At 53.1% G+C, this 140,866-nt stretch overlaps 3 protein-coding genes across 7 annotated transcripts; 1 reads left to right on the top strand and 2 right to left on the bottom strand.

Moving 5' to 3' along the window:
• Positions 1-46,387: 46,387 nt before the first annotated feature.
• Positions 46,388-56,250, top strand: LOC308257374 (glycerol-3-phosphate acyltransferase 2, mitochondrial-like; the record flags this gene model as incomplete). The annotated part of the gene is made up of 21 exons (XM_080686901.1): positions 46,388-46,450; positions 46,585-46,698; positions 47,374-47,447; positions 47,858-47,962; positions 48,162-48,290; positions 50,609-50,708; positions 51,143-51,276; positions 51,567-51,666; positions 51,774-51,983; positions 52,320-52,439; positions 52,605-52,687; positions 52,995-53,113; positions 53,811-53,881; positions 53,962-54,220; positions 54,298-54,446; positions 54,575-54,652; positions 55,041-55,178; positions 55,257-55,377; positions 55,468-55,533; positions 55,764-55,819; positions 56,134-56,250. The coding sequence occupies 21 exons, from the start codon at positions 46,388-46,390 to the stop codon at positions 56,248-56,250; spliced, it is 2,406 nt and encodes an 801-aa protein (XP_080543027.1).
• Positions 56,251-56,532: 282 nt separating this feature from the next.
• Positions 56,533-65,328, bottom strand: LOC308255576 (oxaloacetate tautomerase FAHD2A, mitochondrial). Of its 2 annotated transcripts, XM_080683207.1 has the most exons (8): positions 65,172-65,328; positions 62,516-62,764; positions 61,223-61,439; positions 58,424-58,483; positions 58,074-58,236; positions 57,094-57,202; positions 56,893-56,980; positions 56,533-56,745 (listed from the first exon to the last, which is right to left on the bottom strand). In XM_080683207.1, exons 2-8 carry the CDS (start codon positions 62,758-62,760, stop codon positions 56,683-56,685), a joined length of 945 nt encoding a protein of 314 aa, XP_080539333.1. In that variant the 5' UTR covers positions 62,761-62,764; positions 65,172-65,328; the 3' UTR covers positions 56,533-56,682. The 2 variants fall into 2 exon arrangements, with proteins under 2 accessions (XP_080539333.1, XP_080539332.1); XM_080683206.1 differs by having other exon boundaries at positions 56,702-56,980.
• A 6,394-nt stretch (positions 65,329-71,722) lies between these two features.
• Positions 71,723-138,915, bottom strand: KCNIP3 (potassium voltage-gated channel interacting protein 3). 4 transcript variants are annotated; one of them, XM_080683809.1, is made up of 10 exons: positions 138,115-138,149; positions 131,183-131,249; positions 126,235-126,400; positions 81,655-81,779; positions 81,120-81,189; positions 80,762-80,832; positions 75,768-75,875; positions 75,048-75,152; positions 74,432-74,494; positions 71,723-73,694 (listed from the first exon to the last, which is right to left on the bottom strand). In XM_080683809.1, exons 2-10 carry the CDS (start codon positions 131,240-131,242, stop codon positions 73,647-73,649), a joined length of 816 nt encoding a protein of 271 aa, XP_080539935.1. In that variant the 5' UTR covers positions 131,243-131,249; positions 138,115-138,149; the 3' UTR covers positions 71,723-73,646. The 4 variants fall into 4 exon arrangements, with proteins under 4 accessions (XP_080539935.1, XP_080539936.1, XP_080539938.1 ...); XM_080683810.1 differs by lacking the exons at positions 131,183-131,249; positions 138,115-138,149 and adding an exon at positions 138,864-138,915; XM_080683812.1 differs by lacking the exons at positions 126,235-126,400; positions 131,183-131,249 and having other exon boundaries at positions 138,115-138,227.
• Positions 138,916-140,866: the final 1,951 nt, after the last annotated feature.

The following is a 140,866-nucleotide window of genomic DNA, read 5'->3' as shown; positions in this document are numbered from 1 at the left end:
GGCCTCAGAAGACACAGGCCTCTCTCCCTCTGCCCAGGCCACCTTGCCCTCTGCACTCAGCATACCAGCTCCCCTCGACTCAACCGGATCCAGCCTGTGATGAGTGCACTCCTCTTCTCCACCCTCCCTCCCATGCTCCTCTCCCCGTCCTCACTCAGAAGAGCCTCCACTGGGATGAACCCTAACCACCCAGAGGTCATGTCTACTTGGCTGCCCTTGAGCCTTAGTGCAGGGCCACTCTTGCTCCCTGAATCCATGTCCCTGTTCATCTGCACCCTTCTAGTCACAGTTGGCTTAGGTAGCATGAAATTGCAGTGAGCTCCTCAGGATGGGGCCAGCCCTGGACAGGCCTGCATCCAGGGACACAGGAGGGAGTCCAGGGCTGACTAGCAGCTTGCATGGTCTTCAGCCCCTTCATCCTCTCTTCTTGATTCCTCCTCCTCCTCCACCTTCTCTTCTCTTCCTTTTTTTTTATTATTTATTCACTATTATGATTTAATCCTCACCCAAGGATATGTTTTATTGAGGAGAGAGAGAGAGAGAGAGAGAGAGAGAGAGAGAGAGAGAGAGAGAGAGAGAGAGAGAAACATCAAAGTGAGAGAGAAACATCATGCACTCCCAGCCCCCAGCACATGCCCCCTGGGGATCAAACTCACAACCTAGGTATGTGCCCTGACTGGGAATCAAACCCACCAACTTTTGGTGTACTGGACAATGCTCCAACCAACTGAGCCAAACCAGCCAGGTTCCTTTACTTTTTTAAAGTCTATTGCTAAATTCTCTAGAGGGTTCAAAATTCTTAGCCCTGCCTCACCAACTGCAGCTCTGTTAGGGGTGGCCAGAACAACGCCAGAACAACAGAACCAGTGGGGTCAAACTGGACCAGGGTTCAGCAACCTTGGTACTTCAGGTTAGCTAGAAAGAATTCAGAGCCAAGATTCAAACTACAAGAGAACATTTATTTGGAAAATCACAGAGGTAAAAGTAAATTGTAAAAAAATGGCTTAGGAAGCAAGTTATAGAGGAAAAGGAAGGCAGAGTGGGCAGGTGAACTTGAACCATCCTCACCTGGCTTTACATACTCCTGAGGACATAAGTCTGAGGCCACTCACCCCAGTGCCCTACAGCCCTTCCTACTCTTCCAGCTCACCTCTGGCCCCGGTCAAGGTGCTGTTCCAAGAAGCATCACACTCACCCAGCCCCGCCATGCTACCTGGCCTCGCCCCCAGCTGACCCTCAGAACCACCTCTGCTGACAACTGTGCATCACATGCAATTTTCTCAGAATCTCTGGGGTCCCCCTGGTGCTGACATTTGACACTCTTGGACTGGAAAGACCCTGTTTAGACTGAGGCCCAGGGAAGGGGCTTGGGCTGGGACAGGGGCAGATGGAGAACTGGGGCTGCCTCCCAGACCTCCCTCTCTGGGGGGCAGCACCAGCCAGAGCTGCCACCTCTTCTCCATTCTTCACAGTAATTGCCTTAAATGCTGTATCTGTTGTCATGACAACACATTACCAATCCTTAGGTAAAGCCCTGTTTGCAGGGTGGCTGTCAGGCTGTCTCCAGCTCCATCACTGGTCCCCACCTTGCAGTTCCCAGCTGGTGCCTCTTCCTCCCTCCCTCCTATTTGGCCTTTCAGAGAGGTCACTTCTATTTTCTGAATTTCCAGAGTATTTCTGTGACTTCTGTGTTCTCTGTTTCACTTTGTGTCTGTGGGTCTCCCTTTCACTCCTCCTCCTCCCTTCCCTCACCTTCTTCTATCTCCCCTACTTCTCCCCTTTTCTTTCCTCTTCCCTAGATCCTAAGCTTCTTCCCTCTGTCTCTTTCTCACTGCCTGCCCCTATATCTCCCTCCCTCCTTCTTCCCCCACCCTTGTGTGCAGCGGGCTAGCATGAAGGTGGATGGGGACAGGCAGGGCTGCTGGCTGCCACAGGGCTGCTGTGCGGCGGGTGGGGGAAGGGTGCGGGAGGGCGGGCCTCAAGAAGCCTGTGGGGCTCTAAGGGGAACCCAGGGCAGGCACACCCCGTGAGCCTCAGGCCTGTGTGGTGTGTGACCAGGAAGGCCTTCAACTGCTCCTAAAGAAGCATGGGCCAAAGGAAATGCCTTGCTGCCTCGACCCGGTCCTCTGCCTTCTGCTGTCCTTCTCTGGGGCTCCACCTCGAAGGCTGTCCTGACTGGGGCCTTGCACACTTATTGAGTGATCCCTGCACACTCAGCGCCAGCCTCAGGGCACCTACACAAGAAAACTTGCAACAGCTCCAGGAGGTGAGTGGAATCATTCCATGTTACAGCCGGGAAATGAAAGATAAGAGGGGTCAAGCAACTTGTTCCAGGCCGCACAGCTGGTCGGTGGATGAGGCAGGATTTGAAATTCCATTCCACAGCCAGTGCTCTCAACCGTGGTTCTCTAAGAATGACATTATCTCCTGAGCGCTCACTGTGCATTTAGCAACATCTGGAACTCATTGAGCCCTCACAGAAACCCTGCACGTTGGGACCTTGAGCATCTGTTTTACCAGTGAGGGAATCAGGGCACAGAGAGGTTAGGTAACTTTCTCAAGGTCACACTGTTCTCAGGGGTGTTCTTGAGATTCAAACCAGGTCTTTGGTCTCCAGAGCCTGGTCTCTTAGCCCTCAGTGCAGCTGCTTCTTTCTTTCTCTCCTCTGGGGAGGGGGCCGCAGCAGAGAGGGACAGGGACATGGGCTTCACATGCGTCCAGTCCCTCCTTCTCCCTGATTCCCTGTAAAGTCCCCTCCGGGCCCAGCAGAAATGTTTTTGGGAACCAGAGGAGGAAGCCACATGGCAACAGGTGGGCTCTGCATCCTCTTCCTTGCTGGGAGCTCCAGGTCACTAGGAGAGGCCCACACATCTTATAGTGCCTGTGAGCCTCTGAGCACCCCACAAGCACTCCGGGCTCTCATCACTGGACCTAACCCCTCGGCATGTGGGGGACAGGAGGGCTGACATGTGGCTGGGGAGCCTGAGCTGAGTCACAGGCCTGTGGGGCCCTGGGGCATGCTCTCCTGGCTGGGGGCAGCCAGGAACATCCATAGCCCTTCTTGCCCCGTTGCTCTGGTCCCTGGAGAGCAGCTGGACCTTGGAACACACTGTCCCGGAGTGTGGCTGACGGGATGATGGAGAGGCAGGTTATTTTTAACAGCCGAGACGCATCAACAGAGCCTCTTCCAGGCCAGGGGAAGTGACATCGAGGGAGGGTGGGGACCAAAACCCCAGGTCCTCCCATCATCCCTAAGCCTAGGCCGGAAAGGCCCACAGGCTTTGTGGAGGCCCTGGGTTGACAGGGTGGCTGCCTCTTGGCTGTCAACCTTGAGAAGGGCCTGACAGTATCACTCCTCATATGTGTGTCCCCCACTCCCCCCGCAGCCCGCCCCAGAAGTTGCAGGTCTGGGCGCTGTTGCGGCTCATGTGCCACATGAGGACCGCAGGGAGCTCAGGCCTGGCTTGGCCTGCTTGGTCCAGCTGGTGCCAGCCCTGGACCCTTCTCTTTCTGTGCCTCTGAGGAAAGCAGCTCATTCTCCAAGCTCCCTAGGCCCTTCTCAGCTTGAGCGGGAACCGCTGTGTGACTGAGCGTGGGCCCCGTGGGACCCCAGCCTCCCAGATCCCTCAGGTCCTAACACCCAGTCCTTTGGGTCCTTCAGTAAGTGTGTGAGGACCTGGCCTGTCTCCCTTCCTCCCTCTGGGGATGGTGGAAACGCCTTACCCACCCCCATCTGGACGCTGAATTTTTCAGTTCTGGCAATGACCCTCTCCCGCCTCCTGTGTCCCTACGCGGGCCGGCCCTTTGCACTTGTCATGTAGCATCAGATGGGAGCAATCTGCTGCTGGGAGTGCGCACTGGTCTCTTCCTGAGCTCCTTCTCTCTCTCCCACCGGAGCCCCCTGCAGGTAAGGCTCTCTCGCCAGTCTTTCCCCGCTTTCCTTTGGGGATCCTCTGGCTGCTTCTCCCACTAGAAGGCAGACATCTTGTTTCCCAGTGTTCCTAGGCCGTCAGGGAGATGTGTGTGTGTGCGTGTGTGTGTGTGTGTGGTTTATAACTTCCTCGGTGTCATGGGGACCAGCCCACAGTGTGCAGCTCCCTTATCCGGACTTCAGTCCTGTTTTCTCCCTTCTCGTGTCCACTGGGATGGAGCCCTGAGGCCACTCACCCAAGACCTGGGGGGTAGGTCTATTCACAGACACTGCTTCACCCACCCAGGAGCCCGAACTCTGCACAATGGGCAGAGTGGGCAGGAAGGAGAGGGCTGAGGAGGGAGCAGGAGGTGGAGAGTTAACCATTCTGGCTCTCCTCCTGCTGATTTGTGACCTCAGGCAGGCTCCCCCCGTCTCTGGGCAGTAGCCCGTCCTCTGTGGATTGGGAAAGCACAGTGATCACAAGGTCAATCATAAAAAGGAGGTGAGATCATGCAAGTCAGACATGAAAATAGGACGCCTGTGGCCAACACTGGGGAGCAGGTAGTAGGGCAGCCACTGTGGTTAGCGCGAGGCCCCTAATAGGAAGTGAGGACAAGGGGGGAGAAGAACAGCAGCCATGGTCAGGGTCAGGGGCTGGGGCAATTCACAGGGGCCTCTTGCCTCCCCATGGAGGGGCTGAGAGGAAGAGGGGACCTAGAGGAGCAGCAGGGAGGCAGGAAGGGGTGTGAGGGGTTCACAGGCGCTGGTGTGCTGGGCACCAGGCAGCCTGCGCACATCAGGGGACACCTGTCCTTCTTCCCAGTCAATGTTCCAGGGCAGACTGCCTACCTGTCCCACCAGGGCTCCCCTGTGGGGCACTCCCAACCTTCCAGTGGCCCCACCACACCCAGCCCATCTCCTGCTGCAAGGCCCCAGCCTGAAGAGACTGCTGGATGATGTTTTCCCTGCAGGGCACAGTCAGTCCGGGTTAATGGTTCCTCGCTGGCCTGAGTGATGTCCCCGGCGCCTGCAATGAACAAAACATGGTTATCGGCCCCTCTGCCTCTGCCAGCTCCCAGACACTCGCAATAGAATTACGGCCTCATGTCCGCCCTCCCAGAGCCCGGACAGCCTCTCCTCAGCGGCCCTTTGGGTGGGACCGGTGTTTGGCCTGGGGTCCTGCAGGCACCATGGAGGGCGGGGACAAAGGAGGCTGAGCGCCGGAGCAGGGGTCCAGACACTTCCCTTTGGGTCACAGGGACCTGCTCACATGACCTCCTGGCCTGGTTTCCTCGCCCCTGCCTTCCCCACCTCCCTTTCCTCGGCAGCTTTATCTCTTTGGAACCCAGACCTACCACAGCACTTCCCTGCTTCAAACCCATCAGTGGCTCCCCACTGCCCATGGGACAAAGTCCAGACGCCTTGACTGGCGCTGGGGAGCTTCGCCTCTGGCCTGCAGCCTCCAGGGGCTAGTTCTTCTTCACTGCTGCGTTTGAGCCAGCAGTTGCTGGCCATGCCCTCAAGATGCCCAGCTCCTCCAGGGTGTGGGGGAGGAAGTGCCCACGTGGATGCTCAAAGGGGAGCTGTCCAGGCTCCTGCCAGCCTGGGGCTCCCCTTATTCCGGAGCACCATTAGACCGCTCTCTCAGCCCCCTTAACCTAGGCGTCAGTTGGGCCAGTGGGAAGGAGACAGAAGAGACCCAGGACACTTCTATTTGGTCCATAAAATTTCCCCTGTGCACTCCGCCACTCAATTTCCCTGTGCAGCTTCCTCAACAGCCTCAGGGTAGAGGTGGTGGCACCAGAGGCTGATTGGAGCCTAGTCCCTAGTCACCGCTTGGAGGAGAGCTGCCTGACTCACATGGGACTACAAAGTGAGCAATGATTAGTCTGTGCTAAGTCATGGAGATTTGGGGGATCTTGTGGCTCTGCAGGGTGTGCAGGCAGAGTTACCCCACTGGAGCATGCTATGGTCTGTGGAAGTTGTCCCCGGGGAGCTCTGCCTACTTGGGATCCTGTCTTCGAGGCAGCCTGGGGAGCGAGCATGAGCCTCCTGCCTTCCCTACTCCAAGTCCACCTGTCCCCAGGAGGCAGCTGTGGCCTGTGGGCCACCTGTACACACAGCTCACATGCTGAAGATCTGATTTACAACCTGCAGGCCACTCCAACACCACTGTGGGGACATTGGGTGGCTTCTTCAGAGAAGAGGGTGACATGCTCAATCTCATTGTTTCTTACCAACACGCCAGCCCCAATTGTTCTCTGCTCCTTAGAAGTATGTGCTTAACTCAGGGAGCCCAGAGCCCTTGCTCAGCCCCGTGTCCTGCCTTTCCACCAAACGTCACAGCAACAGCGTCACCTCATGCTGTCAGGGTTTTCAGGCCCCGTTTTAAACAGCATGACTGCAGTTTATGTAGCTGCCCTCTATTTGTTGGAGACTTGGGTGGCGTCTGGTTTCAGCGCAACAGAAAGTGGCAAGTGGAACAGTTTTGAGAACAGCACTTGCTCCTGCATGACGACGGTCATCCAGGAGAGATTTCCAGAACAGGGGCTGCTGGCTCAGGGGCTCCAGTGCTCCGGTCATCACATCAAGGGTGATAGGGCCATCAGAAATGACCTGGTCCCTCCATCCTTGAGATGAGATGAGGTCCAGAGAGGGGGGATGGTCTGGTTAAGGTGACCGGCAGGTTTTTGGTGCTGCTGGCATCTGGATCCAGAATCTGCTGCTTTGTCCTCTCCTTCAGCTTCGTGGCCTGGGAAAGAGGACCATGCTGCAAATGCCTCCAAGGAGATTTAAAACATCTTTATCTACACTAATAAAAGAGTAAGATGCAAATTGACTGTACCTTCGTGATGCCCACCAGCCAATCAGGAGTAAGTATGCAAATTAACCCAACAAAGATGGTGGGCTAATTTGCATATGCAGGCGTTCCACACTGCCCTAGCTGCTCCAGGCCTCTGGGCAGCGTGGGAAGGCAGAAAGGCGGCTCTGGCCAGAGCAAAGGCAGTGCCGGCAGCAAGAGGAAGGAAGGACCATTCTTGTATGAATCTTCATGCATCAGGCCTCTAGTTAAGATATAATTTGCATACCATATTCACCCATTTAAAGTACACATGTCAATGGGAAGATTGCAAAAGTGTGATGCTGAGTAAAAAGCCTTGCAATGGATGGAGGCTATAGCACGAAACCAGTCCTGCAAACTGAAAACACAAGCACACTGATCACACTGGATAGTTCTAAGGATTCGTGATGTTGAAGGATAGGAGGGGGGACAGGAGGAGGAAGGGAGAACAGGGGGAGGAAGGGGAGTGAGGGAGGTGGAAATAAATCCTACAGGTGGCACCTCACAGGGAGGGGTGTGAGGGGTTCACAGTGGACACAGAGCACACCAGCTCCTGTGAACACGAATAGAAGCTTGTGCCTAACTCAGGTCCTAGAAAAGGAAGAGGGGGGAATGGGAAGGTATTGCGGCTGCAGGGGCTGTGAGACAGTTGCCTGTGGCCCTGCAGGGAGCAGGGATGGGGGCGTCCATGCAAGGCAGCAGCCCGAGGTCCGGCCTCTGACTGTACAGGCCCAGGCAGGCCAGGCTCCGGAGGGCTCTGAAGACATGGCCTTCTGCATGCCTCTCTGCTGAGGTCTGGCAGGAGGCTGAGCCAGCCAGAATTCTTGGCCCCCCTCTGGCTGAGTGTAGAAGGCTGCTGTCCCCAGTGAGGGGCAGGGGCTTTGGCCCCTGGAATCTAGCCAAGGGATGTGGATGCTGAGAAATGCACAGATATGAGCAGCTCTTGGCAGCCCTGGCCTCTGCCTGGCCAGCCTGGAGCCTGGCCTGGACTCTTCCTCCCCTTTCCCTGACATCCATCACCCTGGAAGCCAATGGCTTAGCGGGAGGGACCCCTAGGGCAGAAGGCAGGGGAGGCCACTGTGAATGCCTAGAAGCTTGACCTCATCTGCTGCCTAATTAAAGTGACACTTCCCAGTGCAGGCTGAGTTCATTGGGAATTGACTCCAGGATGTGGCAGTCATGCCAGGGCTAGGGGAAGAATCAGGTGGGCTTCCTACCCCTACAGGAGTCATCCCACGAGTGGGTGGGAGGGAGGGCCTTGTGGTGAACTGGGCTCTGAGAGACAAGTGATGTGGACCCTGTCTCTGCCTGTTCCTTACCAGTGGTGTGGCTTTGGGCAAGCTTCCTTCTCTAGGGAAATTGTGAGGTCTGATTCACTCCTGGAGGTAGAGTGGAGAGCTGGCCTTCCAGTGACCCGAAGACCTCCGCTGGGCAGAGTGGTCCCTGGAGCAGGCAGGTGTCTGAGCTGCAGGCTGGGCCCTTCTCTTTTGCCACTCCTTCCAGACTAGCCCTGGGGCTGGATCACGCCCTCCCCCCTAACTCCCACCCCTGCCTGGCCACACACAAGTTTGGAGTCTGCAGAGTCTCTGTCATGTCACTTTGCATTTTGCAAACCAGAAAGGACTGTCCTCACGAGGAGGGTTATTACAATGGCAAGATGGGTCTGAGGCCATTGGGAAGCACATGGTGAATGAGAGAACAGCAGTTTCTTACCTGCAGTAGGGGTGTGGCCTCACTAGAAGCACCTGCTCAGCGGTGAAGCCCTGGGATGGTCACAGGCGTTGCACTGTGCAGCTAGCCGGCACTCTCGCAGCGTGGCTATGACACATGCCACAGAGACCTGGGGACACAGGCCAGGCCTGGTGCTTGAGTTACGCGCAAGTGCGCTAGTTCAGGGCCCCATCCCTGCAGCCAGGCCCTTTGCCCAAGGTCACAGAGATGATCAGTAATTGTCCTGACCAGCATTCAAGGTCTCTGAATCCTGGGCAGCTGCCCAAGCCTGAGGCGTTTCCACCTTGAGGCCTCACCCAGACAATATGCTTCTTTAGAACTTGGTCATGCAGCAGCTCAGTGGGCAGCTGTGAGGGGCAGGTGACGGTGAGAGGGTGCACAGCATCCTGCCCACGTGCCCCTCCCAAGGGTACTCTGGGGAGCCTCACTCAAGTCTGACTCACCTCCCAGGCAGAGGTTCCATCCACAGCACTGTCCCCTGGCCATCCAAGTTTTGCTTCTTTCCTTCCAGGGACAGGGAACTCACTATTCTGTGGGCAGCGGGGCCCAGTATTTCTGGGTGGGTAGGCAGGATAGAGTGCAATAATACCTCTGCACCGGCACCATGTGGGCCCATGGAGGTGCCCAGTTAGTGTGTGTCCGCCTTGCTCTCCATTGCTGGGCAGTTCTTTCTGTTAGAAAGTGCTTCTTGTAGCCTGTTCCTTACCAGTGAATCCAGTCAATCCCAGCCACTGGAGATGTCCTCAGGGTGCCCCGGGGAGCAAGTCTCATCTTTTAAAGTGTCTGGAGAAAGCCATCATGTCATCTGTCACACCACCCTTACCGAGTCCTCAGGACAGAGCACATTGCTGTTGTCATAGTGAGCAGTACCCCTCTCTGAGGGCATTCATGGCCAGCTGAACCAAGGCATAGCCATGTCACGGGTTTTTGTCAATGGTAAGTGTCATATGTCCCTGCCAGGCAGAAGCTGTAAGAGCAGCTGCGGTTTGCCATGTCTTTACCACTGCCACCACGTAGAGAGAATGGTCCAGGTAAAAGTTCCTTTGTCAGCTTAGGTCCAAGACAACATGGTGCAGAGCCACAGCCAACCACAGTGGACATGGAGCATGAGAGAGAAGCCATTGACATTTGGGGAGCTCTTGTCACTGCTGTGAAAAGCAGCCTATCCTGGCTGATACACTTGTGTATTTGCTAATGTCTCTTTGAAAGAGGGGGTCTCCAGTCTCGAAAGGATGTGTGCAACTTGGGGGAGGCGGGGCCCTTCATGAGCAGGGGCTGTGGGCACATGTTACTTCAGCCTCTCTAACAGCAGCAGCACAGGTGCTCATAATAAACTTGGACACAACCCCTTCCTGGTGCACACCTGGTGAACCAGGATGCTCTCACTTCCTGCTTCAGTAAAGGAGGCCTGCACCTACCTGCAAGACCCCTTGCCCTTCAGCTGCAATTGCAGATTCCACAGTTTATGTTTGACTATGTTGCTTTGTCGCTATCTACCTATCTCTGCAGCATTCCACCCATCTACCGATCCATCTTATCTACTGATCCATCTTATCTTCTGATGACTTTCCAAGTAAGTTGCAAAGTGTGCACACAAAACACTTCCCTGTCCCAAGCACTTCAATATGCAATTGACCGGAGAGCAATATTTGTTCATGTTTTTTAGGTATATACAATGAAATGCACAAGTCATGTTTCAACAAATGCACACTCCTGTGTAATCCAAATTGCTATCAAGATACAGATTGTTACCAGCACTCCAGAAAGCTCCTTCAAGCCCTTTCCCAGCCAATGTCCATCTCACCCTTCCAGAGGCAAGCACTGTTTTGATGGGTCTTGCCTATTCTGGAAACTCATTTACATGGAATTTTACAGTGTTGGACTTCTTTTAATCAGCATGATATTTTTGAGACTCACCCAGATTGTTGCCTGTATCTGTGGTTTGTTCCTTTTTGTCATTGACTAGTGTTCTGTTGTATGATTATACCACAATATTGATGAACACCTGGGCCGTTTCCGGTTGGCTATTACGAATAAACCTGCCTAGAACACTGTTATATGAGCCTTTGTGTGGCCACATGTCTTCATTTTCTTGGGTAAATATTTAATATCAGAATTGCTGGCTCATAGGTAGAGGTATCTTTAATTTTATAAGAAACTGACAGAACTTTTCCCAAAGTGGCTGCGCTCTCTCACTGCTGCCAGCAATGTCTGGAATGTACCCACTGCTCCAAATTCTTGGGTTACTTTTTAATCTGGATCTCATCCTTCAGTGAGCTCACTATCCTCTCCAGCCACCGCAGACCTTGAGATTTGTTAAAATGCACTGTGACCCATCTAACTCACTGCCGAGACTTTGAGTAGGATGGAACCGATGGCAGCGTATCAAAAGTCCACTAACCAATAGTTAGTTGTTCAATCATCTATGGAAACGTACTACAGAACTATAACATGTGTACATCATCTCCAGGGTATCATGAGATAGTTTGTCAAATCAAGAAATCCTGGTTTATTCGTGTAAGTGGAAGAACATAATGATTGGAATAAGAAAAGAGAAAATTATTCTTAAAGACTGAATTAATTTGGACAACTGTATTGCTTTGGAAATATGATACATTTTGGTTCATTTTTTATAACTGATGTCAGCAAAATATTAAAGATTTCAATTACAGGTAGATGTGCTATTAAGTCATGCAATGGAGACTTCTTACAATGAAATTCCATAAAATTTTGATGAACAAAAAGAAAAAGAAAGGCTGTCCTAACATCCTCCTCCTAATGCCACTCAAATATCAAAGAAGGAAGGGGTTCAGTTAACGTGACCAGATTAGGAGCCCTGCATATCGGTGACTATTGCCTCCCTCTAGAAGAGTCTGCAGATGCTGCCTCCCAGTTCTTGTATATTAAGCTGTTAAATAATTTAAGAACCTTTCTAGAGATAATATTCAAGCATAGCTGTGTGCAGGATTCTGAATCCCTTCTTTGAAGTGGGTACAAAGTTTCCCTATTACCTGTCTGTTGGCATCTTTCATGTCTCCCTGATTTTTTCAAAGGTCACTGATGGTGGGTGCTTGATCACATCTGCAGGCGTCTGTCATTCACCAGCCTGAGGGAGGGGAGAGAAAGGAGGGAGGCAGGCAATGGACGTCACTGAACACTGTTTGTGCACTGGGTATGCAGTATACATACACTATTTTGTTTCAGGTGTCATTATCATGCTGCTTTTCACATGAGGTCAAATCTGGCCTGCTGCTGTTATTGTAAGTAAAGTTTTATTGGAACACGACCATTCCTACTTATTTAAGTATTGTCTCTGGCTACTTTAATGCCACAGTGGCAGAGCTGAGTAGTTGTGGAAGACAGCATATGGTCTGCAAAACCTAAAATATTTACACTCTGGCTCTTTAGAGAAAAAGCTTGACAACCTATTGAAGAGAGCAGTGAAAGTGTATGGAATAATATTGAATGGTATTGCATATGTAACATTGGAGTCCCAGAAGGAGAAGAGAGAAAGAATGGGGCAGAATAAATATTTGAAGAGAGCCCTAACTGGTTTGGCTCAATGGATAGAACGTCGGCCTGCAGACTGAAGGGTCCCAGGTTCGATTCCGGTCAAGGGCATGTACCCTGGTTGTGGGCACATCCCCAGTAGGGAGTGTGCAGGAGGCAGCTGATTGATGTTTCTCTCTCATCAATGTTTCTAACTCTCTATCCCTTTCCCTTCCTCTCTGTAAAAATTCAATAAAATATATTAAAAAAATATTTGAAGAGAGAATGACTGAACACTTTCCAGAATTGATGAAAGACATCAGCACACAGGTTTTAGACTCCTAGGAAACTGAAGCAGGATAAACACAAGGAAGGCATCTGTACTTAGGTACATTTTAATCAAGCTAGAAAAGGGAGGCAAAGGGAAAATCTTAAAGTCATCTGGAAAATAGTTTATAGTCAGAGAAAAAACAATGAGAGTTATAGCTAATTTCTTATTAGAAGATAGGGAAGGCAGAAGGCAATTGAAGAACACCTTTAAAGGGCTTAGACAAAAAAGTCTGTGAACTTAAAAGTCTATATCTAATAATAAACTCCTTCAAAAATAGAAGCCAAATTAACACAAATAAAAGCTTGGAGATGTCATTGCTAGGATACCTACATTAAAAGAAATACTAAAGGAAGTTCTGCAGGCCAAGGGCTAGACTCCCAGGAAGAAACGAAGAGTGCTGGAACTTGTAAATGTGGACAAATATAAAAGATTGTTGTTTTTTCCACTTAAAATTTTTTTTACTGTTTAAAGCAAAAGTAAAAATATAGAGGTAAAATATATGACAACCCTAGCCGGAAGGGTGGAGAGCAGTAAATAAAAGATGCTATCGCAAGGCTTATCTGTTATCTCCATGTGAGTGGTGACTGCAGGGTGTATACATTTGTAGAGTTCATTGAGTGATACCTGTAAGACTGGTGCACTTCACTGCATGTTAATTATGCTGTTCTTCAACAAAGCACTGTTAACATAAGAAGAGAGAAATAATGGCCACGAGAGAGCTGTGTAAACCAGCAGGACTCACCAGTGGAGCATATGTTTGTGTTTGTCACAGGAAGTCAGGTCCTGCTCCCTGGGAGAGGCTGTTACAAGCTGAAGATGGAGTGGGCTGAGGTTCAGGCCCCTTCCCACTCCGAGGGTGAGGCAGAAATTTCCTCTGTGACTGACTCCTGCTGGAGCATGTCCTCCTGCCTTCATGGAGACCTGCAATAGGACTTGGCCCATGTAATGAAGGGCCCTGAGGCCTGTCCTTCCTGTCCTGGGCCTTGGGGTGGGGGTGAGGAGCTGGAAAACTGACCACACCCTTCCTGGGACCCTCTCCTTACAATGGGAAAAACTAGAATATCAGCCTGGAAGGGACTTTGATTCAATCAGTGCACTGCTGCCATTTTACAGAGCGAATAAATTTGAGAAACTGGACTTGAAACCAGACCTCCTCTTTGTAATATAGCAGCTCCCTTGGCCCCTGAACATAGCTAGAGGATCCACAATGATATCTTCTCTGCCCCTTTCTTAAAAATCTTCATCCCACCACTGCCTTTGTTTTTTGAATTTTGTGGAAAACAGCTGCCCAAGTTAATTCATACTAAGGTGTGAGTGATTTATAGCCATTTAAAGCCTGTCTAAAAGGACATGCACATTAGCCATCTCCAAGAAACTGTCCTATTGGTGTGATCCCATCCAGCATGGCAGGCTAAGGAGAAATATTGTGAGGCTGGGGCAGGCAAAGAAGGTGAGAAAAGTGTTTCCAGTGGAGGCAGCCTGGTACAGGGCTCTCTCTGTCCTCAGTCACTGGCTCCTCTTGGGTACATTATATTACCTCCCTGGGCCTGTTTTTTTTCTGTGTAAAATGAAGGCTTAACTAGAATAGCTCAGAGGCCCTTTCCACTTACTAGTGCCTTCACTTTACAAGAGTGGTCTTGTTGTCATCTTTGGCTTTCATGAGGAGACTAGAGCCTAGGGGATGGAGGTGGGGGAGGGGGGTAATCTCCACTTTACAGGTGAGGAAATGCGGCAGAGAAGGAAGGCCCCTCTGTGGGATGGATGCTGTGTGTGCCCTCCCACCGCCCCCCCTCCGCTGCCTCATGAAAGGGCTGGAGGGGCCTTCTCTGCACACCAGAGCTCTGGCTGCTTCTCTGGGCAGGGGTGGGGGTGAGCCAGCCCCACTGGAGGCCCCAGAGGGCAGTAGGGACCCTGGCAGAGGGGCTTTTCCCTATCAACTCCTCCCAGACCAGGCATCAGAGACGCCTCGAGGGTCTGCACGGATCCCCAGTGCCTCTCACCCTCTGCACCTGTGAGCCTCCACCCAGCGCCCCCCACCCTTGGCTGCCCTTTTCTTCTCTGCCTGGCACACTCTCGTTGAAGTGGCTTCCCACTACTTTTTGCTTTTCGCCTTTTTTGTAAATGCACCAAGTTTCTTTGGCTTTCTTTTGGTTAGTAGGATAGGTACTGATTTAGGTCTTTCGTAAAGTGAAGTGGCATAACACGTTCATAAAAAGAGGCTTCCTGTATATGAAGGAAACAGCTCAACTAGGACAACTCTTATTCCGGCTGTAAATACTCATAGTACCGCCTGAGAGGTACGGGCTGCCCTGCCATCCACCAGGCGCCAGGCGGTGCTTGCTCCCTGACAAGGTCACCAGGAACCTGGGGTCTCCAGAGTCTCAATCCCAGAGCCTCTGCCCATCCCCAGTGACCGCCAAGTGGGTATGCTCCTCTCTTGCTTTGGGGATGTACAACTGTTCTATTTCCAAAATAAAGAGAACAAAGCTCCTCTGCCGGCAATGATTATGGGGTAATAAAAGGAGGTTTAATGGGTGCTCAGGGAAGGAGACACAGCAGCTCTGACAGCTACCAGTGCCAACTGTCAAAGCATCACCAGTGCCACTCCCTAAGGTACCAGGAGGCAGGTAGGAGATGAGGAGATGGCTGGGCTGCAGGTTCTCCTCCAGAGAATGTGGTCCCAGGAAAAACGGCGCTGGGGCAGAGAGCCTTGGGGCCACGGGATCCTTGTCTGGCCTCTCACAGGGTCTCCGGGGGCCTGTGGCCACATGGGTAGCAGTTGCTGTCTGACCAGTGAAGCTGTGAAGGACAGGATCTTAGAGGCCATCTGGACCAGGTTTGGCAAGTCATCGGTCACACGTCACCACTTCTGTGCCCATCATGCACCTGTGCCCACTGAACCTAGAGGCTGCCTCTTCCTCAGTGACCTCAGATTGCCACCCCACTGGCCTGGGTGGAGACCGGGAAGGCCCGGTAACCTGCGTGCCTTGTCCTCTGTGCATTTGGTCCATGTCCCCAGCTCAGCTGTCCACGAGAGAAAGTGGTGACTGAGGCCTGGCTGAGGACCTGGAAGCCACTTACCATTCGCATCCTGGGCCCTGCTTCCTTTTTTGCCAAGGTGAGGGGTCTGCACTGAGCCCTCACATCTCTAGAGCCCACATGAGCTCAGGTCAGTGTCCACTGGAGCTCCGTTGTGTCTTTCCTAATGGATCTGAGGCCTCCAGAGGGTGCGGTTTGCCTCATTTGGGTCCCATGAATAGAAGCTGGCCTCTCTGTATAGTGTTGAACAGGGCAGGAGTTCAACCCCTGCCATGGGTATGACATGGGTGACAGCTGTATGTATGTGTGTGGTGGGAGGGGACCTGTGAGCTGGAGGACTTGGCTGAACATGGGGATGGCTGGGTTTGCATTTAGGGTTGTGGGTCCAGAGCTCAACTGCTCAGTGTAACAGAGAGAGGCGCAAGGGGGAGGGAGGAGCAGAGGGACGGAGAGAGGAGAGGGAGGTGGAAGGGACTGCACGCACCTCAGCAGGAGGCCTTCTCTGAGACTCCCTGGATTTTTAGTCACGTGACTGAACATCAACAGGTGTCCCCTGAGCACAGGGAAGCAGGGTTGGCCAGGAGGAAGCAGCTCTAAGCTGCCCCCGGGGAAGGGCTTTGGACCACCCCCAGGCAGGCCGAGGAGAGGGGGACAGGCAGGGGAGTGGGGAGGCCCCTGGGTCTGAGGCCAGCCTCTGCAGCTGCTATTACCAACACCTGCATAATTGGACTCTTGCCTGGTGCCCAAACAGGGCACAACCAAGGGACCTTGGGAACCTGAATCCTGATTCATCCCTCTGCTCTTCCCCTCCCCAGGGACCCCTCAGGCTGGGCTGTCTGGGTTCATCCCCCTTCTGCTGCCTTGGTTCTCCCTGGTGGCCTCAGCCCCGCCTGGGCACTCCCTGTGGAGGAAGAGGGCAACTTTCAGGAAGCTGGCCAGTGCCAGGGCTGGGCACTGCCCATTAGGATGACTCTTTCTTATTATGGTCTCTTGTTCTGATGGAATGTCTCTTCCAAAAGTTTCCTGAGGAAAGATGCAGACGTGGCCACCTTCACGTGCTGCCGCGTTTCACGGATCACTGGGGCTGCGCGCCTCCAGGTTCCCCAGCGGCTACTAGTCCGGGAACCATCTGACCTCTGGGCTGCTTGACCTTGATAATTGGCTCCCAGCTGCTGGGGCAGCCACTCCTGACCTTGTGGACATGTCCCTCTCCCGACCTCCACTGTCACATCCTGTCACTAAGAGACCCCCAGCAATGACTACAAACAAACAAACAAGGCCAATAGAGAAAGGAAACACTAACAAATGGCAGCTTTAATGACCAGCGAAGCACATGGAGGTCACATTCCAGGAATGTGTTTTTACTAGAGGCACCTTGTGAAAAAACTGAAAATACTAGAAAACAGCACACTCCTGACTCTGCCAAACAGCTCTAGCAGTAGCTTCTGCCTATTAAAGAAGATCTACATCCCGGAAGTATTAAATATCTCATTTTTAAATTAATATTTATATTTTTGTTAATCCTCACAGGAGGATTTTTTCCCCATTGATTTTTAGAGAGAGTGAAAGGGAGGGGGAGAGACAGAGAGAGAAACATCGATGTGAGAGAGACACATTGATTGGTTACCTCCCGCACAGCCTGCAACCTAGGTACGTGCCCTTGACTGGAATCAAACCCAAGACCTTTCAGTCCGCAGACCAATGCTCTAACCACTGAGCAAACAGCTAGAGCTATTAATATTTTTTGGTGGAGCGAGTGTTATATTTTTGAACCAGTAGCAGCACTGGAGGGAGAAATAGGGGATCCCCAAAGGTGGCTCAAAAGGTTCTTAGATCTTGACTCCCTTTGCTGGGCCTTGCTGGCCACACAGACACGTGTAGATCACATCCCTTGGGGGCCTGTGGTATGAGAATGGATGGAGAAGTAAAGTGAGGGGGTGGGCACAGGGGGAAGTGGTGCCCTGCCTGGATTCTGCCCGGGAGTTTTCTGGAGCACATGGGGTGGGTAGAGGTGAGGGGTTAGCATCTGCTAGGAAAGGCAGTGAAGCGGATGCCAGCCCCTGCCCATCTTCAGAGGCTGGAAAGGACTGGATGGACTCTATCCTACACTCAGCCTCCACCAGGGGCCAGCCTGAGGTCACCAACAGCAAGGAGGTGGCAGTTCGAACCCAGGGCTGCCCCAGGTTCCCAGGAATGCCACCTGGCTGCTTAGCCACTCAAGCGCCTGGGAGTGCCTGTCGCAGACTGGAACCAGGAGGGCTGACTGCACCTGCCCACAGTGCAGAACTAGGGGCCCCGAGCTCCTCCTGGGCATCCAGGAAAAGGGAATCACCCAGTGGCCCACCTCAGGGAGCTGGTACAGGGGTAAGGATACCCAGTGCAGCCCGGGAGCGGTAAACAGACGCAGGGGTGCGGGTGGCTCGGGTGTGCAAGGAGAAACCTCTGAGAGCACTGGGAACAACACCAAGAGGTAGGACACATGCACAATAGGACCCCATTTGAGTAGAAGAATGAGTATTTTATGAGGAAACAGGAAATATCTTATGTCTGTACACTAATTTAAAAAGACCCACAGGAGTCCCCCCAAAATTGTTACTAAGGATGATTTGGGGGAGAGCAATAGTTTATCTTAAATATTTGGTTTTGCTTGAATTGTTATGAACATGTATACATTTTTGCATGCATTATTTTTTCTAATTTTTAAATTGATTTTAGAGAGGGAGGGAGGGAGGGGAGATAGGAGGCAGGGAGAGGGAGAGGGAGAGGGAGAGGGAGAGAGAGAGTTCAAATGGTTGTCTCCAGTGCACATCCTGACCTGGGATCGAACCTACAACCTGGAAATGTACTCTGACCAGAAATCAAACCTGAGACCTTCTGGAACACAAGATGATGCTCCAACCAACTGAGCCACACCGGCCAGGACTGCATATATTATTTTTATTTAAAAAGTAACAGGAGCTGACGTCATTACCTCTGGGGACAGAAACTTGTTTGAGGGGAGGAGGAGGTAGTTAAGAGACACTTCAGCATCGTCTGGAACAGTTAAGTGGTTTGTTTCTTTTTAAAGAGACACTCTTGAGCAATTTTTAAAGCATTTAAAAAACCTAGTGAATAAATAAAAAATAAAACTCCTGGCTGCAGCTTCTGAGCCCTCCCGCTTTCCCCTCATACCTTCTTCACCTCCACCGTGCTTGGGAGGCTCAGCTCTGAGGAAGCAAACCTGTCTGCAGCCAGAGGAAGGCCTGCAGAGCCCAGGCCCAGAGAGGCTGAGCGCTGCAGCCAAGGCAGCTCAGAACTCAGGCCCTCAGCTCCACAGGAGGCTGCCACATTTACCCAGTCCTCCTGTCAGCTCAGAGGAGCAGGGCTGCAGCCCAGGAGCCTAGCTCAGCTCCCCAGAGAGGGAGGGTGCTCTTGACACTAATCCCTGCCCAGTCCCCAATAGGCAAGGCAACATTCCAAGTTCAAAGTCCTCCAAGGCCTTCTGGTTGCATGCCCAAAGGGATCCTCATGCACCCTGAGCCCACCAGCCAAGGGTCCACACCTTTGCCCAGTGTAATGTTTGACCCACTTCACTGGCTCCTTTCCCCTCACTCATGGCTTCTCCTGTTACCCAGGCTACGGAACATGGGCTGAAGGAGGGGTGTGTGCTTGAGGAGAGATCCCAGGGCCCTGCCCAGCATCAAGCTCCGGTCTTCTTCTCCCCCTCCCCCGCCCCACCCTGCTCCACAGTGGCTGGCAGGAAGCATTGTGCAGCACCTGACAGCTCCTTCTGCTCCCTCAGCTCCTGTCTTCTCCATTGTCATGTCAATTTGGACAGCTGTCAAGTCAGCCCTGAAACACACCCAGTTTCCCTACTCGGTTCTGGAAAGAGCCCTGGACAGAAGCCAGGAAACCCAGCCTGAAGTCCTCGGTCTGCTCCAACCAGTCTGGTGACCATAGGCATGCTTTTCTCTGGGAGTCAGAGATGCCATCTCCCTGCCCAGCTGGGCAAGAACAGGAGAGCTGAGGGGTGGAGGAGGCAGTGTTTATGCCCATCTGGCGTTCAGCATTTACTCAGCACCTGCACCACACGGGTGCGGCACTAGGGCACACCCAGATAAAGGAGAAAGCATCTTTACCAGCAAGGAGCTCACAGTGCAGGGCCGTGGCCAGCCAACAAGCAGACAGAGACTTGTGTGGAAATTCCACAGTGATGGCATTCGAAGTAACAAGCAGGGCCTCAAGTTATGCCTGGGGGAGCTCAGGAGCTTTGTAAAAAAGGGGGCATTTGATCTGGACTTGGAGGGATGGATAGGAGTTCACCTATTAGAAGAGACCAGAGAGGCCTGGTAGGCAAAGAGAAAGCAAAATTGGTGTCACCTAGAGATACATCAGACGGTGAAGATGAGGCTGAAGAGACAGGTAGGTGGGCACTGGACAGTGTTGAGTCTTTGTATCAGTTAGAGCGCTTTTGGCTACAAGTAAAAGAATTGACCAGCTAAGGTGTATAAACACACAATGTTTTATTTTGTCACATAACGAGTGGAATCAGGGCAGTGCCAGGCTGGCTAATTTAGCAGCTCAATGTTATGGTTAAGAGCCATTTTTCCACGTTGGGCTTGTCTCCTCATGGTCACTAGGTGGCTGCCACAGCACTAGACAACATGCCCTCACACATCCAAAGACAGCAAAGGGTCCGTTTCCTCAGACACCTCAGCAGACTCCTCCTTACCACCAGGTCCTCTTATCTAGGGTTGGATCACATGACAGGGCTTTCCCTAAAAGGGAGGCTGGAAAAGCAAGCACCTGGCATTTTATCGTTCTAATGGAAGGCTACGTGTGCCCTAGGAAGAAGGGTAGAAGTAGAGGTCCTGGGAGTGGCCATTGTTAGACAACCAGCTGTGTCTGCCAGGGACTTGAGTGCCAAGCTTATGAGTAAAGACCATCATGAAGCAATGGGGCAGCTGTCAGAAGCCCGTGGCCAGGGTAGTGGTGGTACAGCCTGAGTGCTGAGCTGCGGACACACACACACACACACACACACACACACACAGCTGTTCTCACATTATCCTGTAGAGGGAGGAAGGAAGGGTACTTGGCAGGGGTCACCCTGTTCTGGAAGAGCAGTGACCCAGCTTGCTCAGAGGTCTCCTGAAGGCGGGGGTCCATGTGGGCATCTGCAGACGGCAATGTGAAGGAAGGGGCTCAGAGCCCAAGACAGGCTCAGAACACATGGTGGGCAGGGGCACTATTCCGAACTGCCTCACCAATGCCTACAACCCACCACTAAAACTTTGTTCCCTTGGGATCAGCATTGCCCTCTGTTTTACAACACAAACACTGACAGCAGGGCGAAGATGCCCAGGCCACAGTGGAAGTCAGCTGACAGAACCATCACCAGCCCAGAAAGGGCCAAGGCCTGGGCATCTGGGTGGGAGGAGGCTCTGAGATGAGCAAGGGAGCCCCCAAGCTGATCTCTGCTGATGTCCCTGGATGTCTCAGCACTCCCCCCGCCCCCCGCTCTGAGAGTCTTCCCCTTACACTGGGGAAAAAGCAGCAAGCCGCTCTCATGGTTGCAGCCCCAGAGGCCCAGGCTGAGGACGAGTCAGTCAGGGCAGCCATGGGGCCAGAGGTAGAGGCGCATGGTCACCAGCCTTCCCTGAGCCCCCCGAGGAGGGCCCTAGACCCTGACTGCATGAGCACTGTCATCTGTCCCCTTTATAGACAAGGCACGGGGGCCCAGAGAAGCTGGGCGTGCACTGAAGTGCCAGCAGAGGGGAGGGAGGCAGGAGTTCTGCAGGGGCCTCCTCTCATCCTGAGCTGCCTGGGCGATAATGGGGCTGTGGTGGGAGTGGGGCGCCCTGGACCTCTGAGACACCTCCTCCAGAGCAGAGCCACTGAGTTGGCTCCAGGCTCCCCACAGACAGATGTGAGAGAGAAACAAACTCTCATCTTGTCAGGTGCTGTTGCAGCAGAAGTAAATTCCAATGAGTCCTGCTAAGTGGCTAAGTGCTGTCACTACGTCACCTCCCATGAGATCTGCCAAGCCCTGTGGGATGCTCGAAGTCCTATCATTCGGCAGGTGAGAAGCCTGAGGCCCAGGGCTGTGAGTTGGCCCAGAGGCAGACCTCCCCAGGTGGCTCCAGCCAAGGGCCCTTTGTGGTCATTGCCCAATTAAGTGAGCAGCAGAGTTTGTAAATGGTCCTGAGCCATCCACAGATGTATTGGGCCAGAATCTGTCCTGACAAACCTAAACATGCATTTCAGCATTTCCTGGTGATTCTGAAGAGCAGATTAAGCCCAGAGATCAGAGAGGGAAAGAGAAACCTGAGCCTGCCCATCCTCTTTGTGGCCAGGTTGTAATGCCAGCTGGGGCAGCTTTGCCACCCAATGCACGTGTTCCCCCATTGCCGGGGGTATCCAAACCCAGCCCAGGCAGGCCCAGCCACAGAGCAGGCTCCTGCAGCATCCGCCTAGTGCGTGCCGGCTGTATCTCTTTTCTGTGGGCACCCAGCCAGGCCCCCAAGCTTCTGCCCTGACTCTGATCTTTGGCTCACTCCCAGGGCACTGCTCTGGCTGCGCAGATCTTGAACACAGGGTTGGGCACAGGTTTGGGCAACCCGGACCTGTCCTGACCTCAACAGACAGCCTCAGGCAGATCAGTGACACCCTTCCCTGGGCCTGAGATCCACCTCTGCATGGCCAGGGAGTTGACCTGGATCATCCAGAGTCAGGTGAGGCTGGTGGGCCCTACTCCCATTCTCCAGGGAAAGAATCTATCCATTCACTCTTTTACTCGCGTGACACTCAGCAAATATGTATTATACACTGACTTTGTGCCAACTCCTAGGCACTGGGGACACCACAGAGAACAAACCAGACAGCAATCCCTGCCCCTCTAGGAGGTGATGTTCCCAGAGACCCACATGCACTGGTGGAATCACCAAGAATTCTGAAATTCTACTGGATGGGAGGATGGATGGATGGATGGATGGATGGATGAATGGATGGTTGTAGAATTGAAAAGAGATGGATGGATGGGAGGATAGATAGATGGATGGATGGATGGATGGATGGATGGATGGATGGTTGTAGAATTGGAAGGAGTGATGGATGAATGGGAGGATGGATGAATGGGTGGATGGATGGATGGATGGATGGATGGATGGATGGATGGTTGTAGAATTGGAAAGAGATGGATGGATGGGAGGATGGATGGATGGATGGATGGATGGATGGATGGATGGATGGTTGTAGAATTGGAAGGAGTGATGGATGAATGGGAGGATGGATGGATGGATGGATGGATGGATGGTTGTAGAATTGGAAGGAATGATGGATGAATAGGAGGATGGATGGATGGATGGATGGATGGATGGATGGATGGATGGTTGTAGAATTAGAAGGAGTGATGGATGAATAGGAGGATGGATGGATGGATGGATGGATGGATGGATGGATGGTTGTAGAATTGGAAAGAGATGGATGGATGGGAGGATGGATGGATGGATGGATGGATGGTTGTAGAATTGGAAGGAGTGATGGATGAATGGGAGGATGGATGGATGGATGAATAGATGGTTGTAGAATTGGAAGGAGTGATGGATGAATGGGAGGATGGATGGATGGATGGATGGTTGTAGAATTGGAAAGAGATGGATGGATGGGAGGATGGATGGATGGATGGATGGATGGATGGATGGATGGTTGTAGAATTGGAAGGAGTGATGGATGAATGGGAGGATGGATGGATGGATGGATGGATGGTTGTAGAATTGGAAAGAGATGGATGGATGGGAGGATGGATGGATGGTTGTAGAATTGGAAGGAGAGATGGATGAATGGGAGGATGGATGGATGGATGGATGGATGGATGGATGGATGGATGGATGGATGGTGTGGGAGAGAAAGAAGCACGAACCCTTGCTCTACTCCCTGTGAATGGATTTCCATTTCAGTGGAGCTGCCTGGCTGACTCCCAGATGAAGTGTGAAGGGGACAGTGGCCTGGACCAAGGCAGGGCAGGGTGGGGATCAGTAGTAGTCTGGGGGTGGGGGCAGTGGTGGATCTGGTAATGGGCTGGACTCCGGGAAGGTGGCTTGAGAGGAGTGTGTGGAGGACAGGGCTGGGGAAAGGGGTAGGGAGGGCACAGGCTGAGGCCGAGGTTTGACTGCATCAGCCTGTTTCTCTCCTGCCTTTGCCCAGATGGGAGCCTCTCCCTGGGGCATGAGATACCACAGTCTAAGCTGTGCTGTTCCCCTGTGTTCTGCCAGGGCCAAGTGCCATGAATCAAGCAACCACAGTGATGGAGCCCAGCCAGGATATGGTGACGAGGACCAGGGAGCAAGAAGGCCCAGGGTGAGGCATTTTCTGTTTGTGGGGGATGGCCTCAGAAGGGGTGTCAGTGGGTTGGGCCTGCAGCAGCTCTTTAGTCCTCCCAACAGGTCTGAGTGAGAGCCTGCTGGGCACTGTGCTGCAGGATGGGCAGCCGGTGATGAGCCGAAGTCTCTGCACCAGAGCCAGGCAACAGCAGGGACCATGAAAAGTCAGATCTCCTGTGCACAGTGCTGAGTGCAAACCGCAGTGCTCACAGGACGAGCTCTCCCCACGCACCCTTTCCCCATTGTCCCTGACTCACCAGCACCCTTCCCTTCCACTTGGTTTCTGAGAAGCTTCCTGACCCCCTGTCCTGTGAGTCACCTCCCACCCTCAGCACCCCTCCCATACGGTGCAATGGATCATCCTCCTGCCTCCCCAGCCCCTTTGCCTGTGAGCACCGAGCACCATGCTTTCAAAAGGCTGGCACGAGGCAGGGACGGCCAGGCTGGCAGTGCCCTCACTCTGCCTCTTCTCCCCAGGCCCAGGCTCTCTTCCGTCAGGTGAGACCTGTCAGGCTTAAGATTCGTACCCTTGTTAACCATCCACAACACCCTTCTACCCCCCGATGAGGAGGACTGCTCTAGGATCTGGTCCTAGAGACCCCCCCCCCCCCCCCTGAGCTGAGGAAACCCAGGAAGGCTGCTGGGGTTCATCTTCAGTTCTCTGCCTGAGGTCATTCCTCAGCTGCTCCCTCTGGCCAGCTGTCCCCAGCTGAGGACAAGGACTCTGGGCAATGGCTGGGAAGTCTATCTGCCCTCCATCCTCTCTGTGGCCACCTTTCTGGACCTCGGGTCCCCATGTACAACATGTGTGTGGGGTGTCCTGGCTCCAACATCAGAAACTGACACCTACCTCTGTTTACAGGGTGACTTTGGTCAAATTGCTTGACCTCCCTAAGCCTTAATTTCATTCGGTGCGAAGGGAACCAATAATGAGTCCCTGGAGATTAGGTTTTTGATGGAAGAATTGTAACAGCAATGATGTCATGGCCCTTTACCATTTGCAAGGTGCGTTCGCACAAAATGTCTCACCTGACCCTCCCAGTGACCCTGTGAGGTGGAGTCACTTTAACCCCCAGCTTACAGTTTGAGAAACAAGGGCCCAGTTGTTGGGGACCAGGCGCAGGGGGGGGCTTGGCCTCTGGGTCCCCTGTCACCAGACATAAGGCCAGATCGGCAGCGAAAGGCAGGGGTGGCCCGAAATGTCGGTCCTGCCCGCCTTTCTCTCCTGTTGGAGGTCTCTAGGAAGGCAGAGACAGAGGCAGATGAGGTGCCCCTCCCTGGCGTGGGTGTGAGGGGCTGAGAGCTGCTCTGACAGCTGTGCAGATAATCGGCTTCTCCGTCGCTGCTAATAGCATGTTTAGCTTGCGACTCCTCTGTTTGCCTGGTGCCTCCCACAGGCTCAGGCTGTCTCTCAGCTCCTGCGTGGGCGGGGCAGCTGCAGCAGAGCAAGCATCCCTGCTCTCAGCCCTAGCCAGAGCCAGTGGCTCCACCCAGACCCTGGACCTGGGGGGAACCCCCCTGCAATTTCCTGCCTTGGCTCCCCTGCAACAGGGAGCCCCCTCTGGGCTCTGGGAAAGTGGAAGGCCTCTGATTCCTGGAGATCTGAGTGCCCCCGCTCTCAGCTCCAGGGCTCTATGACCTCTTGCCCCCACAGGACCAAGTGATGTCCTTCTGCCCGGAGTGTGCCTCACGGAGCCAGCAGGACTGGGACCAGCCCACCTTCAGATTACATTTCCACCCCTTCCTCCGACCCCCTTGCCTCCCAGGCCACCATGGGACACGTCTTAAGTAATCTGACTGTTAGGGGCACTTAGACAGATGAGCAGAGCAAGGACGAGGGGCCGGATGCAGAAGGTCAGCAGAGTGGAAAGCCTCGGGTGTCTGGTGAGGGGCAACACTGGGAAAACAAACACCTTGCCCCCTGGGTAACCTTTCCTCCCCTAGCATCTCGCTGGTCGTGTGGTTTAGACCCCTGACTTTTCATATCACTGGTCATGAAGTTTAGAACTCCTGGCTTTTCCTCCTAAAAATAGCATCTAGGCCTCAGTTGTATTTCAGCTCCAGGCCCAGAAAAGCAGCAAAACCAGACAAGTGACATCAGGCCTGCTTCAGGGCCTGCGGTATTGACTAGTGACCCCTGCTCTGGTGGGGCCCAATCAGTACAGACCAAGACCCGAAAGAGCACACCTGGAAAGCTAATGAATACTCTGCTGAGACCCTCACCCTGAGATCTCCCCGAAGATTCCCACCTGCAGGGGAGCAAGCCTGTGCCATTCCCTCCCCTCCTTCCCCCATAGGCATGCATCCTTAAACTCTAAGGGACCCCAGAGAGTTACAGCCAGGGGAGCAGTGGCCGCTCATCCAGGGCTCACCCCCTGGCCCTGTCTCCAAGGCCCCCTTTTCTCTGACTTCCCAGTGAGCCAAAGCAGCTGGCCTGGGCTCCCCTGTTGCTTCTTCTACGCCCTTCCTGTTTCACTGTCCTAAGTGTGTTTTTGTTGTGACCAATAAATTCTTTTTTTTTTTAATTCTCACCAGAATTTATTTATTCCATTGATTTTTAGAGAGAGTGGAAGGGAGGGGGAGAAGGGGAGATAGATAGATAGATAGATAGATAGATAGATAGATAGATAGATAGAGAAACATTGATGTGAGAGAGACATCTGTTGGCTGCCTCCTGGAACAGTGCCAGGGATTGAAAATGCAGCCTATGATGCATGGGGCGGCACTCTAACCACTGAGCATACCAGCCAGGGCCAACAAATTCTTGCTTGCTTTGCTGCATTTTGTCTCTTTTAAAAAAAGAAAATTTGTCTTGCATATTTTTTTCATTTTTAAATATATTTTTATTGTTGATAGTATTACAGATATCTCCCATTTCCTCTCCCTTTCCCCACCTCCTCCCAGCCTCTACCCATCCCCCCAGGTCTTCACTACCCCATTGCCCATGTCCATGGGCTATGCATATAAGTTCTTTGGTTTATCTCTTCTTGTACCCCGACCCCGCATCAAGGTATGTCAGTCTGTTCCATGCGTCCCTGCCTCGGGTCTTATTTTGTTGGTCAATTCATTTTGTTCATTGAACTCCACAAATAAGTGATATCATGTGATACTTGTCTCTCCCAGTTTGATTTATTTCACTTAGCATAATATTTTCTAGGTCTATCCATGCTACCCCAAAGGGTAAGAGATCCCTCTTTTTTCACAGCTGCATAATATTTCAGAGTGTAAATGTCCCACAGCTTTTTTATCCACTCATCTACTGATGGGTATTTGGGCTGTTTCCAAATCTTAGCTATTGTAAATAACACTGTTATGAACATAGGGGTGCATCTATTCTGATTGGTGTCTTGGGGTTTTTAGGATGTATTCCTAGAAGTGGGATTGCTGGGTCAAATGGAAGTTCCATTTTTAATTTTTTGAGGAAACTCCATACTGTTCTCCACAGTGGCTGCACCAGTCTGCACTCCCACCAGCAGTGCACTAGTGTTCACTGCACTTTGTCTCTTGATTGAAATCTTTCCTTCAAGAAAACAAGAACCGAGGTCTTATCATCTGGTCAGTAGTGACCATCCTGGGGCAAGACAGACCCCCCAAGCCCTGAGTTGCAATCACTGCTGAGCCCTCACTTGCCAGGTTAGTAGGAAACACTCTCAGGAGCTATTTCCCCTCCCCCCAACACATTTACACACACACACACACACACACACACACACACACACACACACAGAGAGAGAGAGAGAGAGAGAGAGAGAGAGAGAGGCCCTCCACAAGCTCCAAAAGTGGCCTGTCAGAGTTTCCCCCTCTGGCTGGCAGTGCCCACTGCCCTTGGCCTGGTGCCTGACTGGTACATGGCGACCCTGGCTTCTTTGCTCCTACCTGATCACAGGCTTCTCCCATGCTGGGCCACTCCCTGAGGACTCACCTGCCCAGACAGGATGGACTTCACAGTGGGCAGCAGAGGGCGTCAGGGAGCAAGGAACACTTGTCATTCTGTCATCTCCTGTCTCAGGGAGACCCTTACTGGAGGGTGCTATGATTCATGGATTCATCCTTCACCAGAAGGCTGTCTGCTGGGAGCTTCCCCAGGGCTGGGCTTGGTCCCGCTCACTGTGGTCTCTCCAGAGCTAGAACAGTGACGTGCCCCAGACAGGACACTCGTCGCCACTTGCTGACAGAATAAATATGTACAAGTTTGTTCTCTTTTCCCTTAACATTATTCCACAAGGAATTTTCCAAGTTTGCCTTTTTTTTTTTTTTTTTTTTTTTTTGGCAGTGTAATAAGTATTCTGCCTCGTGGATGCACCATGCCCTCCCTTTCACAACGAGCAGGCCTTTTGGCTCGTTCCAGATTTTACTATTATAAATAATGTTGCTATAAACAGCTGTGCACGTATAGCTCTTTTCCCCTTGCAATTATGTCTTTGGGAGGAATTCCAAACAGTGGGATTACTGGGTCAAAGAGCATGGCATATTTATGGCCTTGGATATGGCGGGACTGGCTAATTCTCAGCCCCCTTGGGGCCCTGCTGTTCCCAAGGATTGTCTCTGAGTGATGCCCACAGACCCCTTCCCTGTGGTTCCCAAAGTCATCCCTGCCTCCCTGGGCGCGCTCTGGCTCCTGGTGGACGGTGGAGCCAGGCCCAGTGGCAGGGCAGCTGGTGTGGGTGTGTGGAGGGGTCAGGGGGAGGGAGCTGTGGGAATGGTGTCCACAAGGCATGTCCCTCAGCTCCTGGGGCCAGGGGCCCTGTTCTGGGAGGGAGGAAGGCCAGGTCCTCTCCCAGATCACTTTTTCCTCTAGGATTGGCTCTCTCTCCACCCCAGTCTTTGAGAGGGAGCGGGATGCACCCTCTTTGGGAAGAAGGGTGGGGGCCCTGGCCCCACAGCTATTTCTGACTTCCCTCCTTCAGGAGAGGGCAGTGTCTGGGAGGAACAGGAAGTGTGGGAACTGGTTCTGAGCAAAGGTCTACCTCACTGTAGAAAAGGGGTCTGAGACTCACAGGCTCCCCAACATGCTCTGTCTGCCTTTTGCCCTATCCCTTGTCTCTGCCCACTCACTTCCTCAGCTCCCTGAGACCCCTACACCCACCATCAGGCCCCACACACAGGGCCTGAGTGGCAGACGGGGGTGGGTCCACATTGGTCCCTTCTGGGCCCTGCCCCAGAACCTGCCTCCACATGAAGGCAGGGCAGGCAGCTGGGGGACACCCGCTCCCAGGCAAACCTTCCCTGTCCGGGGAAACTCATTCATAGTTAGGGGAGTCTGCATGCTCAGCAGATGCCTCCATTTAATGGGGACCGCAGAGACTTCACCCCAGGATAAAGTCTCGCACTAAAGAGTCCTGTGGTGGGAGGAGGAGCCTTCTATCCAAGAGCTGGCTGAGCTCCCACCCAAGCAGTGCTGGCAGCAGAGGCGCACGTGGGCCAGTCCTGGGAGGGACATCTGGGGCTCCTGTGTCCCTGGCTCTCCCCTCCAGAGCAGGGAGCAGCCCCTCTCTCTACCTCCTTCTAGGGCCCCTCTGGCGCCAGGCCTCCAGTGGCAAGAGTGTGGGGAGCAGTGCAGAAGCCCACGCGGAAACAGCACAGGCCTTGGGGTTCTCCTCTCATCTTTGGGGCACTGACACCCACTCCTGCCTGCCAAGCTCCTGCTGTCGCTTGGGTCAGGGCCTCAGCAGAGTGGGTGCTGGTGGCTGACCTGACACAGAGCCAGACATGTGGCTGGAACCCAGCGTGTGGGGATCAGAAGGAGCCTAGTTCCTGCTCCTGATGGGAGCCCTTTGCCTGGAACCAGGAGCCCCTCTAGTGTTGGGGGTGTCAGTCCCCCTTTTCCAGCTTCCCCTCCTCTTCCAAGGCCTTACTCTGGAGCTTTTTGCTGGCTGGTGAGGGAACAATGGCTGTGGAGCGTGTGGGTGCACGTGGGGGGCTGTGTGATTTTCCCGGACAGGCACGTGTGAGAGGAGGAAGAAATTATTCTGTCTAAAACCTCAGAGATGAGCTCTTCTCCAGAGCTGGCAGAGTGACTGCTTTACATTGGGGTGGGGAGGGCCATTCCTGGGGCAGGAGCAAGGCAGGAAGAGCCAGTCCCCAGGCTGGACCCCAGGAAGGCCACCACATCAGAGATAACCCAATGTGTTTGTCCAGGTGTCACCCTATACAAAGAGCTGTGACACCCACCATAACAGCCCATCCTCACAAAAATCCAGAGGGGTGGAGAGGAAGACAGACATTGAAGTTAACCCTGTTTACGATGAGGAGACTGAGGCTCTAGGAGTTAACTGATTTGCCCAGGTCACAGAGTAGAGCCAGGCTTGAACCCAGGCCTCTGGATCCCAAAGTCCAGTAGGCCTTCCACCTCCTCCTACATGACCACATGCAGCAAGGAGGGACCCCCAGAGCAAACAGCAGCTTCAGTTTTGCTGGATCCCAGGCAGACTTTGGCAAAGTGCTCCCCGACACCACCCCACCCAGCATCCACCTTTAAAAGTGTCTTTCATGCTGGAGGAAGGGCAAGGTTGGATTGGGGAAGAGGTTGTCCTACTGGGACCCCAAGCCCCAGAGGTTCACAGGGAGTCTCTGGGAATCTGTTGGACCCCAGCTCTCTGTCATGATTATTATTTTTTTCTACCACAGAGAAGGAGCCAACTTACAAAGCTAGAAATGGAACCTCCCCAGGAATCTTTCCCTCCTTCTGGGCAACATTTCTTTACATAGTGGAAAATTCCAGTGATGGGCCAAGGGGAAAGAGTGGGCAGGGGTCTTGGTGACAGGTCATTACAGCCGTCACTGTGGCTGTTCTCAAATGTCACATCCCTTTTATTGCATTGGAGGAGCTGACGTCTTCATCCACTTCAGTTCAGCCCTGGCCATCTGGCTGACTTTGACCAATAAAATGTGAGTGAGAGTGATGTGACCTATGACTTCCAGACAGAAGATCTAAGAGTTCATGTTCTCTTTCCTGGTCTCTGAGATCCTGGACACACCTGCTGAGATGAAGCCTCCATCAAATTAGGTCACTGAATGACTATGCCCATGGTAGATGTGCCGGAAATAAATTGCCATTGAGATTTGAGGGTGGTTTGTTATTACAGCGTAACCCAGCCTATCCTGACTGATACAGCCACCAAGCTGGACAATAAGAGCCTTTCCTAGGACTTCAGAATTATGATGTAGGCTTTAATTACGACCAGTCTAGTGGGCTGGACTCCTATATAATAAAAGCATAGTATGCAAATTTTCCCCTCAACCGAGAGTTGTCCGGGAGTTCAACCAGGGGGTGGGGCTGGCCAAGGGCGAAGGGAGGGAGTACCTGGCTGGCAGCTAGCAGCTGGCAGCCGGCAGCTGCTAGGGACCCTACCAGTGCATGAATTGCATGTACTGGGCCTCTAGTATATATATATATATATATATATATATATATATATATATATATATATATATACATACATACACATACATATCCTATATAATAAAAGAGTAATATGCAAATTAACCATCACTCCGCTACACCCACCAGCCACGCCCACCAGCCACGCCCACCAGCTAATCAGGAGCGAATATGCAAATAAACCCAACCAAGATGGCTACAGCCACACAGAGCAGGAGGGAGGCTTGAGTTTCCCCAGCAATGGAGGAAGCCAAGCTTTCCGCCTGCCCTTGCCGGCCTAGGCCTCCACTCAAGGCTACAAAGTTTCAATGATAGAAGATACATAAATCCAAAGAGAAATGGCGGCAGCCATGGAGCTGGAAAGAGCAGGAGGCTAGGGTTGCCCCTGGTGATGGAGGAAGCCAAGCTTTCCACACACCCTGGCCGGCCCAGGCCTCCGCTTAAGGCTACAAAGTTTCAATTATAGAAGATACATAAATCCAAAAAAAAATGGCTGCCACCACGAAGCAGATACCAGGGCCTCTGCTTGGGTTGCCAGGGGGCGTGGCCAGCCTGCAAACCACCACAGGCCCCTCGCCCAGGCCGCCTCACGCCACCCTGATCCGGGACACCCTTCAGGGCAAACCAGCTGGCCCCCACCCATGCACCAGGCCTCTATCCTATCTAATAAAAGAGTAATATGCAGATTGACCATCACTCCAACACACAAGATGGCTGCCCCCATGTGGTCAAAGATCCTGCCCCCATGTGGACACAAGATGGCCACCACAAGATGGCCAGCAGGGGAGGGCAGGTGGGAGGGACCAGGCCTGCAAGGAAGGGCAGTTGGGGGCAATTAAGCCTGCAGGGGAGGGCAGTTAGGGGTGACCAAGCTGGCAGAGGAGGGAAGTTGGGGGCGACCGGGCCTGCAGGGAAAGGCAGTTGGGAGGGACCCAGGCCTGCAGGGTAGGGCAGTTAGGGGTGACCATGACTGCAGGGGAGGGCAGTTAGAGGCAAACAAGCTGGCAGGGGAGTGGTTAGGGGGTGATCAAGCTGGCAGGGCAGAAGCGGTTAGGGGCAATCAGGAAGGCAGGCAGGCGAGCAGTTGGGAGCCAGCAGTCCTGGGTTGTTAGCGGGATGTCCAACTGCCCGTTTAGGCCCTATCCCACCAGGATCAGGCTTAAACGGGCAGTCGGACATCCCTCGAGGGGTCCCAGATTGGAGAGGGTGCAGGCTGGGCTGAGGGACACCCCCCTCCCCCATGCACAAATTTCGTGCACTGAGCCTCTAGTATGTGTGTGTGTGTGTGTGTGTGTGTGTGTGTATGTATATATATATATATATACATATATATATATATATATATGCCTAAGCGACCAAACAATCAAATGACCAAACTACCAAACAACCGAACGACCAGTTGCTATGACGCACACTGACCACCAGGGGGCAGATGCTCAATGCAGGAGCTGCCCCCTGGTAGTCAGTGCACTCCCATAGCCAACCTCCTGTGGCCCCTCCCCCTGGCCAGCCAGCCCAATAGCCAGCCAGGCCGAGGGACCCAACCTGTGTATAAATTCATACACCAGGCCTCTAATAATATATAAACCTGGTTACTGTGGGGAATGTGGAAGCAGAGATGTAATTTTTTAAAGCTGGAGAAGAAAGCAGGCTCACAGCAAGGAGAAAAGAAGAGATATTCCCAGCCTCTATTTCCTGCCTAGGATGCATAAAAATCCCATGCCCTTTTTATTACACAAGCTTGGGTTTAGGTTGCTTTCAACCAACAGTCCTAATATGGAGTGATAAAGGATTCCCGACAAGCCCCATTTTACAGATGAGGCCACTGAGGTTCAGAGTGATCAAGCCACTTGTCGGAGGTCACAGAGTCATGGAGGACAAATGTTCACTTGCTTGCCTTCCTGATAAAATAATTTAAACAGAAAAGATAAAATGTAAATCTTCCCTTCTAGTTCTTCCCATCCCATCTCCCAAAATAGCTACTCTTATCAGTTTGGTGAGCATTTTACTAGACCTCTTAAAAATGTATTTACAAACATATGTATACCACACTCAAGGAGTTTTATTATAGCAATAGGATCATATTATACCCACTTTTCTGAAACTTTCTATTTTCATCCAAATTCTATCTGTATCTGGCCAGGCTAGTGACATGCGGAGTAAAGAAGTGGTGAATCAGTTCAGACCCAAAGGCTGAGTGAGGTCAGAAAGCCCTCCAGGTGGTCAGTGAGGCAGGAACATTCCAGGCACCTTTTGAGACTCCCAACAGCCCTTCCAGGCAGCAGCTTCTCTGGTCAGCTTTGTGGATGAGAAGTTTGGCTTTTTGTTTAAATGGAAATCTGCTCCCCTTTGAACTCTTCCATTGGCCCAGGACGTCTCCATTAGTTTCTGGGCAAATTGCTTTATTAGCCTTCAGCCTCCCACAGTGCATCAGGCAGGAGTGAGGCTGCCTGCAGGCTTCTGGTGACACTCACTTCCTGACCCTCACCCTATGGTCAGCTCTGCAGAAGGTGGGGACAAACGCCATTGCTGACCAGGAAGAAATCAGGAGCCCAGAGACAGAGAACCAAGGGCCCAGCACGTGGAGAGAACGGGAGGAAACCGAGACAGCCAGAAGGCAGGCAGGCAATTAAAGGAGGGGGCTGAGTTTTGTTTGTTAATATATTTTTATTCAATTACAAGGCTCCTCCGCTGGAAGAGGATAATTAATGGATTAGCAAGGCTTTTAGCAAGGTTGCTGCCAGGGAGGATTGGGCAGACTGTGAGGTGGGGGAGGACTGGGGCTCCAGATTCCACAGGAATGAGGCTCAGAAACCTGAGGGCAGCTGAGGGTCATGGGAATAAGCAGGGACAGTGTGCAGGCTGGCAGGTGTGAAGGCAGGCCCAGAGGGAATGTGGGGTGGGGTAAGGAGTGTCATGGACTGTCCCTGGCCTGAAAGGGCCCTTGGTTTGCAGAGATGATATGTAGGCTCAGGAGGCAGCTCATGAGAGCATCTTGGGGTAGTGGTGTTGATAACCCTTGAATTTGCATATCCATAGAGCTCACCAGCATGCCCATGGTTTGGGGCTGCATGATGCTAAAGTGAAGGATGTCTACACTGTAGAACAAGGACTTCCACATCTGATACTCCTCAGTAAAAATCCCACTCCCACTTCTCAACTGGGTGTGGCTTATCAGACACCCCAGCTGCTCTCCTCCTGCTCTTCTCTGCTCCTTTCTAGTTAGGCAGGGTCACACCAAAGCATAAGAGAACCAGGATGCCACCCTCCAGCTGGGTCTCCTGGAGGAGTCTGAGGAGGCCACTGTTCCGGAGAGCAGAGCCTTGATCAGCCTGAACCACCGAGTGACCTTCGTGAAGCAGATCCCCCGCCAGCCCCTGGGAGCAAGAAGTAAACTGTTGTGTTAAGTTATGATTTCGAAGCTGTTTGTCACAGCAGCATAACTAAGCCAATCCTGGTTATTACACAGGCTGACCCTCGCCTCCCTGAGGCTCTGTTTCCTCCTCTATAAAGCAGGTGAGAATGATCCTCACCTTGAATGATGATTGTGAGGTTAGGTAAGAGAACACACACTTTGGCTGAAGGGTACTCTCAGCTCCTGGATCCCAGAAAAAAGAGTGTTGTTATAAGTCAAGGACAGGGACATCTGCTCGGCCACAGCCACTGGTTGGAACTATCACGATGCTGAGCAAAGAGTTTACGTCGGGGTGGGCAAAGTCCACAAGACCCTGGAGGCCTGGGCTGTGCCTTCCCAGGGGAGGCCAGGCCAGTGCCCTCCCTCTCTGGTTCCCTCAGCAATCTTCTGTCTGAAAGGTGGGGAGAGAGGCCGAGGGCTGCGGGGAGGGCTGGCTGGACCAAAGAGTGCTTATCCCAAGCTGCTGTCCCTAGGCCACTGCCTTGGTTCTTGAAAGCCCCAGGCCAAAGCCACTCTTGTGAGCTCCAGCAACACAGGCCTTCCCTCTACCAAGCTTCTGCAGCAGCCCAGCTTCCCTTCCTCTCCTGGCCACCTCCTTCCCCACCCGCTCTGTCATTCCCTTCAGCATGTTCCTCAGCTGGTCCCACTTTCCAACAGAAGCTAGCAGGTCACAGCCATGGGAGCAGCCGCCTGTCCTCCTCCACGCCGCTTTTGGCCTGTTTCCCACTGTTCCCCTTTGGTCTACAGGATCAAACCCTTTTCCCCCAGCTGATCTCATTCCTCCTGGAGTTTCTGATTCTCAGCCTCCAAAGCCTAAGCAACGGTTTCTATCCATTTTCCGAGAGAGAAGCCGTGTACTGGCTCCTGCTCTGAGCTCACCCAATTTTTCAGAGGCAGGATGTTCCCGGCACAGGCTTTTAACATTTCCTTCTTAGCCTGGCATAGTCCATTGGGACCCTTCCCCTTAACCGGCTTGGGGGGGAGGCTGCCATTCCCCCCACCCCCAAAGCCAGCAGCTGTGGCCTTCCTGCCACCACAACTGAGCCCACAGCTCTGAACTCTGAGATGCAAACACAACAGGTGCTCATATCCACTGAGGATCCCTGACCGGGAAAGAACTGGACTCTCACTTGTCCTACACACAGCCAGGGACCATCAGGGGCTGGTGGTGCCCTGCTCTCTGTCACAAATGAGTCCCTGGTATAGCTAATGCCAGCTGCTACCAGCCCAATATCCAGAGGTACAGCCAGTAGGCCTGCACTGTCCAGCACAGTGGCTATTGAGCCTTTGAAATAGGGGCAGAAAAATCGAGATGTGTGGCCAGTGTAAAATACACATGGGTCCTGAAGAGTCGGGATGAAAAAAGAAAGTAAAATATCTCACTAATGTCTAACTATTGTCATACATTATCTCATGGATTAATATCATAAAAGTTTCATTAATTTATATTGATTACATGTTGAAATAATATTTTGAATATGTTGGGTTAAATTATATTATGGAAACGAATTCTCCCTGTTCTTTGCATTTTTTTTTTTTTAACGTTGCTGCTAGGAAATCTGAAATTACATAGCGGCATGCCTTTTGTTTCTATTGCATAGAACTCCACAGAAATTCTGGAAGGGTTCCCTCATCACAGAGGACCAGAGCCCAGGGAGACTGGCCATCCTCAGAGTCATTCTTTTCACCTCACTAATGAAGAAACTGAGCTCTGTGTCAGTTAGGGTACCTTTGACTGCAAGTATAGAAACTGCAACGGATGGGGGTTTAATTGAACAGGAGTTTATTTTACTCATATAGCAAGTCTATATGGTTCCAGGGTTGTGTTATAGTCCAATAAAGTCAAAGCATGAGGTTGGCAGGTCTGCAATTTTCTTAGTCTTTCCCTCATTGTTACAAAATGGTTGCTATAGCTCCAAACATCACATCCTCAGTTAATGGTCATCAAACTGGAAAGAAGGGAAAAGGACAGAGGAGAGTTAAGGGTGGGGCGGGGGGGGGGGAACTTCCCTTATGGAAGAAATCTTTCCCAGAAAGATCCCAGAGGGGTCCCCCTTCTTTCTTGTTGCCTGGGAATAGCTCACATGGTTGCCCCTAGTTGCAGTAGAGGCTGCCCAGACAGATATTGACAAAGAGCAGAGGTGCTGTCACAACTGCTTCCGGAGTAATGATCCATCCCCTGTCTGGGCACATTGCCACCAAGTCAAATCAGGGTGTGCAGAGAGAATGCCTGCCAGGTGGGACACTGATGGGAGACCTGACATGTCCAGGGTCAGGCAGTGACTGGTGGAGAAGGCAGGACTAGAGCCCCAATTCCCTCTCCACCGATCTCTGGGTGGGAAGGACCTTTTTGTCCGGGCGCAGCAGATGCTGCCGGGCTATACTAGAGTATCAAAAGCCTGTGTTGTGGGGGTCGTTCATGCCCTTAAGCCAGTCATGGTTTTCCTGTGCCCTTTGCTGGAGGCTGACCAAGAATGGGTGTGATGCAATTCTGACCAGTGAAATAGGACAGAAGCTGCTACAGGGATGCTGGGAAAAGTTCCCTAACTCTTAGACATATCCAGGAAGAGGTGGCCCCTCTGCGGGGTGCGGTCATTTCTGAAGGTGATGCCTGGAGCTGTGGCAGCAAGCTGGTGGTCATGAGGGAGACTGGCCTGAGAACAGAGCTGGCCCACTGAGGCAGCATAGAAATGCAGATGAAACCGGTCTCTGTGGCTGTCACTGCAGCACTGAGAGGACTAGCCCTGGGCTGTTGTGCCTCGGGCTTGTTGTGCAGGAGACCATCTCCTTCATTGTTCAAGCCCCTTTCCGTTGGGCCTTCTGTTCCTTGCAGCTGAAAGCACTCTAACTAATTCACCTTTCCTTCTGCTCCACTTCCTGCTCCTGAGGCAGGTGCAGGCCAGACCGAGCAGCTCCACTCTGGGGAGAGCAGCACTGCCCATTCTCTGCCCACACGCTGCGGGCAGAGCCTTGGGGGGCTAACTGCGTATTACATAACCATGCTGCCCAGCAGAGCCAGAGAGGGGGTGAGAACTGTGTTCAAAACTCTGGGCGGGGAGGAGTGGTTTGGGTGGGAGGTGTTGTGGGGGCCGCATAAAAAAAGGCCATTCCTGACCTTCCGAATCCCATGTGGCACCCCCAGCCCAGCATGGCCCCCAGTGTCCCAGAGACAATGCCGGCAGCCACCCACCAGCTGCTGTGGGCGGGTGGGGCAGAAAAGCTGGTGCTTAGGTGCTGGAGAAGCCAGACCCTGGATCTGGCCCAAATAGGCTATTGTCGAGGAAGTATGACCATTCTTTCTCTGAGGCCGCCTGGTGCAGGATGAATGCAGGCCAGCTAAGTACTTTCCTGGCAACTGAGTACAGTACATAGATTTGCTTCCACAAGAGCTCTTTCTTGCAATGACCCAGGACACCTGGAGAGCCCTCCCCCAGACGTGTGAGTTGAAAACATTCTGAGCATGCTAGCCTCTTTGCTCTCAGGGAAAGGGGCTCTTTTACAGGGAGAAGGACCTAGAGGGAGGCACTTCATGAGGCCTTTTCTTTCTTGGAAGAAATGCTAGAGGGCCTGAATGTCACCACTCCCACCAGGCCACCCCCCATTAGCTGCCAAGTGAAGCCTGCAAATTGCAGATCCCATCATGCTGTCCCTGATCAGGGGCACTGATGGTGCCTGCTGACCCTGAACTGCTATGCCTGTTCCGGGCAGCCAGCTGTGCTGCTGTTCCAGCTTCATGGTGCTGAGCGTTTGCTCATGCCACTCCCTGTGCCAGAATTCCCTTATTGTCCCAGGTGGCTGTGCCCCCCTGGTGTGGTCATCAGTCATAAGGATTGGTTCAGGCATGGGCCGGTGACTTTTCATAGGCCAAAGAGAGTCAGCCTTGAGGCCTTTGGGGGAACCTTTGGAAAGGCACCCCACACAGGTGGCATTGCTTCAAACATGTCTGTCCCCCAGTGTGGTCAGCCTAAGAATGAAACCAACCCAGAAGAAAGCAAATCAGAAATGCATCAGGGGACATCATTATTTAAGCACCAGAATCTACCTATAATTCTGTACTTTTCAGTCATTTGAATAAATAAGTGTCTTAGTGTTTGTTGTTCTTGTTTTAAATATATTTTTATTGATTTCAGAGAGGAAGAGAGAGGGAGAGAGAGATTGAAACATCAATGATGAGAAAGAATCACTGATTGGCTGCCTCCTGCACACCCCCCACCGGGGATCAAGCCTGCAACCAGGGTATGTGCCCTTGACCAGAATCAAACCCAGGACCCTTCAGTCCACTGGCCGATGCTCTATCCACTGAGCCAAACCGTCTAGGGCTGCTGTTTTTTAAATAAAACCACAACAAGCCCTGGCTGGTGTGACTCAGTTGGCTGGGTGTCATCCTGTGCACTGAAGAGTTGCAGGTTCAATTCCTGGCCAGGTACATGCCTAGGTTGTTGGCTTGATCCCTGGTGGGGGGCATGCTGGAGGCAGCCAATCAATGTGTTGCTCCCATATTGATGTTTCTCTCTCTCTCTCTCTCTCTCTCTCTCTCTCTCTCTCTCTCTCTCTCTTCCTCTTGCTCTAAAAATCAATAAAAAAGTCTTTTAAAAAAACAAAACAGTTTGATCTGGGCTGTCACTCACATTGAAAGTCATTACTAATATAAAGGTGTGACTCACCATCAGGCAGACTCAGTCTGTCCTTTGCTCCTCCCACCTCAGCAGCTTTCCTGGTTTCTTTCTCTACCTGCCCACTGAGCTATTCCCTCTGGAAGAGTGGACAGCGCTGCACCTCAGATTCCCCTGGACCTCGAGTGGGTTTATTTTCTCCTTCAGTCGCCTTAAACTCTGCATGTTGCCTTTGGTCCATATAAGACTCCTCCCTTGTTTTTTCATTCTTTCATCTGTGGACCTTCTCCCATCCCTTCCTCTGCATAGGCAATGTGCTAACAAGTCTTTCCCCACCTTGTATGTGCTCCTGCAAAATGAATATTATCTTTAGGTGGTTTTTGTTTCTGCAAATGGTAGTATTTTTGTTCTCATGTTGTTTCTTTCTTTACTTTTTTTTTTTTTTAACTCAGCATCGTTGTAAGGCCCATCCCTGTTGCTTTCCTAGCTGCTACATCATTCTCCATGCTGTGACCCATTCTCATTCTTCTTCCCATTAGCCCTGAGATGGACCCCTAGGTTGCTTCCAACGGCCTCTGCCCCTCACCACCATAAAGAACTCTGCAGTGATCATAGTGAAAGGCATGTCCCATGGAACTGTGTCAATTCTGTTTGCGTCTCTACCTGGATATGGAATTGCAGGGGTGTGGGGATGTGTACTGTAGACTCACTACCCCCACAGTGGCCTCACTGCTGTACCTTCGCATAAGCAGCGCTGTCACCAGCATCCCCACATCTCCACCCAACACCAACACTTGTCTTTATCCAGCTAAGTTTGGCCTGCCTTGCAGATTGCATTAGTTCTCTACTGCTGGGTGACAAGTTAAAATAGCTTAAAATAACACCCAGTTTTTATCTCCCATTTTTTTGTGGACTGGATATTGGCACAGCGTAGCTGGGTCCTCTGCTCAAACTGCAATCAAGGCATCAGCCAGGCTGCCTTGTTATCAGAGGTTTGATTAGATAAAGAGCCATTTCCAGGCTGCCTCCGGTTGTTGGCAGAATTTGTCTCCTGGTGGTTGTAAAAGTCAAGGTTACCTGCTTCTTCCAGGTCAGCAGGAGAGTCTCTGACCTCTACATCCTTTTTTAAGGGGCTCACCTGATTAGGTGCGGCCCACCTAGGTTAATCTCCACTTTGATTAACCTAAGGTCAACCATTTAGGGTTTTAATTACATCAGAAAATTCCTATCATCTTTTCCATAAATTGTAACCTAATCAGAGATGGTGCCCCATAACTTTTGTTAAATTCTATTGATTAGAAGCAAGTTACAGGTCCTGCATACTCAAGGGAGATAATTATATAAGGGCATGGGCACTGGGGCTCATCTTAGAATTCTGCCTATCACATAGGTGTGCTGTGATATCTTATTGTTGTTTTTAAAATTATGGTAAAATATACATAACATAAAACTTACCATCTTAACCACTTTTAAGTGTACAGTTCAGTGATAGTAAGTACATTCACACTGCTGTGCAGCCATAACCACCATCCATCTCCAGAACTTCTTCATCTTGCAAAACTGAAACTCTGTACCCATTAAACACTAACTTGCCATTTCTCCCTTCCTCTATCCCTGGTAACCACCATTCTACTTTTTTATTTTATGATTTGAATTATTTTATGTCTCATAGTATTTGTGTTTCTGTGACTGGTTTATTTCATTTAGCATAATGTCCTCAAGGCTCATCCGTGTTATAGTGTGTGTCAAAATGTCCTTCCTTTTTAAGGCTGAATACTGTTCCATTGTATGTACCTGTCACATTTTGTATACCATTCATCAGTCAGTGGACACTTGGGTTTTGTCCATTTTTTGGCTATTATGAATAGTGCTGCTATGAACATGGGAATACAAATATATCTTTGAGGTCCTGCTTTCAATTCTTTGGGGGTATATACCCAAAAGAGGAATTCCTGAGCCAGGTGATAATTCTATTCTTAGATTTTTGAGGAACTGATATATACTTTTTCTAGTGGCTGCACCATTTTAATTCCCAACAGTGCACAAGGGTTCCAGTCTCTCCGGTCTTCACCAACACATTATTTTCTGGGATTTTTTGTTTGTTTGTTTGTTTGTTTTTTACAGTAGCCATCCTAATGGGTGTGAGTTGGTATCTCGCTGTGTTTTTTTTTTTTTTTCATTTCCTTAATGAGTAGTGATGTTGAGCACTTTTTCATGTGCTTATTGGCCATTTGTATGTCTTCTTTGGAGAAAAGTCTGTTCAAGTATCTTATTATAATCTGCATTTCTCTACTAATGACTTTGGCCATCTCCTCATGAATTTCTTCCAAAAATTGCCTGCTCATAACCTTTGTCCACTTATTTTTCTTGTTAATTTGTGGGAGTTCCTTGTATATTGACGCTCTACTAATCTTGTAAATTTTAGACTATGCATATATCTTCCTTCATTTTGTCATGTGTCATTTGGAACAAATAGCTTTAATGTTGACATAATAAAGCCCCCCCCCATTTTTTTTTTTTTTTTTTTTGCATGATGAATTGTGCTTTGATAGTTTGTCTAAGAAATCTTTTCCTCCCTCTAGGTCTCAAAGATGTTCCCCTCCATGTTATTTTCTACCAATGTTATAATTTAACCGTTCAGATTGACTCTTTTTTTTTCTATTATTAATCCTCACCTGAGGATATTTTTTCCATTGAGTTTTAGAGAGAGTGAGAGGGAGGGAACAGGAGAAAGAGAAACACTGAGGTGAGACACATTGATTGGTTGTCTCCTTCATGTGCCCTGACCTGAGCCAGAATCATTCCCAGGTACATGCCCTTGACCAGGACTCGAACCCACCCACGACCCTTTGGCCCGTAGGCCGACACTCTACCACTGAGCCACACCAGCCAGGGCCACCTTGACTTTTTAACCCACCTTCTCAGCACCCATCTTGTATGAGATTACATTGTGGCTTTTTTTCTATAAAGCCAGAGTTTCCCCAGTAAGAACAACTCTTTCCCCACTGATTTGTGATGTATTTTTTATTGTACCTAACCTCCTTTATAGCCAGGATCCATCTCTGAACTCTCCATACTGACCCAGTGGGTTGTTCATTCTTCCACTAACACCATACTGGGGTTTTTAAAACAATGTCATTGTATGTCTGAATCTCTGCGGGGGGAGGGGGAGAGATGAGTTTCCTGTAGGCCTTTCTCCCTCCTCACACATTTCAAAATAAGGTCATGTAGCTGGAATTTTTATTAGGATTACAGTGAAGTTATAGATAAATTTAGGGAGAATTGACATCATATGCTAGGCCACCCCTCCTTGGTAGCAGATCCAGGTCTGAAAGGTGATGCTTCTTTTGAAATGTCTAAATTGCAACAAACAAAAATTACACACATTTCTTCCAAAGAAGCAACAGAGGACAGAACTCTACTAGATGACAGACTGGTCTCTGCCATCCCAATCTGTCCAACTGTCACGTTTGAAGCATCTGTCTTCAGATGACTTCTCAGCATCAAATCTCCCTACTGACAACTGCAAAACCCCACTGTCTCTCTACATGGAGTCTATAGAGCAAAGAGGTATTGGCTAAATTCAAGTCTGTACTCTTAGGGGGCAACTTACAACTTCAAAATAAAGGCGTTTTTGTTTCGGAGCTTCAGAATCTCGGGGTTTAGTTGTGGGCAGTGTATTCTGACACAAAGAAAGATAGGAGGGGGGACAAAATGGATACTGCAAGTGCTAAAAGGACATTGCAAACGTGGATTAAAGTGGGTGGACACATATACAGCCTGGGTAGATAGACACAAAGTGGAACAAAAAAAGGGAAATATGGCTACACCCTGGAGAGGAAGGGTGGAGGCAGTCACATCAGGGTGGTGTGTTAGAGAAGAGGGAGGAATGTGAACCCGCCTTGTACTCTCAGGCCCAGCCAGGCTCCGCTGTGCCTTTGTTCATGCAGTGGGATTCTCTGGCATTTAAAGTGCACTCATTACATAGGTGGCTGGGTGGGAACAAATCACAGTCATTCCCTCTTTGGTAGTCTGTATGGCTTGCTGGTCCCCTGCAGGTGCTGGGAACAATGGAAAGATGCAGGCACTTGTTCACCCGGAGCTTAAGGCTGAGGTAGGAGTCAGGTATTAATCAAATAATCACAGGGATATAGACACATTGGTCATAGGACCAGCTGAAACCCGGGCACCTTGTGACTGCAGCTTGTCCCTGACTATAATCTGGAGTTCAGTCAACAAAGGAAATGACACAGGGTAGGCTTGATTTGTTTTTCACGACCCAAAACTAGTTTCTGGGGATCTTCTGTCTTTTCTAAGTTTCCCCAACTCGGAATTTTGCTAGAACCTAAACTCCAGCTTGGTGGCATGTGTACCCTGGAAACGCTTTCGTTAGAACCTGGCTGTCCTTGTCCACCCTTGGGGACCCGCGGGTCTCGCGGATGTCTCCGGGGGCCCAGCACGCAGACAGGCAACCAGCTACACGCCAGGGGCGCACAGTCAGCCCCGCCCAGCCTGCCCTGGGCCGGGTCACATGGCCAAGCAGCACGCTGAGTGGGGGCGGGGCTTCGGGCCCAGCGCGCCTTTCCATTGGCTCTCAGAGCTGCCTCCCAGAAGGCGCGCAGAGCCTCCAGTCCACGACCTAGGCCTCCTGTGAGGCTGCGGCTTTGGCGGGAGTTGGGTCGCGGGTGTGAGGTAAAAACCTTGGAGTCGCTGCTGGGCCGGGTCGGGCCAGGCCTGGGATCATCCCCGGCCCTTTCCGCCTCAGGAGCTACCTGGGCGACCTTGGGGGGCGGGGTTGGAGGGTGGAGGAGCGGTGGCTCTGAGGGCCTGCTGAGCAGTGAGTCCTTCCCGCCGCCATGATGTTAGGGCCACACTGGCGACACCGCTGCGCTGGGGCCTGGCCTATGGTCACGCTAGACAGGTGTGTGTGTGTGTGTGTGTGTGTGTGTGTGTGTGTGTGTGTAAGAGAGAAAGAGAGAGAGAGAGAAAGAGAGAGCGAGAGCGAGCGCGAGCGCGAGCGCCCTCTCCTCAGACTAAGGCCGAGCAGAGAGCACGCGCCATGCTCCTGGCGAGGGGCCAGGTTCTGAGGAGCACTGGCTGGGGCCTAAGGGTGAAGAGGTCACGTTCAAGCCATGCTTCTTTGTAGGGAACAGATTGGGATGTTATCCTTTGATGGAAGGCTTCAAACTTAGGTGTGGTGGGGCCAGGCAACAGGTGGGACTGATGTGGTGGCGGGTCCTGCTGCTGGGCTCAGGGCTCCTCGGGCCGCCAGCTGAAGACCTGTGCGCTGCCTGCCACAGAGGCCCGGTTTCAGGGCTGTTTTCTTTAACCGCAGCAGCTGGAAACCAGGATTTTTAACCTAATAAGCTCTCCAGTTTTATCATCATGTTTCAGACTATTGTGTGGCAGCAAGTAGGTATGTGGACTGCATTTGGCCCTCAGGATTGCCACTTGCCACCTGGGGAGGGGGTGTCCAAGTAGGACCTACAGACTGACACAGATCCCCATTTGGGGGCTCAGGTGCTAGGAGATATATCCCAGAACTGACCTCTGGATTGTGTGTGCTAAGTAGTGGACACAATTGGCAAATGGGAGTTACCCCTGGCCCTGTTTTTTATTCTTTCTAGCCCCTTTGGGGTTAGCACAGATCTAGTGGGTTTAGATTCTGAGTGAGGTGGTCTGGGGCTGGGCGGAAGACATCCTCCTTGCCAAGCAAGCAGAATTCCCCAGATCGCAGGCTTGGCTTGGGAGCTCCCTGTGCCAAGTGTCTATGAATGGGGCTGTGAGAACATTTTCAAAGTAGGAAGTGCATTTGTGATGAGTCTACCAGAGCTCCTGCACTGCAGGAATCATGACCCTGGTACCACTTGGCTTCCTGGTTTTAAATAGTGCTAATTGGGAGAGGGGAAGACCCAGAGGAAATTATAGCCAGTCATTTTGCACTTCATGGTTCCCTCATCTGTGCAGGGCAGACTGCTAGGCAGAGATGAGTCCGTCGAAGCCCTGGCCACAGGACACTTTCAGATGATGAGGGGAAGTGAAACCTCAGCACTGGAGGAGGTTCCCAACCCAGCAAGGAGGAGAGGAAAACCCAAGAGCAGGGGTGGGGAACCTTTTTTCTGCCAAGGGCCATTTGGATATAACATCATTCGTGAGCCATACAAAACTATCAACTTAAAAATTAGCCTGCTGTATTTGGTCAAAAATTTCATTAACTCACCCCTAATGCCTTGGCAAGGCCAGACCAAATGATTTCATGGGCCTGACATTCCCCACCCCTGTCCTAAAGGGTGATCTGGAAACATCATGGACTTAGAGCCATGGACAGAATTTGGTGGGAAGGGAGAAGGCACATCTGCATGGGCATGTGCAGTGTGTGGTGGGGCAGGGATAACATAAATAACTGGCCCAGCCTACCCAGCAGGGACATGGTGAGAGGTCAGGGTAGAGGGGTTTTTAGGGTGGAATTTCGGGGCCAGGAGGGATTCAGTGCTGCTTTATGGAATAGATATTTGTTAGCTCAGGGGAATATTATGGGAAGGAATGGCTGAGGAGAAACCCAGTGGGATCGTCTACTTAGAGTGCTATATGAGAGGATGGATTGCAGAAAAATATGTCTTGTTTCCAATAAGAGCATTTCTTGGAGACAGATCTGTGTGGTGTTTCTGCGTGTTCTGACTCCCCAGCTATCCCCCACCTAGTACCTGGCCCACATTCCTGTAATGGTTGAGTAAGTGAAGTGCCACCTTCTGGTGTGGAGGAGAAGAGCAGCTGAGCAGGACCTGGTGGTCTTGCCACCATGGTTCTTTCCTCTTCAGCAGTCTCATAACTCCTTCCTGCCAGCCCCGCCTTGTTCTTTCCCTCTGCACAGAAGGGGTCTGAATCTCCAGTATAGCCCTCATCTGTGCTGGGATATGGCAGGGTGGGTGTTGATGGTAAGACAACTGGCCTCCATATGTTAACTCTCAGGTTGCCCCTGATCTGGACACTGAGACTTTTTGAGGAAAGCTGGCTCTGTGGTGAGACCAGTAGAGTAAAGGGCATGGCTTTGGTCTAAGTCAGCTTCCAGCCAGTTTCTCACCACTGCTGGCCTGGATGTTGTCTTTCTATCCCAAGGATGGAAATTTGGTGGTCACCTCAGGACTTCCAGGTTGTGGCTCAGACTCTAGTACCCCCTCTATCCTTCCATCTCTCCCCAGGTCAGTTTGCTGTGGTGAGAGGAAGAGAGGCAGAAGTGGCTGGTTCTCAGATCTTACAGTCCCCCTAACCCCCCATGGACACCATGTTGGGAACCAGACTCCGAACTCAGCAGAGCAGTAGTCAGAATGGCCGAGAGGTAGTATGGCCCCTTCCATTCCCAGAACACCTTATGCCCTCTCCCCTCCCCTCCTGTGCACCTCACTCTTAGAGCCTCCCTCCTTCTGCCAAGGACTTTGAGTCTTTTCACCTCTCCCTGTGGCCACTTTCCAGACTAGCCCGTGGACCTCAGGCTTGGGAATGAAGCTGGAGGCTGTCACCCCATTCCTTGGGAAATATCGCCCCTTTGTGGGTCGCTGCTGCCAGACCTGCACCCCCAAGAGCTGGGTGAGTAGTGTAGGGCTGGGCCCCAGCCTGGGGAGCTTGAGGTAGCTTGGTTGTAGTTCCCTTATGTCCTTCCAGGTTTGGCACCTCCCTGCCCATGCCTTTGTTCTTGTCTTAGAGGGGAATGGAAGCACTGGTACTGGTTGTGTTATTGGCCTGAGGCTGGCTCACAGGCCTGGAAGAGTTGGGTGGGGAAGTGCCGAGGCACCTGAGAGGATAGGGTGTGGTCAGAGAGCTAGGATCTGACCATGCCTGCACAGTCCTGTTGTTCAATTTGGGGGACCTTCCCACTTAGAGTCACCCAGCACTCAGCACAGGCTTGAAGTCCTACTGTGGGTCCACGCCTCATGTGCTGGTGCTTATGGAACCCACAATTCTGGTGGAGATCCAGGCTACGTGAATGTTCTCTGCGGTAGACGAGAGACCTTCTCAGAGGCTTGAATATGCCACTCTGCAGGAGGGCGCTGCTGTAGAGAATACAGCCCTTCCGCTTTGACCGCAGAACCCTTTTTCCTGAGTGAACTTCAGGATCTTTTGGGAAATGCTGTACTACAGTCCTGTTTTCTGGTAGACATGATAGTCCATCAGGCAGAGACTGCAGAAGACAGAGCAGGGGCTTTCCTTTGCCGGTTTGCGAAGGCCCCCCAAAGACATGCCATCCCTGCCCCTCTTGGGCAGGAGTCCCTCTTCCACAGAAGCATAATGGATCTGGGCTTCTGCAATGTGATCCTGGTAAAGGAGGAGAACACCAGGTAATCAAAGCCAGGGGTGGGCAGGGCCCTGAGGTGTGGGACTGCTAGGGCCCTGCTTGTGGTGTCATTTTCTTCATCCACTGGGAAAGAAGAGCCCTACCCTTTGCTCCATACCCACAGGCAGGAAAGGCAGGGAACTGTGGAAACATCTGTGGTTCCTTCTGTTAGTATTTATGGGCTGCCCACTATGTGTCAGGCCCTGAACCTGTACTTCACTCAGTGGGGAGTAGGTGGGAATGGGGCACAGATGGGCAGGTGTTTCCTTATCCTGCTCTGTGATAAGCCAAACTCAGGTGTTCCCTGGCCATGGGACTGGGTGTGATTCTTTCCTGATGGACTACCCTCTGTGGGCCTTAGTGGGAGGTAAGCCCTCTGAAAGATCTTCCCCTTGCTTCTGGGGCTGTGTTCAGGTTTCGGGGCTGGCTGGTTCGGAGGCTCTGCTATTTCTTGTGGTCCCTGGAGCAGCACATACCCCCCTGTTGGGATGCCTCACAGAAAGTCATGGAAAGCACTGGGTGAGGAGCAGGGACTGGGGTCGGGCTGCCACTACTGGGATCCTTGAAGGGATGACACCTCTAGGCAGGGATGGTTGAGAGGGCTGACTTCTAGAATATTAGCTTTGCCTAGGTCTGAAGCTATGCCCTGGGGCTGAGGGAAGTGACCTGAGGGACCTTAGGCATGCCCCAGCCTGAAACCACACCCTTCACACCATAGGGTACAGGATGTCATCTCAGGGAGGGCTCCAGGAGGAGCTGGGGAAGGCCAGGTGCCCAGCCCTGTGAAGAAAGAGGTACAGCGCATCCTGGGTCACATCCAGGCCCCACCCCGCCCCTTCCTGCTCAGGTAACTGTGCTGAGGGACATTTGGTCCCTAGGCTAGGCCTCTGCCCTTTTGGAGAGTGAGTGTTGACTGGGCTTGGGGAAGGACTGGCTTCCCCCACTGGGGAGCCAAATGGTATGTTTATCAGGGGGCCTGAGGGAGCCCCTGATCTGGACACAGGCCTTTTGAGGACAGCTCGCTCCGTGGTGGGACCAGTTAGATATTGGATGGGGCTTTGATCTGAGCCAGCTCCCAGATTCTAGCCCAGTTTCTCAACACTGCTGGCCTGGGTGTTGCATGTCCTGGGTTGGGAATTTTGGGATCAGGAGCCTCTGGTTGTGGCCCAGATTCCAGTACCCACCTCCAACTTTTCACCTCTTCCCAGGTCATATTCTTGTGGAGAGAGGGAGACAGGCAATGGTGACTGGTTCCCCCATCTTATAGGCCTCCATGCTCCCTCCTGAATTCATCCTGCTGTCATCACCTGCTCCCTCTCACATTCATTTGCACAGTCTGGGCTCCTTTTAGATACAGTGTTGTTCCAGGGGGAATGAAGGGGTACACATGTCAGAGTGAACAGAGATACATATGGCTGCAAGAACAGGATAAGTGCTGGGGCTCAGAGAACCTAGAGGGCATAAGAGACCTGTAAGCCAGGCATGAAAGGGGGAAAGGGAGCCAGCCTTGGAGGAAGGGATGCAAGAATGGGAGGAATAGTCCCACTAGAGGGAAGAGCATGACCTGTGGCCACAGAAAAGGGCCGGGATTGCTCATGAAGCTGTGGTAGCTGGAAGCTGGCAGTGAGCTGTTGAAGATGAAATCAGAGGTAGAAGGGACCAGATACATAGGGCCATACAGGAAGTTTGTATTTGATTTCTAAGTGCAGTGACAACTAATGGAAAGTAGGGAATGACAACAGGATTAATTGAGATCAAGAATAAAGATCAGAAAACTGTCTAGGAAGCTGTTTTGTTAGTCCAGGTGAGACATGGTGATGGCTTGGATTAAGAGGTGATAGTAGATGTTGGAAAATGGACTGAGAGACCAATCTGAAACTAACAGGACTCAGTGATGGATTGGAGGTCAGGGTGGGACAGTGAGGGAAAGGGGAGAACTCATGGGAGATCCATTTTCTGGCCAAGTACCTGGTGGTGTGGATGGAGGGTGTGGGTTTTGGAGGAGTGAGTTTGGCCCACAAAGGATGTTTTGGATACAGAGTTTCAGATACCTGACATGCTGGTGGAGGCATTTGTTTATGTGAGTCTGGAGCTCAGAAGAGGGCTGAGACCAGGGATGTACATGCACAAAGCTTTAGCACACGGATGATGGTTAAAGTTAAAGCCAGGAGATGAATGAGTTATGGAGGGAAAGGGGGTGCAGGGAAGTGTGTGTCATACTCAGCTGTCCTGACAGAACTGAAAAGTTAATTGAGCAAGAATAGAAAGTAGAGGAGGTTGGTGACTGTGACCAGCCCTCCACATGAAAATTCTTTTGACTTTGTTGAGATGTCCAGTCCCCTGACCTGGCCAACTTTATACTATCAGCTGCTCCTGGTGCAGCTTCAATTCCAGGGCTCCTCATGATGATAGGGCTCCTGTGAAGGAGTCACTGGGCACAATCACTTCTGTTTGAACCCAGGTACCTGCCTTCTCTGTACTGAGCAGCCAAACATTGATAGAGAAGAACACACTGTGTGGCCTTGCTTCCTTCTGAGTACAGTTCTGCAAGGGGCACAGGCTCCGATCCAGACTGTCTTTCTCAGCCTGACCTGCTGTCAGTTGTTGCTCCATCTCGTGGCATCAGATGAGGACATGATGCTTGTCCACCACATCTTCAGGCTATGCTTACACCCTCATTTTAAGCCAGTCCCCTTCAACTATCCCTTTTCCTTCTCATATCACAAACTCCTCCCTTTTATTTCAGTAAGCCAGTCCCCTTCAACTATCCCTTTTCCTTCTCATATCACAAACTCCTCCCTTTTATTTCAGTTTCCCAGCAGTTTGCAAAGAGCCGGCTAGGCTATGCCTGGAGTGAGTCTTAGTTCTCTAATCTCCTTTGGGGTAAACTGGGGCAGGGAGATGCTCTGAAGCTGATGTGAAGCAGCTGCACCATGAAGTCTTCCTGGGGGAGTGTCAGCATCTCACAGGCATGGGCTGTGGGCCCACCTGCCAGTCCAGTTCTTCTTAGCTTTCTCTACCACTCAGCAGTTTCTGTAATCTCTCTGAGCCTCACTTTCCTCTTCTGTAAAGTGGGGACAGTATTGGAGGCCTTCTGAGATGTGAAGGGCCCTGTGTCATGGGCAGTGCGCGCCACACCTCAGACTGGGCCTCGCTGCTCTCCAGGCTGTTCAGCTGGGTGGTTCTGCGGTTCCTGAACTGCCTCTTCCTGAATGTGCAGCTCCACAAGGGCCACATGAAGATGGTCCACAAGGCCGCCCAGACGGTAAGCCCTCCCCACAATGGGATGGGATGGGATGGCAGGAGCAGAGCTAGGCTGAGCCCTTAGTCAGGACCAGCCCCACTGCCTGGTGTTTTGGATACAGAGTTTTTGGATACATGGGGCTTCTGGCAGCTTGAACCTCAGAGCCACTGCAGGGATAGCCTCACCTACCTCCGTTGCTCTTTGATGGCCATCTCTTCGTGTCTCAAGCTCTGCTCCCAGGGGGCTTCCTCTTATAACTTTTCATCATGGTCTTAACAATCATTACATCAGTGCGTTCTCTTAAAAGTTGTCGACAGAGCTCCTCTTCTTTTGGGAAATGTGCTCCAAGGAAGAACTACCCAGCTGAACCCTTTGTCACTCTGTGGCTAGTTTCAGCTCCCTGCATCATCAGGGTGGAGGTAGGTTGGCACTTCCCTCTGGCTCTCCCCAAGCAGGGCTCGCCGCTCGTCCTCCTTTCTACCCACAAGTCACTCGTGGATGGGATCCTGCTGCCCTTTGTCCTGCTTTCCCAGGGCTTGGGCGTGGTCCGTGTGGCTTGGGACCCATGTGCCTGCTCACCCATTCTCAGGTAAAAGCTTTGCGCCCCCAGACATGCATGGGCTGTGGGGATGTGGATGGGATGTGCTGGCAGCAGCTCCCCCCAGGCCCTCTTCTTGGCCTCTTTGCTCACAACCTTCTACCGGTTCAGCCTGTGGGCTCAGATGGTCAGCTATGGTTTCTGGGGCCGTGCCTGGCTTCAGCATGTTCAGACAGGACCTAGGCTGCCCTGGGAGGGCTGAGGCTCTTCCTAGCCTTCTGCTTGGTTTCATCTCCTGAGCCCCTTCCTTCATCAGACTCTGTCTGCCTTGTGCCCCACAGAGCTCTGCTGAGGAAGCTTGGGGCGCTTTTCCTGCCCCCAGAGGCCAACCTCTCCCTGGACAGCTCCGAAGGGGTTCTTGCAAGGGCTGTGGTCCAAGCGGTGAGTGCCCCCAGTGGTTTTGTTTGGGGCCCAGGCCAGGGTATCAGTGCCTATTGCTGCTCTGGCCTTGACACCTGCCTCTGCTACCACCTCCCCACCCCTTCCAGGTTGTGGAGCAGCTGCTGGTCAGTGGGCAGCCCCTGCTTATCTTCCTGGAAGAGCTCCCTGGGACCCAGGGACCTTGGCTGTCGGCCCTGGGCCAGGCCTGGCTGGGACTGGTGGTGCAGGCGGTCCAGATGGGTGTTGTCCAAGATGCTATGCTGGTGCCGGTGGCCATCACCTATGACCTGGTTCCAGATGTATGTGATACATACCATGTGAGACCCTCCTGCCACTTGGAACTCCAAGTGGACACCAACTCCAGAGAGGAGGCACAATGTATTATGTCCTGTGGCTGAGTGCCCCTCAGGGTGAGGGTCAGGGAGGTGCAAAGGAATTATCCCCCTACAGTCATCCTGTGGCGCCTACCCCGGCTGATACAGAAATCCTCTGTTTCATCCTCAAAAGACTCCACTAGGGAGGGATTTCTCGTGTTTCATGGATGAGAACATGAGCTTGGAGAGGTCATGGTCATGTACCAGTTTGCAAGATAAAGTTGAGCAGAGAGCATTGCTCCAGGTGAGCCAGCTCCCTTAGCCCCTTCCTTCCTGCAGGCCCCGGCCCCACTGGGGCTGTGGACAGGAGCTCTGGCTGTCCTACGTAGCCTGCGAGGCTGGTGCTGCGGCCCCCAGGTCTGTGCCCGTGTGCACCTGGCCCAGCCTTTCTCCCTGCAGGTATGATGTCTGTTGGGCAAAATTGGGATGATCTGTGGTCTGCCATGGGGCTTCTGGCAGCTTAGCCCTCAGAGCCACTATAGGGATAGTTTCGCCTACCTCCGTGGACTGTGTGCAGGTGTTCTGGTGGGCAGGTAGGCCACCTGAGAGTCATGTTCTGGGCAGGAATACACCACCAATTCGAGAAGCTGCTGGGGCAGCAGGCAGACCATGGAGCAACTGCTGCAGCCCATTGTGCTGGGCCAAAGGTAGGGGTAGCGGCAGGGGAAGGTGTGGATCTCGGGGGCACAGCAAGCAGTCCTTCAACACATACCCATAGACATCACCAACTCCAGCCTCCTCTCATCAGATATTCTGCATCATCTAGAACAGAGCCTGACACCCCTCCTTACCTCTAATCTCAGGGTGGGAAATGGCAGGGTCTGGAAAGGGCTGGGGAGCCATCCCTGCCCTGGGGCTGGGCTGGGGAAACACCCTTTTTTGAGAAAGCTCTGGGTTTCCCCAAGACTGTCTTTAGGTTGGCTCCCTTCATCCTGTGATCTGTCTCTATCCCAGTACTGTTGTCCCAGACACTGAGAAGGAGCAGGAGTGGACCCCAATAACTGGGCCCCTTCTGGCCCTCAAGGAAGAAGACCAGCTTCTGGTCAGGAGGCTGAGTCGTCACATCCTGAATGGTGAGGGGAACTAGGTCTGGGCATTTGAGGAGGGTCCTGCACTGTTCCTTCTCTCTGGGTCAGCAGGTTTTAGGGGCCCTCCATTCCAAGTGGGTTTCTGTACCTGACCCTCCCTCATGTGCGGCCCACTTGGGTTATGTGAGGAGGAGTGAGGCAACCAGGGAGAACATGAGGGAGCCCCTAGTGAGTGCACACAGATGGCTGCCTGAACTGCAGAGTATGGGTTGTTCAGAGGGCAGATGCCTGGATCCAAGGTCACCCTGGCCCTGTCTCAAGATCACCACTTCACCTCTCTGATCTGTACTATAAATGGGTGACTGACTGGAATAATGCATGAGGGACTTAACACAGTGCCTGGCACAGAGGGACTCTTAATAAAATAGTCATTACTACTGTCTTCTTAGGTGCCCCTCTGTGGCAGAGACTGTGGGTTGGTGGGTAGGCCTATAGGCAGGGAAGGTCCCTGGGCTCCCTGCCTGTCTCAGTATACATTTAGTAAATGCTAGTTCTCCACTGGGAAGGTGGTCCCCAAGCACCCGGCAGGGAGGGTGGCCCACAACTCCCTGGGGTAGAGTTGTTGGGGAGGCGGGCTGCTGTCAGGGAAGCAGGGGAGGACTGTTCTTGGCCCAAACATTGGGTGATGGAACCGGCTGCTGGACCTAAGCCCCTGACCAGCATCCCCCACCCCCGGCTACAGCCAGCGTGGCAAGCTCTGCGGTGATGAGCACAGCCATTATGGCGACGCTGCTGCTGTTTAAGCATCAGAAGGTAGGCAGTATGACGGGAAGATGGGGGTTGGCTGGGGAAGGGATGTGACCTTGCTGCTCAGCCCTGGTACTGCCCACCAGGGTGTGTACCTGTCGCAGCTCCTGGGGGAGTTCTCCTGGCTGACAGAGGAAACCCTGCTGCGTGGCTTTGACGTGGGCTTCTCAGGTCAGCTGCAGTGCCTGGTGCGGCACACGCTGAGCCTGCTGCGGGCACACGTGGCTCTGCTGCGCATCCACCAGGGGGACTTGCTGGTGGTCACTCGGCCCGGCCCAGGCCTCATGCACTTGGCACGCCTGAGCGCCCAGCTGCTGCCTGCCTTCCTGAGCGAGGCCCTGGGTGGTGAGTCCTGCGGGCTCAGGGATGGATGGGGTGTCAGATTAGGGGATGGCTTTCTTCCTCACTGGCCCCCTCCCCAGCCTGTGCAGTTCGGGCATTGCTGGCAAGCAAAGTGCCACCAGAGGGGCCTTGGGAGCTGCAGGGCATCGAGCTGCTGAGCCAGAATGAGCTGTACCGCCAGGTCCTGCTGCTGCTGCACTTGCTGCCACAGGACATGCTGCTGCTGCAGGTCAGGCCTCCCACTGACCCACTCGGGCCTGGCACCCCTTCAGTTATAGGAGGGGCTGTGCCTGCCCCACCCCTGCCCTTAAGCCCTTTCTGGCTCTCCTGAAGCTACCTGGATGCCTTTCTCCCCAGCCTTGCCAGTCTTCCTACTGCTACTGTCAGGAGGTGCTGGACCGTCTCATCCAGTGTGGGCTTCTGGTTGCTGAGGAGGTAGGCAGGGCCACTGAAGACACAGCCCCTGCCTGGGCCCTGCCTCTGCCATTCTGTGCCTTGGGACTTGGTGGACCATACCAGCCCTGGGCCCATGTAGCTATCATGACAGGGTTGCACAGTTGTACCGCTGAGGGTCTCTGCACTCCTCCTGCCCCCACATTTTTTATCTACAGGGTTGTGGACCTTGAGGGTGGGTGCCTATTCCTCTCACCCTGCAAGTTGGCTCAGCAGGTCTTGTGTGGCCCCAAGAGGCCTCCCAAGTTCCCTTAGGTCTGCTTTTACTGGTTTTTCCTCCACGTGCCTGGTCTGCCATGTACCTGATCTGGGGGCTCAGGGCTGGATCTTGGCCAGCCTGACAGAGACCAATGGCTCCTCCGGCTCCCAGACCCCAGGCTCCCGGCAGGCTTGTGACACAGGGCGACGGCGTTTGAGGGCCAAGCTGCTGTGGAAACCGAGTGGGGACTTTACTGATAGTGACAGTGACAGTGACGACTTCGAGGAGGCTGAGGGCCGGTACTTCAGGGTACGTTGGGAGAAGCCATCGGGGAAGGAGGCAGGGGAGACAGTGGGAGCTGCCCTGACCTGGCCTGTCCCCCTCCAGCTCAGTCAGCAGTCTCGCTGCCCCGACTTCTTCCTCTTCCTGTGCCGCCTGCTTAACCCACTGCTCAAGGCCTTCGCACAGGCTGCCACCTTTCTCCACCAGGGCCAGCTGCCTGACACGGGTGAGGCCCAAACTCTCCTGGACATCCTTAGGGAGGGGCTGAGAGCTTAGGCTGTGCCTGTGCCAGGCCTAAGTCTCCTCTGCCCCACAGTGTCGGGCTACGTGGAGCAGCTGTTCCAGTTCTTGCAGGCCACTGCCCAGGAGGACGGGTTCTTCGGTGAGCCCTAAGCAGCCAGGTGGCGCCCAGGAGGCAGGGGCTTGCTGGTGGTTGCTGCCCTCTACTGGGCAGTGACAGCCCCACTCCAGGAAGGAGGGCTACAGAGTAGAAAGGCCTTTAGGTGCAGTCTGAGCCCTGCCTTGGGTGGTTCCTTCTTTCGACAAGAGGAAGAGAATCCTATGCCAGAATCTCTCTGTACCCACTAGAGCTCAGCTTCTTTCTTCCATCAGAGTGTGCGGACCCAAGTCTCGCCATCAAAGCTGTCTGGACCTTCAGAGACTTGGGGGTGAGCGGGGCCAGTCTCTCCCTCTTTCTCCTATTTCCCTTGCCTCCATCTTGATAGAGCTGCTCAGGGAAGCCCACCTATGCCCACCCTGGGTCTTCCCTAGTGTCTCCCAAGAACAGGTGTGACAGGAGTTGGAGATGGGATGGTTTCCCTGTCCTTGGTCTCCCAGACTACCTCTTTATTCTACTTCTAGGTGGGGTAATGGGGATGGTGTAAGAGGCTGCATTGTGTTCAAACCCTATGGCCTAAGGGGCCAGAGGTCTCACTGCAGGTTTCCCCATGGTGAGTGTTCACACTCTTTCTCCATGGTATAGGTGCTGCAGCAGACGCCCAGCCCTGCAGGCCCCATGCTCCATCTGTCCCCTACATTTGCCAGCCAGGACAATCAGGAGAAGCTGGAACAGTTCATCCAGCAATTCATTTGTGGCTAGAACTGTGGATTAAGCCTGTGCTGACTTCTTAGCCCCAGAACACACCAAGCCCTGGAGCCAGAAGCTGCCCATAAAATCATTGAGGTTTGATTGTCTCTCGCTGCCTCTTGCTTTCTCCATCCTTTGGTGTGATAAACGAGAGGACTGGACTGGACAAGTCCTCTTTCCAAGCCCAGCAGTGTGTTTTGGGGTATGTAGTGTCTTCTCTCCTTCCCCACCCCATGGCAATTTCTATCTTGCTCCCTGAAACAAACCGTAAAAGACAGGCAGAAGCCAAGCTACTGACTTAGTCTGAGAAGTTTATTGAAGAGGAGAGATGCCCCCCTCTACCTAGATGAGGAGCCTTAAGGGGGCAAGCACTGGGCCTTGCCCGGTACAGTGAGAGTGGATGCCTGCCTCTTATCTTAAGTCCAGGACCTTCAGCAGGAGCCATCACACCACCTTGTTGATGATGACACCCAATTCTTCAATCTCACACTGGACTTCATCGCCCTTCTGCAATGGAGTGGTTGCCAGGTTGTCAGACCTTAGTCTGACACACACAAATCTACACATACATACACAGGCCTGGGTTTCTCAAGCCTGAGCCATGCCTGTCAAGCCTCTGGGTCCTTCTCCCTTTCCTCCTTTTAGCCAACCTACCTTGAGAAAGACAGGAGGTTTCCTGAATACACCAACACCTGGGGGGGTACCCGTCAAAATGACGTCCCCGGGGTAAAGGGTGACGAACCTGGGGCAAGCAAAAGGGCCAGATGAGACCAGGGGCTGAGGGGCCATAGCCAGGGATGGAGGGCTCAGCTCAGCTGCAGGTAGCTGTGTAGGGCAGGGCTTCATTTCACTTACTGGGAGACCCAGGCTATCAGCTCTTCTGTCTTAAATACCATCTGATTGGTGTTGCTGCTCTGGACCACCTCCCCATTCACCCGGCAGCAGATCTTTAAGTTGTGTGGATCTGAAATGCATAAAACACCACCTTGGACCTCTTCCTGCTTTTCCTCAATCCCACCTGGATGTGTCCCAGACCCTCCAGGGTGAGGAAAAAAAAGGCAATTTTGCCTTAAAAGATGGACGTCTATCCACAGCAAAGACTGACAATAATAGACTCGGCACCTGTAATGCAAAAAGGAAACTGCAGGAGCAGGGCAGTGAACCTCCGGCACCTGACTGGCAGGTGGTGGCTCACCAGTAAGTGTCCTGGCTAACCACATTTTTATCTTAACTTTTGTTTCACACATTCACAAACACACCCTCTTAGAGCAGCCACAACACAATCTAACTTCACTGTTGATTGACGGCTAAACCCCCTGGACACACACCCCAACCCAAATGGCCATGCTTTGCCCTTTGCATCATGGTCTTTCTTCCTGGCACCTGGTGCCCTTGCTACTGGTAGCCACAGTGGCTGGGCAAGGTCCTGTTGGTCTTCTGTCTCCCTGACAGGAAAATGCATGGGCTTTGTGACAGCTATTTTCTGTGATGCTCAAGGGCCAGCTTTGCTTCCTTCCAATCAAAAGGCTCCCAGATGGCAGCTAGAGAGAGCTTAACCACCATGAGGGAAACACTGTTTCCTATAATTCACTTGGCGAATGCAGATTTACCATCTCTGTGGCTGTGGTCCTCTAGAGGGTGAGGGGATGTGGAAGAAGGCCCACTGAGCCCAGGTTGAGACTTGCTCTGTAGGGAATCAGTGAAAGGCAGCTGGGGAGTGGGGGTTCCACATTGAACGGTCCCGACACTCCCACTTCCTGAGCGTTGCTATTTCTTTGCTCTGACATATCTGAGCAGAGCAAGATGCGTCATCATAGGCACTGTCAGAGACCTACCTGCTATACTGTCCTTGGTCACCAAAGCAGGACCCAGGGGGCAGAAAGTGTCAAAGGTTTTTCCCAGCAGCCACTGCCTTCCATTGCGTCTCATTTGCCAGTCACGAGCACTTACGTCATGTGCCACAGTGAAGCCAGCCACATAAGCCATGGCATCTGTGGCCTATGGGGGCAGGGGATTTGGCCAGATTAGAGATTAGGTAAACAGTGACACCAGCCCCCATAACAAAACCTTTATCCCACGCTAGTAGCCAGAGCTCACCAAAAGTGTTAGGCAAGGAACAAAGCAGGTGCCCAAGCCGACCGCTTCCTAAGGCCAGGGATAGTGGGTACCAACCACTCAACCTCACCTTGATGTGCTTGCCTTTCTTCCCAATGACCACGGCCAGCTCCACTTCCCAGTCCACCTCCTGCAGTGGGAAAGGAGCATAAACCGCCTGACCCTGGGCCTCTCCCAGTGCTGAGGGGCTGCACGCATATCTCGGGGTCTGGGCCCCCACCAGTGGGGTCAACTGCTGGCCCACAGTCAAAATGAACCAGAGTGGCAGGGGGCATGATTTGTACACCCATAAACCTTGGGCAACAGCAGGCAGCATCACTGATGCAGGTACAGTTCCCATGGTGACTAGAGGAGCAACACTGGTCTGGGGACTGAATTTATAAGTCACTCTTGCCTGGCTGGTGTGGCTCAGTGGTTGAGCGTTGACCTATGAACCAGGAGGTCACGGTTTGATTCATGGTCAGGCCCTATGCCTGAATTGTGGGCTCGATCCCCAGTGGGGGACATGCAGGAAGCTGCCAATCAATGATTATCTCTCATCATTGATGTTTCTATCTCTTTCCCTCTCCCTTCTCTGAAATCAATAAAAATACATATATTTTTAAAAAGTCACTCTTAATACTGCCCAAAAAGGATGGATACCAAGTAATAATAGCTAATCCTACTGTGTGCCAGGCACCATTCTAGTGCTTTAATGCATTAACTCATTTAAATGATAAAAAGATCAAGCCAAAATAAAGGTGGGCAAAAGGCTTGAATAAACAATTACCAAAAATACACAGGCCACAGAAAATGAAAACATAATCAGCCTTTCCCATTTTAGCAAAGTGCCACAAAAAAGAAACAATCTAACGTTTTAAACTGGCTGCTCTTTTGAATGGTCCTGAGCTACTATGAGTATACCTGACACTGACTTTGATCTCTAGCATTGCACCCCACTAGAAAGAACCAGGTTCCTTGGGGAAATGGCTAATTCCAGGTCTAATATACTAATAAGCCTGTGCTATCTTAGACAGAAAGTAAGTGCTCAAAAAGTGATGGAGCTGCAGGCCAACTTGAACCCCCAACTGGCCAAATAGATCATTTGCATGTAAAATGAACTGTAAGTGATGGATTACAACATGTTGGCTAAAAACAAAAATCAGAAATTCATGATACTAAAGTAATGGAGTAAAAAGCACCTCTTGTTCACAGAATGCCAGCTAATAAAGAATAGAAGACATGGTGAAAAATCACATTTTTCTAACCCCCAGTACAATAGAGTAAGGTAAGGATGACCAGGGAATCTTCAGATGAAAACAGTGGGGCAATAAGATAGTCCCATGGTCTCAAACAACTACAGAAATGCACCTTTACAATGGAGAGGTCTAATGAACAGCCAGTAAACCAAGTGATCAAACTTTAAGCACCTGACAGGAGTCTCCCAGTGGGACGCAGTGTGAGGACACAACATCTGTGCTATAGACTGCATGTTTGTGTCCCTCTAAATTCATGTCTTGAAACCTACCCCTCAATGTGATGGTATTCGGAGGTGGGGTCTTTGGAAGGTGATTGTCATGAGGGCAGAGCCCCCGTAAGGAGGATTATGCCTTTATAAAAGAGACCCCAGAGAGCTCCCTGTCCCTTTTTACATGTGAGAGCACAGGGAAAGACATCTAGGAACCAGGAAGTGGCCTTCCCAGACACCAAATTTATCAGTGCCTTGATCTTGCACTTCCAATCTCCAGAACTGTGAAAAATAAATGTCTGTTTATAAGCCACCCAGTATATTTTGTTATGGTAGCCCAAATGGACTGAGATACTTGTGTAGAACTCTTGACAAAAATGTTTAACCTAGATCTGATCATGAAGACACAATCAGACAAGTCCAGACCGTGGGACATGGTGAGACAACTTGTGTCACAACAGATAGAAAACAGGCTCGGCCAGGGTGGCTCAGTGGTTGAGCGTTCACCTATGAACAAAGAAATCCCGGTTTGATGCCCAGGTTGCAGGCTCAATCCCCAGTGGAGGATGTACAGGAGGCGGCTGATCAATAAGTCTCTCATCATTGATGTTCCTATCTATCTCTCCCTCTCCCTTCCTCTCTGAAATCAATAAAAACATATATATATATATATATATATATATATATATATATATATATATATATTTTTTTTTTTTTTTTTTTTTTTTTTAAAGGAAAGAAAACGGCAGTAGGCTGTTGGGCAGAGATAGAGGTCAGCAAAGTATGGCCTGTGGGTGAATCCAGGTTGCTGCCTGTTTCTGTAGATAAAGCTTTCCTGGAACACAGCCACATTTATTCATTTATGTATCAGCCATGACTCTGTTCACACTGCAGTGGCAAAGTTGAACTGTTGCAACAGACACTACTGGCATTCAAACTCTAATATTTACTAACTGGCCCTTGGAGAAAAAGTCCATGGATTCCTGTGGATCTGTAGATTACAGGTCCCAAAGAGACATAACCAAATGCAATGTGTGACCTTGTTTGATCCTGGGTCAGCAAACAACAAAACAGTACCCAAATTGAAAGTCACTTCCCAGCTGGACTTCGTATCAGAGGTTATTCATGATAATATTCTTGGTTGTGATAAAGGTATTATGGTCATGTAGGACATTGTCCTTATTCTTAGAAGGTGCATGCTGAATTTTATGAGTGCCTATGATGAAAGTATATTACTTTTGTAATCCAAATAGAAATAACGGAAAGTTCTCTTCTATTAATTTTTTTTCCTGAGGCCAGTCTTATTACTCTATAATCCCCTGTAGTTTCTGTTTAATGCACTATAGGTGGCTCCTGTACGCTGGGTGCTGCGCCTCTGTGATGGGCCCCAGTAACTTGAGAGGGCCATGGGGAGGCACCGACCTGGCTCTCAGGTGGGAGGATGACCTCATCGTAGGGCCCCACGATGGAGCTGGCAAACTTGCTGAAGATGATGGGCTCCTTGGGCACGGGCACGTTCTGTTCCTTGCAGTGGTCCACATAATTCATGCCCACACACACCACCTTGTCTGGCCGTGTGACTGGAGCCAGGAAGGTCACCTCTGACCGTGGTAAGACTGGCAATTGGGCAGCCAGGGCTCTGCAGAGACCAGAGCAGGAGAGAGGGGCTGGATGGGAGCAAGCTGGCAGTCCTGGGCATGCTGGGGAGATCCCACAGCAGCTGCAAGTTTTGCTGTTTATATGTTTTAGATCTATCAACCATCAAAGTCAGTGTGAAAATCAAGGCCAGCTATTGTCCTGTGACATCAGAGCATAGTTTAATATTTATCCATTGTGGATTTCCTTTCCCCCTTCAGGTAATACACGTCCATGTAAAGGAATTCAGAAGGTGCAGATGGGAGTAACTGAGGTCTTTCTTCTACCCTTTCTCCTAGTCACCCTGCTGTAGCCTTGGAGATACAGTGTCCTATGCAGCTCTTCACAGCTATTCTATTATTCTCCTCTTGTCATTTTAAACTAATGATAGCACACTATATACACCTTACTAAAAATATAGATATATTTTAAAGATCTAGCCTTAACAGTTTATTATGGCTACGTACTACTGCACTATAGAGGCACACTCAATTCCCTTATTGACAGATACGGAAGTAGGTTCCAATCTTGGGAGAACATGAATTTTGGGAAACATACTCTTACCAACACTGTGTACTGTCAAACATTTGTATTTTTGCCAGTTTAATAGGTAAAACGATATCTCAAAGTGGTCTTTACTGTTCATCAATACCTTTAGACCAAATGCCACAGGGCTCCTCCGCTTCAGGAAAGTCACTATCTAATCTAGCCCAAACCCAAGAATCATCTTAAAGAAAACCTCCATGCAATTCTCTTTTCCCTAAGAAGCCAAGAGTCCAATCACTCCTCCAACTTCTCAAGATGCTACTTAGGACCCCTGGTCCCACACCTCTCGGGCAGGCAACTTCACCCCCAGGGAAGTTGTAATGAAGTGGAGTTTGTGGTCTTTGGATAATCACCCTCCCTGGGCCCCACTATATACTGCGGCTGCTGTCAGATAAGATTTCTAAGAATCTTTATTTACTAAGAGAACAGGTGAGAAAGGAAAGCTGAGGCTACCCTGCTTCCCTGCAAAAGAGCTACCTGCTGGTTCTGTTTCCCAGGGCAACCAACATAGGGTGATACTGCCTGCTGATTTACCTTCTCGCCACTGAGAGAGTGGACTCTCCCTGCTCCAGGAACTCTACCATGGTCTTGGGCAGTGTGGGGTCAAAGGCATTGAGGTTGATGACCCCTCCACCATTCCCTGACTCCAGGCCCAGGTGAGGTCCGGTCAGGTGGGGTGCCTGGAACTGCACCAGTCTCATGTCTCTGGAGGGTTGAAAGGGCCAGCGCTGAGCCTGCAGCAGAGCTGTGAGCAGCCTTCTTCTAGCAGAGAACAGCATCAGTCTATGGAGAAAACAGTGGGTCACAGGGTACAGAGGGAGCTGGGAGCCATCATCAGGATCCCAATGTTCCTCGAGTTCCAGCCCCCAAGTTCTGGCACACCACATGGAAGTAGTCTGGATTTATAAGTTATTTCACCCTCTATGCTTTATAAGGTGGTTTTTTTGCTCAATTCAATGCACATAATGAAACCTTTCTAGAGGAGCAACTATTTCATGTCAGGCCCTGAGCTAGGTGCCAGGGAATCCAGTGTTCCTTCAGTGCTTTCTGAAAGCATACACTGTACCTGCGCCACTAAGGCAAACAGTCTAGATCAGACATACTCAGCCCTGCCATTCTGCTCAAAGGAAAATTGATGTTAAAAACGGATAGGATTCAGCAATGGGACTCCTGCTGTGACAATCAAGGGTCCTGCAAGTGTGACCAAGGCAGTGTGACGAAGTGGTTTTGTAACCTTGGATAATCATCCCTTTATAAACTGAAGCTGCTGTCATATAAGATTTCTAAGGCTCTTCAGTAAAACAGGTGAGAAAGGAAAGCTGGGCTATCCTGCTCCCTTGCAAAAGAGCTCCCTGCTGGTTTGGTTTCCCAGGGTAGGGCTTTGTCTAGTTTCTTGAGGAAGTGATGCTGAGCTGGGCTGGGCTAAGATGAGCAGGACTAGGAATTAGATAACAGTAGTGCCCACCACAGGCAAATGACCACTGGGGAAAATGGCTTCACACCTGCCATAAGCAATTCTTTAAATGACAATTTGATTGTTACCCTCCTACTTAAAATGCTTCCCACTGCTCCCATTACCAAGCCACAATCCCCCTGCTCCAGCCCTCCAGGAGCTGCCCCCACCCGCCTCTCCAGACAGTAAATGCTTAGTTTTTCCTGCTGGAGCCCAGGCTGCCTGAGGGAAAAGGCTGCAGACAAAGGGCAGGGCCCAGGCAGGCCTCACCAGGCTGTCTCCTCTCCGCTCTTGGGCCTCGCCTGTCTCTCTCACGGTGGAGTCCACTGTGCCTGGCACGCAGAGGCTCTCAGCTATTCTCTGTTGAATGAACAAATGCCTGAAGCAGGGGCTGACTTTTCACTACTTGGGAAAGCTTGGTGATTGTCAACCTCAGGGGGCACGGATGTGCCCTTCTTCAAATCACCTAGGTACCAACAGGGCTCAGACCCTGTTTCAAGTTCCAGTTCACTCAAAGAGAAATCCCTTTTCTTTTGTTTCTAATCTAAGTCTGACCTCCAAACAGTCCCTCCGCTACCTGGCTCCTTGCTTTTAAATTCGGCCCTTTCTGCTCAGGCATGTGGAGGTTAGTCCCAGACTCCTGGTCCTCATCTAATGATTCAGTCGGCCTTGTTCAGTTAGAGACACATGAAACCCAGGTAACTCAACTAACTACTGTGCTGGCCAATGAGTTTGACCAGAAAAATGGAGCTTCAAGCCTCCTGCCCTCCTGTCTTATATAAGCCCAACTATGCCACCGATAAAGGTTGGTCCAAAGTGGGTGCGCTCAGACACTGCACCTGCTAAAATACATACAACAGTAATCACTCCCACTGAATGCCAGGTCTCATTTAAGTGCTTTATCCACAATGTCTGATTTATTTTGATAATCGTGACAGGTAGGTATTGTTAGTCCATTTTACAGATGTAAAAACTAAGAGTTAGAGAGGTTAAGGGATTTCCCATGTTCCCAAGGAGGGGAAAGAGCTGGTACTTCAATCCATGTCCAGGTGACATTGAAGTTCTTGGTTCAGGTGGTGTGCAAGCAACATTATTTAGCTTTAGCCCACCCTGCCTAGGGCACTTTTGCCCATAAGATTGTGGTGAGAAGCAGGGTCCTCCAAAAGATCCTCATGCCCACTCTGCCTGCTCTCAGCCACGCTGAGGGGAACTTGGTCACCTTCTGCCTGCCACCTCTGGGATAAGGCTGGTTGCTCACCAGCTCTCCAAGATAACCCCAGCCCACACTGACTGACTGTGCTCTTCCCACGTGAACGGCACATGCAGATTCTAGCTCGTCCTACCACAATCCCCTCGGACAGTGCGCCCCATTTTACAGAAAGGGGTTACTGAGGCCTCCAGAGGAGCCGTCACCTGCCAAGGTGTCAGTCAGAATGTGGCCCCGGCGCATCAGCGGTTCCCCCTCTGCAGCAAAACCCGAGCTTGGTCCAACCCTGACAAAGGATGCAGCGACGTGAGGAGGAAATAGCACACAAGTGTGTACCTGGGACAGCGTCCCACCATTAGTCCCCACGCATTGCGCCCGGACCAGCCCCTCGGTTTCCCTACATGCTCAGCTAGGTCCCCTGCATTCAGTGAGCGCTCACGAGCGCCTGGCGGTGTGGTCCGAGTGGCGACCCGAGATCCAGTCCTGGCCTCGCGCGGGGGATGCCCCCACGCCGCCCGAACCCGACCTACCTGGCCGCGGCGGCGGTCGGGAGCGCGCCCTGCGCTATCGGACCAGGCTTGCGGGGCTGGGGCTGGGGTTGGCGGACGCCAAGAGACTTGTGTCACCGACTAGGACCCGCAGGGGAACCTCCGCTGCAGCACGTCCTCGACTTCTCGGATAAGACGTGGGCAGAGGCGGCGCTCCGGATGACGTCCAGAACGACGGCCAGTAGCAGGGCTCTGCGTCCTGTCCCGGAAGTCACGAGCTGAGGGCGGGCCCACGCTGGAGGGGCGGGCCTACGCTGGTGCCTGCAGGCCTCTGGGCGGTACCCGCGCGAGCCCGCAGGAAGGCACCCTTCTCTCGCAGCGAGTGAGAGCGAGTGCTTCCTGACGTTTTGTGCCCTGAGCCTGGGCGCCTCGCTCCCTTCCCTGTGTCGGGTCCCTGCCTCTGAGCAGGGCACCATTTCCATCGTTGGGCAAATGCGGTAGAAGAAACCAAATTATAGCGCGCTGGTTGACAAAGGCAAATCTTTGGCGTATTATTGAGGAGAGGAGGGATGATTGCACCCATTTTACATATGGGGCACCTGAGGCTGGAAGTGCTTTGCGCAAGCTGACACAGGCAGTGAGGAGGGGAACCACCATTTTTGACCCCAGGTCCAACCTTTTACACCCATCCGCAGCAGCCCTGTCTTCACATGCTCTGTGTTGGGCTCAGGACAGGGTAGTGGGAGGCAAAATCTCCAGCGTCAGAGGACAGGCATTCTCCTGAAGAGGTGGTTTAGCCAGGCAGTTACAACCCAAGCTCTCCAGGCCTCTTGCAAATGAGGATCTATAAAGGGGCTCTGGGCAAGAGGTCCGAGATTTAATCAACGGCCAGATAATCAAGGCCTTCAGTTGTCCCAAGAAGGCGTCTGGAGTCTTATCTAGCACACAGGAGGCCACGGGGAGGTTCTACAGAGGATACCATGGTTAGACTTACATTTGAGTAGTTTTACACTGGTCATTCTCCAAGGAAAGTGTCTGAGTGGGTGGCACGGCTGAGAGCAGTGGTGGCTGGTGTGCAGCGGAGATGATGAAAGTTCAGAGATGTTCAGGAGGTAAAACTGACAGTCCTTAGTGATGACAGGAGTTGGGAGTGAGCGGGCAGGAGGTGCCAGGCTGCCTCCTAGGTCTCTGGCCTGGTGATGGCAGTGCTATTAGTGGAAACAAGTTCTGGAGAGACAGCAGCTCTGGCGGGAGGATGGTGAGCTGGGTTTTGGATGGGTTGTATTTAATGTGCTGTGGGACATTCAAGTGGGTACTGCAGAGTGGGCATTTGCAGCGTGGGGCTCTAGTCTGGCTTCAAGTAGAAAGAAGTCAGCATAGAGATAGAAATGAAGACTGTGGGAGTGAGTGTGAACAGGGGGAGTGTCCTAGAGAGCCTGGCATAAACCCTAGCAGGAGACCCACCCTGTAAGGGTGGGCAGCACCAGAGGAGCAATCAGAAAAACTGCAGGGAACAGGGAGGCAGGGGAACGTATAACTTAGGCAGAGTTGGGGAGCTGTGCCTTCCAAATGGCAAGGAGAAGAGGACTTCTGCTTCTGGACAAGATGGAGTAAGAGAAACAGGATTTACCCTGCATGAAACAAGAAACTCAGACAAAATATGCAAAAAAAGGTTTTCAAGAAATTGGACATCAAGTAATGAAGAACAGTGATATCAGACAGGAAACAAATGAAACCCTATGGCTACCTCTGCTTAATGCTTTGAAAGAGTTTCCAGGCTGTGGCAGAAGGAGGGTGGACCAAAGTGGAGCCTGCATACCCCATGAGTTGCAGAAATGGAGCTGAGGCCCGGTAAGACCAAGGAAGCTAGAGTTTGCAGGACAAAGTACTGGAGAGAAGAGACCTGGGCATTCTGTAGAGGTTCCCCCTCAAGTGTCCAGCAGAGTCCTAAACAGTGCATGTCTGCGAGGCAACTACCTGAGAGCAGGGAAAGAATCATCAAGAAGAATCAGAGGGAACAGTGTCAAGAGATTGCACAAAGCCAGGAGCAGTGCCTCTTCCCACTAGTCAGATTGGAAAACTCAGAAATCTCCAGACACGGGGTAGAGTACTCATGAAGGTCTAGCCTCCATAGGGAGGTGGGTAGTAATGCCCCACAAATCATAAAACCAAGATCCACCGGGATCAAACACTGCAAGTAGCTTAATTACATTACAGGCTAATCTCAATAATGTTTATAGAAATAAAAAAAATATATCCAGCAACCAACAAGGTCAAATTCACAAGTTCTGATATCTAATCAAAGATAACCCAGGCTTGGAAAGAAGCAGGAAAACATGGCCCATAGGGAGAAGAATCTAGCATTTTAATGGAACTCAGAACTGACAGATGTTAGAATTAACAGACAAGAATATTATAACAGTTACTACAACTGTACTCCATCTGTTCAAAGTTAATTAGAAACATGGAAGATAGTTTTTAAAGGGATCCAAAGCAAACATCCATTGATGGAAACTACAATATCTGAGATGAAAAGTGCACTAGATGGGTTAATGGCAGAGTTGACGTTGCAGAAGAAAAGATGAGTGAATTTGCAAACAGGTTAATTTGTACTAACCTGCTGGCTGGAGCCGAAGTTACCAACACAAAGGGAGAGAGGAGAGGCATCCATTCTGTTCTCCATGCCTTTTAGAAGCACAGAGTTCCTTTTTGGACCACAAACATGTGATTGTACAAAAAGATGGCACTGTAGACACCAGGGCCTGGGGACTGTTCAAATAGGAGTGCCCCAGAAATGCGACCATGGCAAAGCTGGAAGAGCACCAGCCTGCTCCACTTGGAGAAACAAAACGGAGAAATGCGTTCTCCACTCAGAACCTGGCGGATTTCGAAGTCTTACTTGGCGGGCCGCTAGCTGGCAGTGGCAGTCTGGGACTGACTGATGGCCTGCTCTTTGGGGCCTTATTTTTAGTTTCTGGATGTCTTCCTATATTTGGTGATTTTCAAAACAGGGCAATAGCACTGCCTGGTTTTGTTAGTGAAACTCCAAGGAATGGGATTCAGCCAGAATTGCTCAGGACAGCAAAGTGGGTGGAAGAGAGCTGGGCTGGGTGGGTTAGGGGTGGGTGCTCAGAAGGAGGTGCCCTACAGTGCAGGCCACATGTTTCAAACAGACTTTGACCTTGGTGCCTCCCGACCTGGCCCCTGACCCAGCAAGCTCACCTGGGCTGTCTGCTCCACAGCAGCGGCTCCTTCCCTGTAACCTTCGGTGCAGCAGCATCACTGGCCACTCCCCAAGTTTTGCCGCAGGGCCCTCCTGGGGCCCCCACGGGTGAACACCAGGGCTTCTGCTGGCAAGAGCCCACAGTCTGGCAGGGAGACAGGCTGGGCATGTTGTCCCGACCCCCTTCCCTCAGGGTTCACTGATGTCTGGAAACATGTTCTGCCCCACGGCTGAGCTTGACATTAAGGGCTGTAGCAGATGAGAAATGTTAAGCGAGCTTGGGACGGAGTGTTGGGGGTGGGGAACCTATGAGTGGCTCACATGGTGACAAATCTGAGATTGGGAGGGGCTTGCTTAAGGTACAGTTTGATTTTGAGCTCAAGGGCTGAACCCTGCCCCCTCCCCTTTGCTTTCTCTGTCTCCATGCCTCAGCCAGCTTACCCTTCTTCTGCTCTGGCTTCATTCCCTGGCTCCTCCAGTTACCAAATAGCAGCTCCAGCCCCATGACTCAGGCCCCTGAAGCTTCAGATGGTGAGGAGCAGAGCCTTTACCAGCATTCCCGGCTTGGGTTTCCCTTGGCCCCCTTGGCTCCAGGTGCCCACCCTCAACCAACCACTCTGAGCAGGGAAGACATGTATCAATGGGCTGAGGGCTGGCCTTGGAGTTAGGGTCCCCGACTTTCTGGATAGAGAGAGGGAGGGATCCCCAGAGAGACTGGGGGCTACTGCCAGAGGAGGGGAATGCTAGAGAGGCAGCAGGCTGGTGTCCAATCAGCTGGCCTTCCTCAACACACACACGAGACTGCATGAGAGAGATGCTCCTGAGGCCTTTACTGCCGGGGCAATGGATGGGCCATCTCGGGCAGAGGGGTGGGGTAGGCATAGATTCTGCATACAAAAGACAGTTTAGTAATTTTCAAAGCCAGCCCAGAGAACTGAGCTGAGGGGCCCTGGGCCTGAGTCCAGCTGTGAGAACAAAGATGTGTAGGGCAGGTGAGTTAGAGGATGCCAGGGATTCCTGGTCAAAAATAGACAGAACCAAAAGGCACCCAGCACACAGCAGGGAGCCCAGTTCTAGCACTGATGGCCCTGGGCAGTCAGGGGAGCCGTCGGGGGGGAGTTTATGGGTTGCATGGCCTCCACCACCACCCAAGAGAGGGCTGCATGTAGTGACTGCTCAGACTGAACCTGAGTATATTCCAGGCCCATCCCAGGCCTCCTGTCAGGCCCACTCCCACTACAGGACCTCTCAACTCTGGACAAGGTCTAATTCGGCCTTTATTTTCTCTTGGAGATTTATGCAATTTCCCCATGTAAGTGGGCAGGGTCTGAGTGAAATGGTAGAGAGTTTCTTCCAGACGCCCTCATCTTGGCCTTATGTAGGCACAGGATAACTGCTGGCCATGCTAGCTCTGGGACTGGCCATAGTCACCTCCCTGTGCAGTTTGGGCCCCACCTATATCCCACTCTCCTCTCCAATCTTACAACCTGGCTGAGCTCACTCTGCAGGCAGCTGGCCTCTGCACGTTCCCTTTACAATCAGCTGATTCAGACAGTCCATGTGATTGTCACTGACCCAGGTGAAACCAGAATTTGTGTTGTTTTCAGCGGAAAGAGTAATCTAGAATCTAGATTTTTGCATACTCCATATTATTGGAAACTAATGAGCCTGTATTTTTTTCATCCTCACCCAAGGATATTTTTTCCATTGGTTTTTAGAGAAATTGGAAGGGAGGGGGAGAGACAGAGAGAGAAAAACATCAATGTGAGAGAGATGCATCAACTGGTTGCCTCCTTCATAAGCCCTGACTGGGGTTGTACGTGCCCTAGACCGGAATTGAACCTTAGACCCTCAGTCCATGGGCTGATGCTCTCAACACGGAGCAAAATTGGCTAGGCCAAGAGCCCATTTCTTCTTATTTTAATGTTAAACCTTGCATTTATTGGATAAACCCAAATATGCGATATGTTATATATATCATGTATATGTACATTATTGAAATGATGACTAATATTTTGATTTTTACTTCTTTGTTTATAGTTGACAAGGTCCTATAATTTCCCCCTAATCCTATCTCCATGACTCATTTCCCAGGGGTCCTTCTAGACTCCTCACTGCCATTATAGCCATACAGAGGACACAGCCAGCCATCCCCTCTGCACTGAGTGTCAGGAACAGGAAAGTGCTGAGTAGATGTACAAATTGGTGGATGGATGATGGATGGATGGATAGTAGGTAGATGGTGGGTGGATGGATGGTGGATGGTGGATGGATGGATGGTGGATGGGTGATGGATAGATGGTGGATGGATGGTAGGTAGATGTGGATGGATGGTGGTTGGTAGATGGATGGATGATGGATGGATGGATGGTGGATGATGGATGGATGGTGGGTGGATGGTAGGTAGATGGTGGATGGATGGATGGTGGTTGGTAGGTGGATGGATGATGGATGGGCTTTCCCTATTTTGAGCTCTTTGGCCCATCGTGAATGGGATATTTCAGTGCTTACACCCAGCTTGGAGCCACTGTCCTGACTCTATTCTTTAATGGCTGAGAGGTCTTAACACCTTTCAGCTCGGCTTCTCCATCCCTCCCATCAGGCTGTGACCAGGGTGAATGGGCTCCACACAGTGGCCAGCTAATGGCAAATGCAAGCCATCCCATCTCAACAGCAGTCAGGCGGCTCCCTTGCCAGGAGTGCGCCAAGGCCCTCAGTTTCAGGTGGGGTGGAACTTTCGGGGTGTGTGGTGGTAGGGGGTCCTCTCATCTGCCCTCCTAGCTCCTGCTGAGATGCTCATCAGGCAAAGCTGGTGACCCAGAGAGGCTTGGTCTCGTCGCTGTGAAGATGTCACATGGCCTTGGGTCTGGCCCTTGAAGCACTACCAATACCCCCAGAACCCACCTCTTCTCTATCTCCAAGTTAGGGACCCCCTTTCACTCCTTCCCCAGGTTTTCATTTCTTGCCTGGCATGATCCTTCCTGGGTTTACACTTTTGAAAATAAAAAGCAGGAAAGGAAGACATCTTCAGGCAAATTCTGTTTCTGCGCTGTGGCCTGTGCCCTCCAGTTCAGGGGCCATGCAGAAATGACATCCTGGAAAAGTGACCTGAGGACGAGATATAAATGGCACCTCAGGAAGATACCCTGCCCGCTGGCTCTGTGTGGGGGTTGCAGGCTGGCATTTCTCATAAAGGCTCCCAATCGCGGCCTTCAGTGACATCACATCGGGAGCTTGAAATCCAGCATGGAAATTGGCACATGCTACCATTCGGGGCCTGTTAAACACTCAACAGCATAGCGCTGGGCAGGAGCCATGGATGACAGCAGAGGTGGGAGGGGCTGGACCAAAACTCACAGGATAAGCCAAGGTGAGTCCCACTCCTTTTTTAAGTTTATTTTATTAAAATATACAGGACTGATGTTGGTGGGCGCTGAGAACAGGAGCCACCTTCCCAGGTGTGCCTAGGGGAGACGCTTCTGCCATGCAGACATGCGGCCAGTCCTCGTCCCAGCGTGGGAGACAGGCCTCTCCTGGCAGCCAGTCTGGCCGAGGCCAAGGGGGGCAGGGGGATGGTGTGACCCTCTCCTATGACCTGGCCCCTGAGAAGCAGAGCTACACCAGCTGGGGGGACTGGGCTGGGGGCAGGGGGAGAAGATCCCTGAGCCAGGGAAAGCTGATGCCTCCTGGAGGAGGGGAGGGACCCCCAGTCAGACTGGAGATGGGGTGTCAGTGCAACTCCTGTGGGTGCCCAGGAGTCCCCGTGGCCAAACCAGACCAGTCTCCATGACCTCCGCCATCCCACCCTTTCTTGAAGGCCCTGCTCACCCTGGGCCAGGCCGAGCAGAGGCGGGATGGTAGCCGATGGAATGTATGTTTGGGAATGTTCCTCGGAAGTCCCTGCTGCCTGGGCAGGCAGGAGCAGTCATCTCTCTGTGTGTCCTGGAGGCCCCTGTGGACCTCCCACCGACCTCAGGCCCCAGCCCTCGCTGCTGTCTCTGGCCTCAGGTGGACATTGGCCCCATCCCAGAGCAGAACCCAGCCAAGCAGAGTCCGGGGTTTGTGCTTTTGAATGTTGGTGAACTGGACTGGGGAGGGGCTTGAGCCCCGACTGCTCTGAGTCACGGAACAGACCCCGCTTCCGTCACTGGGCCACCTGCGGGCCACCGGAGTCAGGGCTCCCGGGCCCAGGCTCAGCCCACCAGGAGACCTCGTCTCGGAAAAGCAGTGTCTTCAGCTCCTCATGGGCTCCACCTGAGCTCTGGGATGCTTGTGCTTTTTGTATGGCGTTGGGGTGAGCCCCTGTGGAGGGTGCCAACACTGCTTCAGGACCCCAACCAGAGGGGAGCTCAACCAAACTGCTGGGCCAAGGGAGACGGAGGATGAGGGACAAGGGACCGAGAAGCCCTTCCTGGGCTGGATCGCCACCCGGGCTCCTGGGCGGCCAGTCCCTGAGCCACTTGGCCTCTTCTTGGAACCCACGATGACTTGGGGTGAACAGTTTAAAGCCTGAGGGGTGGGGGCAGCGCCACCACTGTGTCCCCACTGAGCCAGGCCTGGGCAAGTAGGGGAGGGCTTCTCCCATCTCACGGGGTCGGCACAGTCTCCTCACATTCTCCACCAGGAAACCCAACCCTGAGCTTAAAGGGCCCCCTTCCTGGGATGGAGGGACAGCAGTGATGGCCCCCCATCCTCGCAGCAGAGCTCACCAGGAAACCTTTCCAGGAAGCAGCAGGCTCTGCCTCCATCACTTCTTTCCTAGTCCGAACACCCTTTACCCCGGCTGTCCCTCAGGGTTCTGCGGTGAGGTGCATTCTGGGAGTGTGGTCAGTGGGCTAAGAATGGCTGGGAGACAAGAAGACCAGAGCCTGGCCCATGGGTGGTGGCAAAGAAGGGAAGCAGGAGGGAGGGGCCTTCACTCTGAAGACGATCCTCCTTTGCAGGGGAGCTGAGCACTTCCCTGCGCACACCCAGCAGCCAATGGCTGTAGACACTGCTCTTCCCTCAGCCCACTGCACAGGCAGCCCACTCCGCTGGCCTGGGGAAGGCTGGCTGGGGGTGTAGCTCATGTCACCTGGACCCAGCTCCCAACCAGATGCAGCACCCTTCCCCCACCTAGCCCAGAGGAATGGTGCACGCACGTGTGAGTGTGTGTGTGTGTGTGTGTGTGTGTGTGTGTGTGTGTAGCAAACTGTTCACTTTTTGCAAATATATTAGAAAAAAGTTTCTCATGGAGTCTGTTCCTGGCAGGATTGAGGTGGTGACGATGGCCACTTGGGGATCCCCCATGTGTCCTAGATGACGTTCTCGAACAGCTGCATGGAGCTCATGATGTTCTCATCCTGCGTGGAGAGGGGATGAGAGGCCGGGTCGGACCCAGGTGGACAGGGCAGGCGGTGCCCACCTCTGGTCACCGTGAGCAGATTCTGGTCAGGGACCGGCCTCTGCAGGGACCGCTCTGTCTGTGTCCCTGGGCTGGGAGGAGCTGGTCAGGCCCAGCCTGTCTTCAGCCCCAAGGCCTGACTGCAGCTTCTGACGGCCTCCTGGGCTTACAATTCCCAGAATTCACCCTGATAGGCAAGTAGGACAGATGGAGCAACCAAGGCACAAAAGGGCCACATGTCCCATGGACACACAGAGAAGTCACTCCTGGGATCGGCTAACTCACTGAAGGACAAACCTCCCTGGTTGCTCACCCAGCGGAGGCCAAGGGCCATGGACAGGTCACTCTGGGAGGGAAGCAAGTGGCAGAGGTCTGATGCCTTGCCTCCCCAACCCCAAGGGTGCTCTGCAGAGGAGAGTCAGCAAAATTGGGAGGCTCCAGGTGCCTGTCCTCCAGCGTGACCCTGCCCAATAGCCACATTGGCTCATTACCCCCTGTTGGCCCCACATCTGCCCCCTCTAATTCAAAGCACACAAGGGCAGGGCTGAGCTATGGCGTGCCCAAGTGGGCTGTGGCTGGAAGGAGCCGGGGGAGGGGTTCAGATGAAAGAGTGAAAGTGGAGCTTGGGGGTGGGGAGTGGCCTGAGGACTGGCTGGGGCAGGACACAAAGTGTTCTCAACTCGCGAGGACACCTACCTTCTGACAGGTCTCTAGGAACTCATCAATGGTCACTACCCCGTCCTGATTCCGGTCCATTTTCTGCAACCCAATCCACACCCTTGATGAGTCTGTGTCTCACCAGGAACAGTCCCTGTCCCAGGCCTGAGGACGTGGCAGAGGGTGGGCCTCCTCTACCCCAGCCTATCCCCTCTGTCCCCTACACTGGATCCTCAGCTCTCGCACCCCACAGCTGACCTCTCCCCAGTCTGCCCTCCAGCCCCAGATGCTTCTGATGGCCTCCTGGGCTTACAATTCCCAGAATTCACCCTGATAGGCAAGTAGGACAGATGGCGCAACCAAGGCACAAAAGGGCCATGTGTCCCATGGACACACAGAGAAGTCACCCCAACCCCATTCCTCTTGCAGACAGTTTCCCTGGAGGAGCTGGGGAGCCCTTGGGAGGCACAAGGACACAGCCAAGATGTCAGCCGCCTTGGAATCTATGAGCCCAGCTGGCCCTGAGCCGAGGTTCAGCTGACCGGGCATGCCCATTTACCCTCCTGTGGGAGGGGGAGACTCAGGGGGGCTTGCCCAGGTGCCCTGAGCAGGAGACCCTTCCTCTTCTGGCCCCACATCCGGCTGGAGCGCTCACCTGGAAGAACCTCTCCACGTGCTCCAGGGGCGCGTCCTCCCGCAGGAGGGGGTAGGTGTGCCGGCCCATCATGTCATAGATGGACTTCATGATGGCCAGCATCTCCTGGAGGGGGGAGGGGCTGGCATGAGTCCAGCTGCAAGGATGGGGGAGGGTGCAAGGGCCAGAGGGGAGAGGGCTGCACCCATGGGTGGAGAACCCCTCCAGGGCAGGTCTGAGCCAGTTGGAGCCCTCCCACCCCCGTCCCTGCTCTGCCCAGTGACAGCTCTGACTCTTCAAGAAAAGTCAGAGGTAGATTTTTTTGTCTCCAAAATTTGAGACTGTAGCTACTATTTCATATACAAAAAGTGTTTGGGCCAAAAGAACCCAACTGTGGCTTCATGTGGTAAGAAGACCCCCCCCCCCCCCCCGCCGTTTCCCCTTGATTGGTGGAAGCCAAGGCCAACCCCACCCTAGGCTTCTCCACCTGTGTCTCCCCAGGCCTTTCTGTAAGAAGGGGTAGTCCTAGGACACTTGCAGAACTGAACCCAAATGTGTAGTGAGGGGCACACAACCCCATGCTCCCTGCACGCAGGGGCCCAGGACAGAGCCCAGGAGAGGAGAAGCCCCTGGTGGCTGTCCCTGACCTGGTTTCTGCGTGGGGAGCGGGGGAGGAAGGACAGCCTGGGCAGCAGCCGTGGGGGCTGGGGGGCAGACAGGCCGCACCTCAGTCCCCCGTACCTCTTTGGTGATGTAGCCATCCTTGTTAATGTCGTAGAGGTTGAAGGCCCACTTGAGCTTCTCCTGGACTGTGCCTCGCAGGAGGATGGAGAGGCCAACCACAAAGTCCTGGGAGGGAGAAAGGGAGGGTGAGGGGTGACCATCTGACTCCAGATTCTGTTTCCAGTTCGCTGTGTGGCTTCCACTGAGTCACAGCTCTAGAGTGAAGGGCTTCCCTTACAGAGCAGGCAGGGGCCATGAGGTTGACAGTGTGTGCGCATGTGCATGTGTGTGCATATGTGTAAACGTGTGCATGTGCGTGTGTGTGCGCACGTGTGTGTGTGTGTGTGTGTGTGTGTGTGTGTGTGTGGTGGGGATGACATGGTGGCTGATACTTGATCATCTCAAGTAAAGCCATTCAAACATATGGTGTCTCAGACCATAATGCATTGCTCTGATGGAGGACACCTGGGGGCACTCTTTCATAAAGGGGGGCCCTCCCTGTAGTTTGCCAGGATCTGCATGTCAGGGTGCTTTAAAACTTCCAGCTTCCAAAGCTAAGCTAACAGTGCTCAATTCTGGGCCAGGACTAACCTCTGAGTGTAATGGATATTGATTACTAATGTGACAAGACAGATGTTCCAACGGCTTCCACATGGAAACGTCCACTGTTGTGTCACCACAGCTGGGGGGATGCCAGCCTTTCCCTCCACTCCCAGGAAGCCTGCAGGCTGAGCCTCCCTGCCCGCGGTCCTCCTGGGGTTTCCTGAGAGAAGGGGGACAGAGAAGGCCTGTCCCAGGAAGACGGAGGGGGCAGCCTGTGGAGGGACAGGCCATACACCACGGGGCTTAGTCCCCACTCAAATTGTATACTTTCTGGATCTGAGGAAGCCTGTGTCACAAAAGAGAAAGCTGAAGGGAAACAGAGAAAATGGATTTGGAAGAAATAAAAATTATTACAGGAGGAAAAAAACTGAACAAAAACTTTTGGATTTGAAGATTGAAAATCTGACATTCCTAAAATAAGAAGAGGATGCTATAAAAGAGGAATAACTAAGAACAAGAAAAAGCTTTTGGAAATAAAAAATAAGAAAGCAAAATGACATACTCAGAAGAATGGTTGGAGAAGCACGTAGAATCTTCCGTGAAGCAGGGGGGGGGGGGAGGCAGAGCTGGAAAATAGGGGAGAAATTGTGGTAAAAGAGAGGCCCCCGGAGCAGGAACAGCAGGAGTGCCAGAAGGAAGGGAGGACCCGAGGCATGAAGGGCGAGAAGTAAGGGAAGACCTCCCACAGCGGAAGGCTGTGCCTGTGCAGGGCCTGCTGAGGCCACGCACACCTGCCAACAGCCCGCAGTGTCACCTGCAGGCATGTATCCCGATGCCATTTCAGCAAACTGGGTGCAAAGAGTGCCTCTAGGCTTCCAAAGAGAAAAAAAACAACAACAAAAACAAAGAGAAAAGCAGAATCGAGCCCCGTCCACGGGGCCAGGGGTCAGCAGGCTTTGCCTTCTGGGCAACATTTGGGGGAGGAGGCCAGTGGCCTGATGGCCACCATCCTGAAGGAGCACAGCTTCCCACCACAGCTCTAGTCCCACACAACACGTCAAACTAGAGAACGGAATCAAGACGTCTACCTCCCACATACTTTCTTCCTAGATGGCTACTGGAAGACGTGCCCCTGAGAAGAAAAAGTAGGAAGGAGGAGGAGGATGGGATCCGGGAACCAGGAGATGTGAAGCAGGCGACCCAAAGCAGGCGAGAGGGGATGAGACCCCCAGGAGGTGCCCAGCCCCAGTGGATGGTGGAGTCTAGAGTCTGGGAAGGCGTGTCCTCCGGGAGGTGCCCGTCCAGATGGCTGGAGAAGGACCTGGGGTGAGTTAATGACGAGGTACAGACCCCAGGCAAGTGGGGAATTGCCAATGGCAGGCAGAATAAGAATGTGTGCAGGAGAGGAGAGCCACAATGTACTGCAAGGCTTACTGGGCTCAAACTCCCACGATCAGGTAAACCGCGAGTCCTTGTCCAGTCTGAATCCTGTACTTCTGTGGGAAGCTGGGGATGGAAAAGTGTGCGCCTGGGCGGCCCCGCCCCACCACAGGGCAGGTGGCCACAGGCCGTGTCTGAGATGCACAGCCAGGAAGGAGGAGTGGAGGCGTGCTGCTGCGAGAACAGTGACAGTCAGCTAAAAGAGGAGGCTGCCTCCTCGGGCATGTGGAGTGTTAGCTGCTGTTTTCCAAGGTCTATACCTGTAATTTATGGGACTCTTGACATCACGTGTGTGTTTAGGTAAAGAAAATGAAAGTGTGTCTAGGAAAACCACGGACAGTCCTTGGAGTCGAGGGCACCGCTGACTCTGCTGGCCATTTCCTCAGCAGTGAAGAGTCAACGCATCTGAGTTTACGCCCCTCCCTCTCCTCTGGGGTCTGACAGGCTCCCCGGTGGGAGGTGAAGGCCTGGAATCCCATACAGGGCCCCATCTCGCGTGGGCCCCGGGGGCACCACTGTCGCCCCTCTGGCCTTCAGCCCTCGTGGTCAACCACCCCGAGGAATGTCCCATTCAGTGTCCCTCAGTGTGTGTCATATATTAGAGATTGCACCAGGAGAGAGGTGGTGGCAATGTGCCTTGTGAGCCACTGGCCCATCCTCAGTGACACACAGATGGCCCCAAGTCCAGCCAGCTTTCCAGTTCTAAATTGCCAACCCACACAGCACAGTAGTGGGTGGGGCCATCGCTAGTTCTGTGACTCCTCGCCCTTAAATCCCAGGCATAAGAAGCCTATCACATCCACAGCCCTGCTCTGTGGCTGTCCCTGAGGCAGAGCCCCGGGGGCTGAGGGGCTCCTATAAGCGACACAGTGATGCACAGAGGCCTCCAAACTAAGACTCCCAGCGTGCCCCCGAGGGGCGCCGGGTGGAGCACAAGGCAGGAGCTCAGCCAGGAATGGGGTTGGGGTGTGACTGAGGTTGCAGGCCTTCTCCCTGGTTGCTCAGGGCACACCCTGTGTGGTCAGTCACTGGGAGTGGGTCACTTCGGGGGGGAAAGGGGGCGGGGTAGGTAGAGGCAGCCACAGATTCCCTGAGACACATGCCAGCCATAACTCCAAGGAAGCGGCGGCCCTGCAGATGAGTGAGGTGGATTAGCAAGGCCCTGGATTGCATCTGTGTGCAGCACTGTCTGTGCCCAGGTGGGGAGGCCAGCCTCAGGCTCCCTCCTCTGGCACAGCCCAGGGGACCCAAGAGGGCCAGAGCAGGAGGCTGGCCCTGAGGGAGAACGTGGGACCATGGCTCCATGCTAAGGTTTGCTGGTCTTGCCCATCTATTTTCTGTAGTCTTTGGTGAGGGCCGGGAAGTTATAATATTTTCCCCTATCAATCCATTTTAATTAATATGAGTCTTGTCTCTTAGGAACATACAAAAGCATTGGGATCCCTGTAAATGCCCATAAACTGACCTGAGTTTCCATTTCCAGAACACGTTGAGTCTGGGGGCTGAGTGTCATCCCAACCTGCGGGACCCTTCCTGGCCTGTGAGCAGCCAGCGTGGAGCCCTGCTGGTTGGGTGGTCCCTGGGGAGACACATGCCCTCCTCCCTTCCCGGAAAAGCCTCCCCACAGCAGACCCCGGGATCAGGAGAAAGGTCGTCATGGAGAACACACACCATGTGGACCCAGAGGCGCTACCTTCACATGCAGAGAAGCACATGGAAGGCCAGATGACACCGGAGGGGACAGCCTGAGAGGTGCCAGGCAGAGGGGCCTCAGCACCAGCACTTTCAACTCAGCCACTGACAGCAGCCCCCAGAGACCCACCACCACCCTAATGGTATGAAAAGAGCCCTCCCTCAGGGGATGGAGAGTGATGGCCACAGGAGAGGAACCTGGGCCTTCCTGGCACGCCCCTGGGCACAGAGGGGCCCTGCTGAGCAGTCTGAGCCTCTGATTTCAGAACAAGAGAAACCACACAATGCCCTGGTGTGTCCCTCACACCAGCACCCTTCCCACACCCCCTTCCCAGGCATCTCAGGAGTCTCGAGAAGGATCTGCAGAAACTGGTCACAGGGAGGGGCCCTGGGACAGTGAGTTTTCCCTGCTGTCTCCCCCTCTGTACTGACGGGGTTTGTACTGTGTGCAGGCTCACGGAGAACAGGGAAGCTGGAAACACTGCACATTCACACACGCACAGGAGCCCTGAGAGTGTGCCGAGGGGGCGGGCCCTGTGGTCACCCAGGCGGTGTCAGTGCAGCACTGGGTGGGCGGGCACATAGAGGAATGCAGCAACGTTAGGATGCGATGTTAGAGCTACTATTATCTCCCCCCGCCCCCCGCCCTCGGCTGGTCCGGAGGCTTTCCTGTCACCCGCCTTGGCCGGGTGGTTATCGATCACGACTGGCTCTCAGCATGGGTTTCCTCCCCAAAGAGGTTTCAGCTTTTCACCTGCAGCTATTTTTAGGGGTCTGGGCTCCACAGAGATGCCTCCTTCAAATGATCTTGTGGCCTGGCCTGGGTGGGACCCATGGCCGCCCACGCAGAGCCAGGAGAGGCCCTGCTGGGGACACTGTGGGGGGCAGGCACCCCTTTCTGACAGCGGAGACACCAGGCTGGGATGGCAGGAGCCTGCTCAGGCCAGGTGCTCTGTCTGTTTCTGACAAAGGCGGGGAATTCTGGGGCTGGAGCCTGCAGCTCGCTGTCAGCACAGACCTCTCAGTGGGGCCTCGTCTCTTTCTCCTCTGCAAACTCACCCTGGGTCACTGCCACCTCAGGGCGCCCGCAGTGGCTCCCTGGGCTGGGCTGGAAGACAAGGCTGGGAATAGGATGGCCAGACAGCAAAACCAAATTCTACTGACTTCACAGTTAGGCCGGGCCAGCCAAACACAGTCCACCTGTTCCCCAGGGGACACACGGGTCCATGTACACCAGGATCAGGCCTGACCCTCTAGAGAGCCCAAGGGTGTGGCACCAGGACAGAGGGACGCCTGGCATGCCACAGGGGACGTGGGAGGGTACAGCAGTGACCTACCTCGAAGCAGATGGCCCCGTTCCCGTCAGCATCGAAGGCATTGAAGAGGAAGTGTGCGTAGGTGGTGGCATCTGGAGAAGACAAGGACACTGGCTGGGGTGAGGGGGGCCTCCTGGAAGCCAAGCCCCCACCTCAGGCAGCCCCACTGGGGGTCCACCTGTGTCCTGAGCTGGGGTACCCCTTTCCAATGGGATAGAGGCAGCATCAGGCCTCCAGGAAGCAAGTGGTGGTGGGGAGCATAGAGGTGGAGGTGAGGGTCCCCTCCCCATAAAGGGACACCCGCCCTCTGCAGAACTGCCATAGGGACAAAGTGGGGGCTTTGGGAGAAGCGGGAGCAGGGGTCTAGCCTCAGACTCACCTCCCTGAGGGAAGAACTGTGCGTAAATGAGTTTGAAGGTGTCTTCATCCACCAGGCCCGAGGGACACTCCTGCAGCAGTAAGTCACCCTCAGCAGCCTCGGCCACCCCCAGCCCCGCACCCTGACTCCTCCCTCTGAAGGATGCCTACTATCCAAGGCACTGCTGGGCTCCACTGAGCCCCCAGGAGAGCCTGGTGGTTGGGGGGCGAGGCAGGAGTGGTAGGAATGTGTGTGTGTGGGGGGGGTGGCTGGTCCCCTTGGGCCAATCTGGTCCCTCCGTACATCCTTCCCTTGTGCCAGCACATAGACATGCAGAAAGGATCCTGGGGCCTTCAGAACACTGACTGAGGCGCTTGGTTCACAAACTCCCCAGACTGGTCTCCCACAAAACATGAGCCTCATCAAGGCCCCAGGATAGTTGCTGTTCCATGGAAGTTTCTAGAAGGTCTGCCTGAGCCAGAACTCCCCTTCCTGGAGGCAAGGGTAAGAAGGTTGGGTGGGTCAGGGCCTCTCCTGAGGGGTGGGGATCACTCACATTCTTGAAGCCCCTATAGAGGGACTGCAGCTCCATCTTGGTGAACTTGGTCTGTGCCTGCAGCTGCTCCAGCCCCTCTGGCTGGTGGCGCACCATGGACAGCTCCAGCTCACTGTCGCTGCTATCTGGAGGGGCACACAGACCCAGGAGGGTGGAACATGTACCCGCCCACCTTCTCCTTCTTGCTAGGGAGTGGGTGCCAGTCCAGGGGCTGATGTTGGGGGTGGAGGGACTCTCCTTGCATGACTATTGTGTATACAGGCTTCACACTGCACAAATGGAGGGGCTATAGTGGAGCAGCACGCTCAGGCCACTCTGCCTCCCTGTCCTCACACGCAGTGGGCCGTCCCTACTCGTCTCACCTGCAGCATGACCACCCTATTAGCCACACAGTAGGACAGGGGCTTGGAGCTAGCTCTGCCCTTGAAAGACACTGAACAAGGGGAGACAGAGGGATAAAGACAGCAAGACAGGCTCAAGGGACCCTCAACCTTCAAGACCCAATTCATGGCCACCCCCTCCATGCAGGCCTCCCTGACTTCTGCCAGGAATGGGGAGAGGACCCCTCATGGCCCATTCAGCCTACCACACTGCTGCTTGGCTACATTTGGTGGGGGGACTTACATTTGGACATGAGGTCAGACCTCAAAGGCCCATTGGGCAGGGAAAGTGCTTTTCTTTAATAATAAGACATCCAAATGTTAACTAATTGTAGCTGCCTCTCAGCAGCGTGAGGAGAGCATGGATTTCAGACGATCTACTTTTTTATTTATCTTTTTTTTTTAACCTTTTCCTAAATTTTCTTGGTGTGGTATGCATCACTTTTATAATACAAAATAGAGCTATAGACAGAGAAGCACTGAGTACCTACACCTGCTGAGCAACTTGATCACATAATTACAGACCTTCCCACCACACTGTCACCAGCCCTGCCTCCCCAGGCACCCCACAGAATGATGAGTCTGTGGTGATCAGTAGCCCCTTGGCACTGACCACCCTGTGCCCACAGAGCCCAGAACAGTGCCAGGCATGGAGTACTGCTAACCTGAGCCTTTAGAACCCTGTGCTGGACCTGCTCCATGCCCGACCTCTCCCAGAAGCACTGCCCACTCTCACTAACCCAAGAGCAGCCTGCAGACTACCCAGGAAGTGGGCTCTGTTGCCTTGGTCATGCACACTCCCAGTCTCCGAGACAGCTGTTTCATACCTTCCTCTCTTTGAACTGCCAGTACCTCCTCCTCATCCTGCCCCTCAGGTTGCTTCCTATATCACCAAGAAAATAGAAACCATAGAAGAAAATTTTCTGCCACAACACGGACCCATCTACCTGCATATGGCCCAGACCTCCGCTTTTCCTCCTTCTCTGGGGATGAACTGTCCCTGTTCTTGGCTAACTCCTCCACTTACACAGTGGGTACCGTCCCTTCTCACCTACTCAAGCATGAGGCTCCAGAAATTCTCCCCACTCTTTCCGCTCTCCTCACTTGAGAATCATCCTATCATCATATGGACATCTGGAAATCCTCAGTCAAGTTTAGTATAGGCAAACCTTGCAAGCCAGCAATTCTATTCTGGGTTCTAACATCCCAAATAAAATCATACCCAGCTAAGGGGACATGTAGAAGGATGCTCATGGCAACTGTATTTTTTAAGGGGAGCTGGAGGCATCCCAAGAGTTTGTCAAAGACAGGATGGGGAACCACAATATGAGGGATGCATACCAGGAAGCGCTGTGCAGTGGAATACAGGTATACCTCAATACACAAATCCAAGAAGCTCAGTGAACCCCAAGAAGGAAAAAGAAAAAGACAAACACATGTAGGAACAGCATGGTCAAGCTGAAGAAAACCAAAAATAAAGAGGCAATTTTAAAAGAATCCAGTGGGGAAAGGGAGACTCTAAAAAAGAAGAACAATAAGAAAAACACCTAACTTCTCACAAGAAATTATGTAGACCAAGAGACAATGGAGCAACACTTCATATTGATGAAAGGAAAAATCTGATAACCTAGAATTTTATATCCATTGATAATACCCTTCAAAGAAGAAGGTGAAGTACAGACATTTTCCAGTAAATCAAGCATGTCAAACTCAAAGGCTAACACAGGCCAAATAAACAAGTTTTAAAAGCTTAAATTTCCATAGAAATGTAGTTTCTATGGAAAAAAACCAAAAGCTTCAATTTCCATAGAAATGTAGGTTTATTTTAATAGAGACATGCTGAATATAAAGGGTTGAAATAAGTGAGTCATCATTAACATAAAATAGAACATTTTAATAAAAATTAATATTTTTTCTTGAACATTAACTTACCAGACACTGAATAACTGCACAAATTAATAAGTGTAATGCAAATAAACCTATTTTTTTCTTGTTCTCTGAAAGTGAAATATTTCCTGTTGCAGACACCAAACAAGTCAGTCCAAGACTAATGACGTGGCAATTGGCTGCTAAAATATTCGCTGCTAGTATTAGTGGAGAGAAATGGTGCACCTGTGCATAAGGGAAATGAATGCAACACAATTATAGTAATCAGTCATTAGCAAAAGTTGTAGTTCATTATTAATAATGATGTATAAAAAGATATTGTAAAAATTAAGTTACGAAATTTTTATTAAAACGTTTCTTACATACCGTTATATTGGCTGGGCCGCAAAAATATTCATTGTGGGCCGCATGCGGCCCTCGGGCCGGGAGTTTGACATGCTTGCAGTAAATGAATGCTAGGGAGTTTGTTGTCAGCAGAATTGCATTACAAGAAATGCTAAAGGAAATACTTCAGGATGAAGGAAAATGGTATCAAATAAAAAGCAAGATCAGCAAGAAAATAAGAGAAAATATTTTGAATTAAATTTTTGAAAAGATAACATCAAAATTTGTGGCATGCAGATAAATTACTTAGAGTGAATTTTAAAGCATTAAATACCTATTTTTAAAAAGAGGAATGTTTCTAAATAAGTAAGCTTCCCCCTAAGTTTAAGAACAGGCAAAACTATCTGCTCTCTCCTCTCCTATCCAACATCATGATGAAAGTCCTAATCAATGCAAAAGGGTGTTGGGTGGGGGAGGAGGAAGAAAAGAAAAAAGAAAAGAAGAAAGCAAGGATTAGATTAGAAAGAAAAAAACAAACTATCCTTATTTTCAGATGACATGATTATTTATGTAACTAATCCAAAATAACATACAAAAAAACCCTCTAATAAGTGAGCTTAGCAAGGTCACAAGATACGAAGTTAACACACAAAATCAGTCACATTTCTATAGACCAGCAATATACAATTGGAAACAAAAATTTAAAAACAATACTATTTGCAATTGCTTGCTCCACAAATGAGATGCATAGGTATAAATCTAATAAAACATGCACATAATCTGAATGCTGAACACTACAAAATGCTGATGAAAAAAAACCACAGAAGACTGAAATAAGTGAAGAGACAACCATGTTCATAGATTGAAAAACCCAATATCATAAAGATGTCAATTATTTCCACAATTATCTACAGATTTAACAGAATTCCAATAAAAATCCTGGGAAGATTTTTTAAGATGTACACACAATAATTCTAAAGTTATAGATGTACACACAATAATTCTAAAATTTATAGGGCAAAGGAAACAGAATAGCTAAAACAGTTTTGAAAAAGAATCAAGGGGAAATCAGTCTATCTCATTTTAAGACTTATTATACAGCTACAATAACCAAGACTGTTTGATGTTTGAGGAGAGATAGACACACAGATCAATGCAACGAAACAGATAACCCAGAAACAGATCCAGACAAATATAACCAGCTGATTTTTGACAAATGTGCAGTGGAGAAAGAATAATTTTTTAATAGATGGTACTAGAAAATTGGACATCCATTACCAAAAAATTGACTTTGACTAAACATTATATCTTATACAAAAATTAACTCAAAATGAAGCACAGATTTAAATGTAAGACATATAACTATAACACTTCTGGAAAAATAACATGGAAGAAAATCTTCATGGCCTGGGTTTAGGCAAAGAGTTCTTAGTCATGACATCAACAGCAAAATCATAACAGAAAAATTTGATAAACTGCACTTTTTAATGAAAAAGTAAAACTTTTGCTCCATAAGACAGACTGATAAATAAAAATAAACTACAGACTGGAAAAATATTTGCAAATCACATATCTGACAGAATTTATAAACAACTCTTAAAACCCAGCAGAATTAATAAATGGGCAAAGGACTTGATCAAACACTTTACCCAAGAGGATCTACAGATGACAAGTAAGTACAAATAAAAGTATTTAACATCATTTGCAATGAGGGAAATCCAAATTAAAACCATAACAATATATAACTACACACCTATTAGAATCACTTAACTAACAAATATTGACAACGTCAAGGGATGTTAAGGAGCGGAGGAGCAGGAACTGTTATACGCTGTTGGCAGGAATGACAATGGTGCTGACCTCTGGAAATCAGTGTGGCAGTTTCCTATAAACATACACGTCCCCCGTGACCCAGAAATCCCACTGCTGGTTATTTACCCAAATGAAATGAAACCTATTATATTTCCACAATAACTTATGTACATATCTAGAGCAACTTAATTCACAATCGTCAAAAGCTGAAGATAACCCAAATGCCCTTGGACCAGTAAATGGATAACTGAACCGTGTCACATCCACACAGTGGAATACTCCTCGGCAATGAATGTTAGCAACTATTGATAGCCACACAACAGGGGCAAATCTCAAATGCATTGGTAAGTTAAAGAATCAGACTCAAGAGGCTACCTAATGTAAGATGCCAATCATACAACATTTTGGAAAATATAAAATTATAGAAATTATAGAGAAGGAGAATATATCAGGGGCTGGGGGAAAGGGATTGGGCTGACTACAAGATGAGGGAATTGTTTATGGTGATGGGCTTGTTCTATAGCTTGATGGTGGTAACATGACTATGCATTTGCCAAAATTCACAGATCTGGGAGACATCAGACACATACATACACAGAGGAAAGACCACACGAGGACACAGTGAGAAGGCGGCCATCTGCAAGCCAGGGAGAGAGCCTCAGAAGGAACCAAATCTGATGGCATCTTGACCTCTGATTTCTAGTCTGCATATGTATGAGAAAATAAACTTGTGCTGTTAAAAATAAAAATAAAAAACTCATAGGCCAGGGCACCCAAGCAGGCAAATGGCACTATATGTAAATTATAAAAAATAAAAATTAGAATAAGAGCTCCAGGGGAGGAAGAAATGGGGGAATAAAAGGGAAAGGGAAAAGTAAAATAAGAGAGAGATTTTAAATGAGTCAAGATTGATACTGTCCCATGAACTAAAGAGCCTACCTAAGTAACCTAATCCTCTTCCTCAAAGGCCAAAAAATAAAATAAAACAAAAATCCTGGATATATATATCCAGGGTGGGCAAAAAGTAGGTTTTCAGTGGTGAGTTCATGAAACACAGTTTATTTTTGTATTATTATTTATTTACTTATTATTGTATTATTCATAAACTTACTCTTTATTAATTATTGTATTACTAGAGGCCCGGTGCATGAAAATTCATGCACTGGAGGGTGGTTCCCTCAGCCTGGCCTGCCCCCTTTCACAGTTCAGGAGCCCTCAGGGGTGGGAGGTGACCGGGCGATCAGGGGAAGGCGATGCCCCATCACACCTCTGCTGCTGCCACTGCCAGCAGTACAAGCCTCAGCCGGCCCTGGTTATCTGAGCCTCAGGTGGCCCTGGGCGGCTGGGCAGCCAACATCTGAGGTTTGCCTGCGCCTCGGGCTGGCCCTGGGCAGCTGGGGGGCTGAGGAGACTGGGGACTCTGGAGGCAGGCGCGCTGAGTGGCCGGGCCTGCCTGGGGGCAGGCCTGGCTTTGCCGCACCTACCGCCCTGGTGGGGCTGAGGGGACTGGGCGCTGCCATCTTGTGGCTGTGGGTGCCACCATCTTTGAGGGCAGGGCAGTCAATTAGCATATTCCCTCCTTATTGGCTGTAAGAGCCACCATCTTTGAGGGTGGGGCAGTCAATTCGCATATCCCCTCCTTATTGGCTGTGGGCACCACCATCTTTGTGATGGCATGAGGGTCAATTAGCATATTCCATCTTTATTAGATAGGATTTTCTTTTTTTAAAATAAATCTTTATTGTTGAAAGTATTACATATATTCTCTTCCCCCCCCCATTAACCCCTTCATTTCACCCCCGCCTCCAACCCCAGGTCTTTAGTACCCTATTGTCTGTGTCCCTGGGTTATGCATCTATGCATACAAGTACACCTTAAATTTACACAATGTTATATGTCAATTATATCTCAATAAAGCTGAAAAAAAATTATATGCTCATTTCACTTCTGAGCAAAAATGAAACCAAATGTTAGCCAACTTAATCCAACAGTATTTTCAAAAAGTAAAAGTGCAACCTGATCAAGAAGATTTTATCTGTAAGAGAATAAGCAGGGGAAATCATTGAAAATCCAAAAAGGCACTGATAAATATCGGCATCTGTTTATAATTAAAGCAAACAAAAACTCTTAACAAACTAGGAATTCAAGAGAACTGTCTTCATTAGATGCAGCTTACATTTGGAAATCACATATTTATCTACAGAAAATATTAGATTTAATGGCAAAGGTTAAGACACATTCTCTTTAAGATCTGGGCTGCCATCACAAGGTTGGCCTTAATCGTCACTAATTGATGTCCTACCAACGCTCTACAAAAATTTCAAAACGGAAATAAATAATGTGAGAGTTAGGAAGTAAAGGAAAAACTAACATTACTTGTCAATAATAGGGCCCCCAGGGACCAAAAGAATCAACATACATGAGAATTCGGTAAAGTTGCCAGATGCAAAATTAATTTATAAAAACCAATAACAATTTTCTACACCAGCAATAACCACCTAGAAAATATAATTAAAAAGGTAACATTCGTAATATCAATAAAAACTAAAAAGTACCTAAGCATTAATCAAAACTCAAAGGACCTCTGTATAGACAGATATCTGAAGACCTGAGACATTCCATTTTAGATAGAAAATATACTGTTATAAAGATGTCATCTCTCCCCAAAGTAATCTGTAAATTCAGTATACTCTCAATCAAAAATCTAGTTGGCCTTTCTGAGGACCTTGATAAATTTACTCTGAAATGTAGAACGAGGAATAAAAAGTCCATTAAGTTCTGGAAAAGAGGAGTACAGAGGGAGCTTTCCCTATCAGATACTACTACATACTGCGCAGTCACTGCATTAAAAATTGTGTGGTTGGTACAAGAACAAGCAAACCCACAAGCAGACCAGAGAGCTCAAAAAAAGAGGGATGGAGGGGGCTTTGCAGGAGACTGAAGAGAGGTCAGATTGTGTAGTCGATGGAGTTAAGAAAGCTGGCTCCCCACATTCAGAAAATGAATCTGGATCCCTTTATGCCACGTGCAAAAGTGGGCTCCAGATGAACTAGGACCCAAATATGAAAGGTGAGCTGCAGAATTCAAATAAAATGTATCTTGCTAACTAAATGGTAGGAAAAGACTTCTGAAAACGTCAAAAGCTCAAACCAAAAAGGAAAAAACAGAAAAATTCAATCCCATTAAAATGAAGGATTTCTGTTCAACAAAGGCCAGTTAAAGACACTCAGCAGAAGGGGAGAAGACAATGCCCAGTGTTCACAGCTGACAAAAGAAGAATGTCTAAAACAGATAATCATCGGGAAAGGAGACCCCTGAGCTAAGATGCAGAGCGCAGAAAGCAGTGCCCAGCTCTGAGGGAGCAGGGTGTGTTAGCTCCCATCGTTTCTGGCAGAAATGACCGAGCCCAAGTGACTGCAGGGTCACACACCACTGACTGTGCTAGAAGTTAGTGGGCAAGGAGCATGCACTTGCCAGGCTCTTTACCACTGTGCGCATCCTTCATTATGTCCTCTGTAAGGTCCAGGCGGGCACCTGTCCCCACTGGCCCAGGCTACTGTTTGCTGGGCTGGCTCCGGGGGAAGAGAAGAGAGAGGTGGGCTTGGCAGCGTGGTTTCTGGCCTCTGCTGGACAGGGAAGTGGGCCGAAGCCCCAGGCTTGATGTTGCTATAGGCCAGGGGGCTTGAGCAAGCCCCGCCCCCTAGCCTCTGGCTCAACTGTTGCTTATCTGGACACAGTCAATAGTGCGTGACCCTGCGGGTCCTTTGGGCCAGGTTACTTCTGCCAAAAGCAATGGGAGCTGACACTTACAATGTGCTCCTTCTGTGCCGCGCTCTGCTTCCTGAGCTTTGCTCACGATCACACAGTTGGTCCTCACAAGGCTTGTGAGCGGGACTCTTTCCACTTTAGATTTGGACCCAGGCAGCTGCTTCCACTTTGAGCTCCTGACACCTGTGCTGTAAGAGGCTGGGGCACACACGGCCCCCGCAGCCTTGCAGAATCTGACACATGCACGCAGTGTGCCAAAGTTCAGAAAGGTCCTGGCTCTGCCACTTTCTGATTGGGTACCCTTGGCAAGTCAGTTCCTCTCCCTGAGCCTCAGTCTCCTCATCTATAAAATGAGCCTAAAATGAGGACAGAATGATGATACGCACAGAGTGCCTGAGAGAGCACTCACTAGATGCTGGCTAGCCGTTGTCATCAGCACCCCAAATCTGAAAACTCTGTCAGGGATCAAAGTACACTGATGGACTTGCAGTGTACCAAGAGCGGCGGCCCCTGCCAGGGACAAGAGAGCCCAGGACGCCCCGAGCAAATCCAACATTGGTAGGAGAGGGTGCTGGGGGGAGGTGAGCCAGGAGGGCATGGGTGGAATACAGTGGCCCAAACCAAGAGTAGCCACAGATCTTCCAGGCTCCAGGTCACCTTGGCAAGGCCAGGCCCCCAAGGGTGCTGTGGGAAGAAGGCAGCTAGGGAGGGATGGGGCTGCGCTGGAGAGACAGTGGTGGTAGACCAGGCCATGCACCGGTCTGTTATGAGCATGCCCCACGCTCCCCTTCCCTCCTCTTTTCTCTTCACCCATCTACACTCAGGCCTCACAAATGAGCCTCCAGACATTACCAAATGTCCACTGAGGGGCAACTGCCCTCAGCCGAGAGCTATTAGTCTAGAACAGTGGTTGGCAAACTGCGGCTCGGGGGCCACATGCGGCTCTTTGGCCCCTTGAGTGTGGCTCTTCCACAAAATACCACTGCCTGGGCGAGTCTATTTTGAAGAAGTGGCATTAGAAGAAGTTTAAGTTTTAAAAATTTGGCTCTCAAAAGAAATTTCAATCATTGTACTGTTGATATTTGGCTCTGTTGACTAATGAGTTTGCCGACTACTGGCCTAGAACTTAGCAAACCTGAATTGAGATAAGAAGCAGCCAGAGTCAAGCATTGGGCCCCAAGTGTGGACACAAAGGTCTGGAGGTAGGGCTCTGTTGGTCTTGAGAACAAGGCTGGTCAGCCTAGGTACGCCCCAGCCCTCAGAGTATCTTAGAGCTGAGTTCCACTTTTAATTTTGCAAAGTGCGGTTGTTCACCCCACCTCTTTGTAGTGGATGGGGGGAAGTAGTCTATTACTATCCTCATTCCACAGATGTGGAAATTACAGTACACCAAAGTCACCCAGTAAGCTGGTGACCACACCAGGCTGGAACTCCCCCTGACAGAGTCACCAGAGACAGAGACTGACAGGAGACCAGGGCAGAGAGAGGACGGCCTTTCGACTTCTGCATCTATTTCTAGAAACCTGCATTCTTACAACCCGGATCCATTAGTTCCTAACAATCCCCAGGGGCCTCATAACTCTGGTCTCTTTCAGATGAGCACTACGGAGGCTCAGAGAGGACAAGAGACACATCCCACTGTGTGTGTGTGTGTGTGTGTGTGTGTGTGCACGCACGTGCACATACACAGGCTTGGAGAGAACTTGGGCACCAGCTCCCTTCCCTTTGTGTCAGCCCACATCCAGGCTGGAGCCCAAGGGCTAGGGCTCCTCACAGCCCATCTGACAGTCCCTTGGACACTGCCTGGCCAATGGCACTTCCAGGCACTTACCAGGCCCTACTCCCCATCAACAAGGAGCATCAAAAACATACAACCCTCTCCCTGTGATGCAGGCAGGGGCCTGAGTGAGAGGATGTTTTCAGCAGTGAATCACTTCTGTTAGTACAATTCATCACTGTATTACTCGTTATTGATGGCAGCAATAGTTCACCAAGCTTGTGCATTTATCACACACCAAGAACAGTTCTGGGGCCATGACAGCCCCACTGACCAGATACAAGTCAGCCACAGCATAATAGGGCAGGAATTATTACTGGCCCCACTCTATAGAGCGTCAAACTGAGGCTCAGAAAGGTTAAGCGAGATTTACGGCCAGTATGTGTGGGTGACAGACTCCTGGCTCAGACCTGGCTGACTCTGAGGTGCTGTGCTCCTCCCCCAGCATCCAGACTCCAGAACTTCAGGGGAACAAGTGGGCAAATATACCAGAAAGAGAAAGTAATTTGAGCCTGAGGTGGGTGTTTTAGCGGATTGACTAGAGCATCTGTAGTCTTGGGCATACTCTCCACCTTGTGTAGAAATCCATTCTCCTTAGGAATCACAACAGCTGACTTCAGTCTGGCGCAGACCTGTGAACAAGATGCCCCGTAGCACCTTCACCCACATCCCTGACTGTCCTACGGCCGCCCATCTGCCAGAGCAGCCCCTGGTGATCACAGCCTTCGTGGTCCACCGGGTGGAAGGAGGTGAGACTCCCCCACACCTACCACACCTATCCTTTGGGAAAGGATAGAGAATAGAGGATATGCTAGTGCCTGGCAAGAAGCAGGGTTCCACAGCAGTGTGGAGTGCTCAGCCCCCCACCTCAGCCCAAGCGCCTGCATCTCCCACTAGGCTCCCCATGGCAGACTACCCCTGCCAGGGTCAACATCCAGCCAAGTGCAGACCTGGCTTGGACAAGTTTCCTCTCCAGGTGAGAAGTTTAAGATGTTAGCTCTCAGAACCAACCGAGCAAGTTTCTTCTATCTGGGCCGCCCGAACTCACCTAGAAAAGGTGTGATGGAGCGGGATGGGTTTTGAAGGGCACATGGCATGAACTTCAGGTAAAAAAGGCAGAATGGAGGTCAAGCCTGGCTTCCTGGCCCTGTGCCCTTTTTGTCCTCAGCAGCCCTTTGCACGGGTTGGGGTGCATCCCCACGGGGCTGCGGACAGTTCAGAGACAAGGCCAGGTTCCCTGCCTCCCCTCCCGGAGCCTCTGGGTTTCAGTCCCAGGAGCTGGACCCTGGCAAGGTCAGAAGAGCGCTGAGGCAGGTGGATGCCCATCCTCTTCTGAGAGGACAGCAGGGGAACACAGGTGACATGAACAGGACCAGTTGGCCCCTTCCCGGAAGTCCAGGGGTACAACTGCCTCTTTGGTACTTCAGGAGGACAGGTTACAGCCCTGGTGAGTCAAGGTCCCCTTCGGAATGGGTGTGCCCTGCAGGGGCTCCTCCCCCAACCTGCCTGTAGTTAGGGAGGCACCAAGGGTTGGGAAGCAGGCGTCTGCCAGGGGTCTTGGGGAGCCAGCAGTGTCTGATTTAAGAGTAGGTTTGTCTCCTCGGTTAATATTTTATTGGGACAGAAATGTGGCGCCTGAGGATTTGGTTACTGATCCCGTGGGCCTGAGCTTTGCCTGATGTTGGATGGGGGCGAAAGGGACAGCCCCGAACGCACAGCGGAGACCTTATATTACTCCCCGCCCAGCACCCTGGGCGGAGGGTCTTCCAGTCTTCACCCTGCAGCACCTCCAGCCACCGGGCGGCCTAAGCCGCTATGCTCATCGCGGACGACTCAGACCGGGAGGCCTGAGACGGCCAGGGCTGCGGCTCACGGTGCCACCTGGCATCTCGCACACACCCTCCTTAAGCACCGCGGCTCCGTTCCCTTGGAGGTCACTCCGGCCCAAGACCTCTCTGACCCCTTAGTCCCAGGCCAGCGCTCCGGAGCCGGGAGGCTGCCCGGGCGGCGGAGCTAGGCGTGCCCAACCGAAGCGCGTGCGGCTCCCTCCCCACGGACGCCGGCCCTGGCCGAGGGCAGCGGGGCCGGGACCACACGGTACCTTCCATGGAAATGGGCTCCAGGATGCCGAACTGCTTGAGCACGGCGATGAACAGCAGCACCACCACAGCCATGGCGCACAGCTCCATGCCCTGGATGCCCATGGCGGCCCGCGCGCTGCCTCCGAGGCGCCGGGCCGGTGTAGCCCGCCGGCTCTGGGGGAAGCTGCGGCTCACATGCCCCCAGCAGGCGGGGCTGCGGGTGTCTGCGGGGCCGGTGCCCCGCACAGGGCGGCGGCAGCGAGCTGGGCCCGGCCCGGAGATGCGACGCAGCGCGGCGGCCGATCCGGGGCGCAACTTTCTGAGTCAGTCGGCAAACTTTGAGGCGCGGCCGTGGCTCGGGCCAGAGGCGCCTCCATGCCCCGCACAGGCGCCGCGCCTCTCTTCCCCTCTCCAGCCCGGCGGTAGCAGGTATGCGAGGGTCCCGGGCCCTCCTGGCCACCCAGCCCCCATCGCTGCTCCCCGCACGCTCATTGGCCTAGGCGTGGCGACCACCCTGGAGGCGTCCCCTAAGGCCCCCCCTCCCCACCGCGGGCCGGGAAGGGCGCGGGGGGGGGAGGCGGCCCCGCCCCGAGAGGTTCAGCCCCGGACAGAGCCTGGCTCCTGGCCACCGCTTCCCCGCCAGCCCCGGGAGGCCGCGGTCTGGGTGATTTCCCCTCCCGTGCAGGGAGGGGCTGGGAAGAAGAGAGCGGCAGCATCGCTTCCTGGAGTCCAGGCTTCCCTCCCCTGGATGAGGGTGCGCAGGCTGGTCGCCACCGCACAGAGTTGGCCCTCGAAGGATCCGGGAGCCCTCTGGCCCGGTGTTTTCCATAGTCCAGCCCTCAGCCAGAGATTAAACTTGGCCCCGGTCTCCAAAATTCTTCAGTTCTGGAAACCCGGGTGCGCTCGAGGCTTTAAGAGGTCGTGTGGACTTTGGCACTAGAGTCCGCGAAGCTGAGTTCAAGTCCTGCCTTAGCTGCGTAACCTCAGCCTCCTCCAGGAGGGTCTGTTGCCTGCCTTTCCAACTGTGGGAAAGAGCTAAGTGCATGCCAAGCGCTCCGCACGGGCCGGGCAAGAGAGTGCAATTAGTTTGTGGATTGCCTTTTTCCTGACCAGGGCACTGGGTGGGAAAGAAACGCGGCAGAAAGGAAGTAGAAAAGGAGGGGAGAGGAGGAGCGCGGCAGGGCGGAAACCGGGATCCCCCGAGTGCCCACACTCCAAGACTCAGGGCCGCTACTCTGTGCTCCTCCAGTGGGCGCTGCGCACCACCCTGGGCTTAAGGGCCGAGACGCGCATGGCCCTGCGGACAAGTTCTGTCCTCCCCGTGCAGTAGTGGAGGGAAACCCGGACGCGGTCCACGCCCGTGAGCGTGAACCCTGTTTGCAGCTGGGACCTGAACAATCGCAACTCCTACTTATGGAACCTCTGCAACGCATTCATTCAATCATCACAAATCCTGAGCGGGTACTTGTGATCCAGCACAGAGCTTGGTCGCCGGGTGGGAAAGTGCAGCTGTGCGCGGAGGGCCCCCTGGAGCTAGCGACAGGAGCCAAGTCTTTAAGGTTACCTGGCACACTCGAGAGCTCCCCCCGGAGGCATTTCTTTTCCCCTGTTGTGCAGAGGAGGAAAGCGGGACCTAGAGGGTTGGTTAGGGTGAGGACACAGGTGCAGACTGCTTCTGTGGAAACGGAAGGGGAGGAGGCTGCACGGATCCTCACTTTGGGCCGCGCAGTTCAACCTCACGATTTAACACTGGTTAAAAGTCTGAGTTGTTGGAGACATTTTTAAAGCACCGTAAACACAGTTTTCAATTCCATTTCAGTGGGATGCAATGAGTCTCCAATGGCCAAAGGCAGCGTAAGCAGAGATGCTAAGATGCAGAGATGGCAGCTCTGCGGGATCAGGCAAGTTACTAGAGTGTGTGAAAGTCTCCAGAAGTGAGAGCCTCCTTGGGTGGGGCCTAAGGGGCCGGCATGGCCCTTTAGGGTGTGTTCTGAAACTGGGTGTGTTCAGGGTGCCAGATGTGACAGTGGTGGGAGGGCAGAGAACCAAGCAAGCAAAGGAAGCCATCTTGGGGTCCTCTTGGGGCTTCCCCAGCCCCGCTCTCCTGCCTCAGTTTCCCCTGGTGCTCCTGCACATCTTCCCTGTGAAAGCTTCAATGGCTGCCCATAAACATTGAGCTATAAACAAGACATCGATCCCCTGGCTCTGCAGCGTAAAATATTAAAGATGCCTAAGTAGATAGCAGGGCCAAGAGCAGAACGTCCGCTCAGCATCGGCAGTCGGGCTGCGGGCCTAATGGATGGAAGCTGACTCCCTGCTCACTCACTAGCTTGGGGCCTGCCAGCTCTGAGGCCAGTCCAGGTCCACTGAGCCTGGGCTGGTGGCCGGCCCTGTTACGCTGGCTTCTTCCCTAGATCTGGAGAAGGAGGCAGACACAGACAAGCCCCCAAGGCCCATAGGTACACACCACACCCTTGAAGTGCCCAGCCAGGGCTTCCCCAGCCACCTCTAACTCCCCTACCAGGGACCATTTGCCCTGGCATGCATTCATTCCTCCCCAAATCCCCCAGGGCCTCCTGTGGCAGCCTCCTGTGGCAGAGGCTATGACAGTGCTCCTGCCTTAGGGAAGGAGTGGGCTAAGGGGAGGGGTACAGAGAAATCTCTGCGGGTCAGGGTGCTGAGGGCTGCCACAGAGGTAGGGAAAGGTGAAGGCCCCTGAGTAGGGAACAGCTCACTCTTCCTCAGCTGAGTGGGAAAGCTGGGGGCGAGCCCATACTTGAAGATCTCAGGATGTCTGGGAAGCCCAGAGAGGCCCTGGTGTCTTGATCTTACTTAGAAAGTTCTTAGAGACCCAACGGCTATGGGCAGGACAGGGCACACTCCACCTAGGCTTGCACCCCCGCCTGAGCTCATGGTCTTCCTTTTGTCTGGCACACTGATGATGCCACTCCAGTTCTGTCACCAGGAAGCCACCCCAGATCACATCAGCCCTGCATTAACCCCCTTCTCCTCAGAGCCCCCAAAGCCTCTGCTGCTTGGCCATGTCATTCTGCATTGAGTTTTGGCTGTCTACCCAGATGTCTTCCATGTCATCCACGCTCCTCATGTCTAACCACAGCTGCATGTCAGCTCTGGGAAGTGGGACCCATCCATTGGACTAAGATTCATTGCATGCCCCCACCCTACTGGTCCTGACCACCTAGCTCCCTAGGAGTTTTTACTCTTAAGGGAGGGACTAGACCAGGCAGATATTGTTCCAGAACACATTCCCTGCAAACAGCTCAGTAAGTTGTTCCTGGAGCGAAGGCTTCCCTTGGTTCCCGTGCATTCTACTGGGCAGAACCGCCATTATTCAATTTGTTTATCCTTCTATCTATAAATATAAAAGGCTAATATGTTAAGCGTCCGTCCGGGTAATAACAATGCCTGGCTTCCTCTCCCTAGTGACAACTAGCCTCCTTGCAGTTTCTTCAGCCCAGGAACATGACTTGCTTTATAGCCAGGTACAAACATTTCACATTTTAACCAGATGTCTGTGAAGCATTTTCCCATGCCTCATCTCATTTGATCCTCACAGAAGTCCTGGAGTAGGTAGATAGGAGACCCGGTGGAATCCTATTTTCTTTTCATTAGCCAGAAAACAGAGATTTAGAAAGCTTAGAAACTTGACCAGACTGAAAGGAAGAAATGGTGGACTTTGAAAACAACTTCAGTTTTTCTCACTGTGCAGAATATAGTCAAACACTGCTGCAGTGAAATATTTTACCCTTTGGTCTCCCTGCGTGCTCTACAACAATAATATGCTTTATGTTGATATTTACTGCTGTGTTGCTGACAATTACCTAAAAGAGAAGTTGGGGTGCTTCACTGGGCTGGAAAAAGTTTAGCTACATCAGAAAGCAGGTCTAATTAAGCAAGTTTATTCTATATATATAGAAGGCTAAGTTGACTCACGCATGCACAATACATATAAAGCTCTCACTGGCACCAATTGCACGCCTGTGTTTTGATCTGTCATTGTCGGTCGTGAATTTAGTTGACACTTCTATTATAGAGAAAGGGCGAATAGCGATACTAAAATGTTTCTTCTAATTAATTTCCTTTCAATGTGCATGAATTCCTGCACCGGGCCGCTAGTATTTTATAAGAACCAGACAAGTATGCCCCAAAAACATGCCTCCTGGACTCCTGCCCACGGATTTTTCAGGGCTGCTCAAATGCAGGGCATCTAAAAATGAACTCTCACTCTTCCCCCCAAATCAACCCTCCCACAACCTTCCTCTCCCTGAAGCCCCCTGTCTCAGCTGCTGGGGCCAAATCCTGGCTCTTGGCCTACAATCCACCTGTCCCCACTCCTGCCCAGTCTGTCACCAAGCTCTGGCTCTGTGCTTCTTTCTCATCCATCTCTGCTCTACTGCCACTAGCCTGGCCACGCCAACACACCTCTCTCCCAGACTGTGACATTGATCCCCAATGCCTCTCCCCACCTCTACTCTGCCCTCCTCCCATCTTGTCCATTCAGCAGCCATTCATCAGACCCTGTCTATCCCTCCCTGTGTAAAACATCCAGTATCTCTCTGACTCAACACTGCCTGTGGCTGCCTGCTCTGCCTGCTTCTTCACGATTTGGAACAGCACCTCAATTTCCTTTTAGAACACCCTGCCAACCTCAGGCCAGTGATCTTGTACCTTTGGGGATCTAACTGGCTTCTCAGCATCAATTCCTCTTTCCCTACTCCACTCTCCTTCTCCACTGCATGGTGACTGGCTCAGGGCTGGGCACCAGATGGGAACTAAGACAATGAGAGACCTCCATGAGACTGGCCCCGGGACAAGCAGGAGAGAGGCGATCTCTTTCATATGGTAGCTAAGTGGCCACCCTGCCACCTGTGACAGGGAGCCTGAGAATGTAGTCACCTCACTGGAAAGCAGAGCAACAGTGGAGAGAGAGTGCTACGTGCCTGGATCCAGCCAAGCCTGATGACACATATAAACCTATATATTTTAGCCCTGGCCAGTGTGGCTCAGTGGATAGAGTGCCAGCTCACAGAGAAAAGGGTTGTGTGTTCGATTCCTGGTCAAGGGCATGCACCTGGGTTGCAAGTTCGATCCCTGGCCCTGGTCAGGATGCGTGTAGGAGGCAATCAATCAATGTGTCTCCTCTCTCTCTCTCTCTCTCTCTCTCTCTCTCTCTCTCTCTCTCTCTCTTCATTCCTCCCTTCCAGTCTCTCTGAAAATCAATGGAAAAAATATCCTCGGGTGAAGATTAACAATAAATAAATAAACCTTTATTTTTTAAATTATATGAGCTAATAAATCCCCCTATTTTTTCTCAAGCCAGTGAGTTGGATTGCTGTTCCTTGCATTCAAGGGGGGGGTCCTCCATTACAGAACAAGGAGCAAAATCCTTAACAAGGCCCATACAGCAGTTGACATCTACCAAGTACTTATTATGCATGAGACACTTCAACACAATCATCTCCATTTCTCACAGCTCCAGATAAGGTAGAGACTTGATAAGAGGAAGAAATGGAAGCACCACGTGGTTGATGTTTTGCTTAAGGGCACAGTGCTGTTAAACCACAGCTTCAGAATTTGAATCCAAGAAGTCCAGCTCCAGAGCCTATGGTTTTAATTCAACAACAGCCTTACCTTCCAGACCCATGTGGCCTGGCCCCTCCAATCCCTGGATCACATGAACCCAGCCACATTTGCAACCACCTGAGTGAGCCCAGGACTCTCACTTCCAGATCTCTGTGCACACTCTTCCCTGAGCCTGTATGCTCTCCTTTCTCCTCCTCCTCTGAATCATTGATCAGCTGCCATCTGCATGTCCCCCGCTGGGGTTTGAACCTGAAACCCTGGCATGTGCCCTGACCAGGAATCGGATCATGACCTCCTGATTCATGGGTCGATGCTAAACCACTGAGCAGCACCAGCCAGGTTTCCTCCTCATTTGCACCCAACTCATCCATTGGGTCTCAGCTAATGTTACTTCTGCAAGTGGTGTCTTCCCTGACCTCCTCCTTCTAGTTAATCTCTATCATGGCCCTACCCCTTTCCCTCTTGGCAGTTTTCACAATGTGAACTTAGATATTTACTTGTGTGTTCATTTGTTTCTGTCCTCCCACTAGATTATAAGCTTCCCAAAGGTACTGGCATTACCTGCCTTGTATAAATATTTAAAAAGAAATAATTAATGGGATGTCTGATGATGCCTTACCCAAATTATTTCAGCAGAGGCTATACTGATGTCACCAACAAGACTTCTGGACTGGTGTCCAGGAGAATCAGGGCGGAGTCCCTAGTCCAGTGGTTGGCAAAACGCGGATCGCGAGCCACATGCGGCTCTTTGGCCCCTTGAGTGTGTCTCTTCCACAAAATATCACAGCCTGGGTGAGTCTGTATTGAAGAAGTGGCGTTAGAAAAAGTTTAAGTTTAAAAAATTTGACTCTCAAAAGAAATTTCAATCGTTGTACTGTTGATATTTGGCTCTGTTGACTAATGAGTTTGCCAACCACTGCCCTAGTCCAACCCTAACCTATTGGCAGAGTTGGCCAGGGCACACCATCTCTCCAAGCCTTCCTTTCCTTCTTGCAAAATGGGGTCACTTGGTGGCATTACCTGCCTGTCAGTCACATAGTGAGCTATGAGGATCTGACAAGCTGATGAAAGAAAGCATCCCAGACATACATGAAGGCCCTTTTTCTTTCCTGGGACATTGTCATGTTGGGACGTGATGTCTGGCACTAGGCATCTATCTTGTGATCATGAGGGGAGCAGGCTGGGAATAAGGTTGCTGCTGGCAGTGTAGATACAAGAACGTAGGTCCTTAATGATACTGCTGGTCAGAGTTGACTGCTCCTGGAGCCACCTCCTGCTGGACTTGGGTGTGACATGGTACATTTCCTTATTATTGAAGCTAAAGGAATGGAGGTTTTCTGTTACTTGTAGCCATAACCCTCCCACATTTCATCTGAAATTGGGCCAGAGCAGAGAATATGTGGATGGGTTCTGTGTGGCCCCCGGGGGTCTGTTGAATTGGAGGGCTTGGGCAATACCATGAGATAAGGAAAATTGGATTCCCTTGGTGCCACTTCCTGGGTGGTCCTGGTGAGGTATAAATTAGGGCATTCCAAGTAAGCAAAAACTAAGAAAATAGTCATCTGTAGACACATTCCTCAAGAAGTACTAAAGAGAGAAGTCTCCCGCGTCAGAAACAGCTTCTGGAAAAGTCTTTCACCATCACAAAAATCGTGAGCCAGAACCAAGGCCAGTGGTCTCTGGAAGATAAGCACCTTCATGCTCCTTAATTAAAGAGTTCTCATTCACTTGGTTCTCATGGCCTGGGAAGGCTTGGAAGCCATGAGAGGACTGAGCTACTGGCCGTGCGGATGCATCTCCAGGTGTCACTGCCGACTTATGGGAACACTCTCTGGATTGCCCAGCCACCTGTTTGGTTCCCCCTTGGTCAGGAGAAAAGGTCAGTCTTCATGCCTCCATCCCCAGACAGGGCATAGCCGAACCCCCATCTATTGTTCCTGGGGTTTACAAGAGTCTAGTAATATTGAACAGGTGATGCAAGGATTCCCAATCCCTCTCTCATGTGGAACTTTTCACCTCTTCTTAGGTCTCATCTTAGGTTCACTCAGCTCCAACCCAGGGAAACCAACCAGCCCCAGCCTGGCAGGACCGGATAAGGCCAACTGTGGCTCTTCTCAGCAACTTCACATCAGAGCCTAGCGTTTGCACATTGTCCACCATGTTGGTTCATGAGCCCCTTTGGATAAAATGTATGTTCTTGACCAGAACTGGGCTTTCCCACCTCTCTGTTTGCAAGAGGACTGGGTAATGATGAGTCAGGAGATCCAGGGCTGTGTGACCTAAGCTACATTGCTTCTCCCCTCCTTCTGCCTCAATTTCCTCATCTCAAAAGTAGGGGACATTCCTTCACCCCAGCCTGGCCCCTCGTGGTGGTATTGTGGAAATCAGGGGCACCCATGCCTGTGGGTGTGCTCTGTACACCGGGGGGCTCCATGCACATGTTACCTGGTGTCTTAATGCCCCGCTGAATCCTGGCTGGGGCCCTGCGCACAGATACTAGGAAGTATCGCTGGCCACCTAGAGTTTGCTGGTTCCCCTGGCAGTCGCCCCAGTCACACAGGGTTATCAATCCTCATGTTTTATGACACTGATGCTAAGTGCTCCCAAGTCCCTTTCTTGCTGTTGGTCTGGACATAAGCATTTCTTTGTTTGAACTTGAGCTGAGGGCCCCCGGGTGTCTTGGGGAATTTCCATCCTGGACAGTTGGTGCCAGTATCTCAGCCTCTGCGGTGGCCTCAGGCAGCTGGGGCGGGGAGGGGGGGAGGGCGGGGTTTATTACAGATGCCCTGAGTCAGGTGGAGGCAGGTTAGTGACTTGGGAATCAAAGCCTGGGGATGGGAGATGGAAAGCTGAGGGAGAAGCAGAGTCCTGGCTTGAGAGCTGGAGGTCTTGGATCTGAGTCCCACCTTGGCTGCCCACAGGCTGGGGGTCTCGCCAGTTCATCCTTCTCCCTGAGCTCAGAAAAGCGAGGGAACTGGCTAATAATAATAGTAATAGTAGCAGCTCCATTTATCGAGTGCTTACTAGGTGCCAGCTACTTTCCTAGGCACTCACATGCATAATATCATTTGATCCTCACAACATCCCCATCAACATCCCCATTCACAGCTGTGAAGAACAGAGACCACAGGACTTGCCCCACCCACCACTTTCTGGAAGCACTGGGACTCTAATCTGAGCATCTGTGCTAAAAACTCCTTGGAAATGCCCAGCATCCCTGCTGTAAGGGCGGGTACTTGTGAGGCCTTCACAGAGGAGGGCAGGGCCCAGAGGAGTCTGTTAGCTGGACCCAGAGGAGGAAACATGGCCTTTGAATCTTCCTTTCATGAGGAGAGGTGTAAGACTCAGAGTGAGAGGAGGCCAAGGGCATTCCTGTGTTATTCCACTGACGCCTTCTGCTGAGTGTCTGCTCTGTGCTGCAGACACAGCACTCATGTGGCAGCCGAGGCGCTGGCTCAAGGAGCTTGCACTCTAGAGAGGGAGACAGACCATGAAAGAGCTGGGACAGGGCAGAGCAAAGACTGCAGCAGGAGACACGCGTCAGAGGAGCTCCCACTCCAGACTCACGGCCCTGGTCTGAAGGCAGAGGAGGTGTGAGGAGGATCTGGGGCAGATGGACCAGGCTTCGTAGCTCCAGGATGGCAAAGAAAGACATGGCATGAGCAGGGGTGAGCTGGGGCAGGGACTAAATGTGAGCTAGCATAACTGACCATGGAGAGCTGGGGGGTGGGGGTTGGGGGACAGGGACAGGCAGGGCCAGAGTTCAAGCTGAGAGGTCAGACTTTCTTTCAAGGGCAATAGAGATTCCCTTTCCTTCCCTCCCTTTCCCTTCCCTTCCCTTCCTCCCCTTTCCTTCCTTTACCTTCTCTTCCCTTCCCTTCCCTTCCCTCCCCTTCCCTTCCCTTCCCTTCCCTCCCTTCCCTCCCTTCCCTTCCCTCCCTTCCCTTCCCTCCCCTTCCCTTCCCTTCCCTCCCTTCCCTTCCTTCCCTTCCCTCCCTTCCCTTTCCTTCTTTCCCTTCCCTTCCTTCCCTCCCTTCCCTTCCCTTCCTTCCCTTCCCTCCCTTCCCTTCCCTTCCCTCCCTTCCCTTCCTTCCATTCCCTTCCCTCCCTTCCCTTTCCTTCCTTCCTTTCCCTCCCTTCCCTTTCCTTCCTTCCCTTCCCTTCCCTTCCCTCCCTTCCCTTCCCTCCCTTCCCTTCCCTTCCTTCCCTTCCCTCCCTTCCCTCCTTTCCCTCCCTTCCCTCCCTTCCCTTCCCTTCCTTCCCTTCCCTCCCTTCCCTCCCTTCCCTCCCTTCCCTTCCTTCCCTTCCCTCCCTTCCCTTCCCTCCCTTCCCTTTCCTTCCTTCCCTTCCCTTCCCTTCCCTCCCTTCCCTTTCCTTCCTTCCCTTCCCTTCCCTCCCTTCCCTTTCCTTCCTTCCCTTCCCTTCCCTTCCCTTCCTTCCCTTCCCTCCCTTCCCTTCCCTTCCCTTTCCTTCCTTCCCTTCCCTCCCTTCCCTTTCCTTCCTTCCCTTCCCTCCCTTCCCTTCCCTTCCTTCCCTTCCCTCCCTTCCCTTTCCTTCCTTCCCTTCCCTTCCCTTCCCTCCCTTCCCTTCCCTCCCTTCCCTTTCCTTCCCTTCCCTTTCCTTCCTTCCCTTCCCTTCCCTTCCCTTCCTTCCCTTCCCTCCCTTCCCTTCCCTTTCTTCCCTTCCCTTCCTTCCCTCCCTTCCCTCCCTTCCCTTCCCTCCCTTCCCTTCCTTCCCTTCCTTTCCTTCCCTTCCCTCCCTTCCCTTTCCTTCCTTCCCTTCCCTTCCCTTCCCTTCCCTCCCTTCCCTTTACTTCCTTCCCTTCCCTTCCCTTCCCTTCCTTCCCTTCCCTCCCTTCCCTTTCCTTTCTTCCCTTCCCTTCCTTCCCTCCCTTCCCTCCCTTCCCTTCCCTCCCTTACCTTCCCTCCCTTCCTTCCCTTCCCTCCCTTCCCTTTCCTTCCTTCCCTTCCTCCCCTTCCCTTCCCTTCCCTTCCCTTCCCTCTCTTCCCTCCCTTCCTTCCCTTCCCTCCCTTCCCTTTCCTTCCTTCCCTTCCTCCCCTTCCCTTCCCTTCCCTTCCCTTCCCTTCCCTTCCCTCCCCTTCCCTTCCCTTCCCTTCCCTTCCCTTCCCTTCCCTTCCCTTCCCTTCCCTTCCTTCCCTTCCCTCCCTTCCCTTCCCTCCCTTCCCTCCCTTCCTTCCCTTCCCTCCCTTCCCTTTCCTTCCTTCCCTTCCTCCCCTTCCCTTCCCTTCCCTTCCCTTCTCTTCCCTTCCCTTCCCTTCCTTTCCCTTCCTTCCCTTTCCTTCCTTTCCTTTCCTTTCCCTCCCCTTCCCTTCCTTCCCTTCCCTTCCTTTCCCTCCCCTTCCCTCCCTTCCCTCCCTTCCTTCCCTTCCCTTCCCTTCCCTTTCCTTCCTTTCCCTTCCTTCCCTTCCCTTCCTTCCCTTCCTTTCCCTCCCCTTCCCTTCCTTCCCTTAATTCCCTTCCCTTCCCTTCCCTTCCCTTCCCTTTCCCTTTCCTTCCTTCCATTCCCTTCCTTTCTCCTCCCCTCCCCTCTTGTCCCCGTGGCACAGTGGGGAGAAGAGTCCAGCTGCTCAATGCCTTGGCCAAGACTCCTTCCTCAGCCCTCCCTTGGCCTGGACCGGGACATCTAAAGCCTGGCAATGGCTTGAAAGGGAGGGAAGAACACCCTTCCCCACCCCAACCCAGCAGGAAAAGGGTCGAGCTGCCCTGTGCTGTACGCAAGGGTCCAGGGAGCAGGACAAGTAGGCGGCGCTGCCCAGGACTCCCCTGAAGTGAGCACTCCAGTCTCTTCTCATCACTCACACGTCTCCTGGAAGAACTGAGTGCGCAGCCCACCTTTCTAAGTCGTGTATGAAAAGTTAAGTGTACAGCTGCCCACTTAACTGAGCGAGAAGCAGCAAGGAGACGGGGACATGGTGATAGAACCCCCACGAGGCAGGCGTTCCCATGTTCATACACTCAGTTCCATGTCTATCATCTCCTTGAGTCCCTGAAACTGGGAAGCAGCCAGGGGTGTCGTTAGGATTCCTACTGAGCAGATGAGGACACCAAGACCCAGAGGAGCAGAAAGTTTTCCCAAATATCACAAAAAGAACGAGGCAGATGGGGGTTGAGGACCCAGGTCTGACCGATCCCTAAGCCAGCAGGCTCTTACCCAGCACCCTGTCCTCAAAACGCGCACAGTGCACGAATTCGCTGAGCCGCACCCGACCGGCGCCTCTCACAGGCGTTCCCCCACAGAATCCCTTCCACAGACACATGTTAACATCCATCCGCCACGTGAGCTTCAGGGACTGCGCAGCTTGTCTTAGTTCCATGACCCCAGCTTGGAGTCGGGCAGGCCCATTCGCTTCGTCTGGGTTTCTCGGGTATCAAGTGCGGCTCCCTCACTGCATCGCTGGGAAGGTTCAATGACAAGATACACGTTTCCTCTTAATGACCGTGTCCTATGCTCTGCTCTCTCGGTGCCTGCTTTCCAGAGCTGCTTTTAGATCAAAGCTGAAAATCTCCTCCACGACCCTTAATTCTTTTTTACATTTTCGCCTCTTTATCTTTTCATTTCTACAACTTGATGGAAATTCTAGGCTAGAGGCAAGCTCACTAATGTGTCTGATGGTTCTGCTGTTCACACCATCTACCTTTCAGCAATTATGCTTTCACATCCAAGGTTGTTGAGTCTTTGTCTGCATATAATGTCCTCCAGGCTCTCTGAGAATAATAGTTATACCTACTCTAGTCTATACTTCCCTTTTGCTTGTCTTAGTAACTGTTGATTTGCTGTTTACCCTTCATGCCATTTCTTCGGTGTTGTTTCCTCAGCCGGGTGGCTCTCAGACACACGTCTATGTTTGCATGTGAAGGGAGTGGTGGTGCAACGTGTGGGGTACACCCACGGCTCTCCTCTGGGACAAGGTGCCCAGTGCTTCTTGAGCATAGCCAGTCAGCCAGGCACTGCCATGCCTCTCAGGTCTGCATGCCCCTGTTAGCTCTGGTCTGCAGCAGGCACCTTCATGCACAGATGGGCATTGGGGCAGCCTCTCACCAGGGACCCCTACTGCAGCACCCCACCTGCTCTGTGCACTCCCTCCCAAATCTGAAAGCTTCCCACTCGGCACTTGTGCAAGCTTCCTCCTTCGGTGTGAGACCCTTCTGGGGGTTCTTAATAACTTCTGTCCCGCTGAGGGCACCGCTTCTTCATTTTTCTGGTTGTTTTTCTGTCCTCCATGGGAGAGATGGAAGCAGATGTGCATGGCGCAGCCTTGGCCCAATCTCCTAACATATGTACTCTCCCTAACATGAGTACTCTCCTAACACGTTTGTGTACTCTCCTAACACGTTTACTCTACTAACACGTGTACTCTCCTAACACGTGTATTCTCCTAACACGAGTACTCTCCTAACACGTGTGCTCTCCTAACACATTTACTCTCCTAACACGTGTATTCTCCTAACACTTGTACTCTCCTAACATGTGTTCTCTCCTAGCATGAGTACTCTCCTAATACGTGTACTCTGCTAACATGAGTACTTTCCTAACACATGTACTCTCCTAACACGTGTACTCTCCTAACACGTGTATTCTCCTAACATGAGTACTCTCCTAACACGTGTACTCTCCTAACACGTTTACTCTCCTAACACGTATACTCTCCTAACACGTGTACTCTCCTAACACGTGTGTTCTCCTAACACGTTTACTCTCCTAACACGTGTACTCTCCTAACACGTGTACTCTCCTAACACGAGTACTCTCCTAACACGTGTACCCTCCTAACACGTATACTCTCCTAACACGTGTATTCTCCTAACACGAGTACTCTCCTAACACGAGTACTCTCCTAACATGTGTATTCTCCGAATACGAGTATTCTCCTAACATATATACTCTCCTAACACAAGTATTCTCCTAACATATATACTCTCCTAACACGTGTACTCTCGTAACACGTGTACTCTCCTAACATTTGTACTCTCCTAACATGTGTACTCTCCTAACGCGAGTATTCTCCTAACATGAGTACTCTCTTAACACGTGTACTCTCCTAACACGTGTACTGTCCTAACACATGTACTCTCCCAACACGTGTATTCTCCTAACACGTGTATTCTCCTAACACGTGTACTCTCCTAACACGTGTTCTCTCCTAGCATGAGTACTCTCCTAATACGTGTACTCTGCTAACATGAGTACTTTCCTAACACATGTACTCTCCTAACACGTGTACTCTCCTAACACATGTACTCTCCTAATATATGTAATCTCCTAACACATGTACTCTCCTAACATATGTAATCTCCTAACATGTGTACTCTCCTAACACGTGAACTCTCCTAGCACGTGTCAAGTAGCAGCCAGAGCTTCACCTCACTAACGCCTCTCTCAGGTGGTGTGCAGCAAATTCTCCTGAAGGTGACACTTGCCCAGGCCAGGTGTGTACTGGCCTCCCTGGTGTCCTGTCCACACGCCCCTCACCATCTGACTGCTGAGGTGCTATATTAGGGCTCCTCAGTTCACCTTGCTCAGGCAGAGGGACTTGTTGTCCCTTAAACCAAACTTCAGGAAGAGAAGGGGACAGAAATGATCAGAAGCGTGAGCTCAAACCATGTTCTCACTTCTCTCACTCCCACTCAGCATGTCAGCCTTACTCTCCCCAAATGTTTCTTTCACGTGGCTTGACACTTGGCTACTAGTGTCAGGCCTGCATGTCACAGCCTCTCTGCTCCAGACATGGGGCCACTCACTGTCAGAAGACCTGGGCAGGGTCTCACTGGCCGGGTTGAGCCAGGGGCCCACCTCCAGCTCAACACGAACGTGAAATGCTGCGAGCCCTCACCCAGCCCAGTCAGTAGTTAGAACAGGATGGAGGTGACTTTCTGGAACATCGATGGTGCCTTTCTGGACGGAATAAACAATGGAAACCTGCTGTAGACGACAGGGGTTGAGCTCAGGGCATGGGTGCAAGAGCCGGAGACCTTTAAACGGCACTTGCGTGCCTGACTTGGCCCTGGATCACTCTGTCAGGTCTTTTGGCTTTAAATCCTGTCTATGTGCAAAGGCTCCCAATGTTCTCTCTCCAGTCCAGCCTCCCTCACATCCCAGCTGCTAACTGCGGCTTAACACTCATTAGGACACCAGCAGATGCCTTACATCTAACCAGGCCCTTCCCCACGCCACGCTGCTCCTCTGTGCTCTCCACAGTAAATAACTGCCCGGACCTCTAGGTGCTCAGGACCCAACATTCACCCATGTGAGCCTCAGCTTCTCTCTTTCCCTTGCACCGGATGTTCCTGCCATCAGCAAATCCTGTCAGCTCCACTCTCAAATGCCTCCAGGCCCTCCTGCTTCCTACCACCTATTTAGCCCGTGGGGCCTGAGTGCCCCAGCTCCTTCCTGGGCCCTGAGGCTTCCCCTCCACCAGCAGCCACAGGGCCAGCTCAGGCGGCAGGCAGCTCCTGGCCCAGCCGTTCAGACCCTGGGTTCTGCCTCACTGCCAGGAGCAGCTGAGGCCCCACGGTGGCCCCCAGGCCCTTCTCCACATGGGGCATCTCCACCTGGGCCCCCTCCCTGCCCCTAGACATGCCAGCTCTCCCACCTCTGCCCAGAGAGTGTTCCCTTTGGCTCTCCCTCCCCTCGGGTCTTTATTCACCTTCTCTCCAAACCCTTCCCTGTGTATCCCCCCTCCTCCCTTCCCTGTGTAATTTCTGCAGCTGTTTCTAATATCCTTTCTAACATATCATTTATTTACCCATCTCCCATGATAGGCTGTACCCTCTAGAGGGGTTTTGATCTGTCCAGTTCCCTGCGGTGTCCCCAGGGCCCAGGGCAGCACCTGGCAGACACACTCCACTACTTGTTGAGTAAATGTACCACTGGATGCTCTTGGCCTGGCTTGGGGCTGGAGGGAAGAGGAGTTCCAGAAGTTTCCATGGGACCATGCCAGCCCAAGATTGGGGGCCACAGCGCTGGTGCCCTGGCCCAGTGGTCCTTCTGCAGAGGTGGCTGCTGACCCAGGACGGGCCACCACACACTGGTCCCCTCCTTGCTGCCATGGTGTCCACTTCCGTCAGCCTGGCCTGCATGGCCATGAGGATCTCACGGGGCCAGCGCTCTGCCTGGGGGCTCAGGCGATTCTTCCCTGCACCCTGGTCACCCTGGGTGGGCCTCGAGGAAGAAGGGAAGTGGGGCTCAGTGGTACTATCAGTGGCCTCTAGTCTGGGCAGCCTCCCAGACCACCCGTGTTCAAAGATGGCCCCAGAAGATGCCAGGGAGCACCAACAGCCGCGAGGCCCAGCACAGGAGACTCACACCCAGGAGATGCTATAAATACTTGTTCCACCCCACTCCCCAGCCCACGGCAGGAGCATTGCTGGCCTGGGCCCTGTCTAGGGACCCATTCAGGAAGGGCCTCCCCAGTAAGAGGTGCTCAGCCCCCACTAGCCCCCCATTCTTCCGCACTGCAGGGGTCCCTGGGGAGCAGTGACCAGACCTCCCTGCCCCTGCCCCTCCCCCCTCAGCCCTGCAGCTCAATTACTCCAGGCCCTCCCCTTCTTTCTCCTCCTCATCCTGCTGTGGGAAACACCAGATGCCCCGGGCCGAGCCCCTCTGGGAGTGCTCACAGGTGGGCATGGAGGCCTGGGTCTGAAGCAGAAGGGGGATGAGGGCCACGGGCAGGGAGGAGGAGCAGAGAGGGACAAAGGCCCTGAGCTGGCATTTTCAGGTTTGCTCTTGGAGACTATTAGGAGCTGAATTATTAATGCCATGTGAGAGCAGAGGCTGTTTTTAAGAAAGCATGAGTAAGCAGGGCTTGCCCAGCAGCGCCCAGGATCGAACCGATCAATCGCCATAATGGCTGCAAAGGTTTACTCAGCTTATGTGAATGTGCTCCAGTGCGTACTTAACAGGGGTCCCTGCCCAACAGACTCCCCATCAGGCTGCCTGAGGGGTGCAGCTTCAGCCCCCTGCCATGTCCCCTGCTGGCAGCCACAAGTGAGGGGCTCCTTGTGGGACCGGGCTCTGCGGTCAGATGCCGAGGGGCCCTCTTGCTTGGTCACTTGGGGCGGCCACTCAACCTCAGGACACATCTGTAAAATGGGCTGGTGACGCCCACCTCAGTGCACAGAGCACACCCAGGGCGGACTCGGCAAATTCCGGTCCCGCTGGCCTGGGCCCAGGGGGTGGGAGATGAGGCCCATCTGGGGCAGGTGCCAGGGGCTCTGGTCTTAGCCCAGACCTTGCTTAGGTAGAATACAGAACCAGCCTAAACGTCAGATGTGAGTGCTCTGACAGTAGCCCCGTCAGTGTGAGATGGCCGGTATGAGGCTCAGCCTGGGGCCAGGAGCCAGAGCATTTACTGAGCACTCACCAGGTGCGGGCGCTCCTGGGCTAAGGGCTGCGTCTTATTTCCTCCTCACAGCCACCAGAGAGGAGAGTTCTAGCATCACTCCGCATTTCACAGAAGAGGAAACAGGATCCGAGGTGTGAAGTGACTTGCCCAAGGTAACCTCACTGGTAAGTGGCACAGCCAGGACTGCAGCCCAGGCTCCTCCCACCCTTTCTAGGAACCCTCTGGGTTGCATTTAGAACCCTTCACCCAATCTCTATTTTCCCGCCTTCTCCATGGCACCCTCTCATCTTTCCATAGGCCAGAAAGAGGTGCTCAGCCCCCACCAGCCAGCAGCTGACACGCCTAAGGACACATGTCTAAGAGTTGAGAAAGGCCACAGCCTAAAAGGTGCCTGGCTTGTTACTCCTCTGCCAAGGCATGTTACACGCAGCAGCCCTCCACCCTGAGATCCTGGCTCCACGGGGTCTGCACCATCCAGGCTGCCCCAGTGGTCAGTCAGCCAATCTCTAAGGACCCTCTGATCGCGGGTGAGGCTGTTGCTGCAAGAACAGTACCTGGTCTCCCCACCCTCACCCAATAGGCAATCTCACAGGCCACATCGATCACAGAGAACCTGCAGATAGTAAGCGTGTGCACACACATACGCACATGCTTATGTACACACACACATGCATGCATGTACAGTGAACACAGCCAAGCTAGCACCTGGCTTCTGGCCTCCCCACTGACTCCCCTCAACACTTTCCTCATGAGATCCATGCTTAGACGTAGCTCAGCCACCCACAGGGCGCCCACCACCCTCCTCGGAGTGCTGAGACACTGAGGGACACTGAGGCTGAGACACCTGTGGGGAGCAAAGGAAAGAGCACTGACCTGGGAGTCCCCAGACCTGTGCCTGCATAGTTCCCATTCTCTTTCCAGGCCTCAGTTTCCCCATTTGTGCCATGAGAACTCAGCAGGTCCAAGTCACAGGCCTGGGGGCGGGGTAGAGTCTGCCACTGTATGTGATCCATTTCCCCAGGCCTGGGGAAAATCAGGGGGGTAGGGGTGGGCAAGGAAAAACTACATCAGAGGATGTAGGGCATGGTGAGCCTCAGGTTTGTCCAGCACAGGCTGCAACAGGTCTCAAATACCCCAGCTCAGGCCTGGCCTTGCTGGCCCCACTATAGCAGGTGCCCAGCTGTGTTGGGGATGGGGTCAGATAGGGCCCTGCAAGGAGGAGAGGTTGGAGAGGAAGGGCCCCCTGGCTCCTCTTCCCTTCCAGCTGGGCTCATGCCCTGGTCTGTGCCAGGCTCAGGAGGCGCTTCACAGATATGTGTTGGGTGCACAGATGGACAAACCATTGGCTCCCTAAGTCTCAGGTGCTCCTGGAACTGCCCACCATGCAGGACATGAGTGAGGCCTGACTGAGGGCAGAGCTGTGGTCCCAGCACCATGGGACACACAGAACCCACTCTGTTCACCGGTCCCTCTCTTGGGATGGCCCCTCACTCTGGCCTGGCAGGTGCTCAGAAGCCTCACAAACTGGCTCTAAGTGAAACAATGACCTGCTTCCAGGCATACCTGAGTGTGCGTGTGTGCGCACACTTTCTTAAAGAGCAGGCAGGGGGCCTGCCTGTCACCTCAGAGCCATTGGACCAGGATTCCCAAATGCAAAGGGGGTGATGGGACCCTGGCTGCAAGGCCAAAGTAGGTGTGGTTAGTGTGGTGCACAGGCAGCAGAGGGTCTGGTTCTCAGGGTGCCTAGCCCTGGACCAGCTGGGCAACCTGAAGTCCTGCTTGTTCTCCCTGCGGAAAAGCTCCAGGGCCAGTGAGCAGGTGGCTTGGATCCCCAGAAGAGAGAGCGGCTTTGTCCGATGCCATTTGATCGGGCACCTGGTGCATGCCGGGCTTGTGGTGGTACCACAGAGCAAGTGCTCGGAGGAGGTGACATTTGAACGGGCCTGAAGGGGGAGAACCAGCAGCCCTGCAGAGGCTCTGAGCAGAGAGGACCCCACCGAGGCTCCTGCTGAGGAGCAGCAGGCGGGAGACCTCCAGGGGCTCTGGGTTTCTCAAGGTGAAGGGGCGCCACCCAGGGGCTTGGGCAAGAGAGGAATTCATTTGTGACGCTCCTCTGGCTGCTTGCGGGGAGGAGCGTGTGCTGGAGGAGCCCCTCCAGGGAGAGACCCGCCGGGAGGACAGTGAGGATGAGGGAAGGAACAGGGAGGGATGGATGAGGAGCAGCTCCCTCCGGTGCTTTCCACCACCTGGCACGCGCCCCCATGCTCATAGGTGGAGGAGTGACCTGCAGGGTCATGGTCCACGGGGCAGAGCTGGCGGGGGCAGGCACCTCACCCTCCACCCCAAGGCTAAGCTCCTGGCCCTCCCCTTTAGCCCTACCCACCTGCCCCAGGCTCTTCACTCCCTTTTTGGGGCAGATCCTCTGTTTTGGGGGAGGCAGCCTCCCACCTGACTGGGGGAGCCTCACGTGAGCCATCCTTCCTGCTCTCTCTCCTTTCTTTCTGGAAACGTAAGTGGTGCAGACTTCCCTGGCTCCCCCTCCTGCAGGACTGCGGCTCAGTACACCTGGGTGGCTGCTTCCTTGGTTGCTCCTCTCTGCCTTTCGCTTTATTCCTCCTCCCTCAGTTATCCACTGGCCTACTCTCGGTTGCACTCTGTCCTGGGGCCTGTGCAGTCTCAGCCATCCTCCCCCACCGCTCACACCCCACCCCCCGCTCCCCAGATTCTGGTCACGGCTCAGGCCAGTCTTCAGCTTGTCCTTCTCTGGGAGGGACAGTTCTCGGCCAGCAGAGTGGGGACCCAGGCCCGTGGACCCCCACCAGATGGCCACAGCTTGCTCTGAAGGGAGGTGGGGGAGAATGTGGTCCCTGAGGCCCAGCCAGGACACCTGCCCTCCCCATCCATCCCTGGCCTCTGCCTCTCACTCCTATCACTGCTCTTTTCTAACCTTCCAGCCTCAGCAGGGCAAGGGGCTTCGAATGTGGTCCCAAGGCTTCCAGCTTCCCCTCCTATTTCCCCCAGATTTGGAAGAGGCTATAAAAGTGTCACCTTTTAGTTTGCAATGCAAGGGCACTAAAATAAACAAAAAACAAACTGCTCTCTGTCTGTGGCATCCTTTCAAAGAGAAGGAGGACATGCACCAATGGGAGGGAATTTACTGACAGTCTGACAGCCAGTCTACTGCCATCCTTCCCGTTTGACCTCGAAGACCCTGCCGGCCGGGGAACCGTGGTCAGCAGCCTGGTCTGCCGTATTAGGGAGCATTTGTTTCAGATCATTATATCCCAGGCCGGGCACAAGCCAGGGTGTGGGCATGGCCCCTCTCGGAGCCTGTCCCCTCATTCACACCGAGGAAGACGGCTAAGAAAAGCCTTCCTGTGTAACGCCCTAGGCCTCCTGAGGCCTCTGGGGTGATTCCAGAAGGAACCACTGCCACCCCAAGGCACACAGAGCCCATACCTGGGCAGGCACTCATGGGCAGCAGGGGGAGGGGATGCCTGCTGGAGAGAGGGTCCCAGACTGTCCTAGGCTTAGCTCAGGGCATCAGCAGCCAGGATGCAAGGATAAGTCCTGGATGAGAGATGATAGCCAAAGTTGTGCAGAGGCAAGGGAGCTGAGTGGGGAGAGGGTTAATGTCAGAAAATGCAGAGCTGGTGGCTTAAGATGAAAATGGTCCACGGTGGCAGACGTGTTGGTCCCTGCTGCCCCCTGGTGGAAAGGTGGGGGAATGCCTGTCAAGAGAGACCCTTTGGCTGGCAGGTGGGGAGGGAGAGAGGCAACAGGACTGGGGTGGCCCTGCCAAGGAGCACCAGGTTTGCCAGCCTGAGTATCTGCCCCGAGCCCCAGTCTCTCAGTCACCAAGTTCTGGATTTTCCCTGAGCAGCCCTGAGCATGGCACAAAGATATTTCTTCCCTTCCAGAGTATCTGGAAGCTATTTCTGTCCCCCTACACCCCAAATACACACATTAAAAAAGCCCCAATCCCCCTCCAAGCCAGAGGTCAGGGATGGCCCCACAGCAACAGTAATACCACACACACACACACACACACACACACACACACACATCCCACATGGGAACCAAGTTTGGCAGGAAGGTGGCAATGGGGCCCAAGGGACCAGTGTCTGGGCAGGTGGCTCTCAAACACCTTTCTGGCGGCTCCCCTTACCCACCTTTCCAGTCAACGCCCACTGAGCCTCCACACTGAACCTCTGTCTGCATCTCTGTCTACACCTATCCTACCCATTCTGATCTGGCCATTTGGAGGCAGGCAATGGGGGAGGCTGTGTGGGCAGAGGCCACTGGAGGGGTGGGGGCCATAGCAGCCCATTATATCTGTCTGGAGAACCCCAGCTTCCCCACTAACGCTAAGGCAGGATGTCAAGCTGCTCATGTTAATGAACTTCACCTTGTTAGCAAAGCCCTGGGCAGGGTTTGGGAGATGCTCTGAGAGGTGGAAGGGCAGCGTCTCTCAGGATTTGGAAAGAACATCTAAGGAAAAGCCAGGAAGAGGCAGGAGTGGGCAGAGGTTCAAAAGGCAAGCCCTGCCCACCCCAGGGTCCAGGAGCCACAAACGCTTCCCAAGCTCCCAGGCCCCTGTGACCCGTTAAGAGTGGGGAGGGGAGAAGTCACAGAATTCAGAGATGATACTTGACCTTGAAGATTGCCCTCTCCAGCTCTAATTTCACAGTCAAGGAAAAGAAAGGAGGAAGCCCTTGCTCAGGGTCACAATAAGTCCCCATTACCTCCAGCTCTGCCACTGAAACTTCAAGGGAAAACACTGCCCTGGTCCTTTATGGACTCTGGTAGAATCCTCAAAACCAGCCTCCATTATATCCACTTAATGGGTGAGGAAACGGAGGCTCAGACAGACCAAGTATCTTGCCCAAAGTCACACACCATTATAAAGGAAGCCGATATAGGAACCCGCCAAGGTGGAAGGTGGAGAAGGTGAAAGTCAGAGATTTTCATGTGCATCTGGCAACAACCTTCATAATGACCTCATTATTCTTAGGACCATTTTACAGATGAGAAAACTGAGGCTCAGAGAGGTTAGAAGAAGTTTGCTTCGTGCAGAGCTTTGTTCAAGTATTTAAACAAGGAGGCCGCGGACTGAGGTGGCTCTAATGCCATGGTAGCCTCCACAAACAAACCAAAACCTAAGCCAGAGTCAAGTCCAAGAAAATGAAATTTATGAACAGCCCATCACAAACAGCCAATGAGGCTTTCCCCAGTAACAACCGCTCGAGCTACAGCCAATCAAATACGTCCCTTGCTTTGTGTCCACATCTTCTCTATACAGTCCTCTCCCTGGCTCCTGTTGCTGGAGCACTCCTAACACCTTTGCTTTGGCATTACCCGATTCAAATGGATGTTTGCTCAAATAAACTCGACAATTTTAATAGGCCTCAGTTTACCTTTAACAGCAATGAGTGGCAAAGATGAGATTCTTAAAAATTGTTTTTAAATTTTGAAAGTAAAGCCCCAAGAGCATTGGGTGACCTTTCAGGTCCGGCAGGGTGACAGCTGACTCTGCAGGGGAACAGACCTGAGCCGCACCACTGATGAGGCCAGACATCTTACAAGCCTGGAAACTGATCATTGAGCAGAGAGCATAAGCCCGTGGGTGGGGCTTCTCTGCCCTGGATTTCTGTTTCGTTTCTAACTGAGCACTGGTCTCGGTGCTTTTCTTTCCACCCTCTCTGCAACCCCCTGGGTGTCTTTTTGAACCAGCTTTGCCATTCTGCTCTTCCCTCATCCAGGACTTCAGTAGAAACTGACACACAGTCTGTCTATTTGCAAGAGAATTCTATTTTTAACACATCAAGCCAGCTGTGCCCACCTTTGTCTGTAATCTTGGGTCTCGGCCGCCTCAGTCTCTGCCCCCTTTCCTGGTTCCTGGCCCCTCCCTGCCTCTGTCCTGTGCCTGCTTCCTCCCTGGGAGCCCCGGGCCTGGGGCCTGGGCAGAATGGGCTGCATGGCCCAGAAGACAGGCTGTCTTGATGTGGATTCCAGGTGTTAAGTGTGATTTTTCATCTTGAGTTTGGCAGAGATCCCAATGGCCAAGACCAGCTATGCAGGTCACACCCTTAGGGCCTGGGAAAGGGACTTTGTGACTCACCCCTCCTCATCCCACCAGGGGCAGAGAAGAGGAAGGTTGTGAGGTGGAGGGAGGGCTTCTTTGGAGGGACAAGCTGTGTGCTGGGGAGTTTTACCTCCTGCTCTCACCCATCCAGTTGAGCGGCTGCTGGGGAGCCTGTGGGGATCTGGGCACGTGTCCCTGCAGCTGAGGGGATACAGGGCCAGGGGGGTCTGACCCATACCAGGAGGTCAGGGTAATGGCCACTGGCTACACTGGCCAGAGGCCACCAGGGTAAGAAGAGGGACATGGACATCCCCAGCGATGGTGATGGAGGCAGAGGGCGTTCCTGCAGTGCTCCCTCAGACCCTGTGGAAGAAGACAGGGGAATCCACCTTCAGAGTTCCATCCTCCTCTTTGAAAGACGACCTGCGGAGGGGCCGCCTTCACCGTGGACAAGGCCACGGGGCATCATGTGCTCCGATGGAAGTGGCACTGGCCTGGTCCCCAAACTGAGGGGCATGGGGACACCCAGGGCCCTGCCCACACTCTGCCTTCCTTCTCCAACCCTAAGCCTGGGACAGTCATGGGGAGGGGATCCCCAAGTAAACGGGGGTCTGGAGCTCTGATGTTGAACCAAAAGGAGTCCTTGAGTCTCCCCGACCTGGGAGGTGAGCACAGGGTCTGCATGAACTCCATCCACAGCCCAGGAACCCCAGTTCCCCGGAGCGGACTGAAGGGTCACGGTGACAAGAGCCAAGCTTCCTCTGCGTGTTCCTGCCTCGATGCCAAGTGTCTGTTCTCAGCAGCATCTCAGGGTTCACACTCAGCCTGCTATCAGCCCCCTGGCTCCCCGCTCCCAGGGGCTCCTCCCCACCCACCGTACTGCCATCCCAGAGCCAGCGTCCCCCATTCCCCAGGGCTGGAAGGAGCCCAGAGGAGGGCCAGCAAGCCCATGCCTGTGTTTTGTCGGTGAGGGACCTGCAGTATCATCCCTCCCTTCAGAGTTGGACTGAGACGGAGAGACAGGTAGAGGGGGACGAGAGAAAGGGCCCCACCCCCCGCCGCCCAGGCTGCAAGTATATCAGGCAGGAAACACTGTTCATAACTGAGCCCGAAGCTACCAGAAGCAAAGACCCCCCGTTACTGAGATGGCAGTCAGCATGGCTGTCGCTGCCAAGCCCCAGGCAACCCTGGGCTCCTGTGCCCTGCAGCCCGAGTTCCCCCACAATGGGCCCGGAGGTCACACCCCTGCCTCAGACTCACACCGCCATTGGACCCCCTCAGCCAACCTCATTCTGTCGGAACTCTGTCTTCTTATTCATAGAGATTTCTATTGCTTTTGAGTATTTTAAACCATTACTGTTCCATGGATTTTGAGGTGGTTGGTTATGTTTTTATTCTTTACACTAGAGGCCCGGTGCATGAAATTCATGCAAGGGGTGGGGGGTGTCCCTCAGCCCAGCCTGCACCCTCTCCAATCTGGGACCCCTTGAGGGATGTCCGACTGCCCGTTTTGGCCCGATCCAGGTAGGATCGAGCCTAAACGGGCAGTCAGACATCCCTCTCACAATCCAGGATTGCTGGCTCCCAACTGCTCACCTGCCTGCCTTCCTGATTGCCCCTAATAGCTTCTGCTTGCCAGCCTGATCACCCCCTAACCACTCCCCTGCCAGCCTGATCCATGCCTAACTGCTCCCCTGCCAGCCTGTTTTCCCCTAACTGCCCTCCCCTGCAGGCCTTGGTCATCCCTAACTGCCCTCCCCTGCAGGCCTGGTCACCCCTAACTGCCCTCCCCTGCAGGCCTGGTCTCCCCCAACTGCTCTCCCCTGCAGGCCTGGGTCCCCCCCAACTGCCCTTCCCTGCAGGCCTGGTTGCCCCCAACTTCCCTCCTCTGCCGGCCTGGTCACCCCTAACTGCCCTCCCCTGCAGGCCTGGTCCTTCCCAACTGCCCTCCCCTGCTGGCCATCTTGTGGCGGCCATCTTGTGTCCACATAGGGGCAGTCATTTTTGACCACATGGGGGCAGCCATCTTGTGTGTTGGAGTGATGGCCAATTTGCATATCATTCTTTTATTAGATAGGATTAGATAGGATAGAGGCCTGGTGCATGGGTGGAGGCCGGCTGGTTTGCCCTGAAGGGTGTCCCAGATCAGGGTGGGGGTTCCCTTGGGGCGTGGGGCGGCCTGGGTGAGGGGCCTGTGGTGGTTTGCAGGCTGACCATGCCCCCCGGCGACCCAAGCGGAGGCCCTGGTATCTGGGATTTATGTATCTTCTATAATTGAAACTTTGTAGCCTTGAGTGGAGGCCTCGGCCGGCAAGGGCAGGCGGAAAGCTTGGCTTCCTCCATTGCCAGGGAAACCCAAGCCTCCCTCCTGCTCTCTGTGGCCATATCCATCTTGGTTGGGTTTATTTGCATATTCCCTCCTGATTGGCTAGTGGGCGTGGCTGGTGGGTGTAGTGGAGTGATGTTAATTTGCATATTACTCTTTTATTATATAGGATGTTACTCATTAGCATTCAAATACTGACAGGTATTGGTGCACCAGGCTCTGGGCAAGGCTCTCAGGAAGGGGCAGGTGGCCATGGCTCCCCAGGCACAAGCTGGGGGACTAGGCCCCACCCTGGCGCAGGGACAAAGGCCAGGCTTTCCCAGCCCAGCCCTGCTCAGCGTTGACACATGGACCCCGGCAGCTGTGAGCAACTTTGGGCCGCATAAGCGGCTGTTAGCTTTGGCCAAGAAGCCAACACGTCGCCTGTCTACACTGACATTTTTCTTTTTTTTTTAATTTTTTAAAAAATATATTTTATTGATTTTTTACAGAGAGGAAGGGAGAGACATAGAGAGTTAGAAGCATCGATGGGAGAGAAACATCGATCAGCTGCCTCCTGCACACCCCCTACTGGGGATGTGCCCACAACCAAGATACATGCCCTTGACCGGAATCGAACTTGAGACCCTTCAGTCTGCAGGCCGACGCTCTATCCACTGAGCCAAACCAGTTAGGGCTACACTGACATCTTTCTGTGTTAGGGCTCTGCTTGGTATCTCTCCAGGGAATTGTGTGGTTTCTGTAGCTTCCTTTCCTTTGAGTCCTTCCAATAAGAGGAGAGCAACAGGACTGGAAGTTGCTAGAGTCTCCCCTTCCAGAGTACAAATCTCCTGGCACCCCCCTCCGGGCATCCAGCCAAGGAAACAGGGGTCCCCTTACAGGAGTTCCTCTTCCCGTGCTGCCTCCTGGGCCGTGGCCTCCCCTCCTTCTGGTCCTGCTCAGCCCTGGGCACGGCACACACTTGGGCAGAGGAGGCCTGTGGAAGGGGGTCTGGCCTGCAGAGGAATCCCTCCCACACTGGGCTTCTCCCCAGGAGGGGAGCTGGAGATCGCGGTCTCCAGGGGCGCCCCTGGATCCCGGCCAGAAATCCCAGGGCAGCTGGTTTTCATGGATGCTGCAAGATGGCTGGCACTGACTGAGCACTTGCTGCTGGTCTGTGCACACCTCCCCCTTTGTCACCTCTGTCTCCGATGGGCGGGGAGAGGGCTTCCCAGGGAGGGAGGAGGCGGAGGAACAGGGCAATAGGGTCAGTGTGCACAGGGGCCGTGGCTCCCTGCCTGCCCGGACTGCGCCTGAGTCTGTGGCCCCAGAGAAGGAACCCCCTTCCCTGCCTCCTTTCCCGCCCCAGGCCCATGAATAGGGGAGCCCTGGCGTGGCACTCACGGCCCACAGGTCCCAGGGCAGGGCCATTGCCCCCAGCCATCCACCCTGTTCTAGGTGGGTGCCCTTCGGAGCCCCTTCCTGCACCTCATCCTGCCCTGCTGAGCGCTCCTCACCTCCAGCCAGGTTCCCAGAGGTGAAGCGGAAGAAGAAGCTGATGGCATTGCCCAGGAACTTCTTGCAGCCATGCTGGCCCTTCTGCAGCCTTGGGGCACCCACCCCCTCCCCGAGGCCGGTCCAGGGGCCTCTCTGCACCCTGCCAGCCTTGGGCCTGACCTGGTCCCAGAGGCCCCTCTCCTGCCCTAGCCCTCACTCTGCCACCCTGCCAGCTCTGTCCGTCCTCTGCCTGCCTCTCCCCAACTGAACACCCAGAGCCTTTCTTCCAGAATGCTCTCTCTCTCCCCCACTCTGGTCTGTCTCAACGTCTCTCCTGTGGGTCTCAGCCTGTCCACCCCTCCTGCTCTCTGGGCCTTCCTCAGCCCTCAGCCAGGGATCCCCACTCCCACCCAGGGCCGGCCAGGCCCCTTCCCTGAGCCTGGCTCTGGCTCTTCAGGACCCTGGAGCCCACTTCCTGGAGGTGGAAGGACTCCTGCAGCTGCCTGGGCTGGGAGGGGGTGGGCCTCGCTCCTGAGCTCCCCACACCAATGAGGAGGTGCCGCTGGTGTGAATTTTGGCTGAGGGTGTAATCTCACTGCAAAGGAGCCTCATCCAGGTCCCAAGGCTTCTCTGCTCCAGAAGGAGCAGCCCTGCTCCTGCCCAGCCCCTGCTGGAGGCTCAGGGGCCAGGGACCCTGGGCAGGGCTGGGGGATGGGTGGACCTGGCCTCTGCTCACTGACCCCATTCCCCAGCCCTGCTGGTGCCTCTACAAAATGGGGAGACAGGCAGGGGTTCCTCTGATGAGGAGGATAGGAAAAACCAAGTATGTGCCTGAAGGAGGAACTGCTGACCGACCACCCCCTGTCCCCACAGTTATTGAGAACCTAGTGTGTGCAGGCAGCTTGCTCAGGGCCTCTGGGCACCGGTGCTTTCTGTCGCCATGACCCTCGGAGGCACGGCTGGCAGAGAATGCCACAGCAGTATCCATCCTCCTCTGCTTTTTCAATGACACAACTCAGATTTTGTTGGAGGTGGACACGTGCCCAGCTTAAAAACTGCCACTCCCTGCCTTCCTCGCAGCCGGGGCACCTCTGTCCTGCCAGTGCCATGTAGAACGAGTCCTCCAGGAGTGTCTGCAGGCGCTGCCTTCCTGAGGTGGGCACCACCACTTCCCTTTCCCCGCTCTCCCCTTCCTCTCGCCTGGAGCAAAGCCATGGTGGCTGGAGCCAAAGCAACGACCTTGCGACGGAGGGAAAGGGCAGGAAAACCCAAAGACCTTGACTCCTGAAGCTGCTAAAGTGCTGCCTGCCACTGCCAGCCCAGATTCTCAAAGAGGAGCTGCTGGCCTCTAAGTGAAGTCACTGTCACTCGGGTTTCTCTTACGTGTGAGGAAGTGCAGTGTTCGATGGGCTTTCTGACGCACCACAGTTAGTGGCAGCTCCGGGCTGCTTCCTGAGAGCCAGCTGAGGTTGCTCTGCCCTGGGCCTGAGGACCAAGCACATTTCCATGGCATGCCCGGTCCATGGCATGCAACGTTCCATGGTATCCTAGGATTTTGAGCAAAGCCAGGCTTTCTTTGGCAAAGATCTCTTCTCTCTGGACATAGAACGAGTGGCTTCTTACTGGGCTCTCAAGGAGAGGGGATGCCTGACGGTGGGCTCTCAAGGAGAGGGGATGCCTGACGGTGGGCCGCTGGGTGGCCCTCAGACCGGAATGCCCACCAGGAGCGCGTATCAATTCTCCCTCGGCGCTAAGGCACTGTCGTCAGGCACAGGTGCTCTGTATGGGCTTAGTGTTGAGGCATCGAGAAGGCTCAGGTGTGTATGGAGGGGCTCAGCCCCCCACCCCCTGGTAAACAGCTGCATTGCCATCTTTCCCTCAACCCACACCCCAGATGCTCTGGGGAGTCCCTAAGACCATTTGAGGAGATGTGGTCGTATGTCGTTTACAGACAGAGCTGCAGGAAATACTGGCACCAACTCTAAGTTGGCATGACGGCCCACTCGGGGAGGGACATGGAGAAGGGACATCGCCCTGGCGGGCAGCATGTTTAACATGTCTGCTGGCCCACGTGGCCTGGCAGGAGAGGTGGCCTGGGATACAGATTACAATGTCCTGGGCAGTTGCCAACCACTTGTTCAAGGGCCAGGGGAGGGGAGGAAACAAGGTTGGAGGAGTGGCAACCAGGCGGTGTGAGAATGCCAGTCTCTTGCGCCGCTCTCTGAAGGGCCTGAGGCGGCCCCGGGTCAGGTGGGCAGGATGGCCTGTCTGCTGGTCATCCGCCTGTCTTCCTGGCTGCCGCGGACCAAAGCTCCTTAGGTCCCTCGCTGGGCTGGGCTGGCCGCAGCTGCTGTCGAGTGCCCAGCCGGCCAGCAGGTGGCAGGCCAGCTATACTGCATCCCTTCCCTCCGGCAGGGTCTCTCCCTAGGCACTCAGTCTGCCGGCGGGCCTTCCTCCCTGCCCGCCCTGCTTCTGCCAGCACCACCGCCCATCACAGTGTCCCGCACATCACTGTTCTCATCAGCAACTCATTTTACAACAAGAAAGTGTAGCCCAAGGCCAGGGCCTACAAGACCCCTGGCCTCACCCTGCCCCAGTGCCCAGAGCCTCACAGAGCAGCGGAGGCGCCCCTGTCAGCTGGTCCAGACCAGCGCGAGGTGAGGCTCAGGGGCTGTCCTGTGGGAAGCTGGTACTGCTCCCTCCTCCGGCCAGGAACACGGGTCCAGGGGCCGAGGGAAGTGGTAGCGGTGGCCCTCACACCATCTGGCCAACCACGCACAGTCCTTCCGCTTTCCACTTGCAATACCGTTGACTCTGGACTAGAGGTTTCAGATCCCAAAGAAGAATGCTTCTCAGGGGGGCGCTGCCTCTGGGCCACTGAGATGGCCCCCAGTGTTGGGGAGGGTGAGGGTGAGGGGGACACCGTGCCTGCCCTGTGTCCCCTTTCCTGGGCACAACCATTCTAGAGGGCCCTTCGCAGCCCAGGACTGACGCAGGGCACCGCGGCAGCTGGTCAGCCTGGGCCCGCAGGACTCTGGCCCCTGAGTCCCACCCGCTCTGGGCCGAGGTGGCCCAAGCTCAGTGACACAGTGCGGTTTCCCGGGCCTGGGCTGGGCTTCTGCTCTGGCTGCCCCAGAAACCCGCCTCTCTGACTGGCTTCTGTGAATGGAAAAAACCCTGACAACAGGGGCACAGTGTCTCGCTGCCCGCCACTTTCCGCTGGTGCCACGGAGCTGTGCTGAATGGTGCCCATTGTTCCCTGTGCCCAGAGCCTGAGGAAGCTCCTGAGGAGCAGGGCCCCGGCTGCTCAGTTCGGCATTTCAGATGCCAACACTGCCCTCCATGTGACCAGCAGTGCCGTCCTTGGGACACACACGGGACGTGTGGGATGGGGGAGGCAGGCATGGTCTCCGCTGCCCCCTGCATGAGCATGTGCTGCCCACACAAACCCCAGAAGCTCCCTCTTCCCTCAGCTCCCGAGAGAAAAGACACGGGACACACGGGTCAGGGTGGGCAGAGGGAGAAGTCCCAGATCAGAACCCACACTGCCCCTCACTCCACGCAACCTGCTGAGTCATGTGACCTCCCTGAGCACCAATCAAGTTTTCAGTCAACAGTGATCGGTGCTGCCTGGCGAGCTGAGCTGCCTGGTAAACACATCCACCCAGAGCTGTTGATGGCTCTTGGGCCTGCCCCCCTCCTCCTCCAGACACATCCAGATCGCTCAGTAGCAGCTGAATGTGAAAGGCCCTGCCCTCTCAGAGCCCACCCCGAGCTGAAGGTGGGATATGTGGGTGTGGTCCCCTCGGCTCCCTCACTGTGGCCTTAAACACAGCAAGCCTGCTCCCAGCTCGCCTTTCTCAACGTCCACCCACGCTCCGTGTGCTAACAGCCCCAGTGAAGGGGTGGCGCACCGCACCCAGCCTAGCCTGAAAGTCGAAAACTGGAGACAGAAAGGCCTGGGGCGGGGTGGGGTGCTGGATGGAGAGAAGTAGGGAGGGAGCGACAGGGAGACACTGAGGCCAAGCCTAGGGGCTTCAAGATCTCCGGAGGAAGGGGAGGATCTTGTGCTGCCACCAGGGAAAGCCATGGTGGGGGGGGGGGGGTGCGAGGAGAATGGAGCCTCTAGCGAGGGAGGAGGAGCCCTGTCAGTCAGGAGTTCCATACTCTCTTCCCCTGCTCTCCACAGGGACTGCCCAGTGTTTATCCGACAGCAGCATGATCAGCATCATGTGGGAGCTTCCCAGGTGAGCTGTTTGCATAAACTTGTAATGACTTCATGTTTCTGCCACTTTAAAAATCTATTCACCTGCCCCGAGAAGTTGAGGAGTGCACATGGACCGCACATGGACCACACACGTGTTCACGTGCCTTAGAGCTCCCGTGGGAGGCCATTGTGGGGAAGGCCAAGAACAAATGTCAGGCCAGGGTGACAGAGCAGCGCAGACAGGCAGGGGCTCCTGGGGAAGCAGAGGTGGGGCTGGAGTGGAGGGGGAGCCCCCGGGAGTGGGTTCTCAGGTAAAGGACACAGGCCTGGCTGGAGTTGGCTACCAGCCTCTGTGCTGGATCCCCTCCTCACTCCTACCCTCCTCACTCCTACCCCATCGTGCTGGGGGAAGGGGTCACGGCCGTGCCCATTCTCCAGCGAAGGGGACTGAGGCCCCTGGAAATCAGAGAGTGTCTGGGACAACAAACAAGACAGCTGTCAGAGCCACATCTGCACCTTTTCCTTAAAGTCAGAGTGCAGAGTCTCATGCACACCTAATTTATGTGTGTGCCTGCGTGTGGCATGGTCACCTGTGTATGATATGTGTATGTGCATGGTGAGCAGGTGTGCACACATGTAGCAGATGCACAGGTGTTCATGGTTGGTATGCACAGGTGTGCATGGTAGGTGTGCACAGGTGTGAGTGCATAGTTTGTGCATGTGTGTGAGAAGACGGGGGCTGCACAAGGTCACACAGAGCAAACACCAGATATTGCCACGGCCATCACAGGGCAGCCACTTCTATCCATGCCTCACAAACACCCAGAATGCAGGCCCGGCAAAGAGCCAGCACCAGCCCTGCGTGCACTCGGGAGGGCCCCTCTTCCCAGACCCCAGCACACATTGCTGCCCATCTTCTCATGTGCCCTGCAGGTGGGCATCAGGCCCCCCTTTTTAAATATATTTTTATTGATTTCAGAGAGGAAGGGAGAGGGAGAGAGAGATAGAAACAAGAGAGAATCATTGATCGGCTGCCTCCTGCACGCCCCTCAACTGCGGATTAAGCCCACAACCCTGGCATGTGCCCTGACCAGGAATTGAACCATGGCCTCCTGTTCATGTGTCAATGCTCAACCACTGAGCCACACTGGCCGGGCAACAGAGGACTTAGAAAGGATGAGTTCCGGCCCCAGGTTACCCAGCAGGTAAGGTGGGTGCAGCAAGCCCAGCCTGTCAGCCTCTGAAACTGGGCTCTACCCCACCAGCTACCCCATTAGCGCCTCAGCATGGTCCCAACCCTCTGTCTCCACCTTCAGAGGCCCTGCCTTGAGCTCAGTGGCCTGCATGGATGAATGAGGGTGGGCGCGAATGAATGAAAACGTCTCTGATGGAGACAGAGGTGGTGTGGCCTGGGTTGGGCCCCCAGGGGGATCTGAGCCCCCAGACAGGACAGAGCTCTGATCAGATCCCCAGCCCCACCCCAGCCCTACCTGAGCCCTGTGGGGCAGCGCTGGACAGGATCCACTTGACCAGGCAGCACCGCATCAAGGCCTGGCGGGTGAGCCTCGGCCTCTGCCACTTGACACCCTGCTTCTTGCTTAGTGGTGTGTGCTCAGGGTCCCCCAGGAGGCTGCCATCGGACACCTTCATCATCTCCTGCAGCAGGAACAGGCAGAGGGGTCCTGAGCCCTTGCTCATGAAGGTGACCACCAGATTGCTCCAGGCTCCCCCACTTTCCTGGGCAAGGCCATTCCGTCCTTAACTCCATCCAGGGACTTGTCTTCCAGGGTTGCATGCCAGGAGCCCCCAGTCCCGGCCAGAGAGTTGCAGGGGCCCATTCCCTCTTGCACCGGCCATCTCCTGCCCAGTGGCTCACCAGCCTACCTCTCTGTGCAGGAGCCCTTGGTCTGCATGGCGAGGGCATGTTGCAGGCACAGACAGTGTCCACTAGGAGAGCAGCCCAGTGCCCCAGGACAGAGGAGTGGGTGGAGAATGACCATCGAGGCCATGAGCCTCCCACACACACTCTCCTCCAGCCGCACCAGCCTGGCTATGAACACACCACTCTTTCCCACCCGGCTGTGCTGCTCACCGGCTGTGGAAAGCCTTCCTCTCAGGGCCAGGGAGCCCTGCTCATGCTTTAGGACCCAGCCATGAGGGTTCCCCAGCTTCTGGGCTGAGGGACTGGGTCTGCCCTTACGTGCAGTGGAACTCCGGGTCGAGGGCAGGGCCTGTGGGCTCCCCACTCTGCACCCTGGTCTGGCACACGATGGGGTCCCTGGAAGGAGGGAGATGAGGGCTAGACTTGCTCATCAAACTCCCGCCCAGGCATGGGTCTGGTTGTCAGAACTGGACAGTCCCTTAGAGATCACAACCTCTCCCTTGATTGAAGCCCAGAGAGGGCAGTGGATCTGCACCGGGTCACACAGCAAAGCTGGGAGGACCCCCATGAGGCTCAAACACATTTTGGGAGGAATTGGGCTTCCTGGTCAGTAGCTGGTGAAGTGGCCACCAGGTCCATTTCCAAACCCCTAATCCTGACTGTTGGGGCATTCCCCAGCCTGGTGCCAGCTGCCAGATGCCCCTCTCATAGTCATCAGCCTACCAAGCCACTTCCCACCACACACCCTCCTTGGTAACACCCCCACATTCCTCTCCTCCTCCAAGGCTCACCCTGGCAAGAAGGCAGGGGAAGTGGTGCCCAGAGCTGCAGCAACCTTGCCATCCTGATGGCACATAAAGAGGGAGCAAGCAGGGGAGACAGGGTCCCAGGATGCCAGGGATGCTGAGGGAGGCCCCTCCACACACCTATACATGAACACATAATCACATATACACACATGCACTCACATACATACATGCACACACACCCTCCAGGGGGGCATCTTCTCCATTATTTATTTTTATTTTTAAATCCTCACCAGAGAATATTTCTCCATTGATTTTTAGAGAGAGTGGAAGAGAGAGGGAAAGACAGAGAGAAATATTGATGTGACAGAAACACATCTACTGGTTGCCTCCTGCACTCAGGCTGGGGAGGAGCCTGCAACCGAGGTACGTGCCCTTGACCGGAATCCAACCCAGGACCCTGTGCTCGACAGGCTGACACTCTATCCACTGAGCCAAACTGGCTGGGGCTGTCTTCTCCATTATTAATGATCTTATCAGGAGAGAAATGGCTTTGATGAATAAAGTCTTTATTTTGGTCCCAGGGTGGGGTGAGAGGAGACAGGCAGCTGCTGCTTCGTTGCCGCATGAATTTCTGCTGAGGGCTCTGGGTTAGTGGAGAACGTCAGAGGGAGAAACTGAGGTGGCCTCAGAGCCTTGGACAGGACCCCTTCTCAGGACAGGGCTGGCACCCCTGGCCCTGGTACTCCTTCTGCAGCCCAGGCCTGAGCTGACGGGAGAGACCAGCGGGGGCCCTGGCTTCGTTCCCCCTGGAAAGCCTGGAGGCTCCACGGCCGGCCAAGACCTCCCTTCCTGTCATCTCATCGTCATGACAACCCAGAGGTCAGCAATGCCACCCCCCATTTTAAAAATAAGGAAAGAAGTCCCAGTGGAGACTTGCATTTCAGGGCCACACCGCTCATGGCCTCCTGGTTCCACACTCATGCGGTCTTGGCCACGAGCCGCTCGGCTCTCCTGGGGCCAGGCCCGCTGAGAGGCCTGGAAAATGGAGAAGGGCTTCCCCAGCCCCTAGTCACGGCAGAGTCCCTGCTCACAAGGCTCCGCTGTGCTCCCAGGCTAGGAGCCCCGGTGTGTTCTCCCTGAGCAGGGTCCAGGGAGGCGGATGGCAGGAGCCCTGGCCCAGGTCCTCCACATGACTGAGGGCCCGGGCCCCTGTGAGCCACTCCTATGAAGGGGGGTCCTTACAGTAGGAATGAGGGGCCCACAGTGGCTGAGCTGGGGCAGGGCCACACAGCCGACAGGAGGGGTTGAGTCCTGCGGACTAGGCCCATCAGACCTTGGGGGAGGGCAGGGGAGTGATGGCTTCTCATCCTCATGAATATTTGACACTTGTCTGTCTGGGAGAGGGTCTGGCTGGGCTGTCAGGGACTGTTATAGCCACTCCAGCTTCCTCCCCTGGGTTGGGAAGCTCTGGGGCAAAGGGAGGGGGCCCTGAGAGATGACATACCACCCTCTCACCCCACTGGGCCTCTGTGCTGGGAGGTAACAGTCTAGGACAGCTGGGTCAGTGAGGAGACCCCCCGCCCCAAGAATCAAATCCCCCCTCACTCCTGCTTAGCACACCCAGGGGCATTTCAGATAAAACCCCAATGACCTGGTCCAACCTGCAAAGCCCCACTTCAATCTAGCCCTGCCTGACCCTGGTTGCCTCATCTCATCTGCCTGCCACCACCTCACCCTGCTCTTCACATGCCCAGCACAGCCTGCTGTCCTTCACCTGCACACTTCCCCTCCACCTGCGCATTCCCCACCCCGCCCCCGCACATTCCCTCCTCCACCTGCACATTCCCCCCCACCTGCACATTCCCCCCCACCTGCACATTCCTCACTCCACCTGCACATTCCCCACCCCCACCTGCACATTCCTCCCTCCACCTGCACATTCCTCCCTCCACCTGCGCATTCCCCCCTCCACCTGCACATTCCCCCAACCTTCACATTCCCCCTCCACCTGCACATTCCTCCCTCCACCTGCACATTCCCTCCTCCACCTGCACATTCCCTCCTCCACCTGCACATTCCCTCCTCCACCTGCGCATTCCCCCAACCTTCACATTCCCCCCTCCACCTGCACATTCCTCCCTCCCCCTGCGCATTCCCCCCTCCACCTGTGCATTCCCCCCACCTGCGCATTCCTCCCTCCATCTGCGCATTCCCCCCTCCACCTGCGCATTCCCCCCTCCACCTGCGCATTCCCCCCTCCACCTGCACATTCCCTTCCACCTGCACATTCCCTCCTCCACCTGCACATTTCCTCCTTCACCTGCACATTCCCCCCTCCACCTGCGCATTCCCTCCTCCACCTGCACATTCCCCCCTCCACCTGCACAATCCCTCCTCCACCTGCACATTCCCTCCTCCACCTGCACATTCCCTCCTCCACCTGCACATTCCCTCCTCCACCTGCACATTCCCCCCTCCACCTGCACATTCCCTCCTCCACCTGCACATTCCCTCCTCCACCTGCATACTTTCCCCCTCCACCTGCACATTCCCCACCCCCACCTGCACATTCCCTCCTCCACCTGCACACTTTCCCCCTCCACCTGCGCATTCCCCCAACCTTCACATTCCCCCCTCCACCTGCACATTCCTCCCTCCCCCTGCGCATTCTCCCCTCCACCTGTGCATTCCCCCCACCTGCGCATTCCTCCCTCCATCTGCGCATTCCCCCCTCCACCTGCGCATTCCCCCCTCCACCTGCGCATTCCCCCCTCCACCTGCACATTCCCTTCCACCTGCACATTCCCTCCTCCACCTGCACATTTCCTCCTTCACCTGCACATTCCCCCCTCCACCTGCACATTCCCCCCTCCACCTGCACATTCCCTCCTCCACCTGCACATTCCCCCCTCCACCTGCACATTCCCTCCTCCACCTGCACATTCCCTCCTCCACCTGCATACTTTCCCCCTCCACCTGCACATTCCCCACCCCCACCTGCACATTCCCTCCTCCACCTGCACACTTTCCCCCTCCACCTGCACATTCCCCACCCCCACCTGCACATTTCCTCCTTCACCTGCACATTCCCCCCTCCACCTGCACAATCCCTCCTCCACCTGCATACTTTCCCCCTCCACCTGCACATTCCCCACCCCCACCTGCACATTCCCTCCTCCACCTGCACACTTTCCCCCTCCACCTGCACATTTCCCCCTCCACCTGCACATTCCCTCCTCCACCTGCACATTCCCTCCTCCACCTGCACATTCCCCCCTCCACCTGCACATTCCCTCCTCCACCTGCACATTCCCTCCTCCACCTGCATACTTTCCCCCTCCACCTGCACATTCCCCACCCCACCTGCACATTCCCTCCTCCACCTGCACACTTTCCCCCTCCACCTGCACATTCCCTTCCACCTGCACACTTTCCCCCTCCACCTGCACACTTTATCCCCCGGACTCTCAAGGCTGACCCCTTCTCTCTCTCAGGCCTCCTTCAGGTCAGGTAGTAAGAGTTCCCCTCACCCTCAGCTTGCCCTCCTTCATGCAGGCTCAGTCTCAGCACGTACAGTGCCTTACAGCATATATGGCATTAGAATTTATCTTATGTATTTGTTTTCTGATGCACTTTCTGTCTGTTTCCCACTTCCCCTGCCTATGTCAGCTCTGAGGGCTGGCCCTGGCCTGTTGTGTGAATTTCTCTTCCCCATAAAGCACCCAGCACTCAAGAGGCCCTCCCTTTCGAAACCCAACAGTAAAAGAACAGAGTATCTGTGAGAAGATGGCAAAGCCACGCACAGACCTTTCCCCGAGGAGGATGCCCAGGTGGCCAAGAAGCACATGAAAAGATGTTCAACACCATCAGCCACCTGGGGATGCAAACGAAAGCTGTCATGAGATGTCACTCACACCTCTCGGAATGGCTAAGAAGTAGTGACAGCACCAAATTCCTGAACGATGCAGAGAAGCCACTCACTCTGCATGCAGATCCTGATCGGGAGGTAATGCGTTAGCCATTCTGGAGAACAGTTGGTGGCTTCTTAAAAAAGCAAATATGTGCCCTAACTGGTTTGGCTCAGTGGATAGAGTGTTGGCCTATGGACTGATGGGTCTCAGGTTCGATTCTGGTCAAGGGCATGTACCTTGGTTGCGGGCACATCCCCAGTAGGGGGTGTGCAGGAGGCAGCTGATCGATGTTTCTCTTTCATCGATGTTTCTAACTCTCTATCTCTCTCCCTTCCTCTCTGTAAAATATCAATAAAATATATATTTTTAAAAAGCAGATATGCAACTGTCGTCCAACCCAGCCATTGCGCCCTTGAGCATTTATACCATCAAACAAAAGCCTGCACGCAAGTGTCCTCGGCAGCTTCACCTGCAATAGTCCCAAACTAGACAGGCCCGAGGTGTGCTTTTTTGGGTGACACCATGAAGTACTAGGCAGCGATCAAAAGGATTGGACTATTACCCTGGCCGGTGTTCTCGGTGCTTAGAGCGTTGGCCTGCACACTGAAGGGTCATGGGTTTGATTCCCAGTCAAGGGTACACGTACCTGGGTTACAGTTCACTCTCTGCCCCCCATCAGGGCATGTGTAGGATGCAACCAATTGATGTGTCTCTCAGATCTCTCTCTCTCTCTCTCTCTCTCTCTCTCCCTCTTCCTTCCTTCCTTTCCACTGTATCTGAAAAGCAAAGGGAAAAATATCCTCAGGTGAGGATTAACAACAATAAAAAAAGGAATGGACTCTTGTTGCAAACAATAAACTGGATGAATCTCTAGGAAATGATCCTGAATGAAAAAAGCCAACCCCAAAAGAACACATACTGTACAATTCTATTTATATAGAATGACAACATTTTAGCACTGCAACAGATTAGTGGGCCAGGGGTTAATAATGGGGCAGAGACGGCAGGAAGGAGGTGCGGCTATACAAGGGCAGTTCATGAGATGCTGTGATGGACCTGCGCTGTGTTGTGACTGCGGTGGTGGAAACACAAAACTACATAAGTACATAGAATCGCAAACACTAAGCACACACACACACACACACACACGCACGCACGCGCATACACACACACACACACACACACACACACACGAATGAGCACATGTAAAACTAGGAAGGCCAGGTGAGACTGGTGGACTGCACCACCGTCATGTCCGCTGTGACCTTTGCACTACAGTTTCACAAGATGCTACCGTCAGGGCAGAATCTCTCTGTATTATTCTTACAACTGCATGAAGATCTACAATTATCTCAAGTTTCAAGTCAGAATTACTCTCTTACACTCACACACAGAAGAGTATTAAAAAATACAACCACACACAAAGCCCTCAATAAATATTAACTAATGATTGGATTCAAGTCCCATGATACTCTCCATAATTTACCTTCCCTCCCCCATCACTTGTCAGTGTTGTTGCAACAGGGGACAGAGCTTCCATCTTCCATGGGCCTCAGGGGATGGCCCAAGTTAAGTGACAGAGACCAATGAAGCCAGACGATCTGGGCCCTCGGGTCATGCTGAGTCCCCCGTTGCACATCTGGCAGTGGGGGCATTCTGGTCCAGATCCCAGAAATGGCCCTAGGCTGGCACTGGGCACCTGCTGCCTCCTCTGAGGTCTACAAGGTTCCTTCTGGGCAGAGGCTGCAGGTGGGCAGGGCCAGGTCCTAACACTCACCCCAGAGCCCCAAGACTTCCAGCTCCTGCCTGGCCAAGAGGACCAGGGGCAGATCTCAGTCCTTCCAAGTCCCCTGCCCATGAGGAGTAGGGGAGGGACAGACAGGATGCCACATGGCGATGCACCTACAATGTGCCTTATTTCATGCACACACCAATCTCTCGAGGTCACTTAGACCCTCCTCCAAATCAACCAACTGAAGTCCACACCCTGCCCTAGTTTCTTTTTCATATCCTCTTACCAAGCTCCCCCTGGCCCTGTGCTGCGCTCTAACCCACTCAAGGTCAGTGAGAACTCGGCCCAACCTGCTCAACTTCGGGTGTGTCCAAGGGGGCCTGCCCGGACGTCACTGCTCCAGGAAGAAGAGCTCTGCCATTGGGCACCCAGGAGCTACCTCTGCCTGGCACAAGAGATGGCTTAGCACCCCTCTAACTCCCGATGGTCCCCCTCTTTTACAAAAGCAATGGAAAAAATATCTTCCGCAGGCAACATACCGATGGGTTATTGTTTTCATTTTGGTGATGTTGCTATGGTTACTTTTGAGGAAAGAGTGAAGAAATAAAATAGACTCATTGTAGTCAAGCTGCTAAATTACTAAAATCAAGTAGACCGGGACGTGAGGAAATGATTATACTCTTGCTTTAAGTAACCTGGGAACTTGAATTTTTGAACTCTCCACTTTGGCCTGGAGATTACATATATATATAAATACTATATAAATACTACAGATAACCCTCTGATCACCCCCTGAAGGACTTAGAAAAGAATGTTCACATATCCAACAGCCTACCATGACCATCTAGACCACCAACCACCTTAAAGATTATCTCCTAGACCAGTGGTCGGCAAACTCATTAGTCAACAGAGCCAAATATCAACAGTACGACGATTGAAATTTCTTTTGAGAGCCAGATTTTTAAAACTTAAACTTCTTCTAACATCACTTCTTCAAAATAGACTCGCCCAGGCCGTGGTATTTTGTGTAAGAGCCACACTCAAGGGGCCAAAGAGCCGCATGTGGCTCGCGAGCCGCAGTTTGCCGACCACGGTCTTAGACCAACCCAGAAGCTAGGAAGGCAGGACTGATTCTTCTCAAAAATGTCAGTTTTTTTCTATAAGAACTCTTAGCTTTTCTTACTTCTTCAGGACACTTAGGCATTGCCTAGTTGTGTTTCTGGTTTATAAACCGGAAGACCCTTGAATGAATCCTCATCATTTATTTCCAGCCGAGGCCTCCTGATTCATGTATGCTCCGTCGACACCTACTTCAGCAACTGCTACCAGCACTCCATTTACAATGATTTAAAGACTCCCTTTTAGAATCACTTGTTAAAGCTTAAAATGTGAGTTAATTTAAAGAAAAAACAATAGCACAGATAAAACAAAATTGGTAAAGGCAGAGGACAAACAGGTAGAAACTTAGAGGCCAAGAGGCCCACTGAACGTGGCCAGGCTCTGTCCCCCACAGTGGCCATTGGCCACCTGTGGCTCCCAAGCACTTGGAATGTGGCTGGTCCAACTCTAGATTTGCCCTCAGTGTAAACACGCACTGGATTTCAAACCTTCACTTACTAGCGTGCAAAATGGCTCATGAGTAATTTTTATATTGATTGCACATTGAAATGATAATATTTACATAGGGTTAAATAAAATGTATTATTAAAAATAATTTCACTCTTTAAAAAATGTCCTTTATGTACCCACGTAAACATTTGAAGTGGCACCTATGGCTCACACTGTTTCTATTGGCCAATACTGCCCCCGGCTCCTCTCTCCCACCCCAGTCCCAGCCAGGGTCAGGCAGAGTTGTTTCAGAAAGGGGGCCTGGTGGAGTGTGAAGGAAGGTTGGAGGACAGTGAGGCAGGAGGCCAATTTGGGGGGCTGCTCCTGCCCAGGGAGAAAGGGGGGCTGAGCCAGACCCAGGCAGTGGGATAGGTGGCAGAAATACTTGTGTGCCAGTGTTTAGGATCTGCTGCAGATGTGGGTAGTGATGGGGGGTCATGGTGACTCCTCAGTAGCTGAAAGGTCACCACGGAGATGTAGGAAGCAAACCCTCATGCCTTCCAGCTCCCCTGGAATCCGGTACAGACTCTGCCCCAGGAGCACCATCCCCTGAGAGTCTTCACCACACCTCCAGGCCAGATCACCTTCGACAAAGCACGAACCTGGGCCCGACATCCCACCTCATGGCTCCCCACTCCCCACAGGTCCCTTGAAAGGTCAAGTCCCACAGTTCACAGCCCCCTGCCCAGTGGACACAGCCTTATCCTGTGGGGGCCATCTGGTCAGGCATTGGGGGTGAACCAAGGCAAGACCTTTGAACAGCCAGTTCAGTCTATGGTTCTCATCAGCTGTTCTGAGAACCCCCAAGAGTGGCCCAGAGCAGACTTGGCAGAGGCCACCTGCAGGCAAAGGCTGCTTTGGGGATGGGGTGCATAGCTGGAGGCCATGGGGGGCCCTGGTCCACCTGAGTTACAATACCCAGGCTCCATTCCCAGAGCTGATGTCATGTGAGTAAGCACCTATGTCAAAGGCATGGCCGACGTCTCCCGAATGTCTACAGACATGTATGGATGCAAAGCAGCATGAACAGCTTCAGACCAGCAGATGCTGGTTCAGAAGACACACTTAGGAGGGGGTGGGGGTAGTTTCAGGCTGGTTACTGTTACTTCAGACAGCCAAGAGCAGTGGGAAGAGGTCTTGGTCAGCTGAGCAGGGACTTGAACTCTGGGCCCTCGCCTCCTGGCCGGGTGACCTTAGACAAAGGACCTGACCCAGCTGAGCCTCAGTTTCCTCATCGGTGAATGGGGATGATAATGTGCCCACATAGGACTGTGGGAAAGGTTAACTGAGCTGACATACACAAAGCCCCCAGAAGGAGTGATTAGCACTATTCTTCATCCTTCTGAGAGAGGGCCTGGCCACCCAGTTCCAAGCCCATGGCCCCGTGGTGTTTGGCAGGCAACCCAGCCTCCCTGCTCAGTTAGCGGCACATCAGAAGTGGCTGGCATGCCCACACCTGCCTACCTGAGCGCTGCAGTGCTTGCCTGCACTGCTCTGTTTCTTAAAGTCCCTCAGTCCATTTGAAAGCACAGCTCAGGTTTAGAGAGCCTCTCCTTCCAGACAGGAAATGCTGGGCCTGGTCTGTGAGAGGGACAGGCTCCGGGCTCCAGCCCAGCCTCTCTCCTCCCAGGAGAGCTGCCCTAGGGGACACGCAGGCCTGTTCAGACGGGGGCTGCCTGGCCCTCACCCAGCGGGGTGCTGCAGTGCAGGCTGGCTCACTGAGCACCCACTCATCGCCTGCTCTATTTCCATCACTTGGGACAGATGGAAGGAAGTGGTGGTGGGCGTTGCGTCGTGCGGCCCTGAGTGTTTGGAACAGGAGGCTTCTGGAATCCTCAGTTCTCCACCCGCCCCTGGACAGAGACAGATGTGGGCCAGGCAGCGTGGCTGATGAGGGAGGAGCTGGGTTTGTCATGAGTCCCTGCAGACACCTGCATGGGCACGTGCTTGAACACACACACACACACACACACACACACACACACCTGGCGCTTCCCCTCTCAGAGCCCTGGAGCAGGAGAGGGGAGAACTGGCTTCTGGTGACTGCCACCTGGGCCAGGACGTAAATCGTCCGCTCCCTGCCACGTGCTGCCTGGCAGATGAAAATCTCACTAACCCAGCCGCCCCACCCCCCAGCCGCTCACTGACCATATTCTACTGTCGGGCCTTTCTGGGCTCCACTCAGTCACCAGAAAACAGGAGCATTGATACCTCCCAGCATCATGGAGCTCTCACTGTGCTCCGGGGGCCATGCTCAGAGGGTTAGTATAAGATCTCATCTAGGAGGTCAATGATATTTCCCCAGGAAAGTGAGGAGATCTCAGCACAGAGGAGCTGCATAACTTGCCCGAGGACATGCAGTCGGCTGGTGTAAGGCTGGGACTGAGGGACTGAGGCCAGATCGGCTGGTGCAGAGCCAAGTTAGCAGCCCACAGGTGCAGCCACGTTACCTCTCCAGGCCCCAGGTTTCCTGGCAAATGGTGCATACGGGGCGCTGTGATAGGCCAGGGTACATATGTTGTGAATGTTAGCCGGGGATGGGGAGCTGGTGGGGGGAGAAAGGGGGTACTGCTCAGTGGCTCACTTCACACTGCACCCTCCTGCCCCTGTCTGGGACCAGCGGAGAAAGACCTGCCAAGCTCTCTCCCCTGCGTCCCTGCTGACCATGGACCTCCATGCCCGCCCTCCACTGCCCCGCTCTGGACTTCTGCCCGAGACGGAAATGCAACCAGCCTTGATCAGAACATTGTTATTTGGGGTGCACACAGACCTACTCTCGGTGCCACTTCCTGCCGCAGAGAGAAGCCCCGCCCCGCCCCCCACCCCCGCGCGCCACACACACACACACACACACACACACACACACACACACACGCAGCTCACACGGCCTCAGGACGTTTTCTGAGTGTTAACTATTCTGGGGGTCAGCTTATGTTCCTTTCCCTCCTTCTTCCTCACTTAATGATTATTCATCCTTCCCACTACCCTGTCACCATACCTTGAACTCTACCCCGGCATTTTCCTTGCTTTCTCTCTCTCCAAACTCCCATCAGCCCCCAGAGTGAGATTAGCATGTATCCTTGTTAGGGATCCCATAGCCCTTTAGGAAGTAGGCATTCATTCATTACTTGAATCATTAAAAGGTGCATTCATTGGCCAGCCCTCGAGCATAAGACACTCCCTCCCAGCGCGGCTATAAGGGCTATGGTGCCAGGCCTAGGGAACTCACAGAGCAGGACCAGGCACATGGCTGACCCCAGGTTCTCCTCTGTCCAGCTTCTGTTCCACAAACACCTAAAAACTGTCTCCCACCCAAATGGGACCCTGGGAATCTAGCCTCCCAGCCAGGACACCCCAACACTTATTTTTCCCAAAGCGATCCTATAGGGGACAGCAAGGGATGAGCTCAAAAAGGGAGGAACAGCAAGGCTCCTGGGTGGTCAGAGGCAGCCCCCGGCCCACAAGCCCCCAGCCCCGCCACAGCCTACCTTGGCGCGCTGCATCCTGGGCGCTGAAGGAAACTGTTGCCAGCCTCCCCTCCTCACAGCCCAGGAGATCAGGACTGCAGGGCAGGGCTGGCAGCTGCCTCATGTTTGCTTGGACTGGCAGCTTCTTGCCCGCCCCCTGCCCACCCCTCCCTGCCTGTCTGCTTCTACGGGCTCCACCCCTCTCTCCCTCTCTCTCTCTCTCTCTCAACCCCACCCTCTGCCCAGGCAGCACTGTCCCACTCTGAATAAATGGATAAATGTCCTAACCCTGCCCTCTGAGCCAGTGGAAGTCCTGCCGGTCTGGCTCTCTGGGTCTCCCCTCCATCGCTGTCACCAGGGGTCTTCTCTGTGCCACCCCCTTTCTCTAACACACTTTCTCTGCTTCTCCACTTTGGTTAGGGGAGACTGGGATACAGTGAGGGGGGGGCAGGCTGGGGGGAGGGGAGCTCTGGCTTGAGTTCCTGCCCAAGTGAGGGGCAGCCCGCCTGTCCCTGCTGTCCCCTCCTCACGCCTTGTGGAGGGACCAGAGAGGACCTCAGGCCATGCATTGTAGTCAAGACCCTGGTGTCCCCTCAGCTGCCCTCCTCCCTGTGGGGACATCATTGTGGAGTGCCAGGTCCGAAATGGCCTCACAGATGTAGGCTCACCACCCGGAGATGGTGACAGCTACCAGGGCCACATCATGCAGGTCACACACAGGGTCCTGTCACCTCTTTCACCTGCCACCACTTAATTACCCCTTTTTTTACCTCTGGGGCCTCGCCATGTGAGAGCCCTCCCAGGTAGCCTGTCCCTCCAGGGCCTGTCATCTGTCCCTGCCTGGAACTCCATCTGGGTGGCTGAGGGACCTCATCAGATCCCCTGGGTGGGGGTAGAGGAAGGGGTGAGGGTCCCTGGGCATCCTTGGGAGGGTAGCAGACACCAGGGCATTCGCTCAGCCCCCAGGGAGACCCTCCGGGAGCCAGGTGCCTGAAGCCTCGCCAAGTTTCCCTTCTCTGCACCCCAGCGCCAGCCTGAGCCAGTGGTTCCCATGGAAACAGAGCCCTGTGACACCCTCCTCTGCAAGCGGGCACAAGGCGCTCACACGCTCTTTTCCTATGTTTTAGCCAATCAGTTTGCTCCAACTCTCAGATCCGCAGGGGAAGAGAGCAGCCAGAGCTGCTGACCCACTGAGTCCGGACGACCACTTGCAGAGCGGGAGGCAGCCAGGTGTCTGCCCCGCTGGACTCCCAGGGCTGGGCCTGGGAGGAGGTACAGTGTTGGTCCCAGGCTGAGCTCCTCGGAGCCCCAGGGCAGTTCACTGGTGGCCTCTGGCTCCGAGCAAGACCCCACAAAGGACTCACAGAGCACTGAGTCTGCACAGTGGCCTTGGGGGGCGTGTCATCATCTGACATGATGAAAGTGAGACCCAGGAAAGTTAAGGACCTGCCTAGGGTCCACGAGTGACACAGCCGCTCCGGGAAGCCTGGCTCTTCCATTCCAAATAGAGCCCGTGGCTAAGTCCCACCCTGCCTCCCAGGTTCCTCACACCAGCCTGGCAGTCTGCCACCACGCTGGCCAGCATGGGCCTGGCCTTACTTCTGTTCTGGCCTGAAGAGGTAGGACCCAAAACCACTCGAATGGCTTCCTTTGAGTTAAAGAGCCTCAAGCTGTGACAAGACATGCCCAGGACAAATTGCCTCCCACCCCTGCTCCACCAGGCCCTTGTGCTTTGGGCTCTGGGAACTCCCACTGCAACTGCCATGCAATGGGTGCCCCTCATAAAACACAGATTTGGGGAACGTGTGCTAGGCCATGACCCTTGCCCACCCTGCTCCACGCCCCAGGCACTGCCAGCAGGATCCCTCCACTGGACGAGGAGAACGGAGGAGGAGACCACCCCTTGGAGGCCCCAACAGTGGTGTGGGCACATGGGATTGGCAGACTTCCCCAAGAGTGTCTGGGAGTTTCTGAAGATCCATGGGCAGCGTATCATACCCAGAAGAGGTTAAGGAAGGCAGGCTGTGGGAGACTCTACCGGTCAGCATGAGCACTTCAGCCTGAGGTTTCAGCCGTGGTTTTCTCGCATCAGGGGTGGGGGCAAGGATGGCGGAGTTTGAAAGAGGGAAAGTTAGGGGTTGTTTCAGAAGGTGGAGTTTCCTTGTTTACATCTGAGTGCACTGCCATTGAGAGGAGGCAGATGAGACAGCCATCTCAGCTGGCTGGGGCCCTCTCTCATCCCACCTTAGGGAGGAGCTCACAGTACCCCCACCCATGAGTGTTGGGGTTCCCTGGGCTTTCCTCCATCCAGGCCCAAAGTCAACCCCCTCCCCCTCAGTAGGCACTCAAACCTGGATCCCTGGAACCCCTAGCCAGTATCTTTTCCCTGGGCCCTTTTCTTGGGCTCTAGCTCTGCCTACCCTAGCTCAGGGCAGGAGAGAGAGAGAGAGAGAGAGAGGGAAGACAGGAAGAAGACAGTTGAGAAGGAGGAGGATTGAGGGAAGGAAGAGTGGGAGGAGATTGAGAGAGAGAGGTACTCTACAGTTTCAGAGTTTGGGCCACTGCCCACCAAGAGCCACTGTCTGTGAGGAAGGGCCATCTAGGTAGAGGTGGGTCTCACTCTGCACATGGACCTCAATAAATGTCTGTTGCCCAAAATCAGCCCTGCCCTGGATGCCTCAGCCCCCAGGCGCCACTGTGAGCCAGCACAGCTATGGAGTTGGAAAGCCACCTGACAGCCTTATGTCTTCCGCTGGCCCTCAAAACATCTTCT

Source organism: Plecotus auritus (assembly GCF_963455305.1).
Source record: "Plecotus auritus genome assembly, chromosome: 8".
Classification (NCBI taxonomy): Eukaryota; Metazoa; Chordata; class Mammalia; order Chiroptera; family Vespertilionidae; genus Plecotus; species Plecotus auritus.
Note: the sequence above shows the minus strand (reverse complement) of the source record. Positions and strands in the feature narration are given on the sequence as shown.

Bases quoted from the DNA above. Each gene is read 5' to 3' on its own strand.
- LOC308255576 (XM_080683206.1), bottom strand. From the start codon at position 62,760: ATGCTGTTCTCTGCTAGAAGAAGGCTGCTCACAGCTCTGCTGCAGGCT. The intron at 58,237-58,423 runs GTGAGGTTGAGT...CTGCCCCCATAG, and splicing joins AGAAAGGCAAGCACATCAAG to GCCACAGATGCCATGGCTTA. The intron at 56,981-57,093 runs GTAAGTGAAATG...TGCTTGCCCCAG, and splicing joins CTGATAGCCTGGGTCTCCCA to GTTCGTCACCCTTTACCCCG.
- KCNIP3 (XM_080683809.1), bottom strand. From the start codon at position 131,242: ATGGTGTTGAACATCTTTTCATGTGCTTCTTGGCCACCTGGGCATCCT. The intron at 81,190-81,654 runs GTGAGTGATCCC...TTACTGCTGCAG, and splicing joins TCTATAGGGGCTTCAAGAAT to GAGTGTCCCTCGGGCCTGGT. The intron at 80,833-81,119 runs GTGAGTCTGAGG...TGTCTTCTCCAG, and splicing joins ACAGTTCTTCCCTCAGGGAG to ATGCCACCACCTACGCACAC.